The 144,179-nt window shown below is 35.6% G+C and overlaps 1 protein-coding gene and 1 long non-coding RNA gene across 3 annotated transcripts; one reads left to right on the top strand and one right to left on the bottom strand.

Moving 5' to 3' along the window:
- Nucleotides 1-32,268: 32,268 nt before the first annotated feature.
- On the bottom strand, nt 32,269-121,086 carry STS (steroid sulfatase; the record flags this gene model as incomplete). Of its 2 annotated transcripts, XM_084505924.1 has the most annotated exons (9): nt 32,269-35,872; nt 64,239-64,360; nt 67,636-67,795; nt 78,626-78,763; nt 103,729-103,865; nt 110,739-111,162; nt 115,279-115,401; nt 117,960-118,081; nt 120,941-121,086. In XM_084505924.1, 9 exons carry the CDS (start codon nt 121,084-121,086, stop codon nt 35,490-35,492), a joined length of 1,755 nt encoding a protein of 584 aa, XP_084362050.1. In that variant the 3' UTR covers nt 32,269-35,489. The 2 variants fall into 2 exon arrangements, with proteins under 2 accessions (XP_084362050.1, XP_084362051.1); XM_084505925.1 differs by lacking the exon at nt 110,739-111,162 and having other exon boundaries at nt 103,729-103,812.
- Nucleotides 119,173-120,225, top strand: LOC311429744. Its single transcript, XR_014688376.1, has 2 exons — nt 119,173-119,574; nt 119,817-120,225. It is a non-coding gene; the product is annotated as an uncharacterized lncRNA (long non-coding RNA).
- Nucleotides 121,087-144,179: the final 23,093 nt, after the last annotated feature.

The raw sequence follows: 144,179 nt of genomic DNA, 5'->3' as shown, positions 1-144,179 counted from the left end.
GTATTTATTTTTATAACAAACATATTGTAAAATAAAAGCTCGTTCTTTTTATTCATTTTTCATATATCTTCCCGCCCTGACTGTGTTTTGAAAAATGAATCTTTTAAGGAAAAAAATAATTAGCTTTCAGATATATTTGTCAAAGACACTGCTCCCTAGCATCTATTTAATCACATCTGACTGTCAAGAACCACATTGCTGCTAATATCTTTGACTAAGTTGTTCTATTTTTCAATCTACCGCAGACTTTTATTGGCTGTTTATGCTACAAGAATGGAAATGCATTGTTTACTAGCTCTAAGAAGCTTCTTAGGGACTTTCTACATTAAGTATATTTAGCTGTCATATATATATATATATATAATATTAAATATATATATTATATATATTTTTTTTTTCCATTGTACTAATTCCTCTTTTATCAGCCATGTGTTTTTAATAGACTTCCTTCAGTGAAAGCATGATATGGCCACCTCAATTAGTATCACACTCTAGTCTTAATGAAAGCAATATGACAGGAGCTACATCACTTCCAAACCACTGAGAGCACTATTGGAAATGCAGAAGCTAATGTTTGAAAATGTTCTGTGGTTCTTTTTGCTATCCTCAGACTGTAAAATTCAATTTAGAACTGTTCTTGGAGCAGTGTAGGTAGCAGCAGTAGAGATGAAGATTTTGGAGGCAGTATACTGCCATGAATATTTGCATAATAACTTCTGAGCTGCAAGGAAGGTGAGATTCTTCTTGTTTTATCTCTTTCTCTATAGCACTTTCACACATACAATGATGCAAAGCAGAGGAAGGGTGTCTGTCTTTCAGATGTGGTACCAAGAGGTACCCAAATTAATAAATCCATACTGATGCTGCATAGAAAGCAGAAAGGGGTTCCTTGGGCCCTTTGGTTAATATAATTCTACCTTTCAATATGCCATATAACTGTTCTAGTGGGAGCTAGTCAGTTCTCTGTAGGTTTCTTGTTTGATTACACCAAACTGATCAGCATTCTCTCTATATTTTCAGTTAGAACTATTTCTGTAGTTGCCTAACTCTTCTGTGTTTTCAGTTGGTAGATTTTCAAGGCAGATTTTCAAAGGTAGACTTTCACTCCTCATGGAGATGATATAACACTGAAGACCAGTGGAGATTACACTGATTTATTACAACCATCCCAGTCAATGGAACTCTACTGGCTCTCACTGGAGAGATTGGAAGGTTCAGACTGGATGATTTCTTACTATATCTAGTACAAGTATTCACTTCAGATCATTTAGTAAACCAAGTATGTCTAAATGATTTAGTAAATCCATATCAAATGGTCTTTTATCCCACTAAAGTTTACAAAGAAGAGGTAGAGGCTTAGTCTTCAGAAAAACAATAGACAAGGGGTGACATAGCCCCAGAAAAACAGCAGATCAGAGCAGATCAGAACAGGAAAATGGAATCAGATGAAAATATAATGAAGCTTGTGTAGCTCCAAAAATACTGCTTAATCTTGATTGCAGTTATTTGGTGTCACCATTTCACATTCTGACTTTCTACACATTTGCATATAGGTCAGACCTGTGATGGTTCTAAACTGGCTAAATCTCTTCATTGAGAACAGTATTCAGCTTCTACAGTGTCTGTACATTTTTGTGGGATTATTTATAAGTGGCAGTGTTTGTTTTTTTTTTCCAAAGGACTTGAGAGAACTTGCTCTTTATTCATCACTGCTTTTATTTTAAAATCTGTGGATTATGGCAATCTAATTCACAGACCTCTCACAGTTATATTCCTTTAGCAACAAATATTTGTATAAGAAAATACAGTTCTCACCTCTGCGAGATTAGCTGCAACATGTCAGGGTGGAATGACTTGTTTTAATACAGCATACTGACTGCATTAGTCTGGTCCTTATTTTTTATTCTCTTTGCTACTGAAAGGTAAATGTTTACCACATTTGGTAACCGTAGTGTTTCAGTTGACAAGAATATAATATGGCTGCAATACTGTTCCAGAAGTTATTCTGATTTAAGAGTGTTAAAAATAGCATCATAAATCATTTTTTTTTCCAGGAGCAATTTATTTTTTTCTAAAAACTTACTATAATAGCTGATGAATTTTCATGCTCCCCTGGGATGCTTGTTTGTTTACTTTGGTCTTCTCTGTTTTATTTTTTATCTTTCTTTCTGTTTATTATTATTATTATTTTATTTTTATTTTTTTACTATGCTGTTTCAAAAAGATGCAAAAATGGTCAGAGATGAGGATAAATACATTAACCTTTAGATTCTGTGGTTATGATTGAAACAATTCAAGAAGCTGGTCAAAAATATTCATTTTGATTAAAAGGTAATTTTTCACTAACCTGCACAAACATTCTCATAAATTTATCCTCTCTGTACTCATGCCTATCATCTTGAACCTTATAACCAACTCTTTTTTTTTTTTTTTTTCTTTTCATCCCCAAAGAAATTCAACCAGGCCCAATCTCCAGAAACCTTCCTAAGAAGGTTTCCTAAATAAGCCTTCCCACACCTTTCTCTCAGAGCAGGAAATCCCTGTTTGCAGCTTGAAATACCTTCTGGAAAACTTTCGCAGGAGCAGATAGTACATGATTTCCTTTTCTGTCTGTTGCTCTCACAGACAGTCTGCCATCAGTAACAAGCACAACTTTGTGGTAGCTCACATGCTCCATCCAGCAAAGAATAGTACTAGTCACCAGGGAATGGTAGGAGCACAATAATACATTACATTTATGGCTAGGCCTGAGACTTGTATCCATGTCTGCCATTACTCACAGTGGTGGATTTAATGATGTTAGCATTTTGGATTTTTCAGGTTTAAGAACTTCTTACTGTAGATGTTTCCTCTTTTAGTAGTCCCTGGAGTGTTTCAGATATTACTTTATGTTATTGACAGCAGACGAGGTCATAGTCTCTGTGGTATATGGGACATTTCTGGAGAAACTGCTATCATTTATTGTTAAATCTAATTTGAGAAAAGAAACAAACTACCTCACACATTGTGTATGTATTAGAAAAAAGCATGAAGGAATCTAACACTAATAACTCAAAATAATGGAAGCAATAGGGTTCCTTCTGTGAAATCACAGACTGTTCAATTGCAAGCCCTTTAAATTGTGCCCAAGCTCTCCAGGCACCAGGGGTCTCCAATAGGCCCCAGTGTGAATTTTTCTGCTATGAAGCACAATAAAGTAACGCTATAAAGAATGAAACCAATCTATTTCATTTTTTTTTTTTACACACTAATAAAAATACATTTCATTTCCGTTATGGTTCTAGCATAGCTGTCACTGCCATACAGAGACTCGGTTTGGAAGTCTATAACCAGTATTATGTTTTACAAGGTAAATTTCTGCACTAAATCAAATAAAACATGTGCATAAAAACTTTGAATTCTTATTTTCATTCCTTGTAGCACTCCAAAGAATATTAAAAGGCATCACAGGTATTTGAATGCACACCATTTACTTCTGGTATCACTTTCCCTTAAAAATATTATTGACAAAAAGCATCAGATTTTTTAATTATTGCCTTTTCCTAGAAGAAGACAGTTATCCTGATGATAAAAATTATATATAAAATAGCTCAAATCTAAGTGTCCCCAACACCACTTGAGTTTCATCTGTGATTACACCAGAAATTGGGCCAAAACTTTAATGAAGGTCTGAAATATTCAGATAATATTTTATTTTTATGTATGCAGATTTTTCTTATGGGTTCCAGATGGAACTGCAGAAAATGAAACACCAACAGGGTTGGTTGCAGTATTTCAGAAGCAAAAGCATAACAGCTCTAAAGTTCCGAAGAAAACCTCCTTCTGTGAGATCTCCAGATTTGTTCTACATGCTCAAACCACTCCAAAAGTTTGGATGAACTCTGTTTATATGTCAAATTTTATAATATTTAGATGAATGGAACCTAAACAAAGACCTTTTATAATTTTGCCTACTTTAATGAAAACTCATGTTAAATGCATTTTCATTGGCAACCAGGAGAAAAATAGGAAAAAAAAAAAAAGAGATGTGAAAAGACATGGAAAGGTTGGGGTGGGGGAAAAATGAATCTTAGTTTTAGTGATAAAGTTCTATTAGACATTGGGAGGCAAAACACTGTGTGTGTCGTGGTGGTAGAATATCTAAATTATTAAAATGTTTGGTGACTTTAACAGGTGCTGTTAAAGTGTAACAGGTGCTGTGTTAGTTTAACAGGAATAAATAGAAAGAGATAAAGAAAGGTACTATTATCTACCTTGTAAACAGGTATAATTGAACAAAAGTGTTTAAGAACCAAAAATACATGGATGCAAATATTTGCCCAAACCATCCCATCAGAAAGTTTTGTCCTTTACTTTTTCATTCTTTGTATAGAATAGGAAAATGCTAGCAGTTACAGGAAGAATTTAGGCTTGGAGTTCACATTAGTGGCATATCTTATTACATAATCTTAGAATGAAGAACTTTATGGAAATATAAGAATAACTTTCTACTTTCTCAAATCAATGAACAAGAAAAAAAAAAAAAAAAAAAAAGAAACAACACAGGTAATTTGAAAGTCTAACATCAGGGTTTTGTTGCCTTTGTATAGCACATCAACCTGCTTACTCAGGTATATTATATAAATATAATTTGGTCCATACAATCTTGTTAACCATTTTAAAAAATGTGAATAAACATTGCACCCAGAAAGTGAATAAAGAAATGAATGTATACCTTTTAAAATACAGGAATGCCATGTTCCTGAAAAACTTTAATAGGACAAGATTGTATAATATGCTCTTTATAACTCCCAACTCTCTTCCTGCTTTGTCTATAATCTGGACTGTCTTGCTCTTTGAAACTTGGAATAATTAAAAATCCATTATACTTCCCACTCTGCAATGACAATACATAAATTAAGCCTCAGCAATGTTGAAACACATACAAAAAGTGATATAACCCTTTCAGAGTGTCACTTATCTGCAATGCAAATTTATCCTGGGCCATCAGAAACTCAGCAAATATTTTTTATTTAGAACTCAACCTTTTACAGCTAAGTAGTGTTCATTTGTTGATTCATAGTTCAGAAGTTATTGAGGTGTTTATTTTTGTTAATCAAATATGCACTTATTTATTTTTATACTCCCAGTACCCAGCCTCAAGGATGCACAGTGACTCTCAGAACTGACATATGCAGAACTTTGCAGACAGGCTTTCATTTAAAGTGTCCATTTCCACCAAACAATTCTGCTAAACTGTATATAGTATTTGCTTGCAGGTAATGGGTATTTACCTACCTGTTTAGATATAGGAAACAAAAATTAACCTACCCTAGACCTCTTTGATGAACTCAAACCTAATATTAGCTGATTGAGCCAAACCCTGCAATTTTGAACTTATCTGAACATAAGGTTTACAAAAAGAGAGAAATAGTTGTAGCTAGCCTATGATGGATGTATATAATTTCTCACAAACATCTGCCATTCTCTCTCTGTCTTTATTATTGCTTTTCATTTCTAGTTCTCTGCCATGAAAAATAAATAAATAACGTGTGCATAAATAAATAAATAAATAATGTGTGCCACCCCCCTCCCCCCGGCTCTCCCACCCCGGGAGCCCACCTGGCTTCCCATACTCTGGGGGACTCCCAGCCAGGCCTTGGTCCTCTTTATCACTGTGGCTTTGGTAGGTGGTTGTGGGGCTCTGGGGTGACTCTGGTCTCTGTCCCCAGCCCAGCCCTGATCTCTTGCTTGTGCTGCAGGATGAGGACCTTCTCAGGAATGGCATGACTCTATTACCTCCATGACAGCCCTGGACTCCTGGCTCCATCACTAGCCATTGACCACCCTTTACTCCCGTGTCAGCCATCACAACACCTTGATGTTTAGCTGCTGTCTCTTGATAACCATTTAAGTAATTTTTGTGGATTAGAGATCAGGTTATATCTTATATCTTTGAAGACCTAATTGACACTTATAGAATGTAGCAGTTCTTCAGCTTTCTGGTGCTTTACCAGAAAAGTAGAAGCAAAAAACAAACTTAGTCATTCCCATATCCCTAACATCTATTTTTCTATTTCTCTCACTTACTTAGAAGACTAATGTTTTTTGTATTGATGTACATACAGCCTGCCTCACTGCAAGATCTCATGAGGAGATCTTTACTTGGCTTCTTATTACTACAGCTTTCTTCAATGAATCACACTTTCAACAACTCAGTTAAAAGAAAAATATTGAAAATTTGCTAATTTTGTAAGCAACATCCTTTTTTGTATTGAATAAGACAGTCTTCTGGGAAAAGCATGAATTTGAAAAACTAAAAAAGACATTTAAAAACTATGAATGTCTACATAAAAAAGGAAAAACTTTGAATGTTTGACTTCACAACTAACAGCCGTAACTTTCTTTCACCTTTGCCTTGTGTTTTTATAAATATGTTAAGAAATTTATCTTATCATGAAATGGAATATTGCAGCAAACACTTCATTTTTCCTTATTTCTCTCATTCATTGGTTTGAATATTTCCCAAAGGGTGGCTTGACTGAAATATTCACGTTATTTTCTAATGTTTTGAATACCTAGTGATACTGTCGTGCAGTTAGATGAGGAGAGGCCAAGGGTAAATCAAACTGGGTAGGCATTCACTTCAAGGGCATTTACAATAGGGTGTTTTCAAAGTTTCCATACACCTATATGTAACAGTTAGAAGACCTTTATTTTAGTTTAGTTTAGTTTTTAATTAAATCTCAAGTTCTTTAAAAGGAGTTACTTATTGCAGTTATTATATGAATCATCAATATTTCATTCACCTTCCACTTACTAATATGTCTATTATCTGGCCTCATAATACCTATTGTCTTGGTGTATTTGTAAAGAACTATTGAGTAGCTTTAATTTATACTCATTTATTTTTTGTTCCTGTTCATTTTTATTAATATTATTATTTACATACTTGAAATTACTCTTTTATATCAGACTAATCTCAGAGGTTTGAGAAGCTATTATGATGCTATTGGTTGATTCTGGGCACCATAGGTAACATTTGCTTTTATCAGAAATAGTTTATAATTTTTTAGTGGTAGTATCATTGTGTTTTCCTCTAGGTGGGACTTATCAGAACAAATGTAAAATGTTAGCTCTATAATTTAACTTTATTAAGGTCTCCAGCTATCTAAGTGAGTGAAATAGCAACTTCTAGGTCACAATTAATCTTATTAATTAGCTAAAATAGATCAGATTAATAGAAGTTACTCCTTTTCTCCATTGACTGTAGAAGGAATCAATGACAATCATCTCAGCTATAGATATTATATTCTGGACATCTGAATGTAGGTTAAGAGGAACTTGCCAGAGGAAAGTTAAACAAAAATGGCTTGGAAGCCATGGCATCTATCTGTGTGTTAAGTTTTGTTTCTGATTTGGAATTAGAGGAAAATTGTCTAAGAGTTGTCATTAAAGTTCCTTAGGGAACCAAAATGTTGAGCAAGGGAAAACACTGTGCAAGTGGAGACAGCATGAATTTTAAATCCTACACACCATTCTACATCATTATGGGATAAGGAAAATACTTAATTTTATCCTCCAGGAAAATAGGGCATCCTGAAACCTGCTTCCATTATAACCTCAAAGTTGTGGGTGGATAGCAAATTAATCGGGATTTGAATGAGTGTCTGAAACAGACAGACTGACTGGGGGTGTCCCAAACAGAGGGAGGGACAGTTCATAAAGGAGCTATAAACTGGGTTCTGTTTGAGAGTTTTGAATTAAAAAGAGAGAATGACTTTTATCAGCCCTAGTTTAGCAATTTTTGAAGTGGTGACAGGGTGTCAGGAAGGGGATAAGGCAAAGTTTGTGAGATAATAAGTGCAACAAAGACTTTGGGAAGAAAGGATAGAAAACAACTTTTAAATGTGAATGTTCCAATGAGTACCAGAAAAAGAGATGAAAGATATTGCCGCCCCCCCCCCCCCCCCCCTCCCCCCAGTCTTCCTAGCTGAAGGTTTGAAGAGAGAGAAAAATATTTTCTTCACACTATTTCTTGGTTGTGTCTGTGAGTTTATAGGAACTTGTCACACATCCCTATATATAATGCCAAGATTCACAGATATTTCATTGTGCTTCAGTAAAATAGTCATCTTCTACAGAAAACAAACCATTTTTTTTTTCACTTTCAGAGCTACTTTGCTAAAATTTGCTGCCTGCAGCCACCAGGTATCTCCTGAGAAATTATTTTAAGCAAACAATAGCAACGGACAAAATATCAACAAAAATAGAATCAGTAAAAGCAAACTCTGCATGCTCCTCCAAATAAGTGTCCTTTTAGCTAATAAAAGAACCCCAGTCTTGAATTCCTCTGGCTCCAATTCCTTTCTAAGTTGCCTTTTGCTTTTGTATGCTTCTTTTCCTTCCCCCGTGATTGTTCCCTATGTGCAGCTGTTAAAGATATTTTTAGGTACAGACAGAGATTGCCTGTAGCACCGACTAAATGAGACTGTCACATAGGAAGGCTGTAAATGCACACAAATAATAAAGCAAAATCTAGGACTTTGGCTAACACCACCTGTTCCTAATATTCTCTCATGGCCCCTGGCATAGAAAGAAACTGAAGATGAAAGAATACTTTCAATTGCGTAAGGGGGCTGTTTTGCCTGGTTGGTATTATGCAAAAGATATGTTACAGGAATCATTACAGGGGTGTAGAAGAGACATGATGGGAATGCTGACCAGTGTACAAGCTCTCAGATAAAGTTTATAGAAAACCATGTAGCACCCCCCAAAGGGAAGTGCTAGCATTCATCCTATTTAAAAAATGAACCATACACTGCTGGAAGGAAGAAATGGCCACTTAGAGGAGGATGGATGGGGGCAGAATGTCGCTACTCTTTCTGCTCCAGAGTATCAGTTCATGAGCCTCACCTGTGGGCACTGCTCAGTAAGAAAAACTGTAAGAAGCCATGACCCTTGTGATCTTCTTTCTCCCAGTCTTGTTTGCTTGGGAGAAAAGGAAAGGCCAGTGAGGTATCAGAACATTTAAGAACAAAAGTGACTATGTGTAAATTATACTTGTTAGTTTGTCCTTACAAGGCCCCCTTCTTCTACCAGCTGTTGTCTGCTGTGCCTCACTGAACACAGTCAGCACTCCAGGATGTTTTAACTGCTCTGCCTTACTCTGTAATGCCAGATAGAGCTTCTTTTCCTTTGGCCTCAGCTCTCCCATCCAGAGTTTAAAATGAATTCTGCCTTCTAAAGGGAACATAATCATTTAGTCCTTGACTATATTAACATTGCTTTTGTCCATCACATTTCTTTATCTGTGACTAGTTATGGTGCTTAACAAACCTGTACATAACACTGTGAATATACAGCACAAAAGTGGATCTCCTGGGTAAGTAGCTCGATATAAAGAGGCAAAACAACAGCTCCTCTTAACACAAGTAGGCATTGTACATTATACATTACGCTATTAATTTCCCATTGGTTGTCATCTGCCAACATACATTTTCTAATTAGTTAATTATGCTATTTGTATGCTGAGCATGTGCATTATTTCCAGTGATTAGTTGCAGTCCACACTATGGAGTACACACTATGTATCTTTTAATGACACATTTGAACATTTGCCCATAAAACATCATAGAGATCTACTGTAGAATTTTGCTAATCTATTGACAAACTACAACACCCAGTTTGTTAGGCTGGTGTTCATTTTCCAACTACTTAGCCATGATATTTTTCAGACTTTACAACTTTGATTTACCAAGTTACTGAATGAGGGAAACAGGCAATTATTATTCACAGACCACCCCTATCAGGGTTGGCTGGTTGAGTATTGCAGAAGTATCTGAAAGACATTTGTATGTCCTGTTTTTTTCAGACTTGACTTGTCCTAAGTTGAAAATGCCTGACACTTGTACCATAACACTGCATTACCTTGTTAAGCTTCCTAATTGGCAGAGAAGAGAGAAGAATATATCCCTGAGAGAAGCATAGATATGTCACAAATGCAAGGATGGACTTGAGCACCCCAACCAGCTGTGGGCTACCACAAATGAACAGCTGTCCAGCTCCTGATGGGTGTTTCCTGAGTCTATGTTTGAACTCAGTTGAACAACTGCTTGAGTAAAGTCTCTGAAACCTGTCCTCTCTACAACAAAAGAATATCCTGTAAGGCATCTTGCAGTGCTCTGCTGGGCTTCTGCACTGTGGAAAAATAAATAAATAAAGCACACTTCCCAAACCCATAAATTCATGGGACGAAAAGGAACTGCCACTCACAGTTGATTGAGCACCTCTTCAGAGAACAAAACTCTCTCTTTTCTGACATGCTTTGATGAACAGTGAAATAGTTAACAGTCTTGACATTTATGGATTCCCAAGAACAAGTACACTTGCTAGAGCATACTGCTTCATTCTGGCCCAAGTCAAGCCCTCACTGTCAGCTTCTACTTACAAGTCTATAATGTATTTGCATGAGAATATTGTTATGATATTAAATAGAAGAACAAACAATATTTTTAAATGTCTTTGGCAGAAGTATTGTATATACGTTTAAATATATATGCAGTGATTTTCTGTTATGTAAACATAGGTAATTCTCTTTATATATATAATATGATATATATATGTATATCATTCCCACAGATGAATTCTGTTTGATCAGAACTCTTCTGTAATTCTGTAACCACTTAAAAATATGGGATATTAAGATTCAGTGAGCTCATCTAAAAAGATCACACAAATTCACGTTTCATAATCTTAAACATCTGCTGAGGAAAGAGTTTAAAAAAAAAAAAAAAAAAAAAAAAGAATATGAAATAGATATGAAATAGATATAATTGGTACCTAAAGTGAAAAAGTTTGTATCTGTAATGAACCCAGTTCTGTTTATTCCTTGCCCAACAGGTAATTCTTCCCCTAAGTCTCAGAATCAATATTGTTCTTTCCACTGTGAACCCAGTAATTCTGTTCCTCCTTTAGCTCTTACATCATGTCTGAGGATTCTTTAATATCATTTCTGGGGCTGGAATGCTGGTCTACATTTCAGTACTCCCTCCCAAAGTATACAATATACTTTGTATATTAGGGAACTGGGTAGCTAAGGATCTCTCCTGCTACTATCAGACAGATAAATGATGGAGGAAGTAGTGGCATAGTCCTGTTTTTGCTATTTTCTCCCCACTGTTTCCTCTCAAAGTTGTTCCGGAAAGAAGGAAATGAAGCTTGTGTGTGGCATAACACTGCATTACCTTGTTAAGCTTCCTAAGTGGCAGGGAAGAGAGGAGGATATATCCCTGAGAGATGGATAGATATGTCATAAATGCAAGGATGGACCTGAGCACCCCAGCCAGCTGTGTCCCAGATTGGCTGCTTTTCCCTGGAGACATGGAAGGAAGGAAGGAAGGAAGGAAGGAAGGAAGGAAGGAAGGAAGGAAGGAGGGAAGGAAGGAAGGAAGGAAGGAAGGAAGGAAGGAAGGAAGGAAGGAAGGAAGGAAGGAAGGAAGGAAGGAAGGAAGGAAGGAAGGAAGGAAGGAAGGAAGGAAGGAAGGAAGGAAGGAAGGAAGGAAGGAAGGAAGGAAGGAAGGAAGGAAGGAAGATATTCAAGCCAGAGAGAAAGAAGGTGGTTTCTTCAGATGACATTGTATATATGCACAATCTTTAGAAAGGAAGATCACATTGTAAGGATTGAGTTCTTCTGTCTATCGCAGCTTTTGTAAGAGATATTAATTTTCAATTAATGATGCTAAAAGATGTTAATTTTCAATGCAGCAAGCCATTTTGTTTTGTTTGGTTTTGTGTGTTTTCTTTTTTTTTTTTTCTTTTTTTGTTTTGTTTTGTTTTGCTTGTTTGTTTGTTTGTTTGTTTTAATGATCCGGAATGAAAATTTAATCCTTTGTAACTTCACAGCTTGTGGTGATACTCACCATCAACATCTGGAAAATAAATGACACTTGATGATGTTTTTCTTCACAGCTTATTTGTGAAAGATAATTAAAGTCCATCATTGCAGTGGAAACAATGTTCACCTGACCAGACACTGACACTGGCTAAAGCTGATGAGTAAGTATATGTCCATTCTTTAGGCTACTTCTAAAACCTCCATGAGAGCTCAGTGGTCGGAGTGTCTTATTTTCCAAATATAATTTTGGAGTTAAACAAATATGATTTAGAAATAGAGAAGAAATAAATTGGGGAGTATTAGGCTTATCTTGTACCCACCGGAAAACATTTGGGATATGCCAGGTGGGTATGAAATATAAAGACCAGGTCTAACACACATATGCCATTCAGGAGGCCATGAGGCCATAGAATATTCAGATAGATAATAGCTTATATTTTTTAATCATATTTCTAGGCAGAGAGTTGGGAAGAAAAAAAAAGTCTGAAGTGAGAAAGATTGAGACAGGGTATCCACATAATACAAGATATGTGGAAAAAGTACTATCCACTGGACTCTATATTTAGGAAATATTCATAAATTTCTAGCAAGACAGAATCTTCCTAGAGCCATCTTCTACAACAAAGGACATGTCCATATGTTCTTTATTTTATGAAACATCTGACCTGAAAGCTGCGATTCACCTTGTTATCTATGGTACTTAAATGTGTTTGCTTGTAGATATTTATTTATTTATTAAATATATAGAGATTATATGAATATATTGAAGTCAATATGCGTGGTAGAAAGGACAAGTTTAGACTATTTTTTCAATTAAACAAACAACCAACTGACCAAGAAGAAAACAAAGGAGTTCTTTAGTTATTGTATAAGTAACAGAGGGAACTGAAAATCTCATTTCTAACTCCATTATTTATAATGATCTAGATTTTTTTTTTTTTTAATTTTATTTTATTTTTATTTTATTCTTTCCAACAGTGGTAGCCTAAGAAAATCTCAGGGTGACCTAAAGTGACTAAATAATGTTTAATATGTGAGAAGGTTCCAGGCCCACTTAAAATATGACCTGTCCCTTCTGTCCATAGCAAGAGGAAGAGGGTAGTATGACAAAGTTATATTATTTGTCCTGAAGCTGCACTGGAAGTGAGGAGATTAGATGATCTTGGGAGAGCAGCTTTGTGTATACTAGTGCCCTTGGATACAGATTACACATTAAGGGCCTATGGGTATTCAGCCTATCCTTGGAGTATTTTTCTCCAAAGTTCAGCAGGGGAAAGGTCAGAAAGGGAAAGATCAATACAGAGGAAAAGAGTGATTAGTTCAGTAAGCCTGTAGCAAAATAATTCAGGATATAGGGTGTAGTGGCAAGTTCACCTTCCCTCATTAAAAAATTAACAAAAAAAATGCTGGGCCTTACTAGCTTCTTTTCATATCTGAGTGATCTGATCAGGAAACTTGTCCAGGTGAGGAGCTCTTCACTAGCCACCTATTTAGAGGCCATCATGACAACACGGGGCAGAAAAGTTCTGCTCTGGATGACCACAAAGAAAAGGACATTGGATGACCTTCTTTCTCATCAGCCAGAATTTGAGCACAGAGATCTTGCACAACCACAGAGTGGTCCTTGCCCTTCTGGACTGTGGTCACGAATCTCAGAAATGCTGCAGGCTGGGTTTGGAGCACATGCCAAGGGTCAGCCTAATGTCTTAGTAATGAGAAAAATAGACTGCCTGCTAATCCCAAGTAGTTAACACTACACTTTCTTAACAAATAAGGGTCACAAGCTGTAGTATTCTTAGTGTTTTTTGTTTGTTTGTTTGTTTGTTTTGGTGGTGGTGGTGGTGGTTTTTTTTGTTTGTTTGTTTGTTTTTTTCCAAGATCTCTCATTTTACATCTACAAAGGATTCCTTGAAAATCAATTCTGTATAAGAATATTTGAAATTGCTATGTATCACTTTATGTTTGTAGGGTAGAGTTTGCTAGGTTTTTGTTGGCTTTTCTGGCAGGGATTTTAGAAATGATTCAGAGATTATAAAGCAACATAGATAAAAGACCAGCTTTGAAAGATAGGATATTGCTCACTATGATTTGTATGAACTAATCTCTAATGCCTCTTTGGGAAAAAAAAAAACAAAAAACAAAAAACAAACAAACACACATAATCAACTGAAGCTTACCATCCATTGCATACATTAGGAATGACTACTTATTAATCTTATAACCTTTTCTAATTAACAGAATAAATTCTAAAATGAATACAAATTGAAAGTATCCAAGGGTAAAATATATTCAGCTACTAAATGTGCCCTTATGTTTGCTGAAAAATCTGTGAAGTAAGTGGTGTGTGATAGAAATAATTTGTTGTTGTAGATTTTTTGTTATTTTGTTTGCTTATAGTCAATAAGAAAAGTGCCAACAGCTGGCACTTTGTAAGTAGCACATCTGTGTCAATCTTATAAAGTATAATATGGCATGGCATAAAATCGCATTGCTGTTGCTGCCACTGTTGCCATTGCAGCTGTTGTTATTTACTATTTGCTATAGTTCTTTCTTCCAAAAACATGACCAATGAAAAGTAAAAGAAAAATCTAAAGGACAAATTTAGAACAAACATCTTCAAGTTGTAAAGTGCAATATACAGATTAATCCCTGGGATGCTTATGAAAAAGATGTAAGTATAACTTGACACTGCATGGAAATTCAATACTGAATGTTTTAGACATCAGCTTGTTCCATAAATTCCAACATACACAAAAGAACCATTATGATAAATAGAAATACAAACACCTGTAGAGATCATGCCACAGCAAGAAGCAGAAAAAAAAAAAAAAAAAAAAAAAAAAGTTATTTCCTAGCCTGAATCAAATTGTTATAGATACATGAACAAGAAGCAAAAAATATACCAAGCTTTGACCTATTGGTAAATAAAAATTTTACAGTTTTAGTATCTCAAAGAAGACAAAAAAATTATATGCAGTTCTTCAAAGGCACCTGACTCTCATTCCACTGTTTACACGGAATACAGGAGCTGCACAAAAACACTCAGCTTGTGTTGTTCTTTCTAATCCAGGGGACCCAAAGTCCCCTGCAAAGTCCCCTCCAAAGGAGATGCACCACTTCTGCTGGCACTTATTTAGGCAAACTGAACTGTAGAATAAACATATATATAAATGTATTTTCACTCAGGGAAAAGCGACTCAAATTCTGGTGCACATCTGCAGAACCAAAATGAATATTACACTAGGAAAAATTACTTAGAGAAAATGGGAAACATGAAGCATAGAAGCATAAAATATGAATTGGTTTTCATTTGTACTTGCCATAACAAAATTTCTATAATATCTTGTTAAGACAATTGATGCAATTATAGCGGCATGCCAAGCATGACAGGCATCAAGAGACATAAATCTGGGAATAATAATTTTATGTATGTAGGTCTCTTAAAATATATATTTATGCGTTTGAGAATTTATGTATATATGCAGATAGCATCATTAAATCATATAGGATCAAAATAAGTCTTTATGACTTAATTAAATTTTCTGCTTAAAATAGGCAACTTTCATAGTAATCCCACAGAACAAAATTCTGACTCCTTTGCAGTTGATCAAGTTTATTCCATAATCATTTTACAGGTGTTAAACTATGTGGTCAAGCATAGATATTAAATATGTTGAGTCTTTTTGACCCACATAAGCATTTTAAATGCTAAAATTACATGGATTGAAACTGATGAAATTATGATTAATTTGATATCAACTAACTTTTCAGTTCCTAAATCTCTCTAAGGTGTTTAGATCTTCCTCTTTAGCAGGCAATTTTCAAGCAGAAAATGTCCATCACTACATGGTTGCTGTGGTACAGCTCTTCTTTCTTGTGCTATATGACTGACTTTGTATTCTGTAAAGTTACCAAAATGAAAATTGATTTTAGAATGGAATTTTCTCTTCTTACTACCTCTTCTAAGGGTAAACATGTATCAACTAAATAATAACTCTAAATCAATTCAATACAGTCAATGTACGTACTAGTTTTGTATTCATTCTTTCCTTCAAATAAGGCAACACCATTATCACTTCCTTTGAATGCTGTAAAGAGAAAAACAGCTTCTAGAAAAAAATATTAGATAAAACAGAAAACAAAAAGATCAGTGAAAAATGAGAGCTCAAAACAGTAAAAAAAGCTCTTTCTTGAACTTTGATTAGATTTGTCTCCAAAAGGCCAGAAGATTCTGGGATTTTTTTTTTCTATTTTGTAAAGATAATATTATGTGTACAATTGTATTGTCATGATCAGATGAGTATAACCATGAAGATCAACATTAATATTGAAATGATAATTCATAAGAAAGATAAGTGTTTTAATGAGTGTTTTTAAATTAATATCCACAAATTTGCAGTCAATATTCATTCATCAGAAGTATTTTTAGTTATTATAAGTAAGAATACTGCTTCCTGCTACTAGTTTGAGATCATTGGATATATCTAACAAAATTAAAAGAAAGTTGCCATAGCAAAGTTATTCACAGAATCACAGAATGGTTGAGGTTGAAAGGGACTTCTGGAGATCATCTATGATCTGGTCCAACCCTGCTGCCAAGCAGGGTCATCTCTGGGCAACCTGTTCCAGTGCTCTGTCACCCTTATAACAAATAAATGTTTTGAGTTATACACATTATATTAAAGGATTCTGTATTAATTTCCATGTGAAATAAGCAAGGGAAATTCTTGATTATGTGGGTGGTGAGGCACTGGAACAGGTTGCCCAGAGAAGCTGTGGATGCCCTGTCCCTGGAAGTGTTCAGTGCCAGATTGGATGAGGCTTTGAGCAACCTGGTTTGGTAGGAGGTGTCCCTGCCCATGGCAGGGTTGGAATTAGATGGTCTTTAATGTCCCTTCCAACCCAAACCATTCTGTGATTCTATGACAGAGCTTCGGGTGGTATTGAAAACCTGTCAGACAGAGTTCAAAATTTGAATTTTGTGATTGAAATCCAAGCACAGAGGCAAAGATCATATTCATTGCAGATGGGTGCTCCCTTGACTGAACAAACAAACAAGCAAACAAAACAGAAAGCCCACATTTTGTATGCAGAATAGAATATCTGCTGGAGGGAAATCAAAGTATGTTGTTTTATTTTAAGCAATACTAAACCCATTTTTTCCACACACTTTAAAAAAAATACTAGAGTGTTAGACAGACATGGAGCCACCACATTAATGTCACCATTCTTTCTAGCTGGTACTGACTCCTGATGTCATACCATCTCCTTCACAGCAGGAACTATGGCAGACAACACAACATCACAATTCCTTTTTTAAACATTCAAACTTCACTATTAGAAAGATTTGTGGTTTTGTTTGGAGATCTTTACAAGTTTTCTGGAAAAAAAAAAAAAAAAAAAAAAGCTGATTTTGTACTGAGAAGGAAATGGGAAATGTGTCAATGCATAAAAATCATCTCTCTGCAATGACCTCAGCTTAGCTTCACCTCCAGAGGCAGCAGGATCTCGTCAGCTGTGATCCCTGACTAAGAGTTTGTTTGCTTCCTTATAGGCAGTAACATTTCAGAAGTATGTGTGTGGGTAAATATAGTTAATTATTCTCCAAATAAAATCATGCTCTAGCTCACTAAGACTCATCTTATACTTTATGAGTTTTTGTATCCACTGGAAACCAGGTCTATAAATCGCAGGAAACTCCTACTGTTCAGCAAACAAATGACACAGGTGTTTAAATAGGACAAAAGTATTGGAAACACTAGCAATATCCAAGCATTCTATTTCAGCATCCTCTCCTATCTGCAGTCTGTCATACATTTCTAGGCTACCATTCAAGGGTTTTTTTAAACATTTCTCATTTTGCTTTGATTTTATATGCAAACTAGCACTTTGCACATACAAATTCTTAGTAGCTCTTGCGCACTCACTTGTTTAGTTTATGCAATTTCAATGACAAACTTTCCAATGGCTCTATGCCTCCATTTATTTCAAATAAGGTGGCTTACTATTCTATATTTTTTTCAATCCTCTTTGCTTGTTGCTTCTTCAGTTTAATAAGTACATTGTTTCCACTGAGATAAAACTTATCCCCTATGGGTAGTGGTTGCCCCTTAGACAGCCATAAAATGATTCTTCTCTGTCCGGTATCTTTTTAAAACAAAATTAATTTTCTCTTCCCTCCCACCTCCCAATGCCTCCACCACATATTAAGATTACCACCAGAGCAGTTACGACTGTGCATGTTTTAACTCACTACACAGTCATTCCAATGCAATGGGCTGAGTGCACGCCACTGAATTAAGAAAACATTTGTAATTAAAGTACTCAATGTTTCTACTGCAGCATTTATAAGTAGGGGATACTATTCATCAGGTTTGAATTACTGGAAAAGTACAAATGGTATATCATGATGGTTTGATTGATGGCAAATAAGGTTATGGTGAGGAGGCAGGAGAGTCTTGCAACACAACATGGAAGATTAATGCTAAGTATATCACTATTGACATGAGCAGTAGATTACATACAACAAACTGTTTTAAGCAGCATCAACAGCCAAAAAAAATAAAGATGAGAATGAAATGTATACAAAGAACTCACACAGACTGATTGAATTTTAGACTATAAGTTACAGTTCTGATGTACCATAGTAATGCAGAGTAGTTACAATTCAATTAAGAACTTCATCCATTTGTTTCAGTGTTCTAAAAAGTAGGCTTATGGTTTCCAACAGAGGAAGAAATGTCAGATAACCAAGAAAAACTCCTCACACAGTCCCTTTTTTCTCATCATTAGGAATTGGTATCATATCTGATGAACTTCTCCAGAATGAAGAATATAGTTGCTTGGTATCTTGTACCTTTTATGTGAGAGACCATTCCTCCCACCTATAAATTCAAAGATATGGATGCAGTAAAAGCACTACTTGTGATAGAGACTAATTTCTTAGCTATATGGTTTTGCTCTGCTTCTGTAATCTTGTTGGAGAATCTGTTATCTAACAGCTGAATTGGACCTATTTGTGCACTGGCAATAACAGAGTGCCCTACTGAAATGTTGACTGAAATGATAACACATCTTGAACAATGAATTAATGTATGCTTCAAAGACTTTTAAAGAAGGGCAGGTTTCACAGTATGATTCTACAAGTATGGTGTAGAGGGCAAGGAATACTCGAGTAGTATAAATATAACCAAAAAAAAAAAAAAACAAAAAACACCACCAACAACAAAAAACCCTCACCCTAAAGCTGAGACAAAACTTTGTATTCCTTGGGGAATAAAAATCCAAACTGGCTGAGAAATGTCTTTTTAGCAATGTTGCATTGCAACAAGATTTTATATCTAGTAGCAAAACATACGGTATCTAGCTCTTAGAGTTAAGTCACAGAAAACTGGGAGTACTTAGTATCTGAAAAATGATCCCCTTCTACTTATGAGTTGATATATCAATTTATATCCCTGATTGTAGGCACCAGACATACATCTTTCCTTTTAACTAGCAATAATGTTTTCAGGGCATCCACAATAAAAATGCCTCACAGAAAATAGAGGAAAGGCAACCGTAAATGACTTACCAGACAGAATTGTTCTTGTATTTTTTGTTAATACAAGATGCCTTTTTTTGCAAAAGTGAAAGAAAAAGAAAAGAAAGTTTAATTAAAATATGTTCATATTTATCTCAAACAGTGAAAGAGAAGAAAACAAAAAGGTCTACATTTGCATATTAAAAATAAATTACAAATATTTTAAAATATGTAAAAAAAAATAAAAAGGGAATGAAATAGAAATAATTTTAACAAAATATTGTGTTTGAAATTAAAAACAAATCCAACCAATTTTATTGAATTCTCTTCTCTCCTAGAACTATACAACCAAACATTTCACAATGAAAAGAAAATTCAACAAGCCTAGTGTCATGTTCATATCATGCCCGTAGAATCATAGAATCATAGAATATCCCGAGTTGAAAGGTACCCATAAGGATCATTGAATCCAACTCGTGGCACCACACAGGTCTACCCAAGATTTCATACCATGTAACTAAGAGCACAGTCCAAACACTTCTTTTACTCTGACAGGCTTGGTGCTATGGCTACATCCCTGGGGAGCTTGTTCCAGTGTGCGACAACTCTCTCAGTGAAGAACCTCTTACTGATGTCTAGCCTAAACCTCCCCTGCATCAGCTTGACACTACTCCCTCAGGTCCTGCCACTGGTCACTCAAAAGAACAGGTCGTCGCCTGCTCCTCCACTTCCCCTCATGAGGAAGCTGTAGACCATGAAGAGGTCTCCCCTCAGCCTCCTCTTTTCCAGGCTGAACAGGGCAAGTGACCTCAGCCGCTCCTAGTCTTCCTATCTAGGTTCTTCACCACCTTTTTAGCCCTTCTCTAGATGACTTCCCTTCCCTGCCCAACTTCATATGAAAGTTTTTCTTCGCTACAGATAGTTCTTTGAAAATATTCTGGTTATTGGGAAATGTTTGCCACTATGACCACATAGCACACAGTTTGAATTTAAACTAGTATGGTAAACATTTGCAAAATAGTTTTAAATGTATACTTTATAACTAGTAATCATGACTTTCCAAGTACCACATGATATTGCAAAGCTTTTAAACACCTCCTACAGCTCTACCCTTTCACAAATGATACACTTTTTCTGATACACTTTAATGTTTTTTTTTTCTGTGAAGATTAACTGCTTACATTAAGAATCCATTTATGCTCCTAGATTCCTAGCATGTAACATAATTTTTTATTTCATGTTTTATTTTGTTTATGATATTCCAAAAAGCAGAGCACTTCATTCTGCATGACAGTGGTATGAACTTTAACATTGTTACATCTTATGGAAGGACAGGTGCAGTATTTTCCTAGGGGATCATAATTATCAATAAAGACATTTTTACCCATTGATACCCCGGGTAAAACAAAGAAAATATAGTCAATGTCTCCTGCTCTGGCAACTTGCGGGAAGTAATTTAGCAGCAACTGTGGAAAATGAGATCATGTGGGTTAATAGGGTAGAGATCAGAGCAATCATTTTAATGGAGCTTTAGAGATTCAAGTTGCATCCTTTTTTTTCCTTTTTTTTTTTTTTTTTTTTAATTCCAAAGGATATCCTGAAGGCATATAAAGGAAACTTAATGATGTTCATGCTTGTGCATGAAAGGACTTTGTGCATCAGCATACCAGAAGGTAAAATTATGGAGACCTTTTTGGAATATGTTAACTGTTGGTGTGTCTTTAGGGTAAAATAGCTACATTATTTTATCTGGGAGCTATGGCACTGTAGAGGTGCAAGATCAAGTACAGATTGAGTTCAAAGGATCAGGCTGTCAAGCAACATCTGAAATGAACTCAGATCTGGCATGGATCTCCAGATATATCTATGCAAGTCAAACCAAGGCTTTTTAACTGTCAGTGTCATTTAATCTTGCAGATACAAGGACATTGAGGAAAAGACAAGAATAGACAATGTTGTTGAATGGGCAGCAATGCACAATGGCTTCTGTAACCTACTTTTAAAGGGCTCCTAACAATAGATTAGTATTAATAAATTGCAAACTATTTCTCGAATTATTTTTAATTAGACAAACCCTATTGTATGGAAAGCTCTAGAGCCTTTCCTCCAAACTTTTTAGTGTTTTTTACTTGGTGGTTCTCCTTGAATTCAGCCAAGTAAACTATGTAGCCTAAGCCTTTTTATAAAGAGTGAAATTCAAAGGACTGATATAAATGTTCACTCTACTGAAGCCTCTATTAATACTACAGCCTTGTTTCTCTGCCTTATTTTCTGTTTTGTTCTGGTGCTTTCATTATGCTTTCAAGTCTTTGTTCTATCACAATTTCAACATTTTGGTTAGCTACCTCCCTAGCAATGTCTATCCAGCTTTTCCCTGCATTCACATCCTTTTCTGCCTCTACCTTTGCTTTCTTACCTTCCCTCTCTTAGGTCTGGGAGATATTTGTAGAGTGACGCCAGTATAAAAACAAATTTAAAATCAATCAATATCACTAAACAGCTATGAGTTTAGTAGTGCTTCACCTGATCAGAGAGGAAAGGAGAGGAGAGGAAAGGATTATACAAAGTGATGCTGTTTTAAGGGTCTTCTATCAGGGGCATCCACCAGCTAAGGAGTTTAGCTACAGTTTTAATTACACAGGTGTATCTTTTGAAGCGGTGATTAAACCTTCCTCCTGAAACTCATTCTCCCACTTCCCTGTTTTTCACCCTGAATATCTCCTGTTAATCACTTCTTAAAGTTGATAACAGTGTTCATCTCTTCCTTAGAAAATGCTGCTTCTTGTTGATGATGGAAATGAACAAAATTGCAATGGCATTAACATGAAAAAAACTTGATGGTTATTTTTTACATGGAAAAAACTTTTCTGTCACACCTTTCTCACCCCCCTCCTACACTTTCATTTGAGGGCTGAGAGTCCTTTCTTATACTGCACTTAGGAACATTTTCTGTCCAATCAAACTGACAATGACAAAAGCACTTCAAGATACATCAATCATCTGCATTGTTCATGGCTGGGTAAGAATCTGAGAAAGTAAGATACAAACTTGAAAAATCCTTCTGGATTAATCCTAGGTAGAACTTTAGGATTTGGGGGGGGGGGAGGGGGGAGGAGGGGGGAGAGAGAGAAGGAGAGAAGGGCAGGGGGGAAGTATCTCTATCAAACACAAATAATTACTGAATTTGAATGACTGGACTTGCAGAACTGACCAAGTATAATGAAAATGCTGCTGTGATTACCATCACAGAACTGGATGTTTCTACCAGCTGATTCAGTAACTTTTTGATTGCTGCTCCCTGTACTGCAGGAGGAGAGAAATTGCTGAGAAGAAATATTATCCCTGTATAGAGCAGTCCTTTTCACTAGCCTGTACATGCTATACCACTGGTATTATCCATCTGCATTATAAAAGCAAGTAAGTGCCCCCATAAGAAGAGCCCCCCTATTGCAGATTTAGGTCTTTCATTAGGCCCCAGATAAAAAAGAATTGAAGTTGGTTTTTTGTTGTTGTTTGTTTTATTTTTTTTCACACTCAGACAAAGTCCTTTATTTCATGAATCAACAATCATATGGAAAGAGAATGGTTCAGAAGTCCTGTGGGCCATGTGGTGTGTGGTGAACTGACAAAGTGTTCTGTAAGTGTTATAACTACCTTTCAAATGTCAGTACCTTCATGCCACACAATATACTCAGTATGGACAATGGTATGTGACCATGAACTGGTCAGCTATTAATCTTAACATCTTAACAACTATCATGTTAATGACTTATTATTGTTTTCACATGAAATTTGAATAAATCATCTTTTTGCTGTATTCCAGGCTTTCACAACCAGGATTTATGAGCAGATGATGGTTGTCATATACTGTAAAATGAGAATGCAGGGCAAAACCAGAAGAAAAATAGAGAGAGACATTTCTGTGAACCTGAAATTAATATTTTTGTTGAAATGAGGTTAGTGACTTCTTAACTTTTTGACATACATTTATTCCAATTAATTTCAATTAGGCAAAACCAAATATAAATGAATATTGAAACATGGATAAAATAACCATAGTTGGGGGCTGTAATCTTTAGGCATGATTTTCATCTAAGGTGATTAGTGGAACTTGTAGATAGTCTAGTAAAAATTGCAAATTATCTCTTCTAAACAACCAGTTAGTTTGGGTAGGCTTCATGATAAGACAGTCCTTAAATAGATTAACACGCTTCAATTGTTTTAATGGATGTTGACATGTACATGTTCCTTTTGTTAAGACAGTTAATAATGCATAAGAATTGAGAGTCTGCTCCTTCAATTCTGAACTCTCTCTTTTTCACTATTTTATTTTTCAGAAAGGTTTAGAAATACTTCCTTTTGTTCTTGTTTCTTGCTAAGTTCTATATTCTGTTCTGTGAATTAGGAATTGCTAGTTACAGAAACACACAGTAATTTAGACAGTCATCTGTCCTTTCCATCTAAGAAAATCTGCACCATCCTCTGTATATATTGTTTCTTGTATATATTGTATCTTGCTACTTGTCTGCACTCTGGAGTAAAGACAGTGTCAATAATTCACAAAAATAATGGGAAAATGTGTGCTTATATCATTCACAAAAATATATATGCTTATATATTTTAAAAGTGTATGCTATAGATATAGATATGGATGTTTTGCTAATGTCAGTTTACCCCAGTGTTGGATAGGGCTATTCTTCAGATTTCAGCATAGTTAGTGTAGGAATAACAGAACTAGCTTTTTTACAGAGTATACTTGGTTATTGGTTTGCAGTACAACTTTGGTAGTACAGCACTGAACAAGGCTAATTTATGTTGCTAAGCAATGTTATTAACTATTCCTTTCAGACGCTCCTGTTTAAATATGCTTTAGAAATTTACAATAAGTTATAGTATTTGGCAATACTGAGGATTATCATGTTACACTGTAATGGAAGTAGACAAAGAGTAGAGTTAAAGGAGAGAAAACTGAATTACTGGCTTACCAGATTCATACCAGAGCAAATTTCCTAGTCCCTAGATATACAATTTTTTTAACCAAAATTACAAAGAGATAAATATATATTACATTTTAAACCTTAGATCAGAGTCCACAAAATCTGAGTCTGTTATTGTTAATGTCTTTCATTCAGATAAAGATAGAAGTAAATTAAAATAAGATACTTGTTCAAACATAAAATATTTTGAACAAAGGTGAAGTAAAGGTTAATTTCTTCATGCCAGGCACCATATTTATTAAATTATTTTATCTACCCCAACATTCATTTTGTTTGTCTAATTACTTCATCTATTATAACATTGACATAATATTTTTATGAAATCACATTTAAACATTGATTTCCTTTTATGCAGGGAATAAACAAAAACTTGCCATAAAAACTCTTGATGAACCTGGATGATATCTTCTGCCCTAGATCTCCAGTGAGTTCAAAACTACTTCTTCTGTATTGCTTAAATCAGTTAACACAAATGTGACCATCCCCTAGAAGTCTTCCAAGGCACTTACATTTCTGCACTACATATGTGTTTGAAAAATAGTCATTTAGAGAGACTTCATGGATGTCTAAATTAAACAGGTCATTTCCCATCGAAGCTCAGGATTATAAAATATGCTGGGAAACTACCTTTCTCTATTCATTTCAAAGAGAAATGTTTCTCTCTAATGCACAACCAGCAGCAATAATTGTAGTCATGCTTTCTTATTCTGCTCTAGATGTTTTTAATTTCACGTTTTCCTCTCTGTTATGTTTATGAAGGTCAGAAGAGTTGGCATGTACTTTAAATTTTTTATTTTTTGGTCTTTCTCTAGTTTCTTATCTAATTCAAATATTTGATGTTTACATCCAGTTTATCTATCTTTTAGCTTATTTCCTGTCCTGCCAACAGTGTGTTTTTCTCTATAGAGCCATAAACCAATGTGATGGTAGTTAACGCTGGGTTTAGCTCTTTTCTAACTCTGCATGAAAAATGCTTTTCAGCTCTCATTTAAATATTTGTTTTCCTCTGTTTTTAACAGTGGAATTTAACAGATTCAGTGTTACTTCTTCTGACCCATGTAAAAAGGTACATTTTATAGCTGGATAGTAGTTGACCCTCACTGCCTTTAGATTTATCTTTTCTGAAAGCTTTTCATTGTTCTGTTATTATTTTTAGCCAGTACTTTCTACATCATGATCTTTATGGTAAACAGTATCCTAGTAACAGAAGGAATTGGCTGTTGAACTCAGAAAAAAAAATATTAGCTATATTTCCAACAAAGAGAAAGGCTGGAGGCAAGCTTACAAGTATCTGACAGACACAGACTGAAAGTATGGAATGGGAAAGGTTGGAAAAACCTAGAATTTAAAATGTATATGATTTTTCTATTTTAGAGTAAATTAAAATTGTTGGCAGTCAAGAGTAAAATGTTATGTATGAATAAGTCTGTATATTCTGTTGGTGAAGGATCTTGCTCAGCAAAGTCCTTGAAGACAGTAGGATGGCAAAGAGTTAAGTTGCAAGCCTGTGTTCAAATACCCTGTTTGATTAGGATCTTTCTGTTTGTATTCTTACTAGATATGTACTTGATCTTGTGATAATACAAATTATTAAGAAATTTAGCCCATTAGTGTGTTGTAACCAGTTTTGTACTAAATATAATGCAGGGTAAACATTTTTAACTTAAGAAACAAGTGGTAAAAAATACTTAGCAAGTGGAGCCCTAAAATATTTTTTTCATGCATAACTCAAGCACCTTATTTATTTGTTTGATAAATTAGTATTTCTGAAGACATTAGAAGATATAAGATATATATATAACAATGTAGGCTTTTTAACATAACACATACACATATGCTATAATAGAGATTGACAACTGTATATGAAATGTCTTGACTTTTTCTAGAATTTGAGCAGTATTCTTCAAGCCCAGTTCATTCAACAAAATCATAATTGATATTAATACAAAATGTAAATTGGAAAAGATTTTAATTTACTGTTGGCAAATCTCTATTCTAATTGAAATCTCTCATCCTAGTACAATAATTAAAATGCTGGCATACAAAATGATTAATATGACCTTAAAAACAAATTGCTTGACCTGTATAATGATGACACTTTAAAATAATTTCAGTAGCATATTTCTTCACTGATTTGCAGAGCCTGGTAGAAACAAAAAGAACTGAAGGTCATTTTAAAAAGCAAACAAACAACAACAACAAACAAACAAGCAAGCAAACAATAAAAGAAGATTGTGACATTTAGTTGCAGAATTCTTACTGTGAAAACCTCCCTTTTTGGTACTCTTAAAAGCATTTAAATTTCATATGTGTTTACTTTTAAAAAAGATTTTAAAGACTTCAGGAGACAGAAGTAATATTCAGCTCCCTGAAGCTAGATATAATGAGTTTTTTGTTTTGTTTTGTTTTGTTTTGTTTTGTTTTTTTGCTGGCTTTGCTAGTTATCCTGTCTCTTTTTAGTTTCTATTTATTATTATTATTATTTAATCTGTGAAAAGGCAGAAAAGATGACTCTCAGACATAACTGATCTGTTATAAGCTAGACTAGACACACCTTGTTTTTCTCTCTCCTAGGCAGAAATGGAGATTCTCAGCTCTAGATATATTCATTGTGAGTGTATAAAATTAAATAAGATAAATCTGAGCCTAAGAACTACAATTCTACCTATACTAACTTCTAAATCCTTCTGAATGCACGAAATACATTCTCCCTTCAATGTCTGAGGACTCTGATCCTATTTCCAGAGCATTCTTGACAATGCAAGAATGAGGCTCTTCCTGCACAAACATGGTTTTCTTTCAAACTGAGATCAAGATGTAATTCTTTTGAACCCTCCCTCCTTGACACTTTTCTAGATGGGTCAAAGCATCCCTAAGCAGCTGCCTGGGTATAAGAAGAGGGTGGGCAAGGAAAACCACAAAAAACTTGTGCCCTTCTTGTACAAGCTTTGTCACTGTGTTGTAGAGGCTCATAGATTCACAGCTCATGGAGTGAGCAACAGAGACAGAAAGTGACTTTGTAGCCCTAAGGTATGTCTATCTCTGCTCTAGAGGGGATCTGTGTACTTCATGTGATTAAAAATCCTTAATCAGTCTTGAAGTTTTGTTGCAAAGCTGTCATCACAACCCAGGTGAGTGCCCTTACTGCTAGGGAGTATTACCTTCTTCCTGATTCCCTCAATTTACAGTTGTTTGCTACCCAGTGGCATGGTTTCATCAGGAAGATGAAGAGTGATTTTTTCATTCCCAGACTGTATGCTTTCACAAATACTGAGTTCATCCCTCAACCTCCTGATAACTCATTTGCCTCCTCTAAACTGGCTTGGGTATGCACTTTCTGATGAACTCCACAGACATCACTTTTTTTTTTTTTTTGATTTGCCACATGATGGTCCATGTCCATTTTTTGTCCATGGACTCTGCACTTTCTTTCCTATCGCTGCAAGGCTGGACACTATGGAAAGAACCCGTGGCTGGGCCCCTTAACTTGTGTCAAAGCATGCCCAAGGCACCAGTTTATAAATATATTCCACATCCCCTTATTCTACCTCTTTACCAACTACGCATTCCTTCTGCTTTGCCAAGCTAGTTTAACTACTAAGGCTCTTTTGAGGAAATCTAAAGGTTTAGCTGCCTAAGAATCAATTTGATTAAAGAATAAGGCCCATTTAAGCCACAGTTTATTATAGAGGGCTGGTCATCTCTGCACTGATCAGCAGAGATTTAATGGTAGCAATGCGATTTCAAGGAACAGCAAAAATTCTCCATTTTTCATTGCTTTCAATACATAAGAGACACTGTGGCATTAGTTAGGTACAGTTCCTTGGGAATCTCTTATGGCATTGCTGTCTTTCTACAGCTTTACCTGAGATGGTGTCATGGTTGCAAACCCCCTTTTTGCATGAAAGGATGTCATTATACTGCAAGATCAAGGTGTTCAACTATTTAGATTCAGAGTCTGGCCTTCACAGTTTTAGGCCAGAATCTGGATTGTAACAGACAATCACCTCAAACTGTGTAACAACCTCCTTTTGTGCCAAGAAAGGGTTTACATTCATAATTATGTTTTAGGTAAATCAGCCAAGCAAGATTTTAAAAGCAAAACTGCATTCCCCAGAACGGGTTTGGATAGCAAAAAGGAGAAACACAGGAGATATCTGAAACTGAGCCCAGGTTTAACATGTGAAGATGGCATCCCTCTTCATAGTCTGGTACTGAGTGCATAAAAACTGGTGGGCACAAGTGATTATCTGCAGCTTTCATGTAGTGCAGAATAATGCTGCTGCCTGAGCTCTAGCAAAACACTTCTGTCATTGTCATTAATTTCCAGAAAGGGCAGAATGCCATCTAGCTGCTAGGGATGGCCTCTTACAACTGAATTTTGTTGAAAGATAATCAAAGACATTGTCATTCAGTGGCATAAATCTTGGTATCTAAGAGGATTTCCCCTTATTTTTAGTAAATATCATAGGAGAGAAAGGAGGGGCACCAAGCTGATCCTTTTGCAGAATAATATATTTTTAAAAAGCCTGGTGAGTGATGAGATGTCACTGCATGATTGTGTTTTTCATATGTATGAGACACAGAGGTGTTAGGATGTAACATTCCTGTTCCAATAATCTCCTCAGAGCTTAAACAGTTCTCTGGATGGGTGACATTAATCAGCTGCTTCCCAATGCATTACATATGTTGTTTTAAGATTGACAATTGAAAACCAATCAGAACATTTTCCTAAGCCTAATTATTTTGTATTTTTGACAGGAGATGGTATTACAAAAAAAAAAAAAAAAAAAAAAAAAAAAAAAAAAATCTCACACATGGTACAAACTTCTAGTAATCTTTTTATAATATTTTTTTTTCTATCACTATCTGCATTATCTGCACAAGTAATCCATTTTTAAAGGGTTTTGTTTTGTTCTGTTTTCCTTGACAGCTTGGTTTCATTTGAGAGCAATGGCTACCATATCAAACCAAATTTATACTCTCGTAATCCAACCCGAGTCCATAAGGCTTTTGAGATGCTTTGTCTCTAATTTTTTAAAATAAATATTGCTACCCAAGGCAAATTCATATGAAATTCTCTTTAAATAAGTGTGAAAATGAAGAGCTCTGCCTTATAATTTCAACTACTTCCTATTTTTTCCATATAAATCAGATACAATAAAATCTCATCCGTATTGAAATGCTCTATTATTTAAAAATGTAGAATATTGTAGGAGGGTGTTTTTTGTGTTTTGTTGTTGTTGTTTGTGTTGTTGTTGCTTGTGTTTTTTTTTTTTCTTTTTCTTTTTTTTTTTTTTTTTCATACCTGAGCTGGTCATATATGCTGAACCTGTTCTCTTCAAATACAGTTTTCCTTTTCAAGGGAAATACCTGTGGCGCTATTCTTTTATAGATAAGGCTAAATGTCTACCCAGGGAATCTAGCATGATTAATATTTATTTTTGTATTCTTTTATTTTTATGTTTTAAGTATTCAGAGGATGCTGCACAAACTTTGCAAGGCCTATAATCCACATCATACCAAGGTCTGTACTGTTTGATAAGGTACATTTACAGATGTACCATCGGATAATCAAGCCAGCTAGTGTAGTGCAAGCTTCAATGAGAAGCTAGAATTCAGTTCTTTCCATGTGCATAAGAAAGCTTCAGTCACTGAAGCTTTTGTTCGTGCAAGCTCAGTGCTCTGAGTGCTGATCTAGGAGATTAAAGCTACTGTGGATGGTCTTAATAACAATTTGTAGCAACCTTTGTCTGCTGTGTAGATGAAATTCTTGTTGATTTCAATGTGAATAAAAGCTACTGAGAACATCAGAATGTTTTGGAAAAGCCCTGTGACCTGTCACAATATTTTAAGCACTCTTCAAGTCATCTGCAGTTTTAGCAGCCTGTAAGGCTTTTGAGTCCTGGGAGTTTGGCACGTCTTCTGGTCTTCCAAGGAACAAAACACTATTGCTCCCTCAGAACCATAGCTTCAGATTAAGATGTCGCCTCCTGAATGATGATTCAAGAATACTTTGCTGCATATGTTTACTCAGGGGCATAGTGTCGTGCATCCCCATGAGTCCCAAGCAAGCTTTCACATGACAGGCTGGCACTGCAGGACACTACTTCAGAGTACAGGCAGAGTCCAGGCAGCCACAGAGGTGTCTGTGTTCCTCTTGGTCACCTGCAGTCCCTGATAGACCCAAATCCACTGGCCATTAGTAGGACTCTGTCTTCAGACTGGAGATAACCTATGTATACCACTTGCTCCCTGGTAGTTCCCAGGGAAGAGTTTTGCTATGCCAACCTTTCCTCCTGCCACACAGCTGGCCTCTCTGTTTGCAGTGCACTCATCCACGAAGGACTCTTCCTGAAAGTAAGATCCTCATAACATATTTCAAATGGTGTCTGGGTAATGCCAGAGGACAGAGAAATGATGAAGATGCAAGTGTCTGTTTTACATGTCCTAATGTAAGTTTAAAAAAAAAAAAAAAAAAAAAGAAAGAAAAAAGTTTTATTATATGTCACCTAATGGAAACAGCTGAACAAAGTGACAAAGTGTAACCAATGTATTAGATGCCTTAGCAATCATACTCATATACTCATATCATATTTGATAAAATAGTTGGGTAAGATATGTTAGCATAAATTACATTAGAACAATGCATTCTGGCAACTATGCTTGCCCTCCTTTTCTTTCTTTCTCCATTTTTTCCCTGTACTAGATGACATCTCAAGTGAAATTTTCTACATTGTCCTCACATCTGAACACCCAGATCTCACATTATCTCACAATGTGAGATAAGCTCGTGCTGGCAAGTGATGATTCTCACTGAGCTGTGAAGGATATGGACCATATTCACTAAGATCTCTGCAAACTTTCAGTTGGATTTCAGTGAGCTGACAAGCTGACACCTCTCTCCAAAAGCTCTTATTTCCTTCTTTTTTTTTTTTTTTCTTTTTTCTTTTTCTTTTTCTTGACACAATAATTTGAGGCAAGTCAGGACATCTCCATTTTTAAGAGCCAAGAACCTGTGACATCCCGTCAACATGGGAGAAATATTAAAATAATTCCATATGGTCTCCTATGTCTGCTAAAAGAGGAAAGACTGAGAATAAGCATAATTAGAAAGATGAGATTAATATCTTTCCCTGAATCCACAATGCACATCTTTTTTAGACATCACCTCTCTCTGCTCCAGGCCCTGACCCCACATTTGTTAAACAGTGAGCACACAGCCTACTTGCAAACCTGAAGTTAAGTATTATCTTTATACATATTAGTTTTCTATCTCTTAAACTGCACATTTTGTAGAGAGGGTGACTTACTGACTAGAAAGTGCACCTTTACCAGCTCAACATTTTTAGCACTTCTTGTTCTTTCAGTATTCCCAACAGTTAAAGAAACACTGTTATCCTTCTTTAGGCACAGATAAGGACTCGAGAAACAGAGGTAAATGACTTGCTCTGTGCCATAGAGGAACTCTGTGATAAACTAGGATGTGATACTGTTAAATAATTCTCTAGAGGAATACACTTTCCTCTGAAGCTGAACTCCCACTTTAAACTGATGTACTCTACCATCAGGCACCATGTTAAAATATCAGTCCTAGTTAAATGGTAGATTGAAAACCAGTCTCAAAGTACAACAGAAGCACATTCTCCTTGAACCTTCCTTGTTAATAAATTGTGATTCATGGCTATCCCATCAGTAATGTTGTGAAAAACAAAACCTCCTTGTTAGAACAGGCAATGTCATTATAAAAATGGTATGCTGTGTTTCTCATTTTATTTTGCAGATAAACAAGACTATTTTAATTACTATGATCTGACATGCTATCTCCAGAACAGAAGGTACAGTACTTGAAAATATAATACATTTGCAATACATTTGCAATACAGGGAAGGTTTATTTTAGGCATTAAATGAAACAGCATTGCCATAGAAAATGAAAAATACTGTCCTATTCTTAACAGAATCTTTCATGAAAGAACAATTGTAAAAACGGAGTTCAGAGTTTATTTCTTATGTCAAAATATTAAATGCTGTATTAAATTAGATTTTGGTAAATATGAAGCTTGTGGCACAAACTAGAAATAATTTTTATTATTCAGAGTTCTTTGGATGTGCTTTAATTTCTTAGATTTTATAATTCACAGTTAATTCTTGATAGGTATTAAATAAGTAGAAGGTTAGCAGCATCAAGGAGTTCTAAAAATCACATATTTTCACAAAGACCACATTTTACTTTCAGATTGATTAGGGTATAACAGCCATTGTGATCAACACAACATATAAACTGGAGGACTTAAAGGCAAAGAAATAGTTAGAAAAGTGTTTGAGGGGTGTGGAGGTTTTAAGAAAGAGTATTGGAGAGATGGCAACAAAACCCAATGAGGGTATAAAAGAAAGACTCTATTCAGTCAAGAAAAAAACAGAGCAGAAGAAAATTATCATTTTTCGTTCCTCAGTCAGGCAGCAGAGATCAGCTGCTGTGTTAAGAGAACAATCAATTCTCACACCTGCAGAAAGTAAAGGTATAATAATAACATAGCATCTTCCCGATGAAAAGAAGTAGGTGTGGATGTCCTTAAATTGAGGACATCCATAAATTGAGGTCCTTGTTAAGGTCACAGCCTAGCAACAGTGGGAACAAAACAGATCCAATGACAGTTTGTAAGAGTTACTGCTGCATAGCTAATACATAACATATTTCTGTCCATATGATTCAGCAGGAATATTTGCTTGCAAAGGCTGCATAAACCACAGGAGTGCTGTGGCACCTGGAGAGAGCATCCTCCACACCACTGGTCTCTGTGCACCCTGGCTGAAGGTTGGGCTGCCCACCAGCTGCAGGGCAGGCAGAGGGGTCAGCATCAAGATGCTCTTGGGCCACATGGCAGAGACAAGGAGTTTGGGATGTGTGGACACTCTGCTGTGAACGCTGCAAAGAAGTACTTGTATTTAAACTGCACGGATCTTTCTTCCTAAATTTATGTTGTATATTCAGTGATTAAATAAAGCAGGGAGGCAATTATGCTGCATGAATGGCCATCTGACAGCTTTCCAGATACAATATAAACAGTCCTGAGAGGCTGCTGGGGAAATACCCGAACTGACTAACTTCATCAGCACACACAGGATTTTGCTACCTACAGAGAGCTCACAGAGCATATACAATCATAAATACAAGGTGAAACATCAAAAATAGGACTTCAGGGAAAGAATACATTTCCCAAGACAGGAAACTGCAACAGAAAAATAATTAGAATAAAAAAAGGATAGATTTTACAGAGGGATAAATATACCTTATACCACAATATATTTTTATAGGACAGGCTTCAACAGCTCCCAACAACTGGGTCACAACCTTAATGGCAGCTGACTGAAGCTGCTGCATTATTATCAACTGAGATCCCTTTTGCATTAATGCTTTGGTAATACCACCAAACAGATTGTAATACATTAAAATGTTGGAATGAACTAGTGTTCTCTGATGCAAGTCACCTTCTATTATCAGGCATCAAATTCTTTTAGTATTTTGCTGGTATATTCTCCTCTGGTACAATCTGCCAAATAAAACTCTTTGCCTGGCTGTAGAGTAGATATAAAATGTTCCTGAATAACATGCAGATAAAAATGGATCGAGAAATTAGCCCTGAAGTATTGTAGATTTCCCAAGGCCTTGCTAAGAACTCCAGAGACTGTTATATTTGGCTTTGAGAAAATTTAAATGTTCAAACCCAAACTTATTATCAGAAAATGGTAGATCCTATTCAGAGAGCGTAAACAACAGCAAAAATATTTAAAGTAACACCAAATGTTACTTATCTGTGATGCACATCAGTGGAAGAACAGGTATGGTATGTGGATAGTGCTTTTATATTATAGTATGAATTTGAAATTCACATATTAGGTATGGACCAAATCTTTCATTTTAGCAACTGGGTTATGAATATAAGGGTTTGTCTAGATCAGGTATTAAATAATTTTCTTTCTTTCTTTTTCTTTCTTTCTTTCTTTCTTTCTTTCTTTCTTTCTTTCTTTCTTTCTTTCTTTCTTTCTTTCTCTCTCTCTCTCTCTCTCTCTCTCTCTCTTTCTCTCTTTCTCTCTTTCCTTCTTTCCTTCTTTCCTTCTTTCCTTCTTTCTTTCCTTCCTCCTTTCCTCCTTTCCTCCTTTCTTTCCTTCTTCCCTTCTTCCCTTCTTTCTTCCTTTCTTCCCTTCTGTCTTTCCTTCTGTCTTTCTGTCTTTCTTTCTGTCTTTCTATTTCTTTCTGTCTTTTCTTTTCTTCTTTCCTTCTTTCTTTCTTTCTTTCTTGGGTATGAATTTGGCCTGCGTGTATTTCTGAAGAGCTATTCTGAAGAGCTATAGTACACACTCAAGGACACACCTGGTGCACCTGAAGTGGTTTGCCTTCCAAACAAAGGTTGATTCCATGCAATAGGATGCTAGCTAGGGAGCACCATTTTAATGTGGACTAAGGTCTTCTACTATATATCTCTCTATATTTTTATGGCACATGCAGTGTTAGATTTTTGGCACTGTTTATTATTCCATATCACTGATGCTTGTTGATAGAGATGCTGCTACAAATCTGTCCTTTACCTATCTGTCAGTTATCAAATTATAGTCACAGATGGACCTCTCCAGCATTATATATATATATATATATATATATATATATATATAAAAAATATGCATTTGTATTTTTTGGTGAAATATCCTAATAGCGGTGAATAGTACTTACTGAAAAGGACAGAAAAGTGTGTACTTAGTGGTTATAATTGACAGAAACAACAGGTGAATTCCTCTGTGTGTAAAAACAAAGCTGAAGCTGAAGATCTAGAAAATAATCTAATCTAGAAAATGCATACATTTATAGATAAGGGCAGCAGCATGTGCTCCATACCATTTCTTGTATTATTAAGTCAGAAAAGATGTGTCTTGTTCTCCTTCTCTTGGCACATTTTCTTGACCGAAATTCTACTGCAACACCATATTAAAGACAGTTCATCCTACATAACAGACTTCTAAAGGCTTTGTGCAGTGGTTCAAGTGAACTACCTAGACATTCTCCTTGTTCCAGTTTCTGAAAGGGAACTGCAGCTTGTTTATCCAGAATGCACCTCCAGCAGGCTGTGTTCTGACTCAAAGTCACAGTAGCAAGACTGAAAGAGAGATGAGCAACATGGCTGAAGCCACGGCTTCCAGAGAAGGTTGTCCCAAGAGAGCTGGTCAGGGACAGCTTGCAGTGATCTGGTGTGGTTAGCTACTGCTAGCTGTATGACCCTGAGGATTTCATAGAAACGTCTCTCTGTTTTTGGAGTCAGTGGCACTTTCTCTTCAGGGTCTCTGGAGAGATCGAAGAGCAGTGGGGGATCATGGCGTGTGATGAATCCTCCATGGCAAAAGCAAACATGAGAATCATAGCAACCATTAGAGTCTTCAGGATTGAAGTTTGGAGTGAAGAAGAAGGCTTTCCAGACAGATTCACCTGTAGTTTAACAAATACAAAACAGTCAATGATAATATGACCAACTGAAAATCCCTTCATCTTACAAAACTAATTTATACCACAGGACATCAGCCTTTTGGTACAACCTCTATCTGTACACAAACCACAACATACTGAATGAGCAAAACAAAATTAAGCAAAACATGGTGATTTTCATGCTACATATGTTTATGACATTATAATAATTATTTAATTCCCTCGGAAGAATTCTAATGAACTAAATAAAAGAAATCTGAAAAGAACATTTTTTAAAGGAAACAGTACTAAGACCTGCATAAATATTTACTAAGACATTGCTCTGTCTTCTTTTAGACATATTAAAATTTACCTTTTTCACTTGACTATATCCAGACATGATTGAGCTCTGAGTGCTTCTCATTTTGCTAATAAATATAATTTCATTTTTGTCTTTTTCTCCCTTCATCTCCCTGTTGCATTATGCCAGTACCCTCTGCCATACGCATACTCTGCAAACACGTTAAGACAGAGATTCTCATTTTATTAAATGTGATGACATGAACTCGTATAATGGATTGTAAATTCATGTCTTAGACCTCTAGATGATTAAAAAAAAATTTAAAAAATAATAATAATAAAAACAAAACATTATTACAGTAGCTCAATTCTTAGGTGAACCTTGGCTTTGTAAAATGGGAACCAAACATCTTCCAGATAGGTCATTTTCACTTAACTTAATTTGCTGTGTATAGACATTGAACTGTCTGCACTAGTGTAACTTTATTCACTATTTTCACTATTTGAAATACTAATAAATTCCTGGATCAAGGACAAGCAGGTATCAGTCCATTCCTTCAAGAAGCACTCTTGAACAGAAGGCACCCTGGAGAACCTGCAAATACTTAACAAGAAAGAATTAAGCAATAAATGGCTATTGTTTTCCTCGAGCCTCACAGAACAGACAGGCAGGGCAGACAGGAGCAGACAGGCATATCCGGGGAAGTACACAGTCCTCCCCAGTCGAGGAAGCATACAATGCTCCAGAAGAAGACCAGGGAGTAATTAATCAGAGACAAAATATGTACTTTATTATTAAGAAAGGCAGGACAGTAAACAGCTGAGGGCTATAATGTCTGACTACCCATCCATTTGAGTTTATACAGATATCATAAACAGATATCAGTAACTTACTTTGCTAAGTGCCCTATTGCTGAAACCATTTTTGAATCATCTCTTCTTTTTAAACTGGGGAAAAAATCTTTTTGGTATTCTGTTGAATATTGTTAAGTCCACAGAAAGCTTGTTACTCTAGTAACAATCTGTCAATAATTTATATGTGCTGCAGTAATTAATACTCATTAATCATTTCACCAGTTCACCAGAATGGAAGGCACTAGAAAACATTGCAAGGGGAGAGATGAAGTGTTACATGACTTGCTGTAACTAAATCACAGTCAGTGTTTAAAGAGAAAAACAGGTTTAAAGAAAGAAACATCTCAGTGGTCACAGGTTGCAGTTCCAGTCTATAGCATGACTTCAAAATACGGCGGACCGTGAAAAATAATCAGAGGGCTTTCTCCTGTGATGAAAGGCTGAGAGAGCTGGGGATGTTCAGCCTGGAGAAGAGAAGGCTCTGAGGAGACTTTATAGTGACCTTTGAGTGCTTAAAGGGGGCTTATAAAAAAGGAGAACAACTTTTTGCTTGGGCAGATAGTGACAGGACAAGGGGGAATGGTTTTAAATTAAAAGAGGGGAGATTTAGATTAGATGTTAGGAGGAAATTTTTCACTCATAGGGTGGTGAGGCACTGGCACAGGCTGACCAGAGAAGCTGTGGATGCCCCATCCCTGGAGGTGTTCAAGACCAGGTTGGATGAGGCTCTGGGAGACCTAGTCGGTGGCGTCTTTGCCTACAGCAGGGGAGTTGGAAGTGGATGATCTTTAAGGTCCCTTCCAACCCAAGCTGTTCTGTGATTTTGTGATTCTATGATTCTTTACAGCTTCTTCTATACCACTACATTTTTCACACTGTAAGGAACTTTACCTTTAGGAACCAATTCAATGACTGAATCTGGAGACTTCCAGTTCACTTAGTCTGCACTTAAATCAGGGTCAACAGTGACGGTTATGATACACAGACTGGGAGACAACTGTGAATGCTGCTCAGGAGTCAGCACAGAGGAAGCAGTTAAAGGCAGAGAGTTCCCTGCTGGCACAGACAATAGGACATGGCAAGCTTTAAAAGGCACTGAGGGCCGTGGCTGCAACAGCAGCAATGGCTCAGTCATACTGTGGAGGAGGGACAGGATAGGAATGGACAGGATGGGAGCATTCCTTCATCTACTTCTCCAATAACATTTTAAAATGTTGGTTTGATATTTGAATTATTTGCTGTTTTCTCAGAATTAAGATGAACAAATAAAATCTAAAGATCCCCCTCAAATTTCTTTGAACTTAGGCACAGAACACTGCCCAGAGCAGAAACACGCCTCTCAATTATTGAGATTTAAAATTTACATTCTGGGAAGGTATATGATTCTATACTAAGCATTTCTTCAGGTTCTTTAAATTGTTTAATTGTCAAGTTCAACAACGAAGAACAGAAAAAGCCAAAGGGCATTATTAATCAGTTCTCTTTGTGCCTCTGTAGACCATACAATATTTACCCCACCTGAAAATTCAGTTCAGAGTACTATAACACCTTGTTAGAAGAGCAGAAAAAATTATATAGCTATTAAAATGTCAACTAAAAGAAATTCCAGTAAGGCCATGCACATGAGAACTCTGTGGTCAGGCTGTCTTACCATAGATTTATCTTTGATAGTACACTTCTGCTGAATGACATTGAAAAGAAATTTTCAGCCAAGTTTTTTGGTATTGTACATTGTAGCACAAGACCATTTTAAGGGCTTACACACAGCAATATAAATTCTGCATGGGGATTCTGAATTACAAGCAGCTCATATAGGTAAGTATAAAGACATGGGGAAAAGAAAAAATGAGGAAGCTGTATTATGATTTTTGTTCCAAGACAAAGTTAGATGAGGCCCTGGGCAACCTATCTAGTAGGTGGCATCCCTGCCCTTGGCAGGGGGGTTAGAACTGGATGATCGGGTTGATCTTTCCAACCTGAGCAATTCTATGATTCTCTTGCAGAATAAAGATTTCTTCAGGTTTGTTTATATCCAGAGCATTTGTTATGTTGCAAAAACATGTGTGGGGTTTGAGACAGCCATGTGTGTGACATCATATCATGTCTGAACTGCATGGCTAATTTTTCCAAGAGCTGATGATTATCAGCTGTGCTGCTATGTAAATCATGCTTATACTATGCAAACCACTGAGCTCTAGGAGAGCAAGACTGTTATTGTGCAATGATCATCTGTTGCACTGCAGTGATGCTTCAGAGGGTCTGGAACTTCATGTAGTGCTGGAGGAACACCAGTGCAGAGTTAACCATTAAATCCTAAGCATTATAAAAACTAAAGCATATCTGCCAGTGTCTGTGGCTGTGAAGCATCCAGTGTAATACTAGGAGACATAAAGAGCTGTCAGACTTCTAATCTGTAAAGCTGATGAGCTGTATAAGGCTGGATATTAAAAAGGGAGAGTTCTCTCCCAGTCTCTCTCAGCTGATATAGAATCTCATTTTGTCAGAGGGTTAACTACAAGGATCAAATTAATCTCTCAGTAATTAACAATGCCTTTGTTCTGCAAACCATCTGGATAGTAAACTCTCTTTTTATATAAAGACAACTATATATCTCTTCTTCAGTGAACCTAGTAGTAAAATTGTCAGGGCTCCCCCACAGTCAGTATATCAGATCCCTTCCAAAGCACAACAGGCAAGCTCAAAGTCCACAGAACCCATTGAGACCCCGTCCCAATGTTCCACAGCTACTTTATTCAGCATCTGTATTTTCCTGCAGTTCTCCAGCTCAGTGAATTGCCCAACAATTTCACTTGTTCAGACCTCCCAATGCCACTTTTCTTTACACATGTAGAAAAAACAAAAGCCACAGAAAGTGTACATATAAATAGTCTCAAATAAAACAGGTTGCAATTAGTTCAAGTAAACCTGGTATGAACACACTTGCTATGAGTTTGATCTCCTAAACAGACTGCTATTCTGTTTTATCTATTTATCTGTAGGATCTATTTATCCTCTCAGACTCATACAGACAGTATACAGTTCCAACAGACAGGTAGCAGCCATAGAATTAAATAAAAGCTCTCAGTAAGATATATTAATATTTCTAAGATGACGTGACACACTGGATGTCATTTCTGTTATAGTAGTAGCACTGTGCTTAATAACTGATGGCTATATCCTATTTTCTGATAAGGACTTCTTGAAGTGAATAGAAGCTATTGCTGCGTTATTCCCTGAATATTATTTTTACTGTATTTAATCTGCAACAGATAGATCTAGGTTTGCTACTATTGTCATTGCTTTTGTTCATATTATTTTGTTTCTTCTTTCAAGAGAAGAAAAAGTTAAACAAGTCTGTTCTTCACTGTAAATTGGGGAGCTGGTCTGTCCTTGACTTCAGAGGCACTTGAGCATAACCCTTTGGGCACAGTGCTACATACAAATGTAAATTGACCACAGACTTTTCCTGCATTTTGTGTGCTCTGTAGCCATGGTGAGCTCTCACATTCTATCTTAAGGCAGCTCTTCAACATTTCTACAGAGTAACAGATGAAAGCCAAAACTCACTTGAAAATGATATTCTTCAGATAACTGTTGTTACTGCTAGATTGATTCATTTCTTCCTGCTTTTTATATCTTTAGAGTAATTTAGAAGTGCAAGATTCTGTACTAATTTTATATAAGGTAGAAATCACATATGTGTATTTACTCAGCTCTTCAAGTATTTAATAATTTTAACAAGATTTTGGTTGCTAAGTTCTTGTAGAACTATATATGTCATAGGGAGACTACTATTTGGTTACTATAAAGAAAACATACGTATTTGGTATTTTTATGAATATGTGTATTCCTCAAACAGCTAATAAAAACCTGCTATTTGAGTTCAAAATTTTGTAACTTTACTCTTTCAGTGATTTTTTTTTCATTTTTAGATACTTGTATCTGGGTATCTTACAATGTTACATTGTTACAGCAGTTAAAAAACAGCACATTATGTCCCAGTGTAGGTGGAAAATAACTGAGCAATAATCAAAGACTTAATGTTAAGTTTATAAGAATTGGTTGTTGATAGAAGAGGCTTGTGTAAAGAACTGTGCAGAACATAAAGTATTTGTGGTAAAAACATGAAAAAACCTACACATTAACAGCAGTGATTTTACAGTCTTAATGATAGAAACTGCAATGCTAAGTATCCACTAAATCTGAAAGGATTGCACAGTGGTGGACATCTAATAATCATACTGAACATTACTGGAGGAATAATACAAGACATGGTAAACCCATGCTCAGGCTGATGAAATGAAGTCAAGTCATGGGTTAATTCTTGCATGAGCTGGTGAGCAAGTGCTGTGCTATTCAGTGGAACAGGGTTCCACTGAATTCTGTTCCAAGTCAAGATTATTAGCTGAATGGTAGAAGCTGACAAAGAATTTTCTTCCTGAATTCTTCGTTATCATCTTCAAAAAGAATGACAGATCATGTATAGAGTGTTTTTTTTCCACTTGCTGAAGAAACTCCCAAATGGGCACAGAAATTATGTTGCTAAAAAAGGAAGTGTGAATGCAATATCATGCCTCATATTTGGAAGTCCTCGTTAATAGAGTTACACCGAAGAATACATTTTGCCCTGGAAAGAAAAAAGGATTCCACCCATAGTAACCTGATGCATATAATCTTGACACTTGCTACAAATTTGGTTCAAGGGTCTATTCACTTGTTGAATTGTCCACATAATTTTCAATTCATCTAAACAGCAGTTGATGTCATGCTGAAGACAGAAGATAATGTTGGCACTAACAAAATTAGTAGTCTGTTTCATTGTTTCTGAGAAAAAGAGTGGTGATTTGCATGTACTGGTTTTCCACTGGAGTCAGTAATAGACATAGCTAAGAAACAACAGAGTAACACACTTAAGAATGTAACGAAGCATAGACACTTTGCCAACGATGACAAAAATTAAAGAGAAATCTATTCAGAATGGTGTTTTGCCTTTTGTCCTTTCTGTCCTTCAAAAAATGTAATTTATTAATAGAAAATAAATTGAGGACAATCACTCCTCTCTGACATAAAGTGGATGCAATCATCTTGATTGAAATGAACAGATATGCAAGATTCAGACAGCTATTTTCCTGATACTGAGTCAAACACATGAGACAAAGATGTAAAGGAAATTCTAAGCAACTACTGCAAATATTTTCAAACAAGTTTGAACTAAACAAAACCATCTCCCAGAATTTCATCATAGATGTCTCTCTCCAGACGTTTTTAAAAATCTAAAAATTTGGAAGTCAAAAAAACCTTTGATACACAGAATGCACAGAAATATTCCAAATCATTGACATGAAAATTTATAATGAGTTTAATCTTTAAATAGAAAGAAAAGGGTCAAAGAAAAGTTTAAACCTGTTTGACTAAGCTTGTTATGAGCCCGCGTTTAGGGAATGGAAACCAGAAGCCTACTAAAAGTCTGTGCAAAATAATATGATTACTGAGCATGTGTACAAACAGTGCAGTTGACCCTCTCCGTCACTAAAAATCCTGAATTAAATCTAAACACCAAAAGCATAAACCATACGTTATTCTATTAAAGACAGCCAACAGGGACTACTATATAAATTTATTCCTACAAAAATTTCTAGAAGCTATCTATTACCTAGTTTCATATGGGAATGTTCAAGATTAAGGTTTTTCAAAGAAATTCAGCAGTCAGCCAGTGTGGACTTCTCTGCAAAAGTCAAACCCCATTTCACAGTTCTACAGTCAGCATGAATGCTTGAGTTTGAAGAGAAGACTGGTTTTAGGAAAGCAATGGGAATATTTTCTTGTCCTTGGCAGTGTGCAAAATGGATGCAGAGAGCTTCAGCTGTTCTCCAGATGACTATAAGTGATGGAAAAGGTAAACAATCTTGACCCTCTCCTACTTTCCAGAATGAGAAAGGCAGACATGTGGCATAGTGAAAAACAGGCTTTATCCTTCTAAGTGCTATAATTTGCTAAAATATCCTTGCTATTAAAAACAAGATGAAAGAAGGGTCTCCTGGGTCTGTAAATGGAATGAATTCACTTTAATAACATATTATATGTTAAATGAAGAGAGCTCAGAGTTATTTTGAGGATAGGTTACTCCAACTCTGTCGATCAATTAAGATAAAATCATTCTGGTGAGTGAACTCTGTTCAGTCACATCTGAAGTAATCAAATACTCGAAGTCTGTAATACTGACATTTTTGTTATTATTATTATTATTACTATTATTATTATTTATTGTCCCTGCCTCTTAAGAGTTTAAATTAACTCTCAGGTCAAATTTTCACATTTTAAGCACTTATTGTGGAAGAAACTGAAGTGTTTTAAACACAGAAAAGTCAAAAACTTCATGAAAAAAACAAACAAACAAACAAACAAAAAAAAAAAAAAAAAAAAAAAAAAAAAAAAAACAAAGAAAAAAGATATGAACAGGTCCAGAAGTATTTCTGATTAGCATTGGCCTAGCCAGAACTCAGAATCATTGGAAAATAAATTAATTTTCACTTCAGTAAAACTTTAAATTTACTTTTACTTTAATTATGTTATTTAAAAACAGAAATAACAATAATTACTAAAATTGGACAGTGTCTCTTCCATGTGACGAAGAAGAAACTGTGCAGCTGGAGGGCTGGAGGTGCTCCAGGCAGGCAGCAGCAGTTCCCCTGTAGCCTGTGGAGAAGCCCCTGGTGGCGCAGGCTGTCCCCCTGCAGCCCATGGGTCCCACATGGAGCAGATCTCCACGCTGCAGCCTGTGGAGGAGCCCCCGGTGGAGCAGGTGTATGTAGCCTGGAGGAGGCTGCAGCCCATGGAGAGCCCCCGCAGGAGCAGGCCCCAGGCCGGAGCTGCAGTCCGTGGAGAGGAGCCCACGCAGGAGCATGGGTCTGGGGGGAGCTGCCGCCCACCCGTGGGGGACCCGTGCTGGAGCAGTTAGCTCCTGGGGGATGGACCCTGTGGTACGGAGCCATGTGGGAGCAGTGCTTGAAGAGCTGCTGCCTGTGGGCAGCCCTCGCAGGCTCAGTTGGGGAAGGACGGCATCCCGTGGGAGGGACCGCACAGGGAGCAGGGGCAGGGAGTGACCGTGAAGGAGCGGTGGAGATGAAGTATTAGGGACTGACTGCAGCCCCTATTCACTGTTCCCCTGCACTGAATGGGGGGAGGATGTAGAAGGATGTAGAAGAGGGTGGTTGGAGGGAGGGTGTTTATTAGTTTGTTTTTAGATTCTCACTGCTCTGGCCTGTTATTAGTAGACAACAAATTCTATTAATCTCCCAATGTTGAGTCTGTTTTGTCTGTGATGGTAATTGGTTAGGGATCTCCCTGTCCTTATTTCAACCCTTAAGCCCTTTCCATTGTATTTTCTCCCTCTTTCCATTTGAGGAAGGGGAGTGAGCGAGTCATTGTGGTGTTCAGCTGACCAGCAGGGTAAAAGCACTACATCCCCTGTATTTGTCTTTCTCTCCACGAGTAAGTTGGGAATGGAGCCCTCCACATCCCAGTATATGAACAGCCTTTCCATATAGCTTAACAGTAATTCTGCTGTTGTTTTCACACTGCAGAGTCAAGACAAGAAAATAATGTAAAGGATTTGTCATGTTTGTCAAAGGAAACACTTTCTTACCTATAATATTGGTACCAGAAATGTGTATCTGTTGATTAGGTCAAGTTTCTTGAGCTTGATATGATTAGTTTTCTGGTTTGTGTTTAAACTGGAAATGCTCTTCTTCCCTTCAGCCGTTATGTTATTTCACACTTACCAAGTAATACACCCCTACTGTGTCACCAAAATTCATCTGCAGCTGCTCTGATACCAAAGATAGCAAATTAAAATAGTTAATCAGGTAGGTTAGGTAAATGACACGATGTTTGCTCTGCTTCCTCAACCTGTTGTGGTTGAATTGCTGAAAACAAACTAAGGATTTGGGAGATCATTTGGGATTTTTGGAGGATTTCCTTGATTTTGGTGCCTCCATGTAATATCATGCAGGGGAAAACAAAGAAACAAACAAATAAAACCACAAGGGGGCAAATAAGGAGTGAAGTTGATGCTTACAAAACAAGTTAGGAAGCAGGGGAAACAAAGTAACTTCAGTCATCGAAGAGATTAAAATATCAATATCAAAAAAAAAGTGTGTCTTCTTGATAACATCAAAGAATAAAATCAGGAGCAAAAAAATAAACCTAAAAGAACATTATTGAGATCTCATTAATGTATATAAATATATGAGGGGAGGATGTCGAGAGGATGGAGCCAGCCTCTTTTCACTTGTGCCCAGTGATAAGATGAGAGACAAGGGGCACAAACTGAAGCACAGGAGGTTCCAGCTGAATATGAGCACTTCTTTACTGCGAGGGTGACAGAGCACTAGAACAGGTTGTCCAGAGAGGTCTTCTTCTCTGGAGATATTCAAAATCTGCCTGGATGCCATCCTGAGCAATGTGCTCTAGGTGATCATGGTGATCCTGCTCGGCAGGGGGGCTGGACTAGATGATCTTCAGAGGTCCCTTCCATCCCCATCCCATTGGTCCTCCAATCCCACCCACCCATTCTGTGATTTAAAAAAAAAAAAAAAAAGGAAAATGGAATGGACTTGGAAAAAAAGAAACAGAAAGGGCAAATGACAGAGAAATCCTCATGAAGGTCAGAGTTTATTACAATTTCTGCAGCTGCAGAACAGGATCTACACACACAAGGATCTATTAAGAGGATCGAAAGGAGATTCACTGTAAGCGAGACTAGGAGTACAGAAAGGGAGGGAGAAAGGGAAATAAATAGATCGGAAAAGGATGAAAACAGGGTAAAAGGATACAGTTTGGAGAGGACAAAGGGGATAATCTTTGTCCAACAAAAATGTGGTTCAAGTGAGCTGAAGATTCGTGAGTTATCCTGAAGGAAAAGTGAATTTCTCCCACAGCCTCGCTATTTTAATTCAGATACTTGTTGCTGTTTAAATCCTTCATGAGACTGTGTAGCTGAACCAGTGGAGAACAGATATAAATCCATGTCATGCTGACACTTTAATGTTTTTCATGGATGGTGACCCTCAGAACAGTAGTCTGCAGCAATAGACTTCTACTGTTGAGGAATTTCAAGCAAAAACTTTGCTGCAGACTATAATTAGTAAAAATATGCCTATGTATCTATGGAGACTTGTTACTTACTGTTACAAGTTTCTGTATGATTTCTCTAATAGATTACATTGGCATTGCATGTTGATATTCAGATGAAATCTGATGACAAAGAATGAAGTTTAATGTGTCTTACTGAGGTTTATAAAGTAATTGTGGTGAAGGGCCCCTATGCCTCCATGGTAAGAGCTACCCCAATCAGCAACAGCATTCACTTCTAAGAAAGAATAATAATAAGAAACCTCTCAGAGATTTGATAGCTAACAGCCAAAGTAAATGAATATTTTCATTTTGTGTTAAAAGGAAAATTGAACATGAGAAGCAAGTGGCACTTTCTTAATTGGTTTTTAAAGAGCATTGTGCCAGCGTAACTGAAACTATTCTATGCTTTTCTTTTCTGACCACTCATGTCAGATCTTTCATGACACTAATGTCTAGACAAAACTTTGCTCAGTTATACAAAACTAACTTACTCTTTGTATTTTACTACACAGTCTAACCTAGCTATTTTATTTATTACATGTTTTTAAACATATATTATTATAACATAGCTTATGTTATAATATATTATATTATAATATTATTATGTTATGTTATATATCAAAGATACTGAGCAGATTTGCTTTCATAAACATCATAGAGGTTCCGGTGAAAAGCACTGCTGTTGCAGTTTTCCTACTGGAGTCACTTTCAGAGTGAGATATCACCCCAACTTAGAGAACCAAAATTCCCATCTCTCCAGAATTCTATAGTCCATCTTCAGTTTGGCTTTCTAAGAGCAAATATCTATTTACAAGGTGCTACTGCTTGTGAAAGATCCCAAAGTGTTCATAGATAGTGGGCCGAACATCTCCTCCCCTCAAGTATATGTAAAGTCTACATATTTACCTGAGGTAGCCAGAAAATACAGAGAGAGGTTTGTAGATTTTTTTTCTTAAAAATTAACAACAAAATGCCAACCAATCAAACAGAAAACAAAAACACACAAAACTTCCTTTTTCATAAAAATTACTTCTGTATACTTTACTATTATTATTATCATTATTTCTTTTGTAATGTCTCACTCATCATTAAGAATTGTTGAGTGACCTCTGAAATTGTCACTAGCTAAAGTACATCTGAATTGACTCTGCTTACGTGATGGCAATACCTTTCTTATTTTAATATATGCAGTTTCTTCTGTTCCAGTTCTAGCAACTAAGAACAAAAGCTCATTTCAGGTATTTCAAATGAATTTTCTTTTTGTCACCTAATTCATTCCCCTGCCACTGCATGATTGTTCCCTACAATGTATTTTTTAGAGCTTTCTTGATGGATGGTGTATTCTATTGTAACTTTTGTGCTACTATCACTCATTTCCTTTATTGCAGAAGACAAAAAAAGACATTTTGTTGGCACATTGCTTTCACTTACTGTTTTATCTAGTAACTTTTTCAAATACACATCTTTCACCAACTTTTGCTGGAGTTTACAGATTTTGGTGCAGGTCTCAGAGTTTATTTGGACTGCCCCCATTCCTCATTGCACTGACTGTTCTAAATTCCATTTCTACATCTTTTTTAGAGTTATGGTCCGCTGAAGCAAATATTTAAATTCCCATGAATTTATTGAGAGGATCTTTTCACCTTGTTTGCCTTCAGTTTAACAAAGTATTTATATCTTAGTTTAAGAATTCAAATACTGACCTCATGCTTAAATATAGCAATGTGCAATGTAATCTGTGACTGAAGCTACATGTGTTCAACTAATTGTTTAATCAAGGATCTACATATGCTCTTCAACTCCCATTAAATTGCATACTTCAAACTACTTTTGAAAACAAAATATGCAAAAAGTTGAGTACATTATTATTATTATTATTATTAGGGAATCTGCTGCCATTTTCTTAAAACAGAAGTCCTGTACACTGGACAACTCTACATTGCAGAAAAAAACACTGCTTGGCATTCAGATCCTATCTTGCTGAAGATTAAACTAACACCTGCTTAGCAACATCATCTAACTCTAAGCATAAATTCCTCAGGTTCCCAAGTCCCCACCAGTAAAATCTTGTTGCCTTTTCTTCTGGTATTCATGGACATATGCATGATATCCAGGTAACTCCAGGTGTTTTTAACTATGTGGTGCATGAACTTGGGCCCACTGGAGAGATTCAGCAGCATAGTCTTACAGGGTGCTCAGCTGAGAGATGTAATCAGCTCTGGAGTGAGTTCACACCAGAAAAAAGCAACAAGGGACCTGGGAAACTCCAACCACTGACCTTCACTCTTTACACATGAAGGATTTCTTTTTTTCCCATGGCAAAATGCTTTCTGATTATTTTTTCCTCCAGTCTCCTGAAACACAGTTGCAGGAGGGTAGGTAAACCTCTGCTGTCAGTGAGGTGTCAGTGTTTCTTCTCTTTGGCTTGCTCTCCTATTTTAAACTAACTACTATCCAATGTAGTAATTCTAGCTTGGCTCAGAGTGTCTTTGAAGAGGGCACTTATGTCACAATTTTATTCCAACATTTATTATTTATTGCACCACTATGAGGTCCAGGCTCTGTTACACACGACAGTTACAAAGTTGAATTAAACAAAGACAGCCTCATCCTTGAGCATGAAAACCTTTTCATTTTCTTTTTGCTAGCCTAAAAATATGCTCCAATAGATTATGGCTTAGGTTAATGGCCTTAACCCCTTATTTCAGGAAGTAATATAAATAAATAGAACAAATAACAGCTTGCTGTCTAAAGTCATTCAGTTACACATTGTACTTCCTCCAGACAACTGAAAATGCTTTTGGCATTACATGACAAGATATAAATTTTATATATGCCCTTCCTCCCTACTGTAGTTAAGAGTGACAAGAGCACTCAAAGGATATTGTGAAATACAAACATCTGCATATTTTTTGGGCTTTTGAATCTTACACTCAATTTTTAATTCATAGCTCTGCAAACTCAGTCTGTATCTCTTGATTGTAGCTGGTTTCTTTGCCAAAATACTCTCTAAAGATCTGCGACAAAAGTAAGGGTAACAGAGAAAACTAGGAAATTTTTTCCTGTTGTATTCACTGCCGTGGTGTCTTCTATGCCATTATCCAAAAAAGAATTGACAGACATTTACCACAAGTTTAGTAACTAATTAAAATACAGGAATCCAGGCAATGTTTACATGGTTGTTGAACTTTCTCTTACATTTCCAAAGATGTTTCTAATAGGCTGGCATTCGCAATGGATATGCCCAAGCTTAAACTCTATTTCTTTCTTAATCCTGAGTCAGTATTCTAATTCAAGGTCTTCACACTTAGGGCATGTAATCATGAAAAGGAACTTAAGTATCTGTAAGGATTAGAAATTAGGAAATCTCCCAGTCAAACTGCATTCAAAATGAAGTCAGGCCAAGCAGATAGACTTCATAAACAAATTTCCTATCACCAAAATCCTTACCTACACTTTGAAAGTTTTTCCTGTCTTGCTGATTCTCACAGGTTTGTCTGGTTTTAATTTTGGACCACAACTTTGTTCTTGTCTATCTAGCATAAAAAGAACCAAAAACTAAATGTAAAAAAGGCTGTCTGCTTCCACAGCCATCTCTGCAAGAACAGAACAAAACTCACCAGAAGAGGAGTAAAATGCATCTATATAGAACATTTCACAGCCATTTAGGTCCTTGGATGACCAAAGAACATGGATACTTTAAGCCTTCCTAAATGTGATTCTCTCCCTGCCTGAGACACAGTGTGTTCTCATACACCTTTTCAGAATACATAAAACTGAAATGCAGAATCTAACAACAAATGGGGGTGAGGATATATCTGAGGTCAATTAATCCATGAATGGATAAAAATTATTGAAACTGATGAGGAAAGACAAAGTATAATTTTTGCAAGCACTTTTCCTTGTATGTGTACACAGCAACTGCATCAACTGGCTCAGCCAATGTTGCCTGCCTGCTGCTTGCTGCCTCTTTCTTGCCATGGCCATAACTCTTCTCTATGAAAGTAGTACTAACTTGCACACAGATTAATCATGTCTTACAATATGAAGAACTACTTGGTAGAGAATACTCAGGCAGTTGCACATGTAGGTACTGCCTTTTTTTAGTTCTAATCATCTGCCATATTCTAACTTTGAAAAGTAATCACCATTGGAATAACCCTTTGCAGCATTCAAATAACTAATTTTCTCATACGGCAGTATGTTGCTTTTGTTTATTTCTGTCTTCAAAATGTGAACACTTCTCAGTTATCAAATTACAGTTGGATTAAATACTTTGAAGGACCACCATTAAAAATATTTTGTGAAATATGAGTCCACTTCCTTTTTTTTTTTTTAGTTCAACCTGCTAGTTGTTAAACATTCAAAGATACTTCTCAGAATTTAGTTCTATTTACGTTTTTTTTGTGTTTTTTTTTTTTCTTTTCTTTTTTTTTTCCCAAAATCAGTATGTCATAACTATTTAAAAGCTCCAGTACAAATTAAAACACTTCCTACATGGAGACCTGAAGCATTTTGGCATATGAGAAGGGGGAAAAATGGGGCCTTTGATAATGCTCAGGAGCTACAGGCAGTGTAAAATCTATTTAGTATCAAGTTACAAAATCTAGTTAAAGCATTTAGCAGCACCTTTTCTTGATCATTTCAGAAACCTCGTGAACACCTGCATGGTGTTCTAGGTCAAGTTTTTGTTGCTGCTACACAGTCCTGGTATTTGGAGCTATTTGATATTCTTGAGATCACCAGAACTTCTAAATGACCTAGCAGAACTGCTAGGGCAGAGCTGAATGAACTGAAGCAGATGAATAAACAACCTGTATTTCTGTACTATTTTTGTTGCAATTCTCAGTTTCTGTTTTATACACTAATAGATTTCATTTCCGTTGACTGTGAAAATAGATGGGGACATTTGTATTCAGGACTTACAGTTGTGCTAAGATAAACCTAATAATGCACTTTGCAAGATTTTTTGAAGCTGCCAATTGTCAAAGCATGACATTCATTAGAACAATTTAATTTGTATAAAACCTGTAAATATTGCAATTTTGGTATACCTGAATATCATAATCCAAGTATTTCAAGTATTGTAATCCATTTCCCTAATGTTTTTCATTTTATTATAATCCATGAGTCAACTATCATAATCCATTTTCTACAAATAAAGAATAAAAAATGCACCTGATTGCTAACCTTGTTTTCCAAACTAGAGAGAAAAAAATAGAGAACAAAGCCTAAAATATTCTGTATTCTCTAAATTTTCTTTCAAAGATTAAAATGACAACTGCAAATAGGACTCTAAACAGAATTCTGTGTGCTTTCTACTTTTATTTGATTAAGACAAAAGGAAGAAAGAGTAAGAAAAGCTATTCAAACCCTACACTTCATCATGACAAAACAGGCCCATTGTCTTCTATCCCTCATTTGCTTGATTCTAGTTCAGGTCTTATGCTGACCAGATCTGTTAGGCTGAATTCTTCCAGATGATTTTTTTTTTTTTTTTTTTTTTTTTTTTTTTTTTAGCAAATTATAAGCTTTTGTGGCAAAATTGTTTTCCTAGAGAGCATTTCAAAAATTCACTTCTGTGAAGCATATCATAGAATTATAGAATCATAGAATCATTAAGGTTGGAAAAGACCAAAAGGTCATCTGGTGCAACCATCACCCTACTACCCATGTTCCTAAGCACCATGTCCAACCTTTCCTTGAACACCCCAGGGACGGTGACTCCACTACTTCCCTGGGCAACCCGTTCCAATGACTGACTACTCTTTCTGGGAAGAAATGTGTTTACCTTCATGCTTATGCATAAGTTCCTCCACAGCATACATACAAATAGACCTTATCAATTAAACTTTCTTTTTTTTTTTTTTTTTCTTATAAAAACCTGTTGTTTAACTTTAGTTTTTCCAATACTGATCCAAATGCTCATGGGCTACAGTTGCTTCTGAATCATAAAAATATATGCTCTTAGAGCCTCTGGCTACAGCTGAAAATTGGCTTTAGTAGCAAGTGCATTTTTTTCAGAATCCAAAAATTATTGTCAACTATAAATACTACAAGCAATTTATCACTACGTATTACAGAACTGGCAGTATTGTTTTTTATAGGTACAACTAATAAATTTAAACTTGTATGTAATAGTTTTGGATCAAAATTAAGTTTGGGGATTAGGCATTGAGAAATAAAACAATAAAAACCTGATTTCCTGTATTGCATTGACTGCAGTCTTCAGATAAAACAAAATGGGAGGAGCTATCATGCTAAAAGTATTATTTTACCTTCCGAGTTACGTATGCTGCATAAAGCAGGGAAGAAAAAGCTACAACAAATTCAATTATATATAAATCCCTTAATATCCACAGTCTACATACTGTAGGCAGAAATTGCATTTTCCCTTAATAAAACATAACTACCTATATGACAAAAAAGTAACTGTAATGTAGTTGTAATGAATCGCCGTCAGCTAGGCTGAATGTTGGAATAATTTGAGAGCTAAACAAAGGACATGAAAGTGCTTCCATGACCATCTGCAGGAAAAAAAGATCAACAGCAACAAACCCTAGACACAAGCTGGACTAAAGGATTTGCAATTATAAGACGCTGTGGCCATGAGGAACGAATCAGTCCAAATTTTCATGTTTTTCACAGCATGCTAGAACTGGGGAAAAATGTATTCAAAAGAAACTCCAAACTGCACTGAGATACATAATGGAGAAATAAGTAATTCTGAACTCAACTAGATTTCTTTACTCACAATTTCTTATCTAGCATTTCTAGCATTTTCCGTATTTCTAGCATCTCATATTCTTGTACAAACTAATTTTTGTGAGACCATTTGTTCTTGATTCCTTTATTACTTATTTATACTTTATTATTCCTTTTGTGTATTTACGTTGTGTATAAGTATTATGGCATTGTTTGAGCAGCTTCACCAAATGATTAATCAACAGTGACAGCTTAAGAAAGATATTAATTATGTCAAGTTTGCAATTTTTGGTGGGGGACTTTGTTCAGAAAAAAAAAAAAAAAAAAAAAAAAAATCAATCCAAACGTTCCCAAATGACAATTCTGTCAGGAAGGACTAAATTACAGAATAACATTTGGTTAGGAATCAGAAGCAGCACAATATGTCAAGATACTGTTGGGCACAAACTACAAATCTTTACTGGCAAACCAGGCTTGCTATCAAGTGTATGAATGCTAAGGTAACAATAATACTTTTAGTTCTGAGCTTCTTTCTGAATATGGATGTATCAGAGCTTGATGTACAGCGAAATGTATGCATGCGAAATGTATTGGATGGCCTCTACACCATATGACCTCTGTGATGATCTCTCACAGTGTTGCTGTGGCACTGAAGAGGGCCCAGATAATTCAATTAAGTTAATCTTGAAGACTGTACTGTCCCGTTGCTGATCAAGTGAAACTCAGAAGCTTGCTTCTGTGATATCATACTATTTAAAAATTAATATATCACAGACAGATGACAGGTAGTAAATGAAAAATTAGCACACGTTTGGTAATGGCGAAATTATCTTAGGGAAGATTAACATTTTGTAATACGAAAAGACTCAGCCTTTTGACTCATTGCAGAAGTCCTAATTCTAAGTACTAAAGTATCATGATCTGTATGTTCTTTTTTATGGTCTTGGATTTTAAATTTATGACTGTAACATGATTTCTAACTTCCATCCTCCTAGAATGCTAGAAACCTATTTTCTTTAAAATGAAAATATTGAAGACAAGTAAGTGAGTGAGCATCACATGTTTGCATTACAGTCCCACATCTACGAGACCAGAGTCAATAGAAATAAATGCATTACATTTACTATTCTGCTGAATAGTTTATGACTGAACTGAAGTGGAGGAATTACTTTCAATAAATCATTGGGTTCAATTTTGAATAATGAATGTATTTTGAAAAATGTCACAAGCTCTTGGTAGAAACTTGTTCTATATAAGAGTATAGAGTTTAGAGTTTACATAGAGTTTGCATTTCTACTCATTGAAGCAACTCGGCCAAAAATTATGAGTGGAAAGAATTTTCTTTCTGTTTCAAACAGCTTTTACACAAATCCTTCTACAAATTTCCTCTACCAACCATAAGAAACAAATGAAAAGCTATTTCCTAGTTTTTTCTCTTCCTTTTAGTTTAGGGAATTTCAGATGCCTTTACAAAATACACTATAAAAATGTAATGCATTATCTGTCCTCTAATAATTTGAGACCAAATATAAAGTTGTTGATTTCATCAACAGGATGGTCACTGTTTGTACTGGGACATGAGCTTTTTTCAAGCTTAGGGCATTTACACTGGTTATTGGAGATTCCTTGTTGTGTTGTTTTTCCAAAGTACTGTTGAGGACTTACATTCAGAAAGCACCTACAATGAACACAGAAAACAAGCACGTTGTCCACAGATGCACACTGGCCTCCAGCATAATATTGTCCACATGCACATACTCTGAGAATCCAGTGTTTTCATTTGTGATATTTTTTTCTGTGTTTCATGGTCTTGTATGGTTTATTGAGAATTTCTCTAATAAACCAATACTTTGCTTACTTTTCTAGGTGTAATAGGATGGCATAGTCTTTGGCACACATAATACTCTACGTAGGTTGTGCATGCATTAACTACTTCCCTTGAAGAACATTGCCTAAGACAATATATGCCATTTGAATCTGATTTTTAAATTAGGATGAATCAGCGCTATGTTCTGAATGTAACATGCAGAACGCTGCAGGCTCAAATCCAATACTGAACAGAAGATATTTTTGGAAGTGTAATGCTCCAGAAATTGTTGAAGACCCACTTTTTATGTTACTTGGTACTCTGAAATTCATTTTTGAAAGTTGCAGCACATTTTTAGCTACTCCTATGTAGTCGTTATTATTTATATTTGCTTTTACTCCTGCTAATTTTCTAAATAGATCAAAAATTATCAGAAAACTGTTCTAACAGATCCTTTTTCTATTTAAGGGTTAGCTGTGGAGCATACAGAAAAAAAAAAAATCTGTAAGATTCTTTTTTTCTTTTTTTTTTTTCCTTTTTACTGTCATAAGTGCATGACACAATATCTGACAGCAAGCCATTCATGCTGAAGTTTAAATAATACTGAATTAGTTATTTTAAATGTCTTTGCCTTTATACGATCACTGAATCCTGTCAACCTTTCTCTGTTCACTAAGAACATTACTAATTTAGGTCAGAATATCTTGGATTCAATAGACAAGTATGCTATGGTTTCTATTTTTATATGAAGAAAAAGTGCTATGATACGATCACTGAGAGAAAGTCTCTGTGTATAATGTCAATGTCAAAGGACATTTACCATAGTCTTTCACTGGGGGAATAGCTCTCTTAAACAAAAGTGTTCCTGCATCAATTTTACTACGACTAAATACGTCTATTTTTTCTAATTAGAAAGCAAAAATCTCTGTGACAACAGAAAAATCTTACACCTTCAAATGTTTATCATTTCTTTCTCATCCTTTCCTGTCTGCTCTTCTATGAGAAAAGGTAGGAGGTTGGTGTGATATGGTTTGATTAAAGAAAGATATTTCATTGTAAGACAACAAAATGTTTCCTTGACAACAGTTATAGTCACATGGTATTATTGTCTCTCATTCTGACAGTGTTGTGCAAAAGGAGATGGTCACTTTCAGAATCAATCTTCTATTAAATATATCTTCCTTTAAATTGTTAAGCAATGAAAGAATGTAACTATAAGTGCAGGCATTCTCAGGGTCAATGTGAATCGTTGATCAGCAAGGATGTTAAATGGCATCATGTAAATCTCTTGTTCTCCACAAAGAAGGCAAGTAAACCATAAATGCTTCCTCAGAAGCAATTAAAAGAATAAGAAAAGCCCTAAGCAAGGGTACAGGTTCTGCAAATGGGTCTACCGGGTGTGACAACTACACCAGACAGAAGCTATTGTGCAGCATTCATTCACCACATGACAAAAAAACAAACAAACAAACAAACAAACAATGAACAGATCTCCCTCCTATTACTTTGAAAGTAATGAGAAAAAGGATGGGAAACTGTGGTAGTTTTATCCTGCTGTACAGCTGAACTTCACCACAACCATTCTCTCACTCTCTCTCCTCAAAGGAAAAAGGGCAGAAAAATACAGTGGAAAGGGCTTCAGGGTTGAAATAAGGACAGGGAGATCCCTAACCAGCTACCATCACGGGCAAAACAGACTCAGTGTAAAGAGATTCATATAATTTATTGCCTATTCACAGCAGATTAGAGCAGTGAGAAGCAAACAAAAAAAAAAGCAAACCCAAACCACCTTCCCCCATCTGCTCTCTTCTATGTCCTCCTCCCGAGCAGCAAAGGAGAACCGGGAATGGGGGCTGCTGCAGTCAGTCCCTAACACTGCATCTCCGCCACTCCTTCATGGTCACTCCCTGCCCCTGCTCCACATGGGGTCCTTCTCACGGGATGCCATCTTTCCCCAACTGATCCTGCGGGGACTGCCCACAGGCAGCTGCTCTTCAAGCACTGCTCCCACACGGCTCCGTACCACGGGGTCCATCCATCCCCCAGGAGCAAACTGCTCCAGCACGGGTCCCCCACGGGTGGGCGACAGCTCCCCCCAGACCCCTGCTCCTGCGTGGGCTCCTCTCCACGGGCTGCAGCTCCGGCCTGGGGCCTGCTCCTGTGGGGGCTCTCCATGGGCTGCAGCCTCCTCCAGGCCACATCCACCTGCTCCACCGGGGGCTCCTCCACAGGCTGCAGCGTGGAGATCTGCTCCATGTGGGACTCATGGGCTGCAGGGGGACAGCCTGCTCCACCAGGGGCCTCTCCCTGCACAGCCTGCAGGGGAACTGCTGCTGCCTGCCTGGAGCACCTGCTCTCCTGCTGCACTGACCTGGGGGTCTGCAAGACTGTTTATCTCACATGTTCTCACTTCTCTCTCCCAGCTTCTGTTGTGCAGCAGTTTTTGTTTGTTTGTTTGTTTGTTTGTTTGTTTTGTTTTTTTTGTTTGTTTGTTTGCTTGCTTGGTTCTTAAATCTGCTCTCCCAGAGTCCCACCCAACATTGCTCCCTAGCTCAGCTCTGGCCAGCAGCAGGTCCCTTTTGGAGCTGGCTCTGGTCTGACATGGGGCAGCTGCTGGGCTCTGCTCACAGAGGCCACCCCTGCAGCTCACCTGCTATCAAACCCTTGCCACATAAACACAGTACAAAAACCCACTTATGAAGTTTCAGAGAATGTATGAATTGAAATTTCTTGTTCATATTAGGAAAAGTAGAACAACTATTAAATAATATCTCTAAAGCACCGAATATTTAGAGATATCTCAAATGCTTTCTATTTTAGAGAAAACAGAATTGCTAATTTACATGGTGGATGTCTTAATGGTTATGTTTCTTAAATGTTCTAAGAGGGCTGAACAAGAATCTGACAGCATTTTTAAACAGAAGTATATTGATTGCAATTTTTCCAAATTAATTTCCACTTGCTGCTGACAACTACCAGTCTCACATGCCCTAGTACTGAGAACTTGATTGTAGAAAGAATTTCAGACTGCGGCTATAGAGCTTCATAGCTGGTTTCCCATTTTTCAGTGTCTAGACTCTGTTCTCCCATGCACTCTCTCAAGGCAATGTTGTTTTAATAATATTGTTTCTTTATGCACATGAATTCATTTTACAGTTTTTAACTGTTTAACCATAATCCCTACTACCCGTTAAGGTATGAATATCATACTCCTTTCAAAAGGAAGGGAAAAGTGTTAGGTATTCCTCTTACTCTCATTTATTCAGAAATCAGTCTTATTTCAATGCCATCTCATCACAAGATAGGCAATACCCATTGCAACCAGAACTTGTTTTAAAATAGTCTTTCTGAGCAATACATATCCAGTCTGAAAACTGCAATATATATATATATATATATATATAAACCTGTAACTGCTGTAAATAACTTTTTTTTTAACCTGTAACTTTTCTATGCAAAGGATTAAACACATGACTAAGAATATTTCCTCACCCCTAACTGAAGAAAAAGATATCTGTCATGAAATACAGTGGAAAATTGGATGCTGGAGGACATTGCAACAACTAGAAATCACAATAGCTATGAATTCTATAATAACATAGAAAGAATCCCTGAATGGTGAATTTGATTGAGCTATTTTCAGTAATTGTAGTAGATTCCAAAATAAAAGAAACTCAGAATGAACACAAATTGAAATGTATCTTGCTTTTTAAGTAAGGCAAAGTGGAAAATTTCTATTCTGAAGTCCAGAAAGCTATGCTCACAAGCTAGTTTGAGATGTGCCATTTAGGAACTTTTCTTTCAAAGGTAATGTTCTGACACATTTTCACCACTTGACCAATGGCTTTTAAAATGAATTATGCTTTCCTCAAACTGAACAGCGGTGAAGATCCACCTCTGAACTGAGGTTACTGCACTTGCAAGAAGGTAATACAAGCTTCAAAATTCAGAGCCAAACCTTTACTTGCTAGTATCCCATATTAAACATTCTATTTCAGTAAAAATCTTTGGCTGAAATAACAGATCATAATGGATACCACCATTTAGTTTTATCTTATCAGATTATCAAAAAATGCTGAGTACTTATCCTCTGACAGCTTTAAGACTTCCTGATGATTACCGGTACACCTCATGTTGACATTTGTGAATGTGTTATTTTGTCCTTTGTAGAAGACTCTAACCATATTTATTTCATAATTTATTTTGTATAGACAGACATTTTTAATGCGGATAATATTGGCCATTGTTGCCTCACTAGTTAATACAATTTTCTTTTTCTTCATGTAAACTGAAGCTTCTCAGTGAAATTCTGCTGTCTTTAAAATATATTATATTTGCACTAGTTTGATTCAACAGTCTACATGTTTCAAATGAACTTGCCATAATAAGATTCCTTTTCTTTTTCTTTTTTTACTGAATGACAGATTTAGAATATGGAAGAAAATAATTCCTAAACGGCAATTTTTAAATCACTTTCTAGTACAGAAGTTGTTTTAATTAACCTTACACAAATCACTAAACATTTTCATAAAAACAAAAACATATTAAATTTTTCCCCTTTTCTTAGAATAAAAAGTTTCTACTGAATAATGAAATCCATTTTGAAATAGAAAACGTAAAGTGCTGCTAGTACCGCCACTGTAGCATTTATCAGAAATATTATTGCATTTTTATTAGTAGTACCAAAATACTGTGAATTTTGTTATTTCTTTCTAATACAAACTGTAGTGCATTAGGTTTTTTAGCATTTATTACGAAAGGTTACAATATATTTCCTCCTTATCAAATGAAAATTTTGCCCACAATCAGAGGAGTATGAAAGATGCAATAGTTCCATTCAACTGTAGATTCACTATCTATCTGATGAATTCTCTCCTTATAATTAAGTTGTCATAGCAATGCATTTTTAATAGTACTGATTCATATGCCACTAATGTTCTGGAGACAGAGCTCTTGATATTTTTTTACTTTTTTTTTTTTAGTGTGCAATTATGCTAAATTATAACTTTAGCAAGTACACAAGTACTAGTCTTCTTGCACAAACAGAAGAACATGTGATCAGAGTTAAATTAGGCCAAAGCATAATCTGACATGCACAACTAACACAGTGCTATATAAAACTCTGGGTGGCTCAACTTACAGTCAAGGCGGAACCTACACCTGGTTTGTTTTAAATGTAAATGTTTAAACCTATTTAATCATCAGAGTAGGCAGAAAGAAGAGCTGATTTTATTTTATTTTATATTTTCACAGATGCTGCTTTTGTATATTAGTACTTGTATGGTACTCCAGGAAACCATGGAGAATATGCATTGATAATGGAAAATCACAGTACTTTGCTGACACTGTTTGAACATGTCTTCCACTCTGTATACATAACTGATCAATTAAATTGGTTTCAAATGATACGAAATAACAGGAAGTCATCCTCCAAGAACTAGGACTATATGTCTTATTTGTTTCCAAGGCACTGACAGTAAGTGTCAGCATGCACGTGTCTATGAGAGAAGTATGAATCATGAGCAACGAAAATTGCCTGATATTTCATTCCTTTTTTAATTCCGAATGTCAGGAAGAATGTACATTATTTTTCAGTATCAGGCAAAATGCAAGTGAATCAAAGAGAGATGAAGAAGAAAATGCTGTTAGTCTGTTTTCTGTGGCTGAGAGAGAAGGAGAGCAGAAGAAAGGGAGATTTTTTTTTTTCTTTTTCTGACACCTCTAGAAAGGATCAGGCTTAAATTTTGAGGTATCGGTTGAGAAGAGCATTATGTAGCACACATAATCTAATGCTCCTTCAAAGGACTGATGAAGGGGAATGAATGCTGTAACTGACTCAACTAACATGTTTTAATGAAGATGAGCATTGATTTGGTTATGAGGAATGCTTAGCTTCTAAACATATAGATGTAAAATATTCAGCAATGGTTATCTGCTCACTTTGAAGTTTCTGACCTTCCCTGAGTGATGTGAGAAGCACACCTGCTTAGTCAGACTTTGGAAGTATGTTAGCAAGGGAAATGTGTGCAATACTATAAATTTCACCTACACCAAATTTGTCTGTTTCATAATGTATAGCCTAAGAGTCAAAAATTAAACCAAAACCTATTTTTCATTCTTCTAGTGAAGTACATAATGGAAATCTAACAATGTCAAAGATAAAGTTATTAAAGGAACTGTAGAGTGATGGAGGCAACAAGGAACCAGTTGACTATGCAGAACATTTGCTCTCCTCTCACTTCCTGGTGAAGACAATTTTTCCTTAGGATCAAAGCTAAATCTACACTTTGAGTATCTAAGGAAAAAAAGTGAAATATACAAGCTGAGTCTGTCATATATACTAAGACTTCCTAGAAAAGAAATATAGCAAGAAATATAAGAATGTATGTCTTAATAGGTGCATATATGCAATATATGCACTTTTCCCATTTATTTAGAATGGATTGTGCTTTAGTTAATAAATAAATAATATTTTCCTTAGCAGTTGTAACCCTTCTTTTCTATGTTGCTGTTTTGTGCTTCAAAAAAATACATCTTTAAAACTGATAGAAATTACACATTTGATGAAGAAGGGAACAGCAGTCTATAATGTAGTCAGATGATGATCAGAGGGCTGGAGCACTTCTCCTATGAAGAAAGGTTGAGGGAACTGGGCTTGTTTAGCTTGGAGAAGAGAAGGCTCCAGGGAGACCTCATTACAGCCTTCCAGTACTTGAAGGGAACATATAAACAGGAGGGGGGAATGCCCGTTTACATGTGTTGGTAGTGATAGGACAAGGGGGAATGGTTTTAAACTAAGACAGGGGAGATTTAGGTTAGAATTTAGCAGAAAGTTTTTCACTCAGAGGGTGGTGAGGCACTGGAAAAGGTTGCCCAGAGAGGCTGTGGATGCCCCAAGCATTCAAGGGCAGGATGGATGTGGCTCTGGGCAGCCTGCTCTAGTGCAGAAGACACGGAATATAGTTGGGGTTGTTAATTACACATGATCACAGTGTTTTCTACTAAGCCTTTTCAGAGACTTCAGACCTATTGAGAGGCAGAGCTGGTCAGCATTTGGGCCATATGTACAAGCATATTCTATATGAAGAATGTTTTTACACAATTCCAAAGTAGCAGAATCAATATAGTTAACTATCTGGGGAATACAGATCAAAAACGCCACAAATCTTACCTGGCTTAAAAGACAATTTACACTGCACAGAATGTACAATGATTCCTGATGATGTTCTTCTCACAAATTTTCTGTTTCTTTCTTATATAAGGAATTGTCTTCAAGAGTATCCTTAATACCAAGAATCTGTTTCTGGTGGTCCTCTGTGAATTGAGTGCTATTGGCTTGACTGCAGTCATTGGCAACTATAAGATGAGATATTCTACAGAGATTTCTGGATACTGGAAAATATACGTGCTTAGGGATGAATGTGGTACTTATCGAGGCCATAAAGTATGTGAGGCATGGGATACATGTTATTTAGGAATGGTAATCAGATCTACCTAAACCTTGAAGCCTTATATCCTTACAAGTAATCATACTAGCATTCTGAATTTAAGTGAAAATTGTTCACTTCTTCAGCCTGTCTTTAACGAAGGTGACCTCATCTACTTTTTTTGGATGTGTTCCTAAGTATAGGGAATGAACTGTTGCCATAGGATACTTCTAATTTAGTTCTTTGCTGCTTGGCAGAAGCTCTGCAATGGTTTGAATTAAATTATTGAAAAAATGGCTTCTCCAAGGAAACAAAACAAAACAAAAAAAGTGTATTGTATTTCTACTTTCTGTTCATTTTCATATACTAAAATGTAATATCATTTCATAGTAGCAGAAATAGTTCCTGTGAATGGACTCTGCGATTAGCTGTAAAGAGCTGTGGAGGGAGGCTAGAGGACAATAATACACTAACTAGTAATATAATACACTTTGAACTTATCAGTTGCTTCATACAGAGCTGCTAAGATATCAGAAGAAAAACCAACCATACTCATTTTTCCACATGAGTACTTACAGCAATGCTGATGGTATCAGGTGCATAGAGCTGTAATGCAAGTGTATTTATCTCTATACAACAATAAAACATAGGAAAGAGGTAAACAGGGGCAAAACTTTAGCTGACTGCAACAAATATATTTACAAATATGATTGTATTGTCTACGTGGAAAAGGCATTTCTGAAGATCTGATTCAACAAGACTGAAGCAGACACTGAGTACTCCCAGGGGACTCATACAAAAAAGAGCGGAGACGAATATTTAGCTGTTGCCTACTCTCACACTATACAGCAGGCTGACAAGGTGGCATTTCAAATACACTTCCATACAGAAATCAGCCCAGTGTTATGAAAATGTTATTGCCAGAGTCTGAATGGGCTTTAGTTTTTTTTCTTGCTCTAGAAGAAGGATAAAGGGAAAATCACAATGTACATTGTTTCCACACAGTAAATATAATAGACAAGTCCCTCATCATTGCTCCCCTTCTTTTCCCATTAAATTTCCCTTCAGTAAATAACCAAGTTGACCCTTTGCTCAGGATAGGGGTACTTCATTTTGCAATGGTGTTTTAGTGAGAAGAATATCTTCTCTGCCTGCCTGCAGCTTATCTCCTAACGAAGCAGAGTAATTTCACCCAACCTCAGAAACAAAATGATCTGGTAACTGACTGTTATAAGTAATATTTTAATTTCTCCTAGTTAAAAGGCTAAGGCAGAGAGTGAGCCTGAAGATGACCAAAAAGACCTTTGCAAATTAAGTATTAAGTCCTTTCCCAAAGTACTTAAAGCCAGAAATGCTACATCAAAAGCTTGTTTCAAATCATCATTTTTAAACTGTAACATATGTCAATGCTTTGAATGTCAGCTGACATGTTCAACTTCATTCATCCCAGAGATTTTTATGGAAAGGGAAATATTTGATTAATGTGGAAGTTACTACCAGAAGCAGTAAGCTGTTGGTTAAAAATGAGCAGATCAGTGGGCAATACTTTCTTCTTTAGACTACCAATTGGATTTATTCAGTTAAAAAAAAGTCTGAAAAGGTCTCCTATATTACTGAATAATCTCTGGTATAATTTTGACTTTGACTTGTCTATTCTAATGATAGTATATACTATCTGATATCTCTGATATGATAGTATATATTATCAGAATAATAGTTCTGTACATTGCTATCTCAATAATAAAAATAGACAGGCTGGTGTCATACTTGCGCTGTTACTCAACAAACCATGCTATTACCTGTACATTTTTAGGAAGGTATAACAGTTAACATTGACTACTTCATTCCATAAAACAGACTGTCTTTCAGGTAAGTTTTTAAAAAATAGCTCAGATACTATAGATATCTCTGTTGTCTTGATATGTAACATTAATGCATAGTAACAAATTAATGTCAAACAGTAAAATGGCTCCGTGAATAGGTGTGTTCTGGAAAAAGTGAAATGGAAGGAAAATGGAGAGATGTTTTAAACAACTCATTTGTTACTATAGTACAAGTTAGTTTTTGTTTGTTTGTTTGTATGTATTTTTTTCTGATTCTTTTTAAGCTGCAATAAAAATTATATAAAATAGTTAAAGTTTGAACACACAAGTTTACTTACTGTTTCCTGGATGCCAGCGTACTGCATTTAAATATGCATTACAGTAATGGAAGAGAAATTCATGCTTGGATCGGGTAACTTTTCCTTGAAGTAAGGGCATCAGATCATGTCCGTCAATAATTCTGAGTAAGAAAGCATTTCTAAGTCAGAATAACCAAAACTTCCCTTTCTAAAAAATATAACTCTGCATTTCCACTTCTTAAAACAATAAATCTACATCTTATGATCTGAATGGTCACTTCCAGTTGATCAATTTGGAAAAAAACTGTTCAGGTGCTCTTCCCCTTTGGTTTCTATATTATTTAAGGAAACATTAATTTTATATTTTGCCATTAGGAGTGGTTGCTTCCTCATCCCACTTTTCTCTTTTCTTGCTGAGAATGTAATCAGACATATGTGAGTAAATTGCTAGAACCCAGTCCTTCAGGTATAAATGCATATACCTGCTCAAGCTGCTTGGAAGCAGTCTGGCTGAAGTAACTCTAAGATCAGAAAAATCTCTGCTGTGCTGTGTTTGCATCCCCAGAAGTAATGGGAAGAACTCTGTCTAATAAATTATGCATGCTAGAATTTAACACAGAACTAGTAATTTTAAAGTTGAAAATGAACTATGTTTAAATATGTGTTTATCAACTACACACACATGCATACATATATATATATAAATTCTCTATCTGCTGCTGGACAATTTTGATGATGTTTTGAAGGAGTAAGTCAATTTACATTGAAATGGTGTTATATAATAAGCAAGTCATTTAAATGTTTCCATATACGAAGCCATCAAATAGCTGGAATCAGTTGATACGGGACAAATCACAATCTGCATTTTTGACATGGTGTGAATTACAAGTTTTACAAAAAGTTTTATAGGATGCTAATTTCTGCTGGTATACAGATCATCAGGTAATTGTTTTTTTTTTAAGTATTTTGAGCAACATCTTGTAAAAATGTTTTTGAAACTTTTAAACCCCTAAGTGTCTATTTATCAATTTTCATTACCATGTAAAACCTGTTTCACATTAGCATAATTACTACGAGATAGTATTAGGAAACAAGACTGTTATTTGTAAAGCAGTGTTGTCCAACTCTGTTTTCTGGATGCATCCCTGGTTGTGGGGTCTGCTGAATGAGGATCTTTCTCACTTTCATTCTGTCATGTTTTCTTTCCTGATTTTTGCCCCTGCAAGCTTGGTCATCATCAAGCTGAGTGTAGGATGTCTGTATGTCTATTGCATACATTCTGTTCTACAGACTTGTGATGGGGAAAAGGTTGTCTCCAGTAATATGTCAACAGTACTCTCATATAGCCTTATCTACTTGTTTTAGGGCTATACCTAAGCCTTTTCTTTCTGATGACCTATCTTTCTTCTTTTACAAGGAGCACCTCCTCCATCCCCCTTTAACTTGCTTGATTCAGTGTCTGAATCCTAGCTGGAGTAATTTCTAATGTTTTTCAGGAAAAATACACTGAAGGAATAGGATGGTCCCACTGTCAAGCACTGGAACGGGCTGCATTGCGCAGTCCTCATCCCTGTGGGTATTTAGGAGATGTGTGGATGTGGCACTGAGGGATGTGGTGTAGTGATGGGACTAGAAAGTCCAGGCTGATGGCTGGACTAGATGATCTTGAAGGTCTCTGCCAACCTAGACGATTCTATATATGTAGGTATGTATTCTGTGTATGATTCAAACTAGTCTACAGCATCTCACTCAGACCTACCATGAAACAATAATTATGGCATATAGTATACACAGAAGAAGAATCAGTGAGGAGAAACTTGAAAGTGGAAGTTATACAAATATATTGAGATTTCTAGCAAAGAGATGAAAATAAAACATCAGTGCTTAGTCTTCAACCAAGGAATATGAAAATGAAGTGCATAAGATCTGCCCTCAGTAAGAATAGTTTGAACTGCTTAGATTCAACAGAGTTACTGCTTGTAGGGGATGTCTCAGTGCAAGACTAGTTTCTCATGCCTTACACATGTCCTGCCCTGCCATTTCCTGCAGAATCTCCATGAATCATCGTTAGCAGACTGTCTCTGCTTACCACTGGTCTTCTCCATGTGGATTCTGGATTCTTTGTACTCAAAAGCTGTTTGTGCATGGCAGATGTGTACAAAGAGTAAGTGTAGCAGTGGGTTTCTCCACATATTGGACTGGGATGGCAACAGAGTTTAGGTGGAGGCATCTTGCTGATGAGATTGTGTATCTCCTGAACGAGATAAAACATTGGGATGTGCAAATGTCAGTAAAACTTATTAATTTATAAGCTTGGTGGTTTTTTGGTTTTTGTTTTTTTCCATCAGGTTGCTAACCTCTGTAATAGATTATTTTCACTCATTTAGTAGAGAACAATAAATTGTAAGAAAAGGGTAGCTTTTTGATTTGTTTTGTTACACTAAGCGGGCCAAGGTTTAACTCGTAAAGTTAAAAATAATTTACACTTGCAGGTCTTGTTTCTACCATCTTCATTCATGTAGAATGAAGCCTTTTCTGATAAATTCATTTTTGCTTTTAGTAAATAATTCTAGGCTGTGACTTGATGGTATGTTGCTTTTGGTGGTATTCTCTCACTCTGTAGTTGCCGGATGCTTGTTCCCTTCCCTGCAGGATTATCACATCAGATGACATAACTGTTTGCATGACCATGATCTGAACTAGCCGCAGAGCTGATCTTTACAAATGATATCAGAAAAAATAAAAAACAAAAACTGTTAACAGAGAAAGTAAGGGTCAGTAATGAGTGCTTGATACTGAGTTCAGCCTCAGTTAATACCTAGCTGTTTATGAAATGGCAGGTTTCAAGCATTTATTTATGTTTATGTTTATGTTTATGTTTATTTATTTTTATTTTTATTTTTGCATTTATTTACAGTAAAGAACTGTTAAAGAACTGCTTAAGAATGACAGTGTAAACATTGTCTTAATTGCTGTTCACATTGTCAATGGCCGACCCCCTCTCTGGTGCCCAGCTTTATGATTTTTTGTTGTTGTTTTTTCTGTCTTCTAGTTACACAATTCCCTTTAACTTCAACATTCTTGGTAAGGCTAAGTGATGTGAGAAAGTATAGAGTAAGGACTGATGAAGAGGAACAGTAAGGAGAAGGGACTTCAAGTTTTCATTTAACATGAACAAAAGAAGCCCACTAAATGAACTGGGATAAAGTAGCACAAAAAAGCTGTTCTGCTGGCCAAACTGCTTTTACATACAATGTTTACATACAATGTTTTTTGTAAAGCATATCAGAATGTCAACATGAAATGTAATTACAAAAAAAAAAAAAAAGGTACTTAACATCTAGTTTTTCTTTTTATTCTTACTTCTGTCCTAACAGTTATCATCAGAATGTACCAAATGCACATGAGATTTTCTATAGAACAGTTCAGAGCATACCTGTCATTGGGTAACTGTGCCCCAGCAAGTTTGACAATGGTAGGAAATATATCCATGTTACTTGTTGGCTCATCCATATAGGTACCAGCTGGTATCATTCCAGGCCAACGGAGAAGCCCAGGCACACGAATACCTCCTTCCCAGTTTGTTGATTTTCCACCTGAAAGTGTTGTTTGATAAGAGAATGATTTCTTCTTAGTAAAAACAAAACAAAACAAACAACAACAAAAACACACACACACACAAAAAGGCACAGAAAAAAACTGCAAGATACAATTTTCAATTAATAAACATGCTATCTAGCTAGAAGCTTTTGATTAAAAGTACATTTTAAAAATGTGCTAGATTTGCTGACCTATATTTTCTACCTACAACTATTATCTTTATTATAGTAAACTTACTAATATAAATTAGACAGAGTTTATAGAACGTGTTTAATTTAAAAACAAAATTAAACATTAGTTGTAAAAGATAAAAAGGCATCTTGCAGGAATTCTTGTAGACAATTTGGTCTAGATCATGTGTCACAGATACATGCAGATGCAACTAAAAATAAGAACCAAAAATAAATTGAGGTATGACTAGAGCTCTGAGGGATAAACTCAGAAAAATTATATTTCATTAAAAATGGTGCTTAGAAACTTTACACAGAAGAAAGTACCAATTTAACTATGTTACTGAATTCTCTAATTAAATGCACTAGTTAGAAATTTGTTACAATTATGGTAGTTCTCAGGATGCTGTGAGAACCTTTTCTACCTCTAAACCAACTAAACACCAACTGCATTATCGACTAATCATAACATTACTTTGCAGACCTTTCCTTTGCTTCTACACTATCCAACACTACTGAGTCATCCAGACATCTTTGGAGAAGGGCAATGTGTTTATTCTGTGACAATATCTATGCTGTTATTTAATTGTCACAACTCTATGAAAAGTTATCACAAGTAGAATTACAGAGTCATAGCATGGTTTGAGTTGGAAGGGACATTAAAGCCCACCTAGTTCCAATCCCATTGCCATGGGCAGGTACACGTCCCACTAAACCAGGTTGCTTAAAGCCCCATCCAAACTGGTCTTAAACACTTCTAGGGATGGGGCATTCTGTGAAACCTGTTCATCTTTAAAATGAATTAAACTTTGAAAAAAATATTTCTAGTGAATGGATGGGTTTGGAATGTGGTTAAGCATGGTCTGGGCCCAGCACTTGTATCTAAATTGAGGCTGTTTTATACAATAATAGAAATATCTGAAAGCACTGAAATATGCATTCCACTCACAGAATCCAGTAGCAATTTATAGTTCAAATATTATGAGCCTGTATTTCCTGTGTCTCACATTTCAAGTAAAAATAAATAAATATATAAATGAAAGAACAACATATCACAGTGAAGTACTTGAACAGTTGTCTCCTCAGACTCTTAGACTTTCTATGCACCACATGGATTTTAATACCTTTAGTATCAAGCCCAGGTCTTTCCATACATTCTATTTTGACTTCTCCATGAACTTTTCTATTTCTGCTTTGGGGGATTCAGAATCTACCTTTTTTTCCCTACAAGTTTTTCACTGTCCATAAATAGGATAGGTGGCTACTTCAAGTGAGAAAACTACCTTTTGCATAGCTCTTTACTTATCTATATATAGTCTCGTGGCTGAAAAGTTTCACATTACTGCACACTTTTTTTCCATGGGTTTTATTGGAATTTGTAATATTGAATAGGTAGGAACACATAATTAACTATCTAGTCTGACATTAGAAAATTTAAACTTTCTAATATACATTACTTCAAACAACAATCTTTGCTTAAGCTGTTTTTGGGAAACAGCGCAAGTTCAGACCTCAGCATGACTATCCATCTTTCAGAGTAGCTTTAAATATTGACTCCTGTCATTGCATCAAATGCAATTCCATTTTCACCATAAAGCACATGGACACCAATTCTAAAAGTTATAAATGAGATGCAAGGATTATTTTGGTTTAAATTATTGCAAATATCTGATTTACAAAATAAAAATCTAAAGATAATATAGATTTATGTTTATATGGGTGTTACTTGGTGAGGTTTAAAATATCTACCACCTAGCAGCACGAAGTGGTCACCCAACGTTATACCAACTGTGTGTTAATAGTGTTAGTTTAAAAACCAGACAGCTGTCAAGAGACTGTGTACATCTTCTGTATAAAAGATATCTCTGCCTATCTATGTACAACAGTCATTAGCACTTAAAAATTTAGGTGTGGATTATACCCAGTAGGAAAGTGTCAAGGTTAATATTCCAAATGAGTTATGAATCACAGAAAATGATGCTGAGCTTGAATAATTAAGTCTGAATATCAGTCCAGGAAAAGCATAAGGATATAAAATTATATTAAAAAGATTAATTTACTAAAAAGATCAATATCATTTTCACTGAAAAATTATCCCAGGAAGATGGTGTAGTTTATGAGTAGGATCCTTGTTCTGTGTAAATATTGCAACAGCTTGTTGGCCAGACAATATGGACAGGTAGAAAACTCTGGGAGCTGATCTACCACTATAGGTCACTTTCAGTGGTGAATTCCTCTTATTTCCTTACATCTGGTCTGAAACTAGAAACAGCACTGTGTAGATTGGATTGTTTAAATAAATTCTCGTTACTGTTGCTTTGATCTCTGTCTTGTGTCATCTGAAACAATTTCAGAGTAAGTGCTGAATCCCTTTCCCACACACGCTGCAACTTTTAAACCCTAGATATTGAATCACTTTCAGAGTTCCTAAGTTCATAGTACAATTTTCCTGAATCATTACAGAACAGTGACAGAAAACTTCCACATTATACAAGCACAAAGGGACCATTACTATCCTGATGTGAGATACAAAAAGCAAAATGGACTCTAAAGCAGGGCCATCTCCTTGCTTATTTCTATGAAGAAGTGACTGTTGTTTTCCTTTCAAAAGACTAACTGGAGCATAATTTTTTGGTATCTCTGGAGGAGACAGCAGGAAGTTAGAGGAATAGCAGGAAGATAGAGGAATAGCAGGGAACTAGGGCAGAAATGACAGATCACAGAGGAAGACTGTCTTCTATTATGCTATGTCCACATGGTTTGCATTTTTATTAGAACTGTATTTAGTGACATTACTAGAGCTGATTAATCCCATGAAATGAGTATGAACAATTTGACATGCATTGTCATTAAAACTCTCACTGTTAGACATTGTTCAAGATAGCTGCATTTTTTTCCTTAAATCAAGGTTTTACACTAATGCTTGAAACATGAAGCAAACATCCAAACAGATAAAATATTAGAAAAAAAAAATATCCACAGAAGGTCATTATGTAATAAAAAACCTCTTGATATTTCAAAATCTGACTCATTAGTTTTGTATTTTGATTGGAGTCAACAACACTGAAACAGAGAAAAAGCAGTAATTTAGTAGTCTGTGTGCCTGGCAAACTCTAAGCAGAGTAGTTGTGTTTTATTTTTGATCCCTTAAGTTCACAGAATCACAGAATTTTCTAGGTTGGAAGAGACCTCAAGGTCATCAAGTCCAACCTCCAACCTAACACTAACAGCCCTCCACTAAACCATATCCCTAAGCTCTACATCTAAGCGTCTTTTGAAGACTTCCAGGGATGGTGACTCCACCACTTCCCTGGGCAGCCTGTTCCAGTGCCTCACAACCCTTTCAGTGAAGAAGTTCTTCCTAACATCTAACCTAAAACTCCCCTGGCTCAACTTAAGCCCATTCCCCCTCGTCCTGTCACCAGGCACGTGGGAGAACAGGCCAACCCCCACCTCGCTACAGCCTCCCTTGAGGTACCTAAAAAGAGCGATAAGGTCACCCCTGAGCCTCCTCTTCTCCAGGCTGAACAAGCCCAGCTCCCTCAGCCGCTCCTCGTAGGACTTGTTCTCCAGGCCCCTCACCAGCTTCGTCGCCCTTCTCTGCACCCGCTCAAGCACCTCGATGTCCTTCTTGTAGCGAGAGGCCCAAAACTGAACACAGTACTCGAGGTGCGGCCTCACCAGAGCTGAGTACAGGGGGACGATCACCTCCCTAGCCCTGCTGGTCACGCTGTTCCTGATACAAGCCAGGATGCCGTTGGCCTTCTTGGCCACCTGAGCACACTGCTGGCTCATATTCAGCCGACTATCCACCATCACTCCCAGGTCCTTCTCTGCCTGGCAGCTTTCCAACCATTCCTCTCCCAGCCTGTAGCTCTGCTTGGGGTTATTGCGCCCCAGGTGCAGGACCCGGCACTTGGCCTTGTTAAACTTCATGCAGTTGACCTCAGCCCATTGGTGCAGCCTATCCAGATCCTCCTGCAGAGCTTTCCTACCCTCAAGCAGATCGACACACGCACCTAACTTGGTGTCATCTGCGAACTTACTGAGGGTGCACTGTTTTAAAACAGCATAAAGCTCCCCATGCTTAGCTATCTGTGTTTTCTGAATAGTTGCACCCTTCAGTGTTACATTGAACAACAGCCTGTGTTCACCTTCTCATGAAAACTGCAGGAGTAGACTAAGTACAGACATAACTCTCCACAGTCATCCAAAACATGATCTCAAATTTCCATTTTAACCTCATTTAAAATCTTAGCTATATTTTTTTTTCCCTTCTGTGGTTTAAATTGACTGCTATCTAACTCTGGGAATAGAGCTTGTACAAAAGATGATATATAAAGGAAAATTCTGTGGTATAACACTACTAGTATTTTAAATGATAAACAATGAAAACTATTTAAAATATCTTCTTTAGATCACTTGGATTATAAGCATACTACCCTTTCCTTCCTTCTTATTTTCTTATAAAAACAAAGCCTTCTAAACCTATTTATTCTCTTGAATGAATGAAAAATACAAGGAAATTAATTGCCTGTAAATATTGACAATCAAAGCTGGTTATCATTGCTTACCTTACAAAACTACCAAACAGTAATTTGTTTTTAGTGGCAAGCCCACTCATTATTATATTGTTTTTCAATTATTTCTGTATACTTTGGTTAATTTTCAACCTGCAGTATTCTTATACAGCTGAAACTAATAGACATAGCCCATGTGGCCATACTATCATTTCAATCTTTATTCTAAATAAATGAACTTCTTTCTCGGGATGTTTTCTGTTTCAGTCAAAATTACAAGATGGCTGCATTATTTAAAAAATCTGGATCGCTTCAAAAATATAAAAATACAGTACACTGGAAGCAAAGGTCAATGCCTGCATTCATTAAAGTCAAAAGTGAAACTAATATTGCTAAATATGCATTAGCATAGTTCCTGAGGCCAAAGTAAGGGTCAGTTTTATTTCTCTGTGAATTACAGAAAGGAAAAGGTTTACTAGTAACTTCAAGAAACATTGGTGAATGAGCTGGCTACTGTAGCGTATGAAATTGTACACATTTCAATAAAAATATTAGAGAATGTATTCCTCTGGCCTTTGTTTAGCTCTCACAGATCTGTAATAGTAGTAATTCTTAAAATTTAGGGTCTAAGGTGTAAAAAACATTGTTTTTGTCATGCATCATGTACCATCATAGAAGCATGACATCATCATGTCATGTATCATCATAGAAGCTTCCAAAAGAAATAATATTGCTATTGGTCCAACAGGTTCACAGGAACTAATGTATTTCCAACAGATCTAAACTGATCATTTAAAACTATTAAGTAGCTAGGAAAAAAGTATATTATCATGTGTGCACCCAAGAGTCCTTCTGGAGTTCAAGCAAGAAGATACAGAGCAGCTGGGAAGAAACTTTCTAAAATAGCCATTACTTTTGCTATAGAGGCTATATCTACATTTAAACCTTTGAAAGACTTTCAGGAAAAGTTTCTGGAATATTAATCATGGGTTAGGAGAGAAAAGGTTGTCATGAATCAAAATGTGCCTAACAGACAGAAAACAAAGTGATAAAACAAGCAGCCTATGACACCTGAAAAAAGTCAATAGTAAGATACCTTGATTCAACTCTTACTAAGTCCCTTGTTATTTTAATAAAATTCCTTTAATTTTGGAAGTGGAGAGAAACATGAAAACTAAGTATGACACAGAATATCATAGGTTGATCAAATTCAGGAGAAAAGATAATGGACTTCACACCAAGAGGCAACAAGATGCAAGTTCAAATTCTGTATAAAAATGTTCAGTGTAATGGACATTAGAGAAAAAATAACTGGACTAGAGTCTATGTTCTTAGCTATTCATAACATAAACTTAATTTTTATGCTTCAGAAAAAAAAGGATGTATGCAAAGACTAAAGTTTAAAGCACATCTGTAATCAATAAGGTAAAAAGACAACGGATAGGAAATAGAATGAAGTTGATAACATAAAAATTAAAGTATGTAACTGGAAAGCAATATTCATGGCAAACGCTGAAAGGCAAAAACTGGTCAAGCTATTTTAAGAAATTTTTATTGCCAAATAGCAATATTTCATATAAGAAAATGAATATGAATAAGAAAATAAAAAGAACATGAAATGAGGTGCAATAGAAAACTCATCAGGTAAGACTGATGAGAAACTGACAAGACAATTACTTTATGAATGCGCTAATAAGGCGAAAGAGGGACAACAAAAATATAGAAAACAAAGGTAAGATAAGGAAGATATAAATAAGTTATTCCTCCTTTAACAAAGAGGAAATAGTATAAAACTTCAAGCATATGTTCAATGAAATCTGCAACAAGTGAAAGCACTGTCTTCTATACTATAAATTTACTTTCTAAAGAATTTAGACTGAGAATTTAGAACAACTCAAATGGACCTTCATATTTATATGGTGAAAAATTATGCTAAATGCATAATGCTAAAAGTAAATTGCCAAAATTTGTGTCTTAAACCAAGGTCATCCTACAGATTAGGAGATTTTCTTAGGGATCTTCTTTATTCACCACAGCTCCTGAATCTTCCTCTGAAACTTCTGATCTTGACTGTCAGAAAAAGGAAACTGGAAAGAGAGGACTGTTTTAATCCATCACTTCTGCATATGCATGTCTTTCCTTCTAAGAAAAGGAAAAACCAGACTATATATTGACAGCAATTTGTTAAACACTATATTAGCTTTGGTTTCTGATTTCAAGGGATATCCAAATTTATGGTGACTGTTCCACAGTCAGAATCCAGGCTAATAAAGCTCTCAATGTCTCCTTTTTTGGCATTCAGTCTTGCAGTGCAAGCCTAACTCTCCAAACTCCTCTTAAATTTTGTTATTGGTACTGATTTGGCTGGATATCAAGACAAATTAGTGAGTACAAATTGTGGAGAGCTGTAGAGAGCTTTTGATTTAGGGCAGAACCAATTATTGCTGAGTATACTGCTCCAGCTCTGACAAGAGTGTTAAGTGGCTTGATTCATATTCACATTCATAAAGAACTCATATACAAAAAGGTAAGTGACTCAGATTGTCTAGCAGACAGGAAGAAAGGACATGCATGTCTCTCAGTTTTGCAGACGAAGCAAATTTCTAGTGCATGTATACATAAGCACAACTAGCATAAATATTGCTTTTTTTTTCTTTTTTTTTTTTTTTAGGTATATTGTTACATCAGGGCCTGAGGTTTATGGACTTCACAGGTCTGATTTTTATTAAATCCACCACAGATGTACAGAGCTCAGAGCTTTAACACACCTCACTGTATAGACTATCAATATGAATAAAACCTTATGTACAAAAATTACTAATTATGCGGTTAATTTATCATTTTCACTTCTGTCCTTTTGCAAATGATGCTTAATATACATGTTAAATTGAGGACTGGTACAGAGATGGAGAGAGTGGAAAATAAAACAAGATTAATTGTATTTTAAAATTGTAAATGTATATTCAGTTAATTGCACAGGTCTGTTAATTTATTTTTATTTTGTTAAAAATGTCTCAATAATTATTTTTTCATATATAGTGATTATTTTCTTCCCCATCATTTATTACAGTACTTGCTAGCATAGCGTAAGAGTCAACTGTAAACCACACTATAATTCATTTAAAAAATAAAAAGCTCTACCATTCCCCAGGTAACCCTATCAATCAGATTTTTATTAATTCAGGTAAGATCTATTTAAAATTGCTCCCCACTCTGTAAGTATGAACACAAAATTTTGCAAAGCTTAATAGAAAAGACTCTATTCAATCAAAATGTTCCTCAGAAAGGCATATTCCCCAGTGTATTTGTGTTCTTTTTTCCTCCTTGTCATTTATCCTATGTCTTATGTCTGGCATCCTGGAAGGCAAATATTTTTTAGAGCTTCTAAAACACCTCAGGCTGTGCCTACAGCTACATATATGTAACCATATGGTTCCTTAATTACTTAAAGCACTATGTAATGCCTAAGTGCTAATGTTTAAGACAGATTTCATTCTGGTGTTAGCCCAAGGGGACCCATTTGATAGTCCGTAACCTCATGACTTTGGCATTACTTGTGTTGCTTGGGCAGCAATTCCTTTGTAGCTCTCTTAAATCTAAGGGTCATTTCTCAGAAAGATACCTGCTGACTAAAAGCAGTGGAGTCTTCTCACTTAAAAACCTCACTGTATTGTTATTGCTTACAGTGTATGTCTTTCTTCCTTTTTGCAGTTTTGCAGACAATACAAAACTGATTCACCCAGAGAGGTTCATGCAGCTATTCAGAGGGACTATGACAGGCTGGAGAAATAGGCTGACAGGAACCTCATGAAGTTCAGCAAAGGTACACATCAAGTCTGCATCTGTGGAGGAATAACCTCTTGCACCACAACAGGCTGGGGACTGACTGTCTGGAAAGCATCTTTGCAGAGAAAGACCTTGGGGTTTTGGTGTATGACTACCTGAACATGAGCCAGCAATATGCCCTTGTGGCAAAGAATGCCAACATCTGTGTCTGCCTTAGGAAGAACATTGCCAGCAGATTGATCTTTCCCTTCTGCTCCACTCTGGTGAGACGCACCTGGAGTGCTCAGTCCAGGGCAGGGCTCACCAGTATGAAAGAGACATGGACATGGAGTGAGTTTAAAGGTGGGCCATGAAAATGGCTAGATGGTTTCCATATAATCTTCCAACATGCAAGGAGGGGCTGAGAGAGCTGGGTCTGCTCAGGCTGAAGAAGAGAAGGCTCAGGAGGGATCTCATCCATGTATATTACATGAATTTACCTGAGTAAAGATGAAGAAGCCACCTTCTTTTTATTGGTGCCCGGTGACAGGACAAGAAGCAATGGGCACAGACTGAAACAAAGGCAATTTCATTTAAAGCATAAGAAAAAGAATTTTTATGGTGAGGCTGCTCCGGTATTTACTGGAGCAAGTTGTCCAGAGAGGCTGTGGAAGCTTCATCACTGAAGATTTTCAAACCTCGAGTCCTTGACTGGACAGAGCCCTGAGCAACCTTCTCCAGCTGACCCTCCTCTGCGGGAGGTAAGACTAGAAACTTTGAGAGGTGCCTTCTAGTCTCAACTATTCTGTGACTTAAGTCACAACTTTAGTTCTGCAATACATTTTTTTTAAATAACACCTAAAGGCAATTTGCTTCTTTCTCCTCACAATTAAAAGTGGCAAGGTTGGCAAGTCAGTTTACAAAAACTGCTGGGTTTCTTTGGTCTTGTCCTTTGAAATATGAAGGGAAAACAAATTAAACAGACATTTCCCAGTGAAAGCATAAAGGGAACTTTACCTCTGGTACAAGGACAGAATATTCCAGAAATATTGCTAATATTTCATTAACAATAACAAAACTAAGCATTTCTTTCATATTTTAATGAGATCGAAGATTATTAAAACCATTTTAATGTTCAATTTCTTAATGCTATGTGTCCACAAATTGCACACTGGAAAATACTGTTTTCTTTACTTTGTCAAAGGTAATCCTTTATTTCATATTTAACAATGTTGTCAATCTGTCTTTGATTATGAACAGTCCCTGACTGAAAGTTATAACTAGTCCCTGTCTGAAAGTTACCATGTTACCAAACAATTACCATCACTGCACCCTTCTTTCTCTAGTCCTGTTGTCTATTCTTGTTCTGCCTGTCTCAAAAACACATTGCTGACAATAATTTTGTTCATCTCCATTCTAGGACCACGTTCTCAAAAGTATCTAGTTGTATATTACATTCCTGCTGACCAAAGGTCAGGGATATCAGAATGGACAAAATGAGAAAAGCTATTTGCTAAGCTAGAATTTTTCTTTCTACATGATCACTACATTGCAATAAACAGTATCTTTCAGTATTGTTGGGTGATATCACAGGGAGAAAGTGTATTGCAGACTTTAAACACATTTTAGTCCTTCACAGAACAAACAGAATTTGGAGTATTAATTTTCTTGAGACTAAAAGAATATAACTCTCTTTCTAACAGAAGTCTCTCTGTTTTCAAATCAGTCCAACTCAATAGTATGCATTATTTTCAAAACTGATCATTAATTCAGAATTTGTTTCTTGAAATCTTATCCTTCTCTGGATGTTGTGGAACTTGCCCATCCCAAACTAAATCCAACTACCCATTATTCTTTTCTAATTTAACTCTCTTTTTCTACATTTTCTGTAATGAACACAGTGCTGGTTCTCCCATCTTCTCTATAACCTCTGTGTGATCTCACTTACCCTGTTGCATTTAGCCTACATTTAAGATTCCTGATGGCTCACATGGCTCAAAAACCCCATCTTTTTTTTTTTTTTTTCTCCATTCCATTCTGCTCTCCAGCCTCTAGCCATGACAGTATAATACTATGAACTAACATCTTTCCAAAGTTGAATTTCTGGCCAGTTCAAGTGTATATTTTATAGTGTTAAATATATATATGTATTTTGGTTGAGCTGATGTATTTGACAAGTAAGCCCCTTATTTTTGTTGCCTATGTTTGGATTTAGTATGACAGCTATGAGCAGTTTTTTATTATTTAAAAATTGAATTTTGAACTTTTTGACCCTAGAGTATATTGCAGTTTTGGAACAAAACCAAGGAAATATTTTCTGAAACTTTTTTTTTTTTTTTTTTTTTTTTAATAAAAATCAGAGAATGTTCACCTTTATATATTCCATTGTAACCTCCATGGACTTCTCCAGAACTTGAGATTTCTTCAATGTGAGCCCCTTGGTCAGATGAAAAGTATATAAGAGTTTTATTTCTCAGATTATACTTTTCCAGCACATTCAGAATCTGCCCTAGAAGCAAACAAACAAACATATTTAATGTCTTTGGGAAGCTTTTTTCATTAACTTTGGCAAGTACAAACATTTTTGTCTTTGTGCTTTTTTAAGATCGTTACCATAAAAACATTATTATACATAGCAATTGGCAACATGCAGTATACAGTAGGGGTCAATTACACAAGGCCCATTGCAGTCAAGACTGTGGTTTGATTGCAGCAGGGATTCTTGAAGTATAAAATGAGAGGATTTGTGCACATCAGAAAAAAAAAAAAGGGCTGATCCACAGAGAGCAAGTGACCTTTGGAAGCAGTTGCTCACAATCAAGGAAACCCCACAGCAAGAAGATTCAAACCACCGAGGATATCTGAAAGAGTCTCAGCATGCAGAACAGAGCTAACCGTTTTGGGGTAAAGCTGTGCTGCCTAGCAACCTATAGAGGCAGCATGGCAAAAATCTCAGTATGAATGCTAGAATTCTAAAAACAAACAAACAAACAAACAAAAAAAAAACAAGTTAGTATATGGAATGCCTCTGCTGGTGACATGGTTTCATTAGCTACACTACTAATTAGTCATTAATGTGTTGTCACACAAGAGTAGACATCAACTAAACTCATAATATACAAGGTAATAAACACACAGACGTGCACATATTTAAAAGAAGAATCCAATCCATGGGTGTGTTCTGAAACTCCAAGGCACCATGGGCTCACATTTCATTTACACAAAGGGCTCCTTACACTACCTTGGCACAGAAGCAGAGCCTTGCAGTGCACATAAATTACATTTAAACCTATTTAGACTGTTTTTTTTGTTTTGTTTTGTTTTGTTTTTAAAAAAGAGCTTTTCTATGAACGAGAGTGAAGCCACTCTTTCAAACTTGCTACAGTGAATTTTATACTGATTAGGAATCTAAAATTACTGGAACTGGAAACTGACCAAAGTGTAAGAATATACTTCACGTCAGCCTGCAAATGAGCTTAACCTTGTTCTTCAGGGATCCCAGACCATATAAAGATAATTCTGTCTTTACTACCATTTTCTCTTTATCCCTTTTACTTAAACATCCAAGTATGGTCCAATTTGAATGTTAATTTTGATTTGTCCACCTGTCCACTAAGAATTAGTTCATCAGTGGATGCTCAATTACCGTGTCAAAGAGAATGAGATAAGAACTTAGAAATGCAGAGCCTTCGTTAACTATTTTCAGATCAGTTCTGTTGTCTTCTCCTCCTCTAGATAAGGAATAGTTATCTCACCTAATTTCTAATCACTTGGTTTTTAATGTTGCAGCATTCTAAAATTGCCTTGTTAAAAAGGTTGAGTGTCTCCATTTCTTATCAGCTTAAAGGACGGGGCCATAAATAAAGTAACATCAGCAGTTAAATACCTGTTGGTCATGTTTGTAAACTAGGAGCAAAGAAATGTAAGAATAGGAGAATTTGATTATGCATGTTCTGAAACTTCATGGTAGCTGAAATTTCCTCACAGAGCTGAGGAAAATCTTTTACAAAGGCTGACATTTTAAAGTTGGTTGAGGGAAAATCATGCAGATCTATCTGACAAGTCATTTACTTGCTTAGCAGGTGGACTTAGTGCCAGGAAAGAAAGAGGCAATCTTCCATTAGCTTTTCAGATCATTTGGAGGTTGTACTTGCTAAGTAATAATAATATCCCTTGGAAAGGTGGCAAAAAGGTGGCAAAAAAAAAAAAAAAAAAAAAAAAAAAAGTGGTGCATATAGATAAATGAGGACATGATGTACAGGTATTTGGCCATATGACCTTCAGAATTCCCTTCCAACCTGTATCAACCTGAGATTCTATGGTTCCATGACAGTAACAACAAATGGGATTGCACAAAGAAAGAAATGTGCAATGAAATGAGCAAATGCATTTTTATTTTTTTTACCTAGTTTTCCTTGATGAAATTGGATTTTCAAATTCATCCTGTAAATTAAGCAAAATGAAAATAAAATAAGAATTCCACTTGGAGTACATTACATTAAATGATCTCTGGTGATCAGAGACACCTGCTGTCATTCAATAATGGAAATTCTGGTTTCCTAATTAATCTGGGAAAAATGAGAAACAATGAAAATGTTCTCATTATCACTATTAATTAAATAAATAAAACAATCATCATTATGATTTTTTTTCCCCGTAACAAGGCTGAGGAGCTTGACTTGGCCTGAAAACAGAAACAAAAACAAAAGACAAAACCTATAAAAAACCTCATTCAAAGTTTCTTGAACTCTATGGCAGAACTTCCATTTACTTCACTTGGATTTTTATACAGAAGAAGGATCAGCTAAATCAGGGTTAATTACTAAATGCTAAAATGACAACTTAATTTAGCAACAACATTGTTCAGAACAGGTGAACAAATATTGGCAATTCAAATACCACACTATTGTCAGAGAATGGTGCTCACAATGCACTGACAAAAAAGCAAAACTTCAGTTTCTGTTTTCATCCTGAACACTGACACCTTCTAGAATAAATAAGCAATAAAGTGTGTGCTACCATGAGATAAAGACACATTTAAATGCACTTGAATGATATGGTTACTGTTGACACATGCAAGACATTTGCTTATTAGCATTTCTAAATGGTAACCAAAACAGAGGAAAAACACAAAGAATGCTCTGTGAACAGATATCTTTGACATACTGTCATGTATTATATCAATTTTGAAAGGAAATAGTAAAAAGTAAGCAAAATACAGCCTTTGCTGTTTTCTTATGTCTTTCTTGACTCTAACTCTTACTATTCCACTTGTATAATTTCTTCATATTTCACTGAGACTTTAGAATTAAGCTAAGACTGATAAACATTCCTGGGTAATTATACTTACTAAAGAAGGAGGATTTTCACTTTGCCTGTTTTAGCTGCCTAACTTTGTAAGAGGTGAATCACAACTGCAAAAAGGCCTTTTTTTTTACCCCATGCCTTAAAAAGAGGAGACAGGCAACTAGCTCAAAAGTAAATGTCTTCATATTATTGATAAAGGAAAGCAAGATGAATCCTACCCGAAGTGTAGAAATGCAACTATGTGAGTAACATTTTTATGAGTGTGGTTAACAGATAAATGAGGTCTGAGTAAGAGAAGATGGTAAAACTGTATTGCTTCACACATAAAATATGACTGGATGTATATCATACATCATGTGCTCTTGAATTACAATAGGGCTTTTGCTGGCTTAGCCTATCTTTTGAGTTCCATTGCTAGTTGCAGAACAAAATACAAATGTAAAAAGAGTTTGTAGAAGTAAAGAGATTATCCAGAACATGAAACTATAGGATAAATAAGTCAAAACACTGGGAAAACTATAGCTCAGTTTAAGCAATGATGGTTTAATATCCCCAGTGTAGGCAGTAACTAATAAAAATTGAAAAATTCTTGATCAAAAAAACTGACTTGTTCTAAAAAAATAACAGCTGTACTGATCTCTGCAAATACCACTATTTACACTTTTCTGGTTTGAACAGAAAAAAATTTTAAAGACAACATTCCAAACAACAGAATCAGTCTAACATTGCATATATCAGAATCAATCTAACTGCATAATTTCTGAACCTACTGAACAACTACACTTTAAGTGCAACTTTTTCCTCCTATTGCCATTCCAGGAATACATACTCCAGGTGGCTAACATTGGAGCAGACAAAGGCATTATATCATTGGACACTACTCTTTCATTTCTATATTTTAAGATACAAAATAGACTAAGGACAGCATTAAGATGTTGCTTGTTTCAATTAATATGCTAACAATCCAAAATTTAAGTAAAACTTCTTCCAAAATATACTGAGGACAGCTCTCTACATTCTATTCTCCACTCTTGCTTCAAGCTATGTTAAATTACAGAGTTGTTTCATTCTTTAAGTGAAAATGCCAATTTCAGTGGAGTGATAGCCATGTGAAAGTGATAAGAGCAATTGACTCTGCTCATTAGTAGGAAACTGCAAGTGCCATGCCACTATTCAGCTTGTGTAACACAGCATAAATGGTAGCCGAGTCAGCCTATCTAATGCTGAAATTAATTTCTGGAGTTTTGAACCACGTAAGACTCCCACTGAATTCATGTACATTAGGTTACAGGGTTTATAAACAATGACTATTCATTTGAAAACTAGGTACAAACACTGAAAAACAATACAGTGTTTAACAATGCATTAATGATTTGGAAATCTGTTCAAAAGTTTAGTCAAGCAAGCATATAAAAAATGTATTTGCTTCATAAATTAGCTTACTGTAATTTGAAGTCAATGGGACAGAAGTATTATCAGTATTAATTTGAAATAATGTAGTCTTGCTGAAATTATTAAAAACAAAACAAAACAAAACAAAAGCTCTAGAATATAGAATACCTCTGTGTGATCTGGGCATTAGGAAAAAACAGTCTCTCCACTCATTAGGAAAGCTTTAAAACAGTATGCCTGATTCAAAGAAACAGCAGGATTCAGAATGAGGGTTAAGGATGTCTCAGGACACCATAGTTGATGGTAAAGGAAATTTTTGTAAATAGAACATCTTATTCCACTCCAGCAGATTTTCACATGACTGTCATGCCAATAAGGTAATTGTAAACTTGAGACAATTATTGGACAAAGACTAATCTAGAAAGATCAGCCATCAAATCTCTTCCTACAAGAGGCAGATTTTTTTCCTTTAGTTTATGTTTCAGAATTCCCTTCTGATACTAATGCTTCCTTTCAAATACCTTCACCGATCAGAATCACAACTAAGTTGTAGACTGATGAAGTGGCTTACCTCTGTGAGTGGCAAGCTAGGAGTGCTTTGAATACATGCATAACCTCTTACAAATTACCCCAACATGCATAAGTATCTGGAAGCCCGTATTCCTCCCAGAAAAGATATTGATGTCATTCAGTTACATAGCTTTTAACATAATAAACTCCCTGGGATCTTATGCCTGGTATAGAAATTAAATTTAGGTAATTCCACAGTTCATCATCTCTTCCAGATTCAAAGACTTTCACCTTATGGAGACTTAATGTTGCAATATCTGCAAAACATCATTCATAAGTTAACAAACATTTTAATCTCTATGTTGATTTTGTATGAAGAAAAAAGAGACTTAATTCTTTAATGGACCAATCTGATTACAAAATACACTGACTAAAACCTTTGTATAAAAGCCAGCTTAGTAACTAAGACCAACACACCCATATCTTAATTTTAGCTTTTGTACATTTCAGGTTATATATATGCAAATGTTTCTGTGGTATGCTTACAGCCATCCAGTTTCCCCTTGATAAATATGTAAATCAGTTTGTCTTTGCAGTGGGGAAGTAATTATGATTTTCAGACCTACTCATTGAGCACAACACTTGAGGTAAAGATAGAAAATAATAAAATCACTGACAGCAAAACAAGACATTGTTGCACACATGGTGAACAGTATATAAAGTCTGCATGAAACTTGTTTAACATTCAGAGCTAGAATACAACCACTGGAAAGTGGAAATTCTGTGTTGAAGCAATAGATGGTATTATGGAACATTATCTAGCCCATCAATAGAATACACCCACCTAAGATGACTTGTGATTCTATATAGAAGGAGCATTAAAATATGAATCTCAAAGGCAAGAGTGAATAATAGCTAATATAACTGACTAGAACAAAAAGAAAATACAGAACTAATAGTAATACATATAATTCCTGGGGGGAAAAAAAAAAAAAAGAAAAAAAAAGGCAAAAAAAAAAAAAAAAAAAAAAAGCAGAGTTTAGATTCAGCAGAAAATCTTGAAACAGTCTCACTTTGCTATCGTTATTTTTGAAGTTATGCAATAGAAACAGTCCTTACAATCTGGTCTTTTTTAAAGTACAAAGCTGGAGTCTTTAATATGTCAAGTTCCTAATACTATTGGTTAGCTGGATCTTCAATGTCTACAGGACATTATACCAAAAAACTACCATCTGATTCTGAAAAAGCACATCTGTATCAGTGTTTTAATTACGATCAGGAATGCACCTTTGTTGTAAATATAATCATCACCACTTAATATACTTCTGTTTGCATAGAAAAGCTCTCTGATTCTGTGACCTGTATTCTTTCAAATTAACTACATGCAAGGAAGGATTCCGAGACTGCACCTAAGGCACTACTGTGGAGGTATTCAATCTATAGAACCATAGTAGATCTGATCTGAAGTAGTAAATTTTGTTTCTCTTCTGGTGTGCTGATGTCTCTGGACATTGAGCCCCCATCAGTAACTATTTCACTCCACTAGTCTCCTTCTGTTCTGAAACATTCTGAATTCTTTTCACAATGGGGGAAAGTGAGGCAATTGCCTCAGATTCAACTATCTACAACATAGGGTAAATTACCATTCAAATCAGTAGTGGTTACGTCCAAGTAGCCTGCAGAATATCAAAAGCTTCTCTCTCAGATTCCACTAGACACAGGCTGAGACAAGAATAATCAGTTTAAGGGCTCAGAGAATGGCCATCTTCTAGAAAATCATCACATTAAGTGGTGTGGGGTCAGTTAAACTATCAGTACATATTTGCTTAGTGTTTGGATTTGGATTGTCTTGTAATTGTGGCTTGTGACTGTTTATACAGCCTTATAAGTATAATGTGTCTTTCAGACCCTCAAGATAGATATTCAGCATAGTGCACAATAGATCAGGCATGTATTGCTTAGCAACTATGAATAAATCAACTAATTTTTTGACTTAAAATTAGCATAAGATACATTTTCCCAAGAGATGAGTACTATATTGCTTATTTTCTTATTCACGTAGGGTTCAACTTATTTTGTAAATGGGAAAGTTGGAACGATCTTTTGCATTTATGGAAATACATGTGGGTAAGAAAGCTCAGATTTAGATGTGGTTATGGAGGTTGGGAAGACCTATAAGTACAGCTGCAATATTGACAATGCAGTATAGCAAGGGTTTCGTAGTTACATCGGTACCACAACACTAGTGATAAAGTTTGGGGGATTATTAAAGGTCAAAAGGATAAGTATTTGGTTATTAATACTTAAATTAGCTAATAAATGCACTGCTTGAAATTCAGTTTTAGACCTTGCATCTGTTCTACACAAGGCTAATGTAAATCTTATTTTTTAGCCTGATTAAAATGCTAAAATATGAGAGATGGTCATGCAATTTAAGAGGGTCTATCACATTTACATTTTACAGGACAGCTATGATAACTGCATTTTGCATCTTTATTCTGCACACATCTGAGAATAAGATGCCATTTCACACATACAACTTAAATGCATAATGCAAAAGACACTGTCTATTTCCTTGCTCCAAGGTCTCCTGGGTTTTCTTTCAAATTTTGGAAAAGATTTCTTTGCATAAGACCTAGGCAATCTGCAATGACAACCTAAGGATACTATTCATTTTTGAATTAAGACTGTCAGGTGAAGTTAAGGCTTCCACTATTTGATTATTTCAATAAATGCTGATGGTGATTGAGTCAATAATTGAGGAGTGATAAAAGAAACTCTTCTCTGTATTTTCAAAGGTTTAAACTTTTATTAATGTCAAAGTCAGTTTTAAACTGTGTATGTGTATGTTCTTAAATCCAAATACATAATGCCAAAAATTTGTCAGATTAAAGTATCAAGAATTTAAAACGGGGTAAGTAATTTAACACCACATTTAATTCTCTGCACCTTTTTGGAAAAAAAAAAAAAAAAAAGAAAAAAAAAGTATATGTCAGTGTCTTTGTTTCATTTTTATATTTTTTATCAAACAGAACTGGAACTGACATAAAATTAGTTGACATTAGAACCTACACATTTTTTGTCTTTCAGCAGACAACCTTTTTCATCTTTGTAGAATTTGGGAACTGGACTTAGAAATCATACACCATAAGGCAAACAGGATTTTTATCAAGCTCGAATTAGCATTTGTCATGAAATATTAATTATTTTAATTTCCAGGCTTTCTGATTTTAGTTGTTGAATTCCAATCTTACATGAAGGCAGCTGTGCATTAATTCAGCCACAAAACAGAAGATTCTTCCCTTCTTCTCTCTCCCCCCCTCAACACGATATCTTTTTTTTTTTTTTTTTTCCTACATCACCACGCACATTTGCCAATTCACTTCTCAAACAGCATTTTGGCAACTTGGTGCCTTTACTGCCTGCTAAGTATGACTAGAAACTTGAAGCCTACTGTGTAATCACCATCTCTAAACCACACTACCTGTGAATGAATCTCTGTACAGACAATGTTAATACCAATAAGAAAGAAAGCCTGACTGTGAAAACTGTTCTCAACACAATTTTCCACCATAGAATGTAAACTCCAATCTCTCTTCCATAGATGACACTAGGAACTCTGGGAGGGGGGAAGATCAAGTAAATTTAAGGTCACAAACCTTTATGATTCTTTTTTTTTTTTTTTTTTTTTTTTCCAAATAATTCTCTCTCTCTCTTTGTGTGTGTGTGTGCATGCATGCGTGTACATGTTCAGTATGACAGTATTCATAATGATTTAAATTTCTGAGGATACTGTCAGAAGGGAAGATAAATAATTTTTGTGGTCACCCTCATTGATAATAGATGATTAGCTCAAAAGACTGCTCATTGGCTTATGAAATGGGACATCGATTCCTTAATTCATCTAAGTGCTCTTGAAAAAAATATTTCAGCCTATTAGGAAAGAGCTTCTGTTAACATTTCACAGTAGTATTAAGTAGCATACAAAAGATATCTACAATAAAAAAAAAATCTGCCTTTTTCTGGTCTAAGGCTTGGGAAAAAGAATTATGTCAGTCTCATCTTAAATTGGTTTGGAACAACATGAGGTCTCTGCTTAGGCCAAGATGCATTCAATGCCCCCAAAACATGGTGGAATGAGAGCCTTGAGATCATCAAGCCCACTTCTTTGCCTTTTCTCTGTACAAATACTAGGTGTCATTTGGTTTGCAATGGAAAATTACAAAAAATAGGAGACTTTGTGCATGCAAGACATATTTCTGAAAGAGCTCTGCTTTGTATACCAGGATCACAGTAAGATATGCTTTTTAGGATAAATATGAAAGTTGAATTCAGAGTGAGGAAGGATAATTCACATAGCAACACCATGTATGAATTGAAATATTAACACAGATACAAGGCACAAATTAATCTAACTGCAAATCTGGGTAAAGGAGAGTTATGGCCAAGGTAAACTCTCCAAGCCATAGATGGGAACCATCCAATGGAAGGTCCCAAACAGCTTATTTTTTACTTATGGGAATGGTATTATTCCTATGGATGGAGAGGCAGGAACAGGGTCAGTCCCTCCCTATTTTTGTATATATTTTTAAAGGACTAGTTCTTTCTGAACCTGTAACATCAAACCTATGGAAGCTATATACAGAAACAGGAGAAGTACCCAACAGCAAGCAGATTTCTGCCCTCAAAGGTATCAGAGAAGCATAGCTAGCTGTACTTAGAACTGATTATCCTTAGCAAGACTCAGCAATTAAATATCACAACAGTAGGGCAGAACATTTGTGTACATGTTTCCAGGTCGCATATTTATTACACCAGTGTCTCCTGCTTAAAACGATTGTTTTCTATTCCCTTACTGTGTATTCCTAAGGTTAATAAAGAACAAGGGAAATAATTAAATGTCACATCAGAAAGTCAGCTTATGTTCTGTGAAAGAAATGGGATATTATTATCCAACATCTTCTGTTGAAACAGACCTCAAAGTTCTCTTTACCTGTTTAAATCGGTCATCTACTTTTTATGAGAAGCACCTGGGGGTTATTGCAACTGCCGGTTGATGAACTACAGCAGAACCAAACAAAAGTTGAAAATGACTGAGAAATCTGGGATATGGGGCTCGATTATCTCAGCTCTAAATTGGCAAGAACAGTTAGGATAATATTCCATAGAAATGTTTGAAGGACTTTTTTAAGGACACCTGCCAATTTTATGCCTTATTAAAAATTATACTGGGTAAAAAAGCCATTGTAGTAGCACTCTGCTCTTGATACCATGCTGAGGATGTTCAGCTTGTCCTGTAGGATGTGTTGTGGTAGATACAAAGGAACTTGTATTATATTTAACCCTACACTGAACCATGTCTTTTTATAATGTTGGGCACTTTGGCCCCAGTCAAGACTTCAAGATGGGACATTTCATCCCACTTTCAGCTGCACAGACATCATCCTTACTTTTGGCTTTGGTTTTCTCTCTAATTTTCTGCTAATGGACATTTGACATTTGAATGTAATTGCTCCCTGCCTGTGAGTTGCTGGCAGCCACCTCTGCTTTCCTCTTTTTCCTTGCCAGCTGTTGCTAGCAACATACTTAACACTGTCTTGCACATATTAGAAAGGTGCACTGTTTGTTTACTACCTTTCTGATAGCGTGGTTATGCTATTAAAGAAAATATATGTTTCTTCTATTACAAGGTTTTCACTTTTTTTTTTTTTTTTCCCTTTCATTAAAACCAAATCCCTAGTAAATACATTTTGTTTGAAAGGTTGTGTTGACATTTTTTTCAACAATCACAACCTTTTCATACCATGGTTGTTGACTTCATATCAGCCCAGTTCCACTGACTTAAGGCAGTTACATAATTCTACACAAACAGAAGACCTACTTCAACATGATTAAAAGGAACAGATATTTTTCAGGATATTTTGCAGGTCTTCTTGCTTACTGGAGTGAACAGTTTCTTGTTTTCCAACCAAGTCCCTAAAAAAAACTCTTTAAATGAAACAAAACAAAATAAAACAGTGTGGAGGACCTGGATATCTGCCAACTAGAAACACATATTGTTACATAAAGATCCTGATATTCTTCATTTAATCTCATTCTCTGTATTTAGCAAGCTTCCTTCTTCAGCTCCTGGGGAAGAATAACTAATACATAAGTTGCATGGAACTGAACAATATTTATGTATAAAAAGAAAGGTTAATTTAAATTAAAAAAAAAAAAAATGTTCTGTTGGCTCATCTAAAAAAATACACCTTCATAAAGGAGATGTAATAGTAAAGACTGTCAAACTGGTATCTTCCTTTTAATCTCAATTGTATTACAGCTTTTATCCTCCTTCTTAAAGGCTAGTCTTTCCAAAACTGCTTAAATAATGATATTCTGATAAGCTACTATCAATAGAGACTGATCATTGCAAGAGATGCCAAGTAATGAAAAGAAGCCAAGCGTGTGGGGGAAACAGTGTGATCTCCTCTAACAATCCATTGGGAGAACTGGAAAAGAGAAACCACAAATAAATAAATAATATCAATAAAAGAATAAATTATCTGCTTGTGGTTTATGAGGAGCTGGCAAAAAAGGCCAGATTCTAACCTTAGATGAAAGTGCATCTCTCACATAAGTAGAAATTTCTTTAAAGGAAGCCAAACCAGGATAGTAGATATGGAAATATATAAATGTTATCCTGACTACTTATTTCAATGTGACTTTTCATATCAACATCGGAGAGAGGAACTTGGTGTCAATACCCCATTTTTAGACCACTGTATCATAACCATATTTCTGTATGCATACTAGTGGATGGGTCATTATCACATTCGACATCTAGGGAAAGAAAAGAATCTAACAAAATGGAATGAAGTCTCATCTTCAGAGACGCTAAGAGACCTACCATACACATGTTGTTAACTGCCATTTCCCGACTACCCCTGAAGTAACTCGATTATGTATGCAAAGACATTTATAAAAAGAAAAGTTCTATTTTCAAACCTCATTTATCAAAACCCCGATACTCTTAAAATACTTTATATTATTTTATTCCTTGTTTCTTTCCTAAAGGAAATGCTATTTACTATTTAACCCCAATTGCAGGTTGTTGTTTTTTGTTTGTTTTTTTTTTGTTTGTTTTTTTCATTAAAGGCTTCTTATGGACACAACTCATGAGCAATCAGAGATTTCCTTATCTGACATCAGAAACTCTAATTTCAGATTTACAAAATTCAGAGTTAAGGGGCCTCAGAACTTTTTAAAATGTTCACCTTAAAAAAAAAAAAAAAAAAAAAAAGTAATGACAAAGGCTCATTATACTTTTTAGTATTACACATCAAATGATTCTGAAAGTTCCAGTATATGATGATTTAACAAATACAAATTATGTTTATTCATATCATAAATAAAGAAAAAAAAAACATATTCATTTTTACTTGCTTGATGTGTCTACTGTTTGGTGATGCCCAAATCAACTCTGCTTTGGATTAGAAAGGCAAACTTTGAAACCTTTCACACAGCCATACACTAAACACTTAGTTACACATTTCACGTTGCCAAAAATAGCACTTTCCATTACTTTGCTAGAAATATGGAGAGACACTCTAAGCTACTCATTTATCGCAAACACCTGGGATTAAGTTATATTTGGCTTTGCAGGAAGAAAAAAAAATCATATTGCTTTTCTGGGCTAGATCACTCTCTTCTTTAAGATTGACGCACATTTACATTTGTATTATTCCTTGCTTGCCTGCTTCGTTTTAAAATTCCAGTCTGATTTAGAAATTGAAATTAAATCAATTGCTAACACACAAAGAACTCTGCCACTAAACTAAAACCTAGGAACCTAAATCTTTTATTGTCATAACACAAAAGTGGTCCATCCAGCAGGTTTTTGAAAGGACGCTTGCTGCAAGAGCAAGATGCTTCTCCTCTTTTTTTTCTGTTCAACCTTGCTATGCTTTCCCTGGAGGGTGCTCTTTTGGTAGCAAAAAGCTGTGAGATGCACTGAAGCTGCTGAATACGACTTCATGCTGGTCCAAGGTAGGGATTGATTATCCTGGAGTTTCTCTTCTATCATCTTGAGAAAACAATTGAGCCCTTAGGGGTCAGGTGTTCCTTTGGATATTGAGCTTACTACTCGAACATAAAAACTGTTGGGTTTTCTCAGGGTTGCTACGCCATGCTTTTTCATTACGATATATCACGCACAAAATTTCCATTGCTGGGTAGGGAGGGGGAATTGTTTAAAAAGAGAAACACGAGCATACAAAATACAAGAACTAAACTAAAATAAAGAGAAAACAAAAAGAAAGCTTTAAAAATAGTAAAAACAAAACAAACAAACAAAAAACTTGACTAAACTAAATGAAATATGCAAAAACAAAACAAAACAAAACAAAAAACACAATCATAATAGCATTAAAAAATAAAGGCAAAAAACAACATCAACAACAAAAAAGTAAGAAACCATAATAAACATCCATTTTTAATTTTTTTTTTCCTAAGCCTGAAATGAAACATAAATGTTTTATTAAGACTGGACTACATGAACTTAGAGTTCTTTTCCAACCAGAATGATTGCATGGTTCTATGATTTTGCAATCAAGTTGTGGGGGAAAAAGCTGGAGAAGACCAAAGTTATCACCTTGGCAGCCTGTCCTTCACTAATCACAGCATCATTACTCTAGTGCTTTCCCTAACTTTAAAAACTCCATTAAATATCTGCTGGTGCAATGAAAAAAAACAAACAAAAAATATAAATCAAACCAAACCAAAACCATCCCCCAAAATCCACAATTTTCTGCAATGCAAAATACACAACTTCTTTCTAAAAGAATAATGATCTTTGGTAGTATTACCAGCCTGCCCATTACTTAGTGTTGTTGTTTTAGCAGTTAAATGTATTATTGAAAAAAAATAAACATAGTCAATAAAAAGGCAGTTCTACTAACCTCATCAAAAAGAGCTTATTAATACTAGGAATTTGAGTCTTGTGATTCTGCAGTTTGAAAAGAAATTTCAAGTTCATGGCTATTGACTAATAGGAACCAGACTGTCAATGAATAGTCACAGAATCACAGAATGGTTTGGGTTGGAAAGGACCTTGAAGCCCGAAGTTCCAACCTCCTGCCATGAGCATGGACACTTCCCACTAGATCAGGTTGATCAAAGCCCCATCCAGCCTGGCCTCAAACACTTCCAAGAATGCGGCATTCACCACTTCTCTGGGCAACCTGTTCCAGCCTCACTATCCTCACAATAAGTAAGTTCTTCCTTATAGCTATTCTAAATTTATCTTTTTTTAGTTTAAAGGTATTCCCCTTTGTCCTATCCCTACACTCCCTGATAAAGAGTCCCTTCCCAGGTGTCCTGTAGGCCCTCTTTACGTATTGGAAGGTTGCTATAAGGTCTCTCCAGAGAGACCTCTCTTCTCTAATCTGAAGAGATTAGAGAAGAATCCCAACTCCCTCATCCTGTCTTCATAGGAGAGATACTCCAGCCCTCTGATCATCCTTATGGCCCTCCTTTGGAATTGCAACTTACAACACAGAATTGATATTGTCCGAAGTCTTATTGTATGATTATTGTAACACAGAGAGTGAGTTCCCATCTTTGTTAACAGTATGGTCTCAAAATAACTAATACATTTCAAAAGAAGCATGAAAAAAAATCATCTCTCTCTCCAAAAGATAGCAGTCATGATTTTAAAAAGAACATCTGGGCTTATCAGCATCACCACTAAAACAGAAATGCACATGGTCAGTCTTTATTTTCTTAAAGAAAATAAAAATCATATTCTCAGTTAAATGAGATGCAGCCAGCTATGAATAAAGGGTAAAAGGCTGCAAGACGTTTTCTGTATCATCACAGAAATTGTTCATGTAATTGTAGTTTATATCTTGATGAAGATAGTTAGTTACCTTTAAAAAAAACCAACAACTTATTTTCCATGACCAGAAGAAATTCTGTATTCCCGAGACAAGGTGCACATTCTAATTTTTTCCCAGCTCCAACATGGATCAAGCCTGGGAAAGACAAATGACTTGTTTTCTCCTCTCTCCTACTGCTATGCCAGCTGAGTGTAAATCCTAATGCTTTACTATAGATCCAGAGCTGGATTAGTGGGTTACTGGCAAGAAAACTCTTCCCCAGTTGGTAAATCTGAACATCATCTTTGTGCTTCAGATTTTCATCTGTAGAACAGACTAATGAGATCTCCCTATCTTACAAAGACTTTGTGAAAATTCTTATTTGTGAATCTGTTATATGGTCTAGCGATGTGATGCCACAGAAAAGATGAGAGAAGTCAAAGAAATCTGTCTTCAAAACAGAACTTCAATAGTGTGTGTTAAATAAAATATGAGAATTCATATTTAACAATAACGAATACACCTACTGTTGAATAGCTGCTCATTAAGAAGGTACACTGTGATGATGAGACAGGGTTCCAAAGGGAAAAGAAATGACATGAAACCCATACGTTAAAAACTGTATCATAAGACACAAGCATGGGAGGATTGATTTTTCCTATCTTGGAGTACTGGACATTATAGCCTTATAATATTTTTTTTTTTTTTGGTGCCTTTTCTGTGTTTGTATGAATGTTTAATAGTTATTCCTGGACTCTATCAGTTATATTGAGACAACCCACTAAAAAACTATCTGAAGGTACAAGGAAAGGGTGTGGATGGGAAGGTTTAAATGCTCAGATTAAAAATTCTTGCTTTTAGTTTCTCTGTTCCTTTATTTCACATTTAGGCCTCCTTCATTGAGATGTAAGTTATACCAGCAACAGCCTTCACCTACTAGCTCAATTGCATTCTTTATGAAAACCGTGATTACATGCTCTATAAATAACTAGACAGATATTGCTTTCTGTACCAAGTGTTGAAGAAAAAGGATAGTAAAATCATGTTCATAAGTCAGTGCTGAAGGTTTCAGGTTCACAAGAGGGACACATTCTCCAAAGCGGGCAAAGAGAGCTGTAAATAATGTCCATCTCTGCCATTCCGATCCCATGCTCTGGATGACTGACTTGGTATACTCCTGTGGTGTTTCTCTGGGACAGGGCAAAGGTAATTCCTCTTAGCAGCTTCAAGTAATGATGCTAAAAGGGTTGTTATGCAGTCAAATTATCAACAAAATCTTTATTATCTTCCATTAAACTGTGTTCCTAGTCTGTATTTTGGAGAATATCTACAATTTGGCTAAAGTTAGCCCCATTCAATTTCCTCATTTCTCACTTCTCTTCAGCACTGCCTTTTTATGAGCAACCTTCATCAAGTTGCTATTTTCCTATATTCATAGAAGCTGCTATATTCCTACAGGTTAGTTTTTGCTTAAAACTTTACTCTGTTCTTAATCCTACTTATAATGACTTTCCCCACCCACATAAAGCAAGGAGCAAAAAACCCATACCATTTATACATGCACTTAAACTTTAAGGTGAAAGGTTATACAAAAGTTTGGTAGCTCCTTTTACTACAGAATTTCATATCCTCATAGTATGGGATTCTCTTCTCCCTAGGTTACCTGAAATAAGCTTTGAGCTTTCTCTTACCAATAGAAATTTGCCTATCTCAAGAGCTATATATATATATATATTTTTTTTTTTTTTCTAATTAGAGCATTTTGATCATAACATGAAATGTCATCTCACTCGTTTTCTATTAGGCCCAATTTTCAGAGGTTCAAAACTAATAGAAAAACTTTAAAATCCTGAAAATGATACAGTTATATTTTTGTAAAGTAAAATACATTACACGAATAATACATTAACACATTTTGTGCTGATAAATTAACTTGAGTGATATCAGATGCAAATGAAATCTGTTCAGCTGTTAGCAGCAAATTTTGAACAACACAGTGCTACTACCACAAGCTGCATCACACACACTGAAGTTTTCCATCATGGGGTATGCATTACTAAGACATTATTTAAACTTGACTGATTAAAAATGCTATAGGAATGGGTGCTTAAGATGTGCTTTGTAATCCTGTAAATAATGTTCCAAGGAGCTTTGCTGTGTACAAAGATGTAATATAGAAACAGGAAACTGTACTTAAGGAGGATTAGATAGCTCAGGAAGCTTATCATAGTGGAAATGTGAGCCTTTCATCACTTACTCACCTCTTAAATTCAGTCCTGTTCAGTAGTGACTGAAAGTCATTACTGCTTAGTGACATATGAAATGAGTTTGGGTTTTAGCCCAGATCATAACTGGAAAGCATCCACATCATAAAAGGCAGAATTACAAATGTCTTTTAATCTGCACCCTTATTGACAATTTTCCCAGATCTGATCTAAAGACTGAATATGCTTCAAGAACTTAACTACTATATTAGCTGAAAAAACAGTCTTTTAATGTTAGGGTAATAGCAGGATGGAAGAACAGGGTGGGAGAACGTTCTGCTCATAAAGTACCTGAATTGGCTTCATACCTTATTTCTAAAGTTGCTGGCTGAACATCTTTCATGATAACCAAAACAACTTAAAAATAAACCTTGTGACTTGTGGCATATACCAGTATCAATTCAGGAAAGCAAGGTCAAGGAACATGCCATCTGCCCCAGGCATCACTTCCAGGTTTTCAGGCTCAGCTAAGATAATGTCACATTCATCATAGCTGTATAAAACAATCTAAGTGTGATTATCCACCGTCTGTAATACTGTGGTATCATTCTGTGTTGATTATCTTTTAAATTATTGACTTTGCACTGTTATGAATGACTACAACAGGTGAAAAGCAATGACAAATTAGGCTTATCTCTGCAACAATCTCTGGTACAATATATTTTTTCTGGAAAAAATATGGATATTTCCTTCATTGTTTTCCCAACACAACAGGAATTTATTTATTTATTTATCCTTTCATTTTTGTTTACCTTTTTTTAGCTTAATTTAGATTTGTCAGATTTAGCATATGTTTCTGGATTGATACTAAGTGAGTAGCAACACAACTTTTCTAAATAGGAGCTGAAAACACACATTTTATAGCAAAATAAAGCTGTGTGAACTCACAGTAAGGGACATTAACAATTTTCTGTAAAAGAGACATAGATTTCAGCTGAAGCTTGCCAATACTATGCTTATTTCCCAGGAGGATAAAAGTTACTGCTCAATATAGGAAAGCATAGTAAAAAAAAACATCTAGGAATAAAATTTCAGTGCAAAATAACTTGAAATAAATATTACAATTGATATTTTAATTAGTTTGTAATTAAAAAAATAAGTCAAGTGTAAGAGCTGCTAGGTTTTAAGCCTAAAATAACTATTTTAAAATGAGAATGAAAATGCTTTTACTAAGAAATTGAAGATACACCACACGCTATTATGAAGGCATATAAAAACTAAGAAAGTGTAACATGTTTCAGCATCTCAAAAATTCTTTGGCTGTAAAATTTAGACTGTATTTTACTAAATTTGTTGTGGGCATATTTCAGTTTTCTGTCTCCGAAATACTTTACAGTTTTCCAAAGTAGCTTTCAAATTTTTTCTGGAAATGTTTTTTTCATCTATTACTAAATCAATGGGGTCTGAGAAAACACTGGAGTCAATAAAAATTGCTTATACTAGATTGGAATGGTTACCACTTAGACCCTTGATTTATTTCACTCCAGAGTTTAACAGAAATCAATAGTAGAGTCAATGATCAATCCACATAAATTGTGTATTAACTATTTAAACACAGACACATTAATCAGATAAAAGACATAAGCATTTAGTTTTTATCATATTAGTTTTTAGGCACTGCAGAAATTAAGAGTCACAGGCTAATCCTGCATATATATTGATATAATCTGTTTTGCAGCACTGTGAAATGTAATTACTAAAACAGTAAATTAGATGTTTCTACAAAGATCTGGAGTTTACTTGTTTGGGCTTTTGCTCCTCCCTTTCTCTTTGAAAGTTTTGTGTGAAGATACACATTTATAACCAATTCTTATTATGATAACAGGTGAATCAAGGTGAAACAGTGTGAAAAGTGGTCTGACCTTCAGTTAGTCCTACTCGACTGTAACCTAGCTGACCTTTCTCAATAAAGTATACTTTACTTTTTGTTGTCTTTATTATAGACTATAGTCTTGTTGTACTTTATTATAGGCCACATATTACCCCACATAGTTCCGTTGCAGAGTATCACAAATGCTTTGGCAAGTAATTCATGTTCCTCTGGTAAAAGTTATTCAGATATCCAATGTTTTAATGACATGAGTACTATTAGTTTAAAAATTAGGCATAGTGCTCTCAGTGAAAGAACAATCAAAACAATCATCTAGCACAATGATCCAGATGTTAGGGTTAAGACCTCCACACTCCTTATTTAGCCAAGAAAACAGGTAACTAAATTCCACAGAACTGCTTTTGCCTTCTGAGTGATTTACCTTGGGTTATATCAATGACTTGTTTGAATGAAACTAAGTCAGTGGAGTTTTTCTGAGGATCAAGCTCAGGCATTTAAAAAGATGCTTTGAAAATGGTGAGTGCTTAGACTGGCTTGAACAGCCCTCTGAGAAAAATGGCATGAAGACTCCCAGACAACTAGAAGAAAAAACAACAGTTTAAAATATTCATGGTCATCTCTGCTACCAAGTGAGTCCCATGTGGCTCCTATATTTGCCATCACTATTTTCTGTGATAAAAAGAAAACAGAAAGAAAGAAACAAACGAGCTATCATGGGAAGCAATGGCACAGTATCCTTCCTCTGTACGTGCAAATGAAGTATAGACATCTTTCTAGGTTATAAGTTTAAATCAAAGAAATTTGGTGAGTTAGTGGAAAAGAAACTAAATGTATTATTGAAGTCTTTTTTTAAACAGGAAGTCAGATTATATACAACACTATAAAATCTGAGACAAAAGAGAAATATTTAATGCAATATTATTTTACCAATTTCCACAAAAAGCAAAACATACTTTAAAGAAAAAGCACATAGAATGTAGATCATTGCTTCCTCATCTGCAATTTTTTAAAAATATTATTTATTTTTGAAATCCCTGCTTTGTATTTATCCAAATATTTATCAAAATATTTACTTTGTTCAGCTCTGAAATGGACTGGCAATATAATCCAAATGTGAGATTACTCTTCAATCTGTTTCTTTTTTCCTAACAGTTTTCTGACATCTTTATTTAAATTTATTCTATTGGGGATAATCAGCATGCTATGGTTCACCTTACATAAAGCCTACAGTAATGAAAATTTCTGAAGACTGATGTTTCTATGAATTATACCAGCAGAAATTCAACTCTGAATAACTCTGGTTATTGCAATGTAGCGAGATTGTAAAATTTTCCTGATTTCATTTAGAAGAGCTAGAGGTTACAATTTCCATTCTAGATTTCACAGCTTATTTTTTTCCTTGTCCAACATTAAACATAGCAAGAAAACACTGTTATTTAGGCAAGGAAAGCCTATTTAAGATATCATTAGCATCCTCAAAATCTGTCATCACTATAATAAAATGTCATATCTTGCTTCTGTTGTATTCTTGCTTTATTTTTATTGAAAAGTTCCTTGGTTCTTATAGACTGACTTTTAAAAGTTATTTTTAATTCAGTTTCAAAATATGCATTGATTTTAAATGATGTATTTCTTTCCTTCTCTTGAACATCTCACAGAATCACAGAATGGCTGAGGCTGGAAGGGATGTCTGAAGGTCATCTGATCCAACACCCCACTTAGACTGGATCACCTAGAGCTGGTTGCGCAGGACCACATCCAGGTGGCTTCTGAGTATCTCTGAGAACATGCAAAACTTCTCTCTGCAACCTCTTCCAGCTCCATCACCTACACACTGAAACTGTTTTCTGATGTTCAGTGGGAACCTCCTGTATTCCAGTGCTCGTTGCCTCCTGTCGTGTCACTGGGCATCACTGAAAAGAGTGGCTCCATATACCTTGCACTCTCCCTTCAGGTATTTAAAGACATTGATGAGATCCCCCCTGAGCCTCCTCTTCTACAAGCTGAACAGTCCCAGCTCCCTCACTCTTACCTCACAGGAGAGTTGCACCACTCCTGTAATCATCTTTGTGGCCCTTTGCTGGACTTTCTCCAGTAGCTCTATCTCTCTCTTGTATTGGGGAGCTATGGAATTACTCTATAGAGATATTTCAAAAACCATTTTGAAATAAGAGTAAGATACATTGGGATTTATTCATACTCTTTTTCTTCAAATTAACTAACATCAGATGGTAACATTTTCTTGATATAACTTGATCTTAATACACAACAAAAGGCCATGGCAGAGAGGCAGTTACGTTTTTCCAGCTTGCAGGGCGTTCTCATAATAAAGATACCCAGTGTTAGCCAGACTACAACTTCTGGGATGTTTTTACACTTGAACCATTCAGCTGTGATTGTTCCACAAAGGGTTAAGAGCTGGTTAGTAGTCTTACTACGGTTAACAAAATAATAAACAACCTTTTCCAAAAATGGTGTTGAATTAGTGTGTCTTCACACAGCTTGTATGCAAGTCTACAGGGGGCTCCATAACTCTTTGCAGTGATCTGTTTTGGATTAAATTAGTGTAATGCAATTTACAGCAGAAAATAATTTCTGAAAATATCAATTTCTCTTCCTATACTTAATCAGGAACGAAGGAATGAAGGAAGGGAGGAAGGAAGAAAAGGATAATATTCAATTCATTCATTCATCATTTCTTTTTCCATTTTAGACTGCAAGATTATTTCATCTGCTCTCATATGAATTATAATTAATAGCATTAATAAGGTGCTTAGCCTACATTAAAACAAAATTAATGTTATTAGCCAGAGAATAACTCTCTAGGCATGTCACATGCAGTGACATTATAACTGTGAATGCTTTAAACATTGCATTCTGTTAAACACATATCAGTATGCAAAAGCAGTAGAAATATGTAGTCTCAAAGCTTATTCAGATGCTTTTGTGTTTAGTATTTTTGACATGGACTGTAATTATACCCTTCAATACTGGTTTAACTAGTCAAAACCATGAAACATTCAATGGAGTATTTTATTCATTTTTTATTTTTTTTTTCTCCTTCTAGCATGGAGATTAATTGGTGTCCAATTAGATAATTTATTTTAAATAAATAAACAAATAAAAAGGGAGAATTGTCTTTTATTTAGGATTCTCAATCCAAGTGGACTACTCTGTCTTCCTTTTAGAAAAGATGTTGCTTTTCCTCTCCTAAATGGCAGCTAAAGCCTTCTTTTGGATTCTAGTTGATCTCTCAAATCAGGGACACTGTTTAATGGTGGCTACTTAATTTCATGGTCCAATTTAATATAACTTTTTCTTCACTGGTATCTGACAATCATAACTTTTGCTCTGTTGTTCTCTCTCTCTCTTTTTTTTTTTGTTCATTTTAGTCATCCTCAAAGGATTGATATTTGCCACTCAACAGATCATATATTGGAAGTTTCTTTTAGAATTGAATTGAGGTTGGTGTTTTTTTTGCCTTTTTTTTTTTTTTTTTTCCTGGGAAGTGCAAATACTTTTGACATTATACTATAGTGCAGTTTTCCATACATTCATTTTCTTCTTATTATGATTTGTTGCCTTTAATGCAAGAATTTTATAACATATTGTTATATCTGGGATATTTTTTTCCTGTTCCTTTTGCAAATGACATTTCTCTATACATAAATATTTCTGTTCATTTCTGTTCAACAGATGATAAAATCTTTCTTTGTAGAAAGCTTATAGTTTTTACTTCTTCAGCTTTTCCAGGTGATTTTGTTTGACTTTCCTAGTAACATTTTAAGAGGCACTCCAAGAAAACACTGGTTACTGGCATCAGTAGTACAGTGAATAAATCTACTTTGTCTGACATGGTTGATTCATTAAGACTGGAATTTTCAGTGGAGGTTAATGGAAATAAGTGCTCCCTTCAAATGAAAAAAAAAAAGAAAAGGCTATATTATTCCTTCAGTCTGCTTTGGAAATGTCAGACATTACTGTCTTGCATCATCTTAATAATGGAGGAGAAAGTAACAGAGAAACTAAACACATTTTCTCCCTCCTGGAGCCAATATGCAATCTGTCAACAGAGGAGTCTTACAAGACATAAGCCACACCAAGTAACGAGACCCTCAGCTGAGACAAAATTTGATATTTGTACACTAGTTTATGACAGCTGAGGGTCTGTTTCCTGATTAAACTAGCCCCACTGGCCCTGATGCTCCTGTAATGAATTATAAAGGACAACACTTAAAGAAACTCATGTTTCTCCTCTATTGAGCATGTTCAAAATTCTTACGCTATTGCTACTAGATTTTTATCTCTGATTTATCCCATGCTTTTTTTAATACGTTGGTGTCCTGGTGTTTGACATTTTGTTTGACACATCTCCTAAAAGCCTGTGGTCATTCTGGAACAGAGAAGTGACTTGCAATCTGTTACTACCTCTGCATCATTAGATATTCTCAAAGAGCAGCATGGCGGCTGCCTTGGTTTCCAACTTGTTTAAACCCCAGAGCTACTTTCCTGAAGGAGGCAGCAAAACCCAATGACAGCAGTAAATAATCAATTAATCTGGAGCACTCTTACTACCTTGGAAAAGAAAAAGAAATAGAAAAATTAAACCTAGACAGTGAAAAGATAATGCTTGCTGGTTTACCCCGGTGCAGGTGCAAACAGAAATGCCAGGACACTTGCATACATTTATCCAGCGCAAGCACTGGACTTACTAAATGCTGGTGGCCACTGAAAGAAGTGATAAAGATTCAGTGTGTAATACAACTTGAATTAAATCTACTTCCTCTATACAAAATCAGACATAGAAAAGATTTTTTTTTTCTACTCAGTCCCCCACATTGAAAGCTCTTCCTTTTATGTGTCACAGTTTTTCACAAGGCTTTTCCCCATTTGTTCATTTTTCCAAACACTGCACTAAATACATTACAAATCACCAAATGTACCGTGCTGTCTTTTGTCTCCTGTAAATGAGAACTCTTGTTCTGCAGCTGGAACTCTTAATGCAAAGAAATATACACAAGGTTTTACCACAGATGCTTGCATAGTTTAAAAATATGTATGTGTCAATGCTGAATTTCTGAAGATAGCCACTTTGCATTGGGTTGTACTAAGAACAGAATGAACTTGGGCTATGTGGGAAGGAGGAATGTAAGCTGCTCTTTGGCTCCCAGTACTGCTTTTTGCCAAAACAATTATTTTAAAATATGAAGTGTTAGTTGTTTTCACAACTGGAAAACAACTTGCTCTCTATAAGTACATTAAAGAAGGCTATAGTGAGGTGGGGGTTGGTCTATTCTCCCATGTGCCTGGAGACAGGATGAGGGGGAATGGGCTAAAGTTGCACCAGGGGTGTTTTAGGTTGGATATTAGGAAGAACTTCTTTACCGAGAGGGTTGTTAGGCATTGGAATGGGCTGCCCAGGGAAGTGGTGGAGTCACCACCCCTGGAGGTCTTTAAAAGACGTTTAGATGTTGAACTTAGTGATATGGTTTAGTGGAGGACTTGTTAAGTGTTAGGTCTGGACTCGAGGCTGGACTCGATGATCTTGTGGTCTCTTCCAACCTAGACAATTCTGTGATTCTGTGATTCATTTTGATATGTCTAAAGATAACGGAAGCCTGCTGAAAGATGTAACGATTGACTGCTCCCAAGTCTCAAAGAGAACATTATTTTTACTGTTCTCCATGAAGATAAGTGAACCTCACCTGAGTGATTTCACAGATTGAGAGAACTTGCCAAAAATAATGAGCTTTTGTTAATAGTTAAATATAGTAGTTAAATAGTTAAATAGTCAAATAGTTGTTAATAGTGAATATTGCAGTCATTTAATTTGAGAATATTTTGTTATTAGTATTCAGTGTGTAATACAACTTGAATTAAATCTACTTTCTCTATACAAAATCAGACATACAAATTTTTTTTTTCTACTCAGTCCCCCACACTGAAAGCCCTTCCTTTTATGCATCACAGGAGGACTGCAGAGGCCAGCAGTCCCCCAGAAGCTCATGGGTTGGACTCAACTCACTCTACTTTAAATGTCCACAGTTAAGGTGTGTATACATATATATCTCTTATGTGCATGAGGACTACCTTTATTGTCAAAAAAAAGAGTAGGCATTTTTAGGACACTTTTGATCACATAGTAGATACCACAAGAGGTCAGATTATTGTGATTCCTAAATGACTGTTTCTTTCCCCCAAGTATAAGGGACAAGTATGTCACATATGTTACAGACATCCAAATTGCAAAAGTCTGTGTTTGGTGGACATGAATGAATTATCTTCATTAATGTTAGAAGCACATGCAACATACCTACACTCCAGTCCATTTCCTCCACTGCATCTCCATATAAACCATGCTTGCTTTTTCCTCTAAACATGTCTGAAGCATATAGAGCTGTATGGACATGAAGATAAGACAGGACAAGAAGAAATGGCACATCAGTGTTCCTGCAGAAAAACAAAACAATGATAAAAGCAAATAACAAAAATATTTCTAGTGTATTTTATAATAAAAATTTCTAAGCAGAAACTTTTCAGCCCTAGAGCTCAAAAGAGGAAAAGGAATAAAACATAGGATAAAATAGCTAATCATACGGTAATCTTGATTACACACATGCACATGCACGCACACACACACACAAAATGTGTGTGCACGCTCTTAAGTGCACACTGAACTGAAAGCAAAAATAAACAGTAAAATTTAACCAATTAGTTTGCTATATATGTTGAAAGAGGACTTACTTAAAGCCAGGAACCTAGCAGGTTCTGGCTACAAGCATCTCTATTCATTTTAGAAGTACATATTTAAAAGCCCTAACACAATTGCTATTCAAAAACATATACCTATATGTGTGAAATATAATTACTTCCCTCACAAGGTCATAAGAAAGGTGATCAACTAATTATGAGGACCATATTATTGGTCCCTGTTATGAGGACCAGGGCTAAGCACACCATAGTATTACTGACTGTGCCAAACCAAGTATATTAGCACTTATTCTCCTTTTCTCTCTTAGTCCTCACACTAAGATTTATGACAAAATCTTCTTTTGTCATTTACTGTGGTGTTTGCATGCATACAATTGGCACATAACACTACAAGTATGTCACATTTGTATATGCTTTATCAAGGCATAAATAATCTTAAAATGCACACTAATATAAAGAAATATTTTCCTCTCACAGTAATGAATGGTCTGCATTGTTTTCAGCCTACTTCTTGAACTGAGACAAAAAAAACAAGTGCAATAAATAGACTCTCTGTAAATTTTGCTGTTCATGTGATCTGTCAACATGATATTTATGATCAGTTCCAGCAGGCTGTGAAAGCAAAGCTCAAATAAGAACATTTCCTTATGCATTATTTATAGAACTTTACTTAAAATTGTGCAGTACTAGCCGAATTTACTGCTATATGCTCTAACGGCATTTGTAGTACATCACACATACTGTAAATTTCAGTTGAATGACAAAAGCACTATCCAGAAAACTTGTCTGGATCTCACCTTAAGGCAAACAGCTAATTACGGAGTACTTTTGATTTTATTGACCATATTTTCCCTTGCCACCTTTGTGGTGGATAATACATGTTATTCATGTCAACATCAAAGAGAAACTATATATTTCCTCATGCAGTTGATTCATACAGCTTTTAAACGAATGGAAGAACAATACAGATATGCACGTGCAAACTGTTTCTTTAAAGTAAAAAAAAATAAAAAATAAAATCAAACTTATAGCCATCAAGAACCTGAAAACAGTTTTTTAATAAAAGAGATTGACATGACATCAATACTTGACTCCCAAGAAAAATTAAGTAGGATTAATATTGTACATTTATGATCCATTTTTCCTCACATTGGTTGGATATATTTTTGTGCAAGTTGCATGGTTAAAACTTTGTTGTTTTTTTTTTTTTTACTGGCACAGTGAGGCAGCAGTGAACAAAACAGGAAAATTTTATCCCGATTACTCACTTGATAGCTGTATTTCTGACTTGAATTTTTTTATTTTCCGTAAAAAGTTTTTACTTCTCAAAAATAAAAAAGACCAAGCAATCACAGAATAAATAGAATATTTTTCATGTGAAAAATAGGGGAAAAAAAAAAAGAATATTTGAATTCCCTTCATATACTTGTCCATATATCCTGTATTTTCATACAGGATACACGTATATGTCCATATACCTGTATTGGTAAACATGAACAACTATAAAGCACAGATTCATAAAAATAAAGAAAAGCAAATATTTTTCATAAAAGATTAACAAGAGATTGTATTTGTTGCTACTTGATATACATGGAAACCTTTCACCACTGTAGCAACAAATAATACAGGAGAATTCTGAGTCAATTAAAAAGACTAAAAATGTCAGCATTTCAAGTCAAAAAGATGTATACTTATAAATTTAATATTTAATGTATATATAAATATAACAGTGACCTTTTATTAAAGAACATTTCTGCAAGGCAGCTAATTTATTTTTTTACAACCATGCATTTGTTACTGCATGAGATTATCTTCAGCTTTCTCCTTAAACACAGTTCACTGAATTGAGAGTAATGCATAATCCTAGGGTAAAATACCATAAAAATATACTTTGTACTCATAATAGTACACGCACAATTCACTTTTCATGGAAACTGTCTTGTTCTAATGTCACAGAGATAATACATACTTCATATCGGTATTGCTAAAGGAGAGTATCAAATGCTATTTTCAAGAGATAATTTTTATTATTATTATTATTTTTATGGAACTCATACAAAGATCAAAGTTTCATAAAGAGGTATCTAATCAATGATTGATATAGAAAGGCACTAAATCATTCTCTTCTTTGCAACTCAAATTGATAAGTTTTGATTGACAGCTTGCTGCCAGGTGGAGAAGTCTTACCTATTAATATCCTATAAAAGATCACAGGCAGTTATTTATCTCCTGCCAGAACTCCTTGAGAAGAATTATAACAGACTACTTTTACAGTGACCTTGAAAACGGAATGACAATATCAGCTAGTCGGTAGGAGAGAAATTTGACATTAACAGCTTCTCTCTCCTGAACCACTTCAGTAAACAGCTCTTTCAAAAATGTATTGCCACTATCTTTTACACACTTCAAACACAGGGAACTTCAGTTTCAAAAGATCTCAGGCTCACTTACCCAAACCTACCAAGCAATTTTTATCATAACGTAAATCACGCAGTCTTTTCAATTTACTGAGTAGCCAGAAAGATTACATGCATCTGATATATGACATTCTTTAATGTATACTTAACTGATCTTGACTCCTCTGCATTGTATAGTACTAGATTCTTCTTATTTAGGGTGAGGAGATTTTACATGACTCAAAGATTTAGTTCAGGCTTGAGCTGTAAAAAAACAGCTTTCAAGTGGATGAAAGAACAAATAACATCTAATCAGAAGTCTCCCTTCACATACAAGTTCTTAACTTTTTCCTGCTATTTTGCTCTAAGTATTTGCTTCACTGAAAATGTCTTGGGTAAAGGAAAAACTCCTTTGGAAATTCCTTCTGTTTGATTTCCTGAGCGCTAATATCCATCCAAGACCACTGCAGCAGAGCAGCAGGTGAAGGTCAGGATTGCTGGCCTGTGGTTGTCAAATCAAAGGGATATTTCCAGTATGACTCAATACTGTAAACTATGTGGGAACATGACAGTGCTCCATTCTAATTGTTCACAGTAAATTCTACATTAACCTTTAATATGATGGACAAGTATGATCTTTCTGAACAACATTTTTTTTGCTAGATGTGAAATCATCCTCAAATTTCATCACAAAGTATACACATTTTAACCCAGTAGACTACTACATACCTTATACCTGTGTACCAGTGAAGGTACAATGATTCGCAGCAGCTGTGAAAGCAAACTACTTGGCTTTTCCCGAACAAGGCAAACGCTGTAGTTTGTAAAAATTTGGTTGATTTCAGAACTCTAAATTTAGTACAACCTGCCAACTGCCTAATCTTAACATCTAGTGATGCATAGAAAAACTCTAAAAGACAGTCCACTAGAGTAGATGAAAATAAATCTACATAAGTTTTGTAACAGTGTTTCAAGCACTGAGACAGAATAGCTAAGAAGTAAATAAAAAAAATATTAACTGGCATCACAAACTTTTGAATATTATGGCTATGCAATCTATGATAGGAAAAAAGTAAATCTGCATGAAAATTGATCAATAATATCTTCACCATAGTTTTCAATTATAAACGTATAATGTAAATGTTTTTTTCCAGAACTTAGACTTCATTAGGATTTTAAATTATTGCACTTACTAATTGCGATCAACTATCTGAATTTGTTAGAGATTCTGTAACATAATGTGGTATTTTTGTCTTGCTAGTATCTACGATGTTAAAAACAGGTTTCTGGCATTTTCTGATTTGTATTGTTGGTGCAACCGGTCATCTATTAAAGGGCATGTTGAAGAGACATGAGTGACAACCACATTGAACTTAAAATTAAATAATTAGCAGCCATTTGACTTTCAGATACATTGCAATGTCTAGAGAGTATTCAGATAGGTTTAAAATATGTACACACACTTGCTCATGGGAAATAGTAATTGGAGTTAACATACAGTGAGCTGACCTGCCCATTTACAATTAGGGTGAGCAACTAAATTTGTGTTTGTTTTCTCTAGAGCCAACACATGTAATTGCGTATGTTCTTCTTCAGTATCATTTTGAGCATTTGCTATCTTTCAATCTACCTAGGAGCAAAAGAAAATAGTAATACACATATACTAGACTAAGGAAGAACAAATACATTATCAGCTTTCCAAAAAACAGACCAAAGAAAAGTAAGTATAACAGTGCATACACTGTAAAAAAATTCTAGGAAGGATTGAAAAATATCAATATCATATGTATGTTAAGAAATCATATAGTCAGCAATATGATGGAAATAACTAGCAAGGAGAACAATGTCAGTCAGGAAATCCATTGCCTGAGCTCTGAAGAACTTGCAAAGGTTATATAGATAATAGCTATAATAAACTTACATGGATAAAATATATGTTTTATGCTGTATGCTGTATTTGTTATACGCATAACTACATATATATATAAATTATAGAAAGGCTACAGAGAAGTACAAGTGCTGCTGACAAGGGGACCTTCATCATAAGATAAATAACCAATTAAAACATGCATAATAGTTTATGAGTTTTAGTTAGATAATGTATTAAGAACCAGAAAAAGTAGATGACTCAGTTCTTCAAATTCACGATTCTTTAAACTATAATATACTTGTGCGCATAGGTTACTGCTGTACAGGACTTAAATTGCTACTTACCATATTACTGAAACAAAGGAAGCCTGTATGACAAATCAAGTGCTGAGCTGAATGAGTGGCTAAAAGAGGTTTGCTCACAGAAAGAAGTGGAACTGCAAGAATAATGTGGAGCAACCATAGCATGGTGGTCCTTTGCTTTTCTGTCTGTCTGCTGTTACAACCTAATTGCTTCTTGATTGCCATTCCCATACAAATAGCCAAAGTCAGAAGATTAGTCACAAAAGCAATGGTCTGCTGGCACACTAGAGTTGATAGGTATAAACTGTCAGAACTAGCATGTCAAAGCAAATATTGATTTTGTTGCTCACACTATTACATGGGGCAGATCAGTTCACTGATATATTAATCTAATTACTATATTACACTGGTATATTAATCTAATTACTCTTTTCCTGAGGAGCAAGTTTTATGGCCATATACTTTGCATGTGAAGTCACTACAGGGCACAGTTAAGATTGCTTGGATGCCCAAATTGCTTCTCAATACCTTAATATGTTTGGATATTTTTAAATTTAACACGGACTCTAAATTGCCTGGGTTATAATTCTCAATATAATTGCAACTTTCCTGTAATGAAGTTTATTGTATATTACCAATATATGCTATTAACCTTAACTTCAATTTTACATAAATGTTGTCTGGAAAGTACTCTGAGAACTGGGGCCAAGAGCCCAGATAATGTAAAACCTCAACCTCCAGCTCAGTCAACAGAGCTACGCTGACTCAGATTGTATGTTGTTTTGCCAGCTCTAAACACTAAGTTACACAATAGCACCGCATGCATTATGAAAATTAATAAAATTAATAGAGTTACTTTTATTAGAGTTATTATTTTTATTAGAGTTATTACCAGTGCAATAGTATTCTAGCATTCATTCCCAATCTTGAACTCACCTGTTTTAGGGCTATCATTTTATTTACATTACACTGAAATCATTGAACAACTCAGAGATGTCCAAAACATTATGAATCACTATAGAAACATTATACTCTTATAAAGAAAGGAAGAATTTGCCAACACATGGTTAACGTCTTCAAAAGACATTTTAAATCATCAAATGATTGGTCATTAAGCAAATATCTTCTCAAATATTTCCAAAAGGGTGTGTGCATGTGCTTGTGTGCTTTTGTAGTGAACAAAGTATTTAACTGTTAAGTTAGTTAGAATGTAGATGAGAAGGTGTTTTTATCACCATTGACAAGAGGAAATAATTATGCGTTAGTTTAGTTATAAATACTCATGATAATGTTGATTGTTGGGAAGACTTACTTAAAGAAATGCCAAACCAAATATTTATAATGAGAGAAATGAATGAAAAATTGCAGTAAGAGATCAAGATTTCAGATAAGCATTTTTTCTCGCTAACAGTCGTGACGACTACTGCATGCAGTCATTAAATCTAGAAAAAATAGCCCCTGATTAATTGGTATAAATTTTAATTCAGCAATAATACTATGTGAATGTATTCAAAGTTACTACTAGGTATGTAGTTTTCATCATTTAATGCGTGCACTAAATCAAGGATGAAGAGCAGCTTCTCATTCCAGAAAACTCATAAATTACAACTCCGCATTGCGCTTCCATATAATGAAGTCACACTGCAAAATACTTTTCATATTCTTGTTTATATGAAATTCCAAAGAATTAAAGTCCTTAAAAATGTTAAAAATGTAATGGGTATTTTAAAATATTTTTTTTTCTGAAACATAAACATTAATAGTTTTTAATTTTTATAGAGAAAATAATGACATACCTAACAATAAAACTACAGAGATGGAGACAAAGCAGGAAGTGATTACGTTTTTACCCCATGCATACATACTATTATTGGGAAACAGTCACTTTCACTAAAAAAGATTAACTTCAGTCATCGTTTAAAGAAAAAAGTGATAATATATCATGGCATATTTCTCTTGCACAACACTTCACATAATCTACTTTTTAAGAAGCGCTGTCATTGCAAAATGCCAGCATTAACTCATAACACAGTTAGAAACCTACCTTCCTATAAACTGTACAGCTTCTGTTGTCAATCTCTGAGTAAGATTCTCATAGGATAGTGGCTGCTGGATAATCTGATGGTCCCTCATTAAGAAGCAGTTCAAGTGTCGAAAATGATAAAAGAAAAAAATCAAAACCGCAAGTGAAATAGCTGTTAATAACAGGCAGTAGCCCAGTGCTTGGAAAGGTACTTTGAGGAGGCCAACATAATGCACTACTGCCAAAGAGACCAGGGTGACTCCAAGGATTTGGACTGGGATGACAAGGTATTTCTGAATCCCTTTTAAAAATACGCTGCCTTGGCCAGGTTTGCAGTCTCTAAGATTGGTCACGGTGAGCCCATAAAAGTAATCAAATCCATGACTGAGGGGGTGGTGACAGAAGTCATTACTGCTTTCACAGTTCATCCCAAGATGCCATTTTCCTATAAAGAGAGGAGGACAGGGAGCATTTCTGTAGTTAAATCATCAAACTTACAATGTGCGCTACTCCAAATATGAAACTGTCACTATCTGACTGATACCCTCACCTCCCCAGCCCCAGCATTTATTGTGTGGATCCCTATTTTTTTTATATAACCTTTCTTAATACCTTCATCAAAGACTTTGTTTCATGTCTGCTCTTCTTTTTAGTTAGAAATAGTTTGGCAGATCTCCTGATGGAGACCATTAAATTCTGAGTGGGCTAGCAGGTCACTGAAGAGCAACAGAGCTCTAACACAGCTTTGAAAATGAAGCCTTTGTGCATGTGTAGTTAAGTAGTCATAAGAAAATAGTGTTTTGTAGTGGCTGCTGCTTTCTGAGGAAGAACCAATGTGGAGCTATGAAATATCTTTTCTGAAATTTATCTGGCAAGTCATTCACTTAAAAAAAAAAAAAAGTAACATAGGAAATAAAACAAGAATAATGAAATTACCAAGACATTTACTATTTAAATGATTGCAAAGTCTCTGAAATTGCATTCTCCCTCACTATATATATATATGTACACTTTCATATATGAAAAAAGTAGTAAGGAGTAAATTGCCAGCAAATACTGCCTCTCACAGCAGTTTGTCTCATTAGGAAATTATTCTAATTCTGCAGTAATGCTGGACACTGACACAAGGAAATAGTGAGTTTGATTCTCATTATAGTGGCACAATCTGTGTTCATGCTGATTAAAATAAGTATTTAGATAATTCATTCTGTGACTCAAGTACAACCCCTTACCATATGCTTATGCATTGATTAGCACAATGGACCTAACTGTTTGGTAGCTGTTATTTAAATTGCAATGCAAAACAGGGAAAAATCAAATTTGGTTATGCTTCTAAATGTACCTTATGGTTAAAGCAATGCTCTTTGGTATCAGCAATGAAATGTGTTGAATATTTGACAAAACTTTCAGTGTCACTTTCGATAAAACAGATAATTTATATTGCTGGGCCAAATTTTATCTATTCTTTCTAATTTAAATAACTAAATATGTCCAGTGTTAAGTCAGGGTATGTGATACTAGAAGAATTAAAAAACCCAAACCCAGTAAGCCTTCAACCCTACTTCTAGATATGCTTAGTAGAAAATACGTGAAAGAAATAAAGCACATACAGAAATCTCCCTTTTCCCTTAACCATCCCAGCAAAAACTCTTATGCATTTATAAGAAAAGAGTTTTGATGCAGGCAGTTCTGGGCATCTCCTGGGCCTAAAGAGCAGCACTTCTACCTTTGACAGTGACAAATGAAGGGTCTGCAGTATCAAAGAGGGTGAAGATGAAGGTTAGTTCTGATTTTTTGAATCAGTATACAACGCATGGGCTCAGTAATCATTATTTCTCTTTCACAAATGGCAAAACTAAGGTATGACACGGGAATGACATTTGCTGAAGTTCACTCATCGTCATAAATTTACCTTACTGTCTTTATGAAATAATTGTAAAGCCAGATGTCTAGTGAGTTCAGCATCTAACTATTCTCACAAGGTTGAATGAACGAAATAAATACAGTGGCTTGCAACCATGAATGTACAGAAAGTCTTAAAGATTTTAATTTTTAATTTCCTGCCTTTACTTGTCAAATTCAAAGCACCTATACGTAGAGAAAAAAAAAAAAAAAAAGAGATAGAAACTTAAACAAATAAAATACATTTTCGAGGTCATTTAGTATGATACAGACAATCTTATTTAAACTGGAGCTCAATAAAACTAGACACTACAAGCAAGGACAGAAGAATCTTGCAACAACACTTTAAAGACAGGGGACAATATAGGACTTATTTTTACCAAAATGTTTTTAGCAAGCACAACAAATTCTTCAATATCAAGATGAACTTATTTTTCAGAAAAGATTTGCTCAGAAGCAACTTACGATAAACAAAGGAGAGAGCAGGCTAGCTGGGCCTGGAATGGAAGCACATGTTCAAATTATACTAGCAATTGTGACTGAAGGACACAATTGCCATTTTTAAAAGGCTGATGAGGTAGAGTGTTTTGATACATCATGCACTACTCTGAAAAAGCAAGTGATGATTGGGTCCACAATACATTTGTTTTGCTTCTTTAACTTCATTTATCATCATCTTTGCCATCCTTGTTACAATGCTCTCACATCTCTCCTGAAGTCAGGCTGCATAGTTTGGATGTTTCAGACAAGCATTAGACAAATTTCAACAGATTCCACCAAGCTTCTGAGATAAATTTATTCTTCTAATTGTACATTATGAGTACCTTACTTGTTTGAGACCTATGCTTTTTTCACTCACCTTCTGTCACTATTAACATATCTGCAGAGCACAGGCAATGCAATGAAAGACAAATAGACATAAGAAGGAAGTCCTTTTCAGCTAAGAAACCTCATCTGGAACTCAGTTATTCAGAATCCAAAATGCTGGGCAGGCTGCAGTAATCCATGTTTTCCCTCTACTTTTCCCTCAGACAGTTGAAAAGAGCAGTCTGAAGACTGAGTCGTATATGCTGATAATCTTTCTTTTTGTACAGTTTTGTGCTCTTCATATAAATGAGAAGATACAAGATGCAAACAAAAATATTTTATGTGCTCAAATAAATGTATTTAAATTAAATACATAGTAGGAGTGATAATATAAAGTATTCACGTATACAATATTATTGTAAGATTTTAAGCTGCTCTATTAAAAACAAAACAGCTCAATTAATTCTACTGAATAGATTCAGACAGTTTTATATTTCTCACTACTGTGATAGTATGTCCAAATATTATAACATCTCATTCTGGAGGAAAGGTACAAAACCCAATTTATCAATTAAGTGTTTTAACTTTGAAAATATAGGTGGCTTTTAAATTTCTTTGGATGCTAGACAACACATTGAATAACAATTGTAATTATGTATAGCTGTAGATAAAACAGTATCAATGTATTTATAGCAGTAGTTAAAACAATACCCATCTATTTTCAGTGCAATTTTTGGATTATGAGTAGCTATTTCCCACTAAACATAATAATTTCTTGTTACTATTTAGGATCCTTAACTGGTGAGACAGTAGAAATTCAATGTATCTGCACTTTTTGAGAAAACTTGGTTTTGTTGCAGATCTTCTGAATTTGTCTGCTCCTGCCAGATCTATTGGATGTCACCTTCTGTGTGTCATGGGGGAAAAGCAATGAGGTAAAAAAGTGTATACATAAAATAGATTTATAGCTAAAATGTATTTAGGGATGTATCAAGCAAGGGGAAACATATTCAGAGCAGGAAAAAAAAAATAAAAATAGAAAGGAAAATGCCTTTAGAGAGGGAAAAAATGTCCTTAGAGAGTAGACAGGAGAGAAACTTGGTGAAAAAAAAAAGAAGTGATGGCACAGGTCTGAGGAATAGAAAGGTTTCAAATTATCCTTATGTCAATCCATCACTAAAGCAGGATTTGACAATTAATTGTTTGGGAACTGCTGAGTTAGACTGAACAAAGCAAAGACTCCCTGACCTAGAATAAAACGATGTGATAAGAATGCCAGCAGAGACAGAAAATGGGCTGGTTGGGAATCAGAGTCTGCCTATCTAGTCTTCAAATCTACATATCTTTTCTTTTTGTCATTTACATGTGCTTATCCTTAATTTTAATACTCTTCTTGATTTTTTGGAAGTGTTCATTATACTCTAAGGGTATGGTAATATTACATCTTATGGTTTCATAGCTATCATTCAGGCTACTTGAAGACCTGTTCGTTAAACATCATGGAGATAACTTCTGGAGGTCTAAGTGGCAAGCTGTCATATTGCAGTGACAGTAGTTAAAAAAAGAACATTAACTAGGTCAGCACCCCCAAATGTGTATTACATGTGCATAAGCATTACAGTGCTTATTACAACTGTAAAAATATGTTTTGTTTTGTTTTTTTTTTGTCAGTCTTCTTTAATTGAATATGGATCAATAAGAGTTAACTCCATCATGAACATGACAAAATATATATATTTTTTCTACTGTAGTTCAAATATACATGCAGTAATTATATTTCTGTCAAGGTATTCTGTTTTTCTGTTTTGAATCTGTTGAATGAAAAAAATGCTGTGTATTTATGCAATCTTACCTATTAGAGCTGTTGCATAACCTCTTTGCTTCAGGAGTTTTGAAAATGTTATTTCTTCAGAAGGAAGTCCACCAGAAGAAGCAGAAAATAAGAAGACACCAACTCGTGAAAAGGCAGCCATTCCTAAATATAATGAAAATGAATGAGACAGATGATAGAGTGAAAGTTTTAATTCGTTCTTTCTGCATGCACATTTTTGCTTTAAGTGGTATCACTTAAATGACATATTACTAGCAGTCACTGTGAAATGCAAGTGGGAGATACTATCATCTATTTAGTGAGTAAAGTCTTTCCTGTATTTTCACCAGAAATTGAGAAGTAGAGAAAAAGAAAATACTCTGGGTGTAACTGTGGGGGCAGCCATTGCATAAAGAGCTGCAAGCCTTTCTGTAGGTATTCTAAAGTATAAAATAACTGGAAGAAGTTGAGCTAGCATAACTTATTTTTCTTGTACACAGGAAAGGATTGGAGCTGAGGACTAAGCGAGAGTACTCCCAAATTCGACTCCCAAAACTCCCACTTCCCTCATATGTGTTTTTCTACATGATCTTAAGTTTATTTGAGAGAAGTCAGTTGAAGGAGGGCAGTTTTACAGCTAGGCACATAAATACCATGAGGTCAGAAAAGAGGAAGGGAGTCTGATTCTGGACTCAGCTAGGACACTCAGCTTTCAGCTTTCAGTGTTCCACAAACCAGTGCACAAACACACATCATTAGTCAATACAGTCCTGAGTGCATTAAAGCAGCATCAGGCATCAGCTAGTACAACATCTAAATAAAGCACAGTAATTTCTATACACGGAGAGTCTGAGAAACAGAAACCTGAGCTTATAGGCTATTCTCAGGATGAGGAACTTGAGAATTCAGGTTCATGAAAATTAGATCACTGGGATTCCAGATGAGAGCTGGCTCAGAGTACAGACAGACAGAACACACAGTATCTATGCAAATCTGTGCAGATGTATCTTCAGGAAGTCTGAATTATGCAACTTGGATGATTACAGTGCCAAAGTTACATGATTGATGTAGACAACCAGAATCTTCCCTCAGGTATCCATTGTGGTTAGAAGAAAAAAAGACTTGTTAGACTAGTTTATTAAAGAGATCTCAACCTACCTTTCAAATGCTGACTACATTTTTTTTTTCATCCCAGCCAGCAAAGTCAGTTTTATTGATCAACGGTTCAGGCAGCTTTAGTAAGCTATACATATCTATACTTCATTTCAAGGTGTACTTTTATCTTTCATAACTGTAATCAATATAATTCCTTTAAGTTACAAGAAGCAAAGCACTGAACCATTTTTATTTCTTTTTCACCATTACTTTTCTCTGAGCTTGCATCTCATGAAATACCACATTTTGGAATATTTTTCTGTAGTTTTAGGAGTTTTACATTTCTATCTTCCTTTTCCATACTGTGATTCTAGTACCTTCTACAATTATTCTGTACTAGTTCTTCACTGGTGTTTAAAAACAGTCTGTATTTAGCAATTTCATAATTTAAGACAAAGTTCAATTTTCCACATACATGGAAATGATTAGTATGGCTGAGAACAGATCAGTTAAGAGAAAAAATCAGTTCAAATGCTAATTTTTCATAAGTAATAACAAGGATCATAATGGAAAGTGACCTGTGGCTTTACCTATTGTAAATATTAATAGAAACATAGCTGTAAAAGGTATATAAAATTTTCCTTTGCAGCTGAATGTAATGGAAAATTTAGCAAGTTCTATTAGCTGGCACTTTTGCAGAAGCTTGTTACTTGATTTGAATGAACATGAACGTATCAAGTAGGCTCCAGAGTCTTGCTTTGCTTTCATTCCCAGAAGCAAGGACAGGATGTTTTATCACTAATGAACAAGTGATCTGATTAATGTATAATGATCCTTGCTAAAAATGATGTTGAGGGAATGTTAAAGTTGCATGGCTAAGCACTGAGGGGCTCAGTCCCTGCACACAAAAATAAACAGACTGGTTCTATATTGTCTCAAATGGGCTTTGGTTTTAAAAGTAATAGAAGTTACATGTATTCATAGGATACTTAACAATGTGTATGGGAAGATATGGAACAAATGGAACAAAAATACTTAGAAAGAAGAGAGATTTATTTTTGCTTTATTCACAGTTTTAAGAGTTTGTGGAATAGTTTAACAAACTGACTTTCTTTTTTCTTTTTTTTTTTTTTTCTTCTTCTTCCCATAACCAATTAGTCTAAACCAAAAGGTTTCATACAAATAGAAATATTGCAGCAGGAGAATTTAAACTGGTTTCTTCCCTTGTGTCTTGTTAAAATCATCTCTGTAATATTCAACACTCAGCTGCCACCAACACCCTAGGAGAAGCCTAAACACAACTGAACAGGCAAAGAGCTCACAGTCTTTGGACAGTGGATGAAGTCAATGGAATAGGCTGCTCCTTCCATTGAATAACCACAATCCGATTTTCTCCTCTGTATTAAAAAAAGTCTTCTTGATAAAAAGCTATATTGTCGTGCAAAGTCTTCAGAAGTGAAATGATTTCCCGTTATATAAGATTTCAAATGCTGACCAACTTTGCTGAGCTTGATTAGGCACTTAAATGTGTACTTAACCTGGTTAAGACAGAAAAAAGGCCAGGGAAAAAAGCACACTGTTTACTTGAATAAAATATTACATATATAAATAAAATATTCAAATTTTACCTGATCTGATTGGATATCTCCCTGTCAGGAAAGCTGCCCTGCTTGGAGTACACAGTGGGGATGCTGCTATATGCTGAGTAAGTGTCACTCCTTCCTTTGCTAGCCTGTCAATATAAGGGGTTCTAGAAAAAAAAAATAAATAATTGGGAAAAAAAAAAGAGAGAGAGAATACACAGATATGATTATTTGGAAATGGGCATGGTTGAGATCAAGGCATCTGAGGCAAAAACTACCAGGAAAATCATGTTAAGACCATTGTATTCAAATTATCAAAACCATGGTGGTCTTGCAATATCATACCAAATATTTTTACACTGGGTGTCAACATCAAACTGAGACACCATGACATTGTGCCAAAAATCTTTTTCCCCTTTTTCACCTGCTCTTTGTGGTCAGTACTATACTGTGACAGATGGACATGTTGTATTTCAACCCTTCTTAACTCATTCCTTGAACCATGATTGTAACTCTGTTATATGGCCTTTCTGCTTCTGCAATAGGGAGGGAGAGGCTGAAAAAAAGTTGTGCTTCTTTATTTCATACTTAGTGGCGTTTCTCCCTTTCCCCAGCAAAGTTTTTGGGTATGTGGTGTTATCTGATATTAAGAGAGATTCAGATGGTCGTGACTCGGTACTGGACTCTATATTAATGATGTTTACAGATTAAGTCTGTAATATTAGATCCAGGAGAACATCCAAGTTTCCGTATCTGCAAGGCAGTTTTCCATATCTGCCTTGTCTGTGACCTGGCTCAACATGCAGATCAAAGCTGGTTGCTCCAGGAATAAATCTATGCCCTTAATTCTACAGGAAGAAAACTACAAATGCAGAGTGGCCAGGAGCTGCAGCATGCTCAGGTAGGTCCCTGACCTACTAATGACCATGATCTCAAGGAACACTAGTCCCTTCATCTAGCTTGGATACAGTCAGAAACATTAATTTTCCAACAGAATTTTTGCTATTACTAACAACACATATAGATAGCAAGCAGTATGATGCAATTTCTTCATACTCCAAAGATGTAATTCCGAATCATCACATCAGATAGTTTAGTATGTGAACAATGTTGTATATACTCTTTTCATTTTTTTAACCTAGAAAATGTAACAAGTTCTTTCTGTTTAGTTTGCCTTACCAGAAGTTTTCACTTCCAACAAACTTCAACAGAAAAAAGAGTATTTAACACATGACAGGATGGTACTTGTAGTCTGAATGTTTTGTTTTTTTTTTTTTTTAACTTGGTAAAAGCTTAATTTTGAACCACTGAAACACAACAACTAGACAAAACTTGTGCTTTTTAAACAACCATCATACCCAAGTTTGTAGTAAGGATCATACTGGGTGACACTGCTGAATTAATCAAGTATATTAACACTGGGTTTAATTAATTTAAATGACTACAGCACAAAGATAAATTAAGAAAAAAAAAACAGCACTTAATTTCCAATTAGTGAGAAGGTCATTTCAAATCACAAGAGTGCTTCGAAACATGGTTAATTCATATTTGTGCCAAATAATTTTTAAAATAGTTGATTTTATTTTGCTTTTCTGTAATCACATTGGGTTTCCGTATTGGGTTTACATGCCAAGCTTTTGGTAGCAGGGGGGCTGCAGAGGTGTCCTCTGTGAGCAGAGCCCAGCAGCTGTCCCATGTCAGACCAGAGCCAGCTCCAAAAGGGACCTGCTGCTGGCCAGAGCTGAGCCAAGGAGTGACACTGGGTAGGCTTCTGGGAGAGCAGATTTAAGAAAGTGAAAACAAACAAAAAACCTTCTGTGCAGCAGCAGCTGCGAGAGAGGAGTGAGCACATGTGAGATAAACAGTCTTGCAGCCCCCACGGTCAGTGCAGCAGGAGGGCAGGAGGTGCTCCAGGAAGGCAGCAGCAGTTCCCCTGTGGCCTGTGGAGAGGCCCCTGGTGGGGCAGGCTGTCCCTCTGCAGCCCATGGGTCCCACATGGAGCAGATCTCCACGCTGCAGCCCTCCCATGGGTGGAGGAGCCCCCGGTGGAGCAGGTGGATGTGGCCTGGAGGAGGCTGCGGCCCATGGAGAGCCCCCTCAGGAGCAGGCACCGGGCTGGAGCTGCAGCCCGTGGAGAGGAGCCCACGCAGGAGCAGGGGGAGCTGCCGCCCACCCGTGGGGGACCCATGCTGGAGCAGTTTGCTCCTGGGGGATGGACCCTGTGGTACGGATCCATGTGGGAGCAATTCTTGAAGAGCTGCTGCCTGTGGGCAGCCCCCGCAGGCTCAGTTGGGGAAGGACGGCATCCTGTGGGAGGGACGCCACGTGGAGCAGGGAGTGACCGTGAAGGAGCTGTGGAGATGCAGTGTCAGGGACTGGCTGCAGCCCCCATTTCCTTTTGCACTGCACTTCTTGGGGGGAGGACATAGAATAAGGTGGATGGGGGGTAGGTGTTTTGCTTTTAGTTTCTCACTGCTCTAGTTTGCTAGTGATAGGCAATAAATTAAATAATAAATTAATAATAAATATTAATCTCTTTTGTGCTGAGTCTGTTTTGCCCATGGTGGTAATCGTTAAGTGATCTCCCTGTCCTTATCTTAATTCATGAGCCTTTTTTCATGTTTTCTTCCCTTGTCCTTTTGTGGAGTGGGAGTAAGAAAGCAATGTGGTGGAGCTTAACAAACCATCAGCATGAAACCACCACAGTTGCTCGCTAAATTCTGTTTATGATGCAACTTTTCAGCAAAGTGAATGCATCAGCTAAGTCTTTTTGCTTTATTAAAAAAAAAAGAAAGAAAGGAAAAAGAGAGAGAACAAAGGTTGAATATTCTATTCTGTGGAAAGGTTATTAACTTTCAAAATTTATAAATTACCTATTACAATCTCAGTTTTTTAATCTCAGTTTTTTCTTTTTTCTTTTTTTTTTTTTTTCTCCTCTTTTTTTTTTTTTTTTAATCTTTTAATTTACAAATACATAGAAAGAATTAAATATAAAGGTATGACTCCCCTCAGACATATCATCATACCTTAAGGTTCTGTTCCCATAACATCCCAGGTCTCCAATACCGAGATCATCTGCCATCAGCAAAACGACATTGGGATTTGAAATACTGTAGGTATGGACACTATTTATGGCATACTGGCAAACTGTTAGAAATAAAAGGAGTCTCATCTTCTTCCTGGTGTATAAGAACAGGAGGAAAACATAACATATATAGAACTTTTCTTTTTAAAATTAGACTGTTGATCTAATGCAGTCCTATTATTGCCATGGATTCAATAGGGAAAAAAAAAATTAGATTCTCTATTTTTATTTGGCTTCTTTTTCTTAAGAGATATTTAACATTATTTTCTCTCTCATATTTTTTAAAATTAAAAATGCATTTTTTAAAATACAGCTCATCACTCCTTCCAAATCTTTACAAAGATTAAGCTTTTAAATAAATAAATAATAAATAAAGAAAGAAGTAATTACAAAATCAGTGATAGTACTTTTGTGTACACAGATGCACTACACAGCAATAAATCACAGCAAATAAGTTTTTTTTTTTTTTTAAAGTTATAAATGTGATTTGAGTAACACAGAAACTGAAGTCATTTAGAAAATTTGGAAGGTTCACTGCAGAAAAAAAAGTTCATCAATTTTACTACTGAAGTAAGTGACTGAATTTTTCTTCAACAAGAGGAAAAAATTCAGCTCCAGTTTCTTGACAGAAAGAAGTATTATAGCAGAGGGGATAAAAAGATGCACTACCAAATTACTGAAAGGAATGTTTCAGAAAAAAAATATTCATAAACATCAGGGCCTATAGTAAAATTATGTAAAAATATTTGATATCATATCCCATTGTTCTACAAACAAAGCTCATGCTTTATCCAACTTCAAACAGGAAGAGTACTGTGCTACATACAATTGTATTCTTTTATGATAAGAGCACAGTTTATTTGTAGATGTACGTGCTATGAATACTACTTTGCCTAAATAGGGACTTGTCAAATCTCTGCTTTAAACTGCATTAACTGTACCCTGGCTGAACTTGAGTGCCTCAGGCTCTGATGGACTATGTCAGGCATAACCATTAAAAGAGAACTGAGACTCTCTTTTACCCCTAGTAATACTGCTATCTTTTCTGGATTCAGGCAGCCTTTTTCAAACACAAATGAGGCACGAGTCCCACCTGCACACTGGATTATGCTGGGACAGAATTGAAAGAGGAGGAAACCTTCCAGGTTCTGTTGGGGTAGAAATTTGAAAGTGAGAGTGAAAAAATGAACTAGAAACAAGAACTTCCAGAGAGAATGGGGACAGCAGGTCAGGGAGGAAGAAGTTGTAAATCAGTGAGTTATGGCAGATAAAAGTAACTGGAGAGAAGATAAAGAAGCCACAACTGGAAGAGCCTGTACAAAGAAACTAGACATCAAGGGAGTCAGATTTATAAATCAGTGAGGTGTGGTGGGTAAAAGTATCCATAAAGACAAAGTAGTCAGAACTGGTAGAGCTTGCTCTGACTTGAATAAAAAGCAAGGAAGGAAACTTGAGACCCAGCTGGAATGAGAATTATGGTTTGAAATAAGGAAATGTCAGAAGGTTTAAGAAGCTGAAAGAAATATTACGACAATGGATAGACAAACTGAGGAAAAGAGGTGTGAGAAGTAGGAATATGTGGGATTAAAAGGCTGAGAAGCTATGATTAAAGAAGAAGAAAGGAACTTGTTGGAAAGAGACTCCACAGATAAGACTTGGGACTGACAAAAATGAGAAGAGATCAAGATACAGGGGATGAACTAGACTTCAGGTTCCCAATACTGCCCTTCTGTGAGATAGCAGAGGTGCAAATATGATTTAAAATCTTTTAGTGCCCATTCACATACAGGTAGAACACTAATAAGTATATTAGCTATTTCTAACTGCTTACTGTACACTTTAAAACCCATTGACCTCACTTTGATGCCAGTGCTTGGGGTTTAGACTTAGCTGACCACACCTAAAGATCCTTGCAGCAGCTGAACTTTACATGGTTCATTTCATGGACACAATTTATGTTCTTTCAGACATGGAAAATACACACACAGACTTTAAAACACTAAACACGGTTCTGCTTGGCTGGATGCATCTAACCAACCCTTCCTCAAGTTACAATACTAAGGAAAAGGCATAGCACCTTTCACAGTGCACTTTTAACCTGTGCAGTAGGTTTACCTTTCTTCCCTGAAAGGATAAACAAATGTGACTTGCTTCCCACGTGCTGTAAGTTAACACCTAACACACTGATCACAGGGACAACCTACGTAAGAATATTACGTTCCTGCTGTTCAGACTGCTAGGGACATTGGAAAGGGTAATGTGTATATTGGTGACACTTTATACATAGTCTCATGGACATTCATGGGACCTGCACATTTACTTCACAGAATTACTAAGTGCCCTCAGTACTGCAGTAGGCTTCACATTGTCTGAATAAAACCTAGAAATATACATTCCTGCCACTAATAAAACCATCATTTTACAGGCATCAAGCTAGATGGTTTTGTAAGTATTACAAATAGTAATTCCAAAGTTTAATTCAGCCGATATAAAGAAAACATCCTGTGTTTTAATCGGAAGGTACAGAGCTATGGAGAGTGGTATTTTTGAGTATGTAAGGGGTCTTTAGTCCCCAATGAACATAAAAAAAATATTTTTCATCTAACAGAGCAGAGTTACTGTTAGAAGCCAGAGTAGCAGCTGTATTTTATTTTCCAGAATTAAATAGTGAAATATTTCAGAACTGAACTAACTACTGTTTACCTGAATTTTACAGAGATCTCAAATCTGGGGTAGAAACTAAAATCAGTTGAATAATAGTTTATTCACTGAAATACATAAGAAAATTAATCACCTTTAAGGTCAAACTTTAATATCTCCTGCTGTGTATTTTATATAGCCTCTTTATAGAATATTTTAGAATAGAAAATTTATCCTGAAGGAGTATCTGTAGAGGCTCTCACACTTTGGATTGTTTGCTTCCACCTGATAGTGAAGTGAAATCAACAAGGAAACAGAAAAAAAATAAATCCAAACAACTCTGATTTCTATGATGTAGTCTCTCCACAGCAAACTTGCATGCATCTTGAAGGGATGTGCATGAGAAGCAAGAAAAATAGGATGTATGAAATTGAGTGGAACAGACCACAGAAAAGAAATACGGAGCACAGATATGATAAGAATGGAGCTCTGAGAATGCAGAGGTGCATCTGTGTCACACAGCAGTGAAAAGTAAGCCAAACACAGAGAGAATGATTACACCAAATCAGATGAAGCTTTCATCTAGCCTTGTATTTGTTCTCCAACATCTGCCAATACAAATGTTTACAGAAAGAACACAAGAAACTTGGCAAGTATATTCTTCTAGTAATGTAGCCTACTACCTTTTGGAAGTCAGTATTTAGAATAGTATTTAGTCAGTATTTAAAATAGTCTCCTGTCCAAAACAGGGATTCAGCAGGCCTCTGTGGAAGTTTTTTCCTTCATGAATTTATTTTAATACATTTAGAACTAATTAGCATTTCTTGCATTTTTTTTCCTTTTCATTGAACCAATTTGCTTTTTTGACTTCCACAACATTCTTCATATGTTGCTTCATTAGGCTTCAGCTTTGAAGGCTTTATATTCTAGATTCATGTGTCAACATTATTCCTTAATTGTGTATAGGACACATAAGTGCAATTTTGAATCTCTGCTTCATTTCCTCAGGGTATAATAGGACTAATAGTACCTCCCGTCTTACCAAGGTGGCTGCTAAATTGTGTAGATTTATAAAGGTGCTTTATTTCCTATAATGAAAGTCATATAAGAATTTGGATTTCACACATGCTGTTTCAATCTACAGTAATTTAAATACTGCATGTAAACCTCCATACGTGCATACACATGTGTATATACAGTGTATACACATATCCTACTTTTTCTACAAATCTTCAAACTTCATTATTGGGATTCTAATACATATTTTATTTGTTTTTTTTTTTTTTTTTTTTAATAATAAACATTTAAGAACCAATGGACAAAAACAAATAATAGATATTATCCATTATTTATTGATATTTCATATGGATTTATTGAAAACATCTTTCAAGTTCCAGTTTTCTTAAAAAAAAAATGTTGGCATATCATAGAGAAACTGAAGACTTGTCTTTTTTTTCAAGATAATTGGCTGAAGATATGGCTCACTGTTTCATCCTTATCCTGCATCTCTTACAAGAACGATTATATGAAAATCTTTCAAACTCCTCTTCCCAACCAAATCATCCCAGCATTTTTATGTAGCCTGATTAAGCGATTTATCTCTAAAGTACTCTTTCAATATCACAGAACCCTTTGAGAAAATGCTTAATTTATTTTATCCTTGAAGGTATAGTATTTTCTGATGAAATAAGCAAGATTTAAAGATATTCACTTCATTAAAAACTGCTGTGCTATCTTTAAGCAGTATGCAAAAAAAAAAGATTTTACCTTACTTAACTGAATGCCAGAGCTCCAAAAATTTCCCTAAGTGTCACAACAACTACACTGTAAGCAAATTAGAAGATAACCCTGCCTCTAAAATTCTGAAAGAGAACTCTAAAATTCTGCAAAGAGAAAATTCCTCAGCTTCAAGATAAACAAAATAATTTTTTTTTTTAATTTTAACAAATAATAGTATTATATACTATTAATAACTTCCTGTTATTACTTTAAGATTCATTCAAATGCCTCAGTTAATTCCTCTCTTACAAGCCAGCCATAATCTGTTGCATCTTTTATGTTGTAAGACATTGACAAGAAAAGTAAAACTATACCCTTTTGGCCTGTCCTGATGTAAATTAATTTAGACAAACACTACTTTGCATTTGCAACAGACTAAGACCATGCAAAAAGTCAGTTATGACATCCTATTAACTCAGTCTCAGATATTATTGTTTTTGTTGTTGTTGTTGTTGTTTTTTTGCACATAATGTACAGAAATGAAAATTCGTTAAGTTAGTAAAAGCTGTCTCACTGTAAAACAGAAATTTCACCTCATATGAACTTGGAAAAACATAAGAATAAACAAATATATTTCTCGTTCAAGTATGACTATTAATTGGGTCTGAATCAAATCTAGACAAAGCCACAAAGCCTTAATCAGATCTAAGCTTAGGTATCTTTTAAAAATGATCTCTCAAGGATTTAGTAGTTTAATTTCAACTAAATTACAGAACTTAACGTCAGTATCAGTAAACATTATTTCTGTAAATTGTAAATTGTTACCTGAATGGAAGATAAAATTATTTTATTTGTACAATTCGTTTGTACAATTATTTTATTTGTAATTTAATAAAAAGCTCAGACTATATAATTGAGATATGCACATTAGAGCATATACTCTTTACCATGATTAATGTTTAACAACATTCCTTTTGTTAGCCAAATAATCATTAGAAATTTATTTTTAACTCTGGGCTCTGGTCAACAGTATAATAAAGGAGAATCATATGACTACACAGGTAGTCATCCTACTTGTCAGTTATCCACCATCCTGAGAGATACTTTTTTTTTAAAAGGTTAATCATGAATAACTACTAATGACAGTATCATGCCATTTCCCAGATACAAGTGTTTTAAAAAACTAAGATAAATCTTTCTGGCTCAGTAATTGAATATTATTAAGATGTGTGAGCATGTATGAAAGAAAGATCTCTGTTCTGTTTTTGCAGTTCACCACTTCAAAATGATTTTAGGTCAATGTTTCTCAGCATGTGTTTCATGTTTAGCTTAAATATATAATACAATACCATTAGGTTTTGATGGAACAGAAAGGTAAGAAGACGAGAGCTTCCTTTTTGAAATCCATATCAGCGTCAACATATATTACATGATAATGACAAAATGTGCAAAGCTGTTGACATACACTATTATTAAAATCTATTTTTATGTGTATGCCTATCAGAATAAGGACTTTATAATGCTACATTAACCAGTGTAATATGACACTTGCTTAGATACTTCAAGGGCTTAGCTAAAACCCATTTGTGTTATCTAGCTTAATGAATAGTTTTGAAAGCTGTTAAATCAGGTTTTTAGTATATACCAGAGATAGATGATATGTGAAATGGCTGTTTCAATACTGCCTTTTACAGGAGTGCTAAATGGACATGAGAGAGGAGAACATGTGACAAAAACTTTATACTTTTTTTTTCCCCAATAAGCGAGCAGATGAAGATTGTACAGTTCTATAACATTGTGAGGTTCACAAGTGGAATTAATGGAAGAATTTGCTTACGTCCATTTGAATTGGACTAACATAAAAACCATAAGTATCACCTCATTGATTGGTTAGTCTCTTCATTTTCACCTAAGCAGAGCCAAATTGGTCAAATTTCATTCACATTCATAGTACAGAAATGTTTTATAAGGACAAAAATTAACACATATAATACTGAACTAAGACAGTAAAATCCACCAATTCACTGCCTTTACATGGACAGTGCACAGATCTGAAGGTTGATATGTAAGTCACGATGCAACTATAAGTTAAATGGCCAACCCCTTCCTGAGTTACTCACTGGCATCCTCTGGAGTCTGTCAAGATCAAAGCTTTGGATTTTATAACATAATATTATTGCACTTCCCTCTATCTACAACCACTTTTCTAGTCAAAATGGTTTACTACAGAAATTGCTGTGAAATGGCCAGTTAATTTTTCTTTGCTACATAAAGTTAGCAAGTAGCACATCGATAAAATGATCCAGTATGCTATACTGTTTCCAAAAAGGTGTTTTATTTAAAGAAAAGAGAATTTGTATTTGCATAAATTTGTTCTTAAGTGTAAGATTTTTATTTTTAAAACAGCTCTATTTTTATTTATGCTTGCATTATGACAGTACTCAAGGAGTCTTAACACAGCTTATTGTACCAGATATAAAAATTGAAAAAAGATAGCATTCAGGCAATGTAATTCTACCTATGTGGAAGTTGAATGTCTAGATGGTGCATGCCAACTACGCACTTATGGTGCAAACCAATCCATCTGAATTTATTCATCTTAAAGTTATGCATTTAGTCTGAGTTAATTATCTAGGCTTCCTCTCTAATTAATAGGAAGAGACAGGCACCTTAAGAGGATGATTCAACTCTTCTTAAGATTGGTATAATGAAATGTTGAAAGTGATGTTCATGATCTTTTTCCTCAAAGTAGAAAGAGAGTCTGAACACCTAATTTAGACTAAATCTATATGAAAGGAACAAAGTTACATGAAATTAATCTCACCTTGATAGTGGGTTGCCTGTGTGCACTCACTGTAAAATACAAGGGGAAGAACAAAACTATCAAAAAACACCTTTGTGTAATAAACAACCAATATACTCTTCCATTAATATAATGTGCTCTACCAACCTCACTGGCATAACAGCTTCTTACTCTGTGTAATACCACTGAAATATGAGAACTAGGGACAATTCTTTGTGAGTTTTAGCTGCAAATTTTTTCTCCAAGGGAGGCATATAACTAGTTTTCCTTCGCAGATTGTATAGTAATCTGATGAATATTCTTAAATACCCTATTTTTTCATTACTCTCAATTAAAAATAAGTAAATAAAATTGATATGAGTGATTACATCCAACAGCAAGGATTATTTTATAGAAATACTGGAAATTTATTCTCTGAATAAAGTCAGCTATAGCTGGCCCTGTATTTAAGTTACAATCATGAGTATGATCAGACAAATAAACTGTATCTCTGACAGACTTCTGACAGAACAGAAATTACATTCCCTGCTGTTACCTGATCCAGATGATATTTCAAGGAAGATGTTGTCAGAGATGACCAACCAAATGACTGTGAGTGTTACCTGATTGTGGTTCACATCCTCCTCCCTGCTGCCTTCTTGCCTTTATGCTACACATGGGAAAACCACAGCAGCCTGTGACCAGCCAGCCACTGCTAGAGCTGATTACCTTCTTTCACAAGGTCCTTGCCACAGAAGAATAAAACACCTTAGCTCCTGATGTATGACAAGAACAAATGTGTGATTGTGCATGGGCACTATCCAGCGATTCATGTGGAAAGGATACCTTTTAGTCATGTCACTGGGATACAACTACCGCATGCCCAAGTATCACACATATCCCTCTACCCCCCATCACACTATGGGGGATGTGCTCATTCTGGACATTGTGGTGCACATGCCTGTTGTGTCATGTCAGGTGTAGGAGGAAGGAAAACAGCAGTGCACCTGTCATATGATATATAGATATAGATATGTTGATCATTTGATGGTGAAAGGCATACTGTAATCAACCCTTGCATTTCTCCACTGTTCAATCCATCCCACTGCAAACTCTTAGCACTACTGTATTAAAAGATATCTAAAGTAATCAAGAAGAAATGGTTGTGTTTAGGTGGCCATGTTTTGGTGGGGTGGAGGGGCTGTAGGGTGGCCTCTGTGAAAAGTGAAGAAGGGCTGCCCCAGCTCCAGCCAGCCCTGAAACGTGGTCCTCACTGCAGAGCGTAGCTGAGCCCATCAGCCATTCTGGTGGTGCCCTCTGGGAAACATATTTAAGGACAAAAAACACTGAAGGGGAGCAAACAGGGAGAGAATGGGGAGAGGACAGAAAGGGAGGAGGAGGAGGGAACAACACAGTCAGAGCAATAGGAGATGCTCTGTTATGCCTGGGCAGGTACAGGCCCAAAGGGTCCACAGCCCATGGAGAACCCACATGAGATCTTAGGAAAAGAGTGAGAAACATGGAGTCGCAGAAAGAAACTGCTATGCACCAGTGTCATCCTCCTGCACCACCCATTGCTTCTCTGAAGGAACTGGGTGCAACCTGCAACAAGGGAAGAGGAGAGGTGTCTGGAGCGAAGCAGATTAGAAAAGGGGAGGAGAAGAATCTGAAGTGAGGATGAGACAGGGAAAGTGGAAGGAAAGTATTTTCCCGAAGTGTTTAAATATTTTTTCTTCTTTTTTGTTTCCCAGTACTCCAATGGGTAATTAAATATTTGTGCTACCTGTAATCCATGAGATTTCTCGTTCCTGTTCCTATTTTCTTCCCCAGCCCCACTGGGAGGACAAGAAATGAATGAGCAGCTGAGTGGGTTACAATGAAAAGGGATAAATAGATCCAATGGCAAGTTGTTGTTTAACTAAAGTTTTCTTTCCTATGATTCAATCCATTCAGATTACAAAAGCAAGCCTTTTACCAGAGATAGAAATGGCAAAGCTTTTTAAGTAAAAAATAAATCTGTCTGAGATCAGCTGATGTATGGTGTTTCTGGTGTAAGCAGGAGGCTCACAACATTAAAAAATAGCTTTTCCTTTCTCTTCATTTGTGCAAGAGAGAGATATGAAGAAAAGGTTAAGTGTAACACCTTACTCATGACCAAAATTACTCTCTTCAATTTCTAGGACAATGGAAAACCTATATTTTTGTTACTTTGGTCACAAAACTAATTCAGAAATTATGTGTTATTATTTCTGTGATAGAAGAAATATTAAGGGGCTGATGTATCCTCATTCTGCAAATAGTCATGAAATTTGTTTGGAATTTTTTTGATGGTATACTTTCTAATAAAATAAAAATATAATGCAAAAAAAAAAAGTATGTCACAAATTATAAATGAAATTGTTCTCTTTTATTTTTACACTTAGAAAAAAAAAAAAAAAAAAAGCCTGTTTAGCATTTACAAGGTAAAAACAAACCTATTCTGTTGTTCTTTTGGGCAGGGAGATACTTTTACTATGTTATTTTGAGCAGGCCTAAAAGATCAGCCCAAACCCCCAAGTTCTTATGACCTAATGCAAAATTAGAACAAAGAGAACATAATTATTCATTCATTATTTTTATTCTGCCCCAATTAACATGGTGACAAAAAAAACCTTCAGAAATGTAAAAAAATAAAAATAAAAAACTAGTAAGATGGCAAGCCACTTTCTAACCAGCTCTAATAGAAAGATACTCCAGCAGCATTGTTCATTGTAAACATTAAGCAGCTTTAAAATTAAATACTAGTACTGAAAAACAGATGTAGAAACAAAAGGTAAAGATCATGAAGTCAGGAAGTCTTAAAAACTAGTCTTTAAAAACTTAAAAACTAATATATTTATCCTGGAGAGAAGACCTATGCAATTAGGAAAAGAAGAATTATGAGCTGGATAGTTGTTATATAGCAGCCTGATTGCAAGCTACATAGATCAGTTTCTTCTCCTAAAAAATGTGCAAGCCAAGTGGAAAAGACATTAACAAAATAATGCATATATATTAGTCAACTTTTTTTCTGGACCTTAAAGATTTAAACCTTTATGAATTTCAAAATCAAAAGAGCAGCTAACTTACTCCGCCATCAAGAAAAATAAAATAAAATAAAATAAAATAAAATAAAATAAAATAAAATAAAATAAAATAAAATAAAATAAAATAACAAAACCACAACCTTGTGAATATACTTGGCTGGGCAAAATATCTGATGGACACTTTAAATATAGGATTAGGCAGCAGTAAGAGTTAATGTCTTAAAAGCAAGGATATCTGAAATACTACATAATTCTACAGCTAAAAATATCTGCTTATAATACTAGAAGAAGCTAAGTGGTTTCTGAAAGTCTAACTTAAAAAAAAAATCTTGACCAAACAGCATATGTATACAGAAATATGTATATTGTATTTCAGTAATATAGGATGAAAAGTCATGTAATACGTAAAGTATCAAGATTTCTTCTGTGTGCCCCTCAAGAAAATTCTTGCTCCTTCCTCCCCTCCCCGTTCTCTCTCCCTTTCTTTTCTCTAATTTTTATTCCCTCTTTCATAAAGACTGTAGAAAACTTTTAAATTCTTGCTGTTAAAACAGAACATCATCCCTTTGCACATATGACCTAAGAGGCAAAATCCCAACACAACAGACTGAATGAAAATGATCATTAGCTCAAGACTATATTAATTCACTTCATTTTCACCTTATTTTGTATGACATTTTAAGACCATAAAGAAATATAAAAAGTATTCCAAATGGCATTTTTTTTTCATTTTCTTGTAGTACATCAGTATTAACTTTCTTTTAACATTTGAACAGTTTCTCAGTAATAGCTCCAGGGGTCTCATTATCTTCTGGCCTGGACTGGAGCATGCTGCAAGTATGTTTGAAATGAACAACATGCTTTTTTAATCATATCAGAATGTCTGTAAGTAAGTTTTTATAAGTAAGTACATTTTCTGCACTCTGTGCATAGGAATGACACATAGTTTTGTTTTTAAAGGATGGATTCTGTTTATCAGTGAAAAAGAACATATAATATTTTGTCCAACATGCATTTTTCAGGACTGGTAATTTACTGTTACTATTAGACAACTGCTATAATAGACAACATATTCAGTTGTCTATTATAATAATTGATATGAACGGGAGATGTGACTCTTCCTAAGACTAACTTTTGTAAATGACTAAACGATATCTATCAGCTTCTTACTTTCTTCATCATACAACCAGTTCTGTCAGGAGTGCGGTATGTAAAAATTACACACACACACACAAAAAAACAAAACCAAAAACAAATAGCATTCTAATTTACTCATTTAGATTTCTAATACTTCTAATTAAGCACACTTTGTAACATTAGGGATTCTGCAAGAAAGTGTGTTCGCATGCAAACACCAGTCTGGTTTGTTTAGGACAGTGTCAGAGAAAAACAAGTGTGTGAGCTCTGGGCCCTAAGATTTCCTTCTGAGTATGGCTCATCAACTGATTCTTTAGCATGTCAGAAAAAAAAAAAAGAAAAAAAAGAACAGGACATCTTTACACCTTTGCCTTTTAATTTCAAACAGTTGTCAAGGAAGCAAAAAATACAAGGCCATTATCATACTGAATCTGAAGCAGTTCACACTCACATCTGCACAGCCCAAAGTGTCATAGCCACAATTCTTGTTAAGCACCCATCTCAAATGTTCTGACTTCTCCAATCCCTCTTCTCACCCTAAATTAATTTGCTTTCATTCCTCTTCATCCCCAAACTTCCTTTTATAAAGTCAAGGTAACTATTCTGCAGTTCCTAAACCATGTCCTTATTTCTCCAAATCACTTCCCACTCAAGAAGCTGTATTAATGTGCCATTAATACAGACTGAGACTGAATACCTTTTGAATGCAGCTGCTTGAATCCTCCAATTTTGCTTGCCCAGGCACTGCTATTACCACTGGCACTCTACCATTACTACTCTTGATGCTGCTGTTCCTCCCTGCTTGCCGTTTCCACAACTTTTCTCTCCCCACCACGCATGCCCTTCCACTGGGCAGCAGTATGCAATGCTTCCTATTGGCTACTGTGGCTCTCCAGGTATTAGAACAGCCTCAGCTGCTGGTCTGACAGGGATTGAACACCCAGATACAGGACCACACTTCCTTAAGTCCGCCTGGAGAGTACCCTAAGGGCAGAAGCAGAAAATATGTTTGTGAGAAAACAGGACGTATAGAACCCATATTATTAATGAGTCATTGCAAAACTGCATAGCAAGCAATACGTGCGGTCAGATTCTGCTCAACATGTGTTTTGGTTAAATAGGCTTCTCCTCTTTCATCTTCCTTCCTTCTCATCTCAAGTGCCTGCCCACATGTAGTCCTTCTGTAGAAACCTGGCAGGTACAACCTATTCAGAAGCTATGAGATTTTCCTTACCTTCTTTCTTTCTCTATCATTCTTTGCCATACTCTCTATTTCAGTGGTTCTTCTTATGCATAGTCTTCTTAGTAACTGTGTTTACCCCCAGTTAGCAGGTTGGATGTGTGTGAGATTACAAAAGGAGAGATTAGACTTACTATCACCTAAAAAGTTATAGTTAAGTCTTACACATTTCCACATTTGAACCAGAGATTTTGTGAGATTATACTGCACATAAAACAAGGTCACTTCAGAACTGCAAGCTTATTTCAGAATGTAGCCACCTCCAAAACTATTTAACAATTTATTTCCACTGGATCTTGAAACATAGTCTGTAATCAAAATTACATACACTTTTAACATTACTTTTTAAACAAGTAGAGCTTAAGTGGTAAGAAAAAATCCACTGTTGTAGTGCTGGAATATGTTCTAGTTCACAAGGACCCTGCTTTATTTTTCAGTCAAAATGCTTTCAGAATTCAAGTAAGGCTTATATTCTTTTTAACCCACTGTAGGCAGGAATATTCTACTCCACTGCAATAATGAAGTGCATTTTGTTGAAAAATAATTTGCCATTACATTTGACAGTACCTTACAGACAAGAAAAGACAGTATCGGTATTTCTTTTTCGTTCTTGTATAAAACACATTGCATTAAGCTAATGAGGAAAAGACAAAACTGTATGTTATTACTTCACATAATTGCTAATTTCCTGTCATGAAATATTTGCTTTGAGCTGTGAAAGAATATGAGCTCCAACTATAGATGAACTCAAATTTTAAAAGGAAAAAAAATATATATATATATATGACAGACGTGGGAGTGGAAGGGGCGTTTTACCTTGCAGCACGGAATGGTTTCTGTTTCTGCCTCTAGTTTTCACACAAGATGTCTGTTCTCTTATTATTGGTAAATGGGTGCAAAGTCCAGTCACGTGAACTGAAACACAAGGGTGGACAGGGAGAAAAAAGGACAACACTGAAAAATGACAATGTCTTGTTATACAACACCTATGCTGCTTTTTGGTAAGAAACTACCTCACTAGTAGGGAACAATTTCAATGTGTCTTCATAATGCATATACATACAGGCCTAACCAAGAACCCATTTTAACTTGTTGCTGAAGATTTTCTGTCAGGCTTTTCAAATGCTACTGACATTGCATCTATACTCTCTGGGTGTAGCTAACTTTCTGGATGGAGCTAACTTTCCCTGCAGCAGTCCATACATTGCTGTGCTCTGCACTTGTAGCTGGAACAGCACTGGTATCACACCAGTGCTGTGTCTACTGCTGCACAATACTGGCACTGCATCAGGACGCCCTCCAACCCTCCAAGAGCCAACAGGCTATGGGGGTGGGCAAGAGGAGGAGACATCACCAGGGCAGCTGACCTAAACCAACCTAAGGGATATTCCATGCCCTATAATGTCACGCTCAGCAATAAAAGGTGGGAAAGGGGCAGGAGAGGGGGGCTCTTGTTATGAAGAAGTCTTTCCTCCCAAACAACTGCTACGCATACTGAGGCCCTGCTTCCTGGGATGTGGCCAAACATCGCTCATTGATGGGAAGTAGAGAGTAATTTCTTTTCTCTATCTCTGTGCTTCCCTCCCTTCCCCCCCCCCCTTCTTTTTCCCTTTAATTAAATTATCCTTATCTCAACTCATGATTTTTTTTTTTTCCAGCATACTGTCTCTCTCTTCTAAAAAGGAGGAGTGAGAGAGTGGTTGTGGTGTTCAGCTGCCCAGCAAGGCAAAGCCACCACGGCATCATATTCTTGCAAAACAAGGGCAGTACAAGAATTACAGCTATGTTTCTGCCTTCTGTACACATGGTAAATATGCCTGGAGAATGTAGCAATTTATTTTTTATTTTTTTTTTAAGTATTAAAACACCTTTATAAGCATAATTTCAGATCAGTGATTTTCAAACTCTTCCATTGGGGTGCTATTCAGAAATTCACTGTACTCCTCAGCCATCCTGTTCTGCTTACCATGCATTCTTTTAGATACAATATGTGATCCCAGAAAATGACTACTTGCAGGAAGCCCAAGGACCCTAACATGAAAAAATCATTCATTTAACTTTGAAAAGTGGTAGCTAGTTTATGTATTATCTTTCTCCACCTATGCCAATCTATTTAACGTGAAAATTTTATCAGGAAGAGAAAGACAGATGTCCAAAGACATGTGATAACCACTGCCAATAAAGCACCTGAACTTACAGCCCTTGCATTCTAAATACAAACTTTTTTTTTTTTTTTTTTTTTTTTTTAATAAGAAAAAATACTGAAGCAAACTAAATTATTGGGAGAAATCAAATTGAAATAATGTTTTATGCAAAGATCCCTGACTGGATTTATTGGAATCTAGTGCAAGGACAGAGCATTTGGATCTAGGGTCAGGAAAGAGCTGCAGTGAGCCAGACCTTTTGACTTAGTTCATCAAAACATCTCTACCAGTGTTTTAAAAGATTAGGCTCAAACTTAAACAAGACTAAGTGTTTATTTACTAGGGAAAGTACGTATTTGTGAAAACAAAGCACGATAAAGATCACTTCTGTGTTAGACTGGATGAATGATGGTGCACATTTAAATGCTTTTACTCACAGAAATCCATTAATATCAACTAATTTTTAACAGGGATTCAAATGAAAACCACCAATAACAGAACTAAAAATTGGACAAAGGGAGAATTTCTGTAAACGTTTCTTATCTCTGCATTATTTTTTCTTTCACGGTAAAATCCAAGGAACATAGCTAATTTTAGAAGATAGTTTTGAAAGCCATAGATATCTAGAATGAAAAGATGCAGTTATGCTGTTCCTAGTGACTGGTTGCAAAAGGGTTTTCATTCTGCAGCAAATCTTCAGTTAAAAACAGTGAAAAATACTTTGATCCATTCACTCTTTGGATCAGTTTGAGAACAGCAGTAATAAGTTTTACTCTACAAATTTTATAACCATGTAGTTATCCTGAAGGACTGTAAGAGAATCATTATATGAAAAGAATTTCTGAAACTGGTGGATTACACACAACTTTGTGCAGTTCTGAGGATGTCACAACAGCTTTTATGTATGAAACTCAGCGATGTGTTCTAATGATTCTGGCATTTTCTTTTTCATGTTTGTGCTTAAATTTAGTTAAGAGTTACAGACAGGAGTTCAACTGGGAGAACATAGTGGCTGCGTCATTTAAGAATAAAGACTGTATCCTGGAAATACACAAACAGAAGTGTTGCTAGCAGGTCAAGGGAAGAAATTATTCGCCTCTACTCCATCCTCATGGGACCCCGCCTGGAAGTACTGAATCTAGCTCTGGGGCCCCCAGTACAAGAAAGGCATTGACTTATTAGAACAAGTTTAGAGAAGAACCATGAAGATGATCCAACGGTTGAAGCACCTCTCTTATGAAGACAGGCTGAGAGAACTGGGGTTGTCTAGCCTAGAAAACAGACGGCAACAGAGAGACCTTACTGAAGGCCTTCAATACATAAATGGGGCTTATGGAAAAGATGGTGAAAGCCTTTTCCTGGTTTCAAATTGAAAGATTTAAATTAATATTGTAAGGGAAAAAAAAAAATGTAAGGGTGGTTAAGCACTGGAAATGATTGTATAAAGAGGTTGAGGATGCCCCATCCTGAGAAGTACTCAGTGTCAAGTTGGATGGGACTTTGGGCAACATGATCTAGTATAAGGTTTTCCTGTTCTTGGCAGGGGTGCTGAAACCAGATGATCTTTAGAAGTCCCTTCCAACCCAAAGCATTCTGTGATTCTATGATTCAGTTTTTGTAGTCACTGTAGACACAGTTTCTGACTACGAAATACTTGTCTAGGTTACTTCAAGTCACACATAGAACAAAACCCTTAAAAAACTCCCTTAAAACCCTTAAATAGACAGGAAAATATATTTCACTGAATATACTAGAGAATTTATTTTATCATATTACATGGATAAGTTGGAAAAAGCAGATGAATGTGTAGATCCCCACCCTTTGTCAGGTCTTTCAAGAAGCAGCAAACACCCAACTAAATGAAACAATTTAAAACTGCAAGCAGGCAAGGGTTTATTTAATTTCCACCCACTTTAAAATGCAGATGGTGTGGATTCCACCCCAGAAGATATAGGTAGAGAATCGGTGACAACAGTGCCATCTACTGAGTGAAGCTCTATGCTTCCTGAAGCACATAAGACTCCTCAGAACTCTGCAACTCAAGAATACAGCCTAACCCTACCTCATTTCATGACTGCAACTCAAGGTGTCTGGTGTCTGGGTGGCACATCCTACTTAATTGGGATATACAGCCATCTTAATATTACAAGTCTTGTTAATAGCTTTTGGAAAATTGCATTAGCCTACTTTTGCCCGATGAGAGCATAATTATTGGCCTAAAAAAGAAAGATAATTTAAAAACTATAAAAAGAATATAGAGTCAGGTTGTCAAACCTGGTCATTAATATAATATAATACCCATTACTTATTGCTTGTAGCAGCCACTGGTCTAAATGACACAAGCATCATTTCTGAAACAGTGATACAACAGTTCATTCTGTAATACACTTCCTTTCAGATAGCTGCCTCATCAGGCTGGCAAGATAATCATTTCTCATACTTAAAATACATGCAGAAAGATCTTCAAAACTCTATGAAGACATATTAAGTTCTTCATGGGGTAGACATATTGCCACTGATCTCTTTCAGTGGAGTATAATAGCAAATAGTTTTAATGAGAATTAAGCTAAAAGTGATCCATGAAGAAAATTTTAAATTGAGTAAGTGAAAGCAAAGGTTTTTATCTTTTGAAAGGAAACAGCAAATAATGAAAGAAACAGCAGGAAATATACAGTGTAAATAAAGACTACAATGACATAATAAATTTGGTTTAATTCTGAACTATATTTGCACTAAAATGTGTAAAATAAATAACATGTTTTAGAATCCATTCTGCCCACTGATCATAATGGCATCAATGGTTTGATCATGAATATTCTTTAATGATCTCTCCCTCCTGCTTTTCTAAAATATATATAAACTTGGTCATAATAAAAGACCACAGATTATTTTTTGGTAAACTACATCTGCAGTAACATTCATAGAGCAGTTAGCAGAAAACTTGACTGGCCTCAAAATAGCCTCCGTGTGTCATACAAAAAGGCTCCAGCACCTGCTCTCTCTCTTCATCTTTCAATTTCTACACTATTTTTTTCATGTGAACTACAGTTCCTACAGACTTTTTTTTTCTTGTCAAAGAATCCTCTAGTGCTAATTTATTTATTTATTTATTTGCTGCCACAATAAACTCTGCATTGGAAACCACAGGATCAAAAATATAAGATGGAAAATGGATTAGTCAAAGCATTTGGCTGAGATCAAAATGGGGAACAACCGAAGAAGCAGTAGTAACAAATATTCCTGAGAATTACATATCATTCATTAGTGAACAAAATAAAATTACGACAGAAATGGTAATTCAGTTCCTGTGTTAATTCAAAGGAATGCTGTATCTGGAGCTAAGAAGGCAGCCTATTAGTGGAAGGCGACCTTTCTATTTTTCACTTCTAAAACCCACGGTTGCAAAACTTGACCTATCCAAGTGCTGGACTTGTAATGATACAGAAAAACTAGAATCTCGAAGAGCAATCAAAATGCTCAAAGCTTCAAAAAGAATAACTTATGAGGAAAGGTTAAAGGGATGAAGTTTCTTAAACCCTCCAAAAAAGAACAGACAAATGACAATGGGCTGTCTAAGTAGGGCAACAAAGATGGTAAAGGGTCTGCAGGGCATAGATGTATGAGGAGCAGCTGAGGCCCCAGAGCAGAGCAGGCTAAGGGGAGCCTCATGGCAGCCTTGCGGGTTTGGCGGAGGGGCAAGTCAGGTTCTCAACGGCTTGACAGCATGGAGATATAAAGGTCCCTGACACAGACCCCTCCTCTCTAGCTGTATCGGGATCTACAAGCAGTGCTTCCTGTTTCACAGAGGTTTTATGAAAACAAGCATCCGTTATTGACCTTCTGCTAACACAATTTTACTTCAAACTATGAAATAGGAAATAATGCTACATCGTTTTCTAATCTATTGTTTTTAAACTCCACATAGAACCCAATTCCTCAAGGCACAGAAACATTCGCTTAACTTAAAGTAAGCACACAACCTAATGAAGGAACCATTTCCTCACCTGATCATTAGCACCCTACACGCCTGTGGTCACAAAGCATATTTGGCATTGGCTGTCCACAACAGCGTTTTGAAGTATATTGTCAGGGCGTGTTTGTATGTTTCCATATGTAGGGAAGAAGAGAGTGTAGTAGCTTCAGAGGGAAAAAGAGACATTCCCAATAGGGAATTATGACTTCGCTGGTCTGTTTGTTAACTCCTGCAACTAAAAAAAAAAAAAAAAAAAGAAAAAAAAAAGTTCTGACTCCCCTAGCCAAGAACAGCAGATATATTCTATACAGCTCATCTTCAATACCAACTCAAGAAGCTGGCAAATTTGCTTGACACTACCCCTTCCCCTCCCACCACTTCAATTGATCAGAGTTGCTCCTTCACATGTTCCAGAACGGTGTTATGGCTTCTATCTAGATAGGTTTAGATACTTGGACCAGTAAAATCACTCCAGAAGAAGAAATGCTGTGTACCATAGTACAACAGCTGGCCTCCAACATTCTCCTGTACTACCTAGGTTGACTGTTTACCCCTGAACACGTAGGCGTTCTTAGCTTAGTATCAGCTAGCTCATTTTTGTCTTTTCTTCTGTGTAGATATAAAATCATAAGGGTGTGCACTCAGAATACAAAAACAACCTGTGAATATTCAACTCTCCTGCTTGTTGCATGCTGAGTGGGGTACACGCATATAAAACCTGAATCTGGAACATGACAAATCAGTGCATCAGAAAGCTGACCCGGAAAACACAGTTCGTTCTCCCTCCCTCAACCTTTGATGATGTTGAACTTAGGAACTTAGAACTGAAAGGGACCACTGGAAGGGTGTATGCATATAGATCCAGCTTATTCCAGACAACCAAGTGATAGATGTCTTGCTCAGGAGGGTTGATGGAATACGTGTTCTGTGTGGCAATACTTTTTCCTATCATCTGTAGCAATCAAAATGCAGTAAAATGAAAAAATATAGCCATAAAATTCACATGCAGACAAAGAAAACCAAAAGCACACACTGTTTTAGGCTCCTGCAATAAAGTGAAGTTAGATAAATAAAAAAATGTCCTTATCTCACTGGAAAAGCATAAAATACAACAGTTCAAACTTTATGTTGGTACACATTATCTTCTGCCTTAATCCTTCTGATAGTTTAAGGCTAAGCAGGACCCACCCATTAAATATTTAGGATTTCAGTGACAATGACACTTAATTATTTGCACATTTTGCCCATATGCAGACAGTATTTTACTGAGAGATCAAAAATTATCTCTCTTTATCCCTCAAAAGGCTAAATCATGGGCCACGTAATATAAAGGAGCAAAAATTATTCTCTGACTTTAATGGAAACAACAAATGATCCTGAAGCATGACATTAAATTTTCATTTCCCAGCTTCTGAACCTGTTCATTCTGTTGTAAATTCTCATCCATAAGTATAAAAATTGACATCTAAAAGTATCTTAGATATCTTGTTCCTTTGTGTGTGCTTGGTTGGCTCTTCTGGAATTTCACCCTTCATTGCTGCTTAAAAACCTTATTATGGTCCCTCATTTAAATTTATAGATTTCCAACATATATCTTCTACATCACTTTGTTCTCCATAAGCATAAGACATCATCTTTCTTGCCTTTGTAACTAACTCACTTTTATCTGGTGCCAGATATCAAAATCTAGAAAACAGATGGCTCTTATCCCTCTATATGCTTGGCTATAAGAATACTCATGCTTTTAATATATGAGGATATACTGACTTTTTTTGTTGATTATATATATATTTGTATAAATGTAAAATGACTTCGAACATATGTATGCCCCTGTTTCATTGTCTTAAGGCCTAGGATCATTTCCCTTTTTCAACTATAAAAACAGGAGCAAACCCAGTAAATTAATTTAATTCACATTCTTAAGGTGAAAAGCTCTTATGTGGTGACATCCAGCACTGGGAGGAGTTTCATTCTGAGGGCTTATAGGCTCAACTATAGCAAGTGTTATGAATCTCAGGTAATACTTGAATTAAGTAACATTTAACTCCAAGTCATTCCAAGTAATTTGTTAGTAATAGTGGTTTTAACAGCTGCTCATGTAAATCATTCTGAAAGCTTTTAAATTACTGGATTTATTCATGTCTCTAGATTCTTTTTTAATATTCAAACCAAAATGGATTATAATCTGTTTATCCTCTTTGCCAAGGTGCCTGCAGAACAAGAAAAATAAAAGTCAGTAATTTCAGCATAAAACACATAGTGCATGATGCTCTTATCAATGCTATAAATATCCTGTAAGTGAATCCATGTTTCAAGAACAGTATAAAGTAATGAAATAGGAGATTGCAATTTTGTCAAGTGTATTACCCAAGAAAACACTTAAGCATATTCTGAAGCTTTTACTTTCCAGGAATAGAACTTAATAGCTAAGTTTCAGCGATGCAGAAAACTTTTTAGCTTCAAGGTAAAGAATAATAAAACACGGAAAGGTTAAGAAAGGTTATGTGGACTGTGTATGTAAAATATTGTACTGTATACTTAAGAACTGCACAGATAGGCACCTGAATATTTTCCCCTTATTTCACATTCAAGAACAATAAAACCAAAGCAACTTTAACATATTATCACAAAGCCAAATAGATGTGCTTAGGAATAGAAGTTGCCTATAGGCAACTAATTTACAATCTTTTAAAAACCTGGACACCCAGCATACATATGTACCGCATATTACCTTATAAAGTAAAACTCAGCAAAGATTTATTTGTCTGGTTTGGTATGTGCATAAATAGAAAGTTAAATGCATTAAAAATGTGTATGAAGCTAACTGTGTTCTTCAGACTTCGCAGGAATCAAGCTTACTTGAATCATTATGTTTCAGTAACTCCAGTTCACCCTTCTCAATAAGGGGATATTAGGTTAATAGACAAATAATTAACTATTAGTTTTCATGGTTATTATCCTTCCACTGCACTATGCTTTCCGCATCTCAGAAGTTATTTTAATGTTACTTTCACTTGAAAAATGATTTAAAAAAGTAGTGAACAAAATAGCCAATTGCGTAATACTCAACCTTTCACTCCTTAAAAAAAAAAAAAAAAAAAAAAAAAGGAAAACAAACCACAAAATACTACCTATAAGATGTTTGAGACAAAGACAGCTCAAATAGAACTAGGATCAACATTTTCACTAGAAACATCTAGAAAAGTACATCTAGAAAACTATGGTTCACCATGCATTAAAAGTTCTGCTTGGATTTTCATCACATTTCATTCTGTTAGTAAGAAGACTTATTCACGATGAATACATTTAAAGTCTGTCTATATTGCAACGATTTTCCTCTGTTTGAATGTAGCTTTAAAGAATCAAATAAGCTAACATTATGTTGATTATCACTGATGAGCCAGAGTGAAGCGAAGTAAATTGAGGTCATCAGCATGTCAGCTAACCTGACTGTCTTGAAATGTGAACAATAAGGTATGTAACACAGACCACTTAACCCTAAAAAGGTTCATCATGAGTAGCATACTTTCATTTGGTGGATTGTTTTTTTTCTTCTTTTTTTAAATAGGTTGTCTTTCAATTCCTTTGCACTTTAAATGTTTAGAAGTTTTGTACGAGCCTGGTATTTCATGATGTGAACTGGTGGTCTACACACTAAAAATAGTAAATATTTTCCTTTTTTTGATGGGGAGTTCAAGTTGTGAACTACTTATGCTTTTCTCTGAAAGAGTGAGTCAAGATACATCACTGTAGCTTTTTCTTGTTAAAAAGTACAGGCATTACTATGCCAACAAATACAATTAAAGAAAGACATAGATACAGACTGATGTAGATGTAGATTTAGATTTTATAAGTAGAAAGCAAAGGAATCCACCTGAGGTACAACTGCTATACAACCTCATTACTCACCCTCTAGAAACTTCTGCCACAACAGCTTACGCTCTTATAGCAGAAACTCATTCCTTCTTAGAGTAACAGAGTACCAGTATTACCAGTTTTAAAATAATCATGATTCTCCTTTTTAACACTTTTTTGGACATAATGTATTTAGGATTTGGGTTTTCTTTTAATTCTTGGCTCTGTTCTCAGTTAACTGAACTACTAACACATTTGCTATCTGAAAAAAAGTTTTAAGATCATACTGTTGCACAGTATTTATAAGAGAAGAAAAATAGCTGTGGGCATTATTCTTAACACCCACATTGTAGGTTTACAGATTAAAATTCCATCTGGAAGTACAGGACCAAATTTCTTCCCTCAACAGAAGAACTAACAGACACACATCATGACTATGCAAGACATTTTAAAAACACACTTAAGGCATTGCACGCAGCTTTTCCTAGCCAATGCAGGCCTAAGCAGTAATGACAAACAACCATTTCAAAATGAGACATGTTAAAAACAAAGAAAAAACAAACCCAAAACTCAAAAAACTTCGCTTGAAAGAGAAATTTTATTATTAAAAAGGTAAGAAATGACG

The sequence above is a fragment of the Aythya ferina genome (genome assembly GCF_964211825.1).
Source record: "Aythya ferina genome assembly, chromosome: 1".
NCBI classification, from domain to species: domain Eukaryota; kingdom Metazoa; phylum Chordata; class Aves; order Anseriformes; family Anatidae; genus Aythya; species Aythya ferina.
Note: the sequence above shows the minus strand (reverse complement) of the source record. Positions and strands in the feature narration are given on the sequence as shown.